The sequence below is a fragment of the Lissotriton vulgaris genome, chromosome 5, assembly GCF_964263255.1.
Source record: "Lissotriton vulgaris chromosome 5, aLisVul1.2, whole genome shotgun sequence".
NCBI lineage: Eukaryota > Metazoa > Chordata > Amphibia > Caudata > Salamandridae > Lissotriton > Lissotriton vulgaris.
The window spans coordinates 309,620,307-309,764,485 of record NC_141693.1 but is presented as its reverse complement, the minus strand read 5'-3'; positions in this window follow the sequence as shown (position 1 = coordinate 309,764,485).

The window sequence follows — 144,179 nt, the reverse complement described above, 5'->3', positions numbered from 1 at the left end:
GTCGATGGCGTCACCAGAAGACCCGTCTATTGTCTCGCTCTACAAATCGTCTAATGGCTCCAAGACAGGGCGACAGTCAGGGCAGCAGTCCTTCGTAGCCGTCGGAAAGCGGGGAACCTCGCAGCTAAGACTTTTGGACCACGACGACATACAGGGGTCAATGAAGTGGCAGGCCTTACTCCAGAATTTCCACACAAAGCTCCTCACGATCTTCGGGCTTGGACCGGTACCGCTGAAGTCGCCCAACATTGGGCGCCAACTGAAGAACCAGGTTTTAGAACCCAGCGGCGCCAGGGATAACACCCGATGTCTTCGGATTCCCCTGCCTCGGCAAACAGAGACACGGGACACTTCTTGATGACGTCAAAGACCAACGTTTATTTGCTGCAACCAGGAACAGAGATCTACGAAGCACAACACGGGTGGTTCGCTAGAGACTGCACAAATTCAAGGAGCGGAGCATGGTCTTTTATGCCAAAAATCACATTCCAGGCTAGCATCGATTACATACAAACTGACCAATAGAAACATGACATTTCAAAAGTATCACATGACAATCCCACTTTCCGTTGTCCAGCCCACCAGAAATGACCAAGCAAATTTCAACTTTCCTGTTCGATCAGGCCGGACAAACCCATCATAAAACCTCAACCCAAATCAGTGATTAAGCCATAAAGGAAGGAGCAGAAACAGATGAGAAGCAATATAGAAGGGTGGGTGCAGTGTACCATAAACTCAGCAATGTCCTGCTCTTTGATCTTTATCTGACCAGCTGCTCAGCGAGGTCAGCCTCGGGCAAGGGAGTCAGTTCGGCCAGGTCACACAGAAGTCAGCTAAGGTGTACGTGTCCCAAGGACTCGCTCGGCCGTAGTCATCGGCCTATGTGAGGGCAACCACACAAAATGGCTGCCGTACACAAAATGGAACCCAAGGGCTCAAACGAAATCACTGAATACGTAGTGTTCTCATTGATCGATTATTACGAAAACACTCGTACACACCGCACTCGTCATTTGCGGTCCGCTGATACCAAAATCGTCTATATCCGACGACCTTCATTGAACGGGTTCGGAACCTCCGAACCACAGGCCCTCAAATCACGGAACCACATCTCACGCTCATTTTGGCTGTCCTCCCTGTTTACCGAGTTGTTGGTTATTACCTTGGGACTGTTTTGGTAGTAAGGAGATGACTGGAAGATACTACCAACCTATCTGAATATGCAGAGATGGGAGATGTGTATTGTGCCACTGACGTTGTCAATGTGGTGATCGTGTAAGCGTCTTTACAATCTCTGAGGGTACTGTTACTTCTGTATGCTGATCAAGATGGCTATGTATGTTTTTGCACCTCTTGTGACACATATAGGTTACACCCTGGTTTCAATGATTGCCTAATGACCTTTGAACACTGTGATGTGGTGTTGGTCGTGTAATGCTGGATTATGTTTTGTGGTAGGGGATGGTGTTGTGTTAAATTATGTGCTGCTGTGGGATACATTAAAGTCAGGGGCACTGGAATTATGTGTCAGAGGAGGACCATATTATGTGGCAGGTTTGAACAAATTATGCATCATGAAAAGCCAAAGTACGTGCCATAATGTGGCACATTAAGGGGCTGATTCCGAATCGGGAAAAAACACTCCGAATAGCCGTATGGAGCGTTTTTCCCGTACGAATCGTACCCTGCAACGTCCCCGTACGTACGATGAAGTGCGATTCGTACCAGGAGCAGGACTCCGGACGGATCGTACAAAGACCGTACGACTCTAATCTCCGCACGACTCTCCCTCGGAACCCACATCCGTACGGTTCGAAGCAGGTTTTCCCGACCCAGCAAGTACGATTCGTGTCGGGTACGCACGTACAACGCTTTTTTTACGGGAGCCCAAAATGTCCAGAGAAGCAGAGCTCGCCTCGAAACAGGTACGGAATGCCCCCCCCCCCGGGTACAGTGCGTACACCCCATGTCTGCAGGGGTACAGTGCGTACCCCTGCGATCATGGGGTGTAGGCACGTACCCCATGATCGCAGGGTGTACAGTGCGTATACCCTGCGATCATGGGGTACGGTGCGTACACCCCATGATCGCAGGGGTACGCACCGTACCCCTGCAGACATGGGGTGTACACATCGTACGGTGAGTATGTGATTGTGTGGTTGTCCGTACGAATCGCCCTTACCTGACGTGGACCGGACGAATCGCGTCCTCATACCCCGATCTGGATCGTACTCGTCGGGTCGTACAGCATGTTTACAAATCGTACGGTGCACTGTGAGGGTATATGTCGTACAGTTTTCCCCTTGCAATTCGTACGGTTCACAACGATTCGGACGGATTGACGAGATATGGATCGTATTACGCGATTCGGTCGGACGTGTACGATTCGTACGGAGAAGGCTCCGGATACAATTCGGGCGGACGCTTTTTTTCTCGAATCGGAATCGGCCCCTTAGTGATAGTATGACTTAATTATTTTGAAATTATTACCCCTGGAAACATTGTCTGGGAAAAGAGTTCACTTTACCAGTAGCAATTTAACACTCAAATACAGCAATAAGCAGAGGACCAGTCAAACTTTGCGAAAAGCGTTCCGGTACACCGTAACCTGAGTCACCATATTTTTTGTAACTTTTGATCTGTTTGAGATAGAACACACATTTTTATGTCGAAATCTGCAAATTATGCAGCAGAATATGGATTACGCAGCAAATGCAGCAAATACAACTGTATGCAAAAATCGTTGCAGCTGCAGAATCACATAATTCTAATGGCCCTGATTAAACTGTGGTTGTGTATGGAGTGGTGTAGTGGCATCTGCTCTAGTATGTCAGAGAGGTTTGTGGCTCTTCAAAAACCTCTTGCAGACCCAGGGTGAAAAAATAAAGACAGCAACATTATGAGTTTACTGTAGAGTTCCTGACACTTTGGATGTGTGGTGTCCCATGAGCATTTGTGAGGATCCGGTTCTAACCACTGCACGTTTTGGGATATCCAACACTCATTGCCACTGAATAAATGATCATGGGCACATACTAATGCAGTGTCTCTTTAGGAGCTATCAAGTGTAACGTGGCTAGCATCAATAGGAGATCCTGCTATGCTAAGCTGTCATCCATAATATCAAAGCCAAGCCCTTAAAAACGAGTCTTTCAACACAGCCTTCCACAGTAAGCAATCTACATCTCAATGTGTACATAGCCACAGGACCCCAAAAAGAGTATTTTCCAAACCAAAGCCTTATAAGTGGAGAGTATGCACATGCACCCTTTAGCTCACAATCCCCACCTTCACATGTCTCAGCTCAGCTATGGTTCAGAGTCAGACATCACTTTGATCTCTAAAAGTCCCTTCACCATTTCAAGGCTATGAAGTGCATACCCTGCAATGCCTACCACATGTATAAATCACCTATACCTGACATTAAATCAGTTTGCTTTCTATCTCGCTGAGTAGAAGAAATCACGCAAGACTGGATGGTGCAGCAGGTAACTAAAAGGTCAAAGACACTGGGCAATTGCTAAAGTGTACAACACAAATTAGCACTTTCCAAGAATCTTCTCTACATGATTACAAATAGGTTTTTATAGAAAAACAGATTCATAGAATACCAGTACTGAGAAACCGTTTCACTTCAACTGTTTGATAGAAGTTTATTAAAAAAGTATGGTATTTACCTTTTTGGCACGAAACCTATTGATAGAATACTTTTTCCCCAAAATTGCATTTTTCATGGTGTTTAAGGTGCAAATTCCATTTACCTTGAAAATGGATTCTTTGACGCTAGATTGCATAGTTCCTTTTAAAGTTGCTCTCTCTCCCCCACATACTGCCAATGAGTGACTCCTTACTTTTGAAAAATTTGTTATTCTGGGTTGGTCTGGAATTGAGGAGAGATGAGTCACGGCTAATTTTGACATTGGACACAACACAGCTGCAAAACTACATGTTCATCTGCAGAATTGAGATGTACAATGATTAGGAACTTCTATGTCCGAGTGAAGAATTTTACCCTTTTGATGATCATTCTCACATACTAGCATTGTGGCTAGAAACCTCAGATCGTGAATCTCCACTGAGCCCTAACACATTATCCTAGTCTGTCATACTATGTGGGCTTATTATTAGTAACTGTTAAGTGCCTCCATTGAGCTGAATTTTATGCTCACATGATCATAGTACCCTCCAAAATTCATGAATTGAAACCGACTGACCATTAGGTACTCCATGTGACACATACTATGTAAACCTAGAATGGGAGTTCATATCGGTTGATCAATTAGTTACACTGGAATTTGATGATTACGTATGTTTTAATTTGGGGCATGGCCAGTCACGATGGTCGGTTAAACGCTTCTCTCAGCGTTTCGCCAGCTTCTCTATAATCCTGGCAATATTCTCCATAAAAATACTTGACATCCTCCCGAAAATGCACCCCAACGTTTGGTGACCACAGTGCGACCCGCGATGAGTCTACTACCGGATACCAGTGCCTTTTCCCAGATGGAGATCGGGAGTGGCCTCAGAGACTGCAGTATGTGCCATCTTGTCTTGTCTACAATCTCTCCCAGACACTATCTTTAAACCAGCTGATAAAGGCGGTGGGATAGTACTCTGGGATGAGAAAGCCTATAATCTTGAATTACAAAAACAACTAGCAGTAGTGTCTAACTATCAAAGATTACCATGCAATCCGACCACAAAACTGGAGAAACGAATTCTTGATCTAGTAAGGGTAGGTACCGATGGAGGATGGTTAAGTGAGAAAGAGGCACCGTTTTTGATCAATAAAGCTCCTACTGTTCCGGCAATATACATATTGCCTAAAATCCATAAGAACCAAACCAATCCTCCTGGACGTCCTATTGTGTCAGGGTGCAACTCCATCCTCAAACCCCTGGCACAATATGCTGACTTCTTTATCCGCCCATTTGCGACAGAAAATAAGAACTACATTAGAGACACGATGGCAGTCATTAATAAGGTTGAAAACATTTCATTTGACAGCAATGTAGAACTTTTAGTGTCCATGGACATTGAAAGTCTATACACTAACATTCCTCAAGAGGAGGTATTGAGCATTTTACTATCATTGCTTGACAATAGACCAAGACCCCACCAGGTTCCATCTGAGTACATCATTGACTGTCTACGGATTCCTCTTTGTGAGAACTTTTTCATCTATGAAAAAACCTTTTTTCAACAACTAAAAGGAGTCGCCATGGGCGCAGTTTTTGCGCCCGACATAGCAAATATCTATGTGTCTAATTTTGAAGAATGTTTTGTCTATAATACTAACAATCCTTTCGCAGCCCATCTTAGATGTTGGCTGCGTTATATAGACGACATTTTCTTCATTTGGCATGGAAGTTCTACTGAACTTACCAATTTTCATGATTGGCTCAATTCCAAAAATCCTAATCTGCAATTCACTATAGTCTTCAATAACCAGAGCATTGACTTTCTAGATATTTCTATTAAAGTTAATGAAGACAATACCCTTTTTACCACTTTATTCACTAAACCAACCGCCAAAAATACTCTTTTAAAATATAACAGCTGCCATCCTCAAGCCCTCCGCGATGGACTACCATTTGGCCAATTTCTACGCTTGCGTGGAAATTGTAGCAGACGTGCTGATTATTTCAAAGAAGCACAAACAGTCAAATTGAAGTTACTCGCGCGAGGTTATCCAAACAGGTTACTTAAACAGTCACTAAAACGGGCATGGTACAATAACCGAGACCTACTCCTACAAGTCAAAGAAAAAAGTACTGAACCCAAACTGGTATGAGTTACCACGTTTGGTACATCAAGTAACTCAATTAAAAAGGTGATTTCAAAAAATTGCTCTCTTCTGTCGGATCTTCCAGAGTTTGTTGAAAAACCTATGTTCGCCTTCAAAAGAGGCAGAAATCTTAGAGACAGGTTAGTACATGCCTATAAAAGCTAAGAAAGTGAACTAGTGGACAACATGAGACAACTTAGTCCACTAAAAGGACATTATAAATGCAATCATTGTGCTGCCTGTTCCACCACGGCCAATATAAAACAATTCAACTTGAACAATAAGAACTTTCTATTAAAGAATTTTTCTAATTGCAACACAACCAACGTTGTGCATTGCATAGAATGTCCTTGTGGACTCAAATATTTTGGTAAGACAACTCAGCCAATCAAAAAGAGAATTCTCCAGCATCAATCAAGAATTCGTTGTCGGACGGAAAATGCCCCATTAGTTGACCATTATTCTTTGAAAAAACACAGTGAAAATGAACTTCACTGGTATGTAGTAGAGGTTATTAAACCTACAATCAGACAACCGAATGTAGACCACTTACTGACTCTTAAAGAACAACGCTGGATCTGTTTGGCAGACTCAGTGAAACATGGTCTTAATTCATGTACAGAATGGCATGCTTTAGCTTGCCTCCAGTAAAACATAACGGGTGGTCAACTTACTGTGGCATTTGAAGGATGTCAACAACGCACAGTTATAGTCAACCACACTCTTTAGAAGAACAAAAGTGCTATAGTTGCAATTAAAATGTTTCCAACTGTTTTGTCCGTATTTTTTTTGCAATAACATCCTCAAAAACTTGTTTTGCACCCACAATGAAGATGAATGGATTTAACTAAATGTTGCATAAATTTTGTAATATTAGTTAATATACCTGTGACAGGGTTGTCATTGGTTGCTTTGTCACAATGAACTTTCATCCACTTACATTATGTCAAACGATATATGATACAATTCCTTTTCTTTTTATAGACTTTTTAATTATTCAAGTAAATGAAGGATTTATTTCCTATATATATTTTTCGACTACCACCGATTGTTAGTCTGCCATTTAATGAACAAGTCTGGCATAGATATGTATAATATCGACTAGGTTGAAGAGTACTCGATTCCCAATCCAAGATGGCAACCATTTTTGTTTACGAAATACAAATCAAGTAATCGTCTTTCAATAATCTTTTGCCGCAAGACTCTAACCCTTACACCACACTTACCGTAGAATGCTCCGTATGTATTAAATAATGGGCTTTGTATTACTTTGAAAAGATACGATATACAACACCGGTTCACTTCCGGGTCAAGGGTATAAAACCCTCTGACCTCAGATCAAACAGTGTTTCTGACGCACTGACGAAGATACCTTGTATGCCGCCCGAACACTTTTTTGAAGTAAGTAGACTCTCCAATGAGCCTGTTAAATAAGTGCATTTAGCATGCCACCCGGTTTTAAGCTGTTAACAGTCATAAACAATCCCCGGTTGGTTTATTGAACGGTTAAACATTGTTGCCCGCTTTTGCTAACTACGGTTTGCGAGTTAAGTCTCTAGTTGTCTTACGATTAGTGTAACTGACTACCATGAAATAACCATGCCGCATAAGACCTCATGTTTCATACTGACACTTGAATAACTCTATACTGGCTAAGGCTACAGTCATTTCGCCCCCGACCTTTTTTAAAAAAAATTAGCGATGTCAGTTTATTTACCAATCTCTAAAGACTGGCGTATAAATTATTTTCCAGTCATATTCAAAATAAATGAGCATACCACTCAGCCAAATATTTCGTTATTCTTTGTTCTTTACTGACTAGCCATACACTTTAATTTTCCACAGAATATCGGAATGCTATCCGCCTGACTGTTTAATAAATTTGAACCTGGCTTACGTTTGTGGTTTAATCTCCACAAATTTCCGGTATGTATCTGGCCATTCAACCATACCATAACATGTTTGTCTACCCACTCGCATCTAACAGGTTATTCGATCCCTTGTTTTTTAGTCTGTGCCCCGTGGTTGACTACTTGCTCCACGTTATTGCTGTTTCCGTGTTCGTTTGGCATTCATTTGGAAATTCAAGGTGACAAACTGACCTTATTGATGGGTGCTTTATTAAATGCACAAATCGAACCAATAGAAAATTCACGGATGTCTATGATTAGAAATGCCTTTCCCCCCCCCCCCCTTTTTTTTAAAAATGTACATAAATTTTGTTCAGATTAGATGTTTTTTTAAATGAATATTGGTTGACAAATTAGTCAATGCTTTTTAACATGAAAATCGAATATGTTGTAAAAATTGTTATCTTCTTCAACATGAAAATCATATATGTTATAAAAATTGTGATTTTCTTTATTCTAATGAATTGTTTTGAAATGTATCATGAGAATATGTTGATATTCATTGAGTCATATTGACCTATGTTATTTTTTAAGAAAAGTTTCCCTCAGGGATTACTAGGAAGGAGTAATCTCTTGTGTGAATATCTTAGCTGTTGGATACATAGAGGTTGTATGTTTAGAAATGTATTTTAATAATTAGTTTATAACATTATATTCATTATTTTATTTAGGGAGTTTCTTCTGCATAGAAAAATATCGTCCTGATGATGGTCTATCTGACGACTGCCCTTTAGACCGAAACGTCGACATTCCATCATCTCTTTCACAGTTGCTTTGTCACCAATTCACAACCATTTTTTATTAATTAATTTAGGTTGTGTTGTTTATCATTTGGAGTTGATGATTTCAGTTGTGAACTGTAGAGAAAATATCACTCATCTCTGTTCATGACCTTTTGCTCTAATTAATTTGCTTGTATTTATCTCCCCACTTGTGTTGCAGTAAAAAATTTTGTTTAAATACAATTTTTGCTCTATGTGTTCCTTTCCTTCCAGTAATATATTTACCATGTTGATATAAGACGGTAATCCTGTGGATACTCCTGAGTGTGTTACATATGTACAACTCACTGTTTAAATTTAACCTTCCTTAACACCTTGGCTGCTAGGCGTTTTCCCCCCCCTGTGCTGGAAATTGCCATTTTGCTGGTGTCATGACGAGCTCAGCTCGTCATCAGCACAGCTCAACTGTGCATCATGACGAGCTGAGCTCGTCATGAGCATCGAAAGGGTTAAACAAGTCCCTTGTAGCACATTCTGACCTTAACTACACAGTGCCCAAGCCTACAAGGGTATATTGGGTTTCCCCTGCCTTGAACAGTATATTTGTGCAGATTTTGTTCTGCTGTGGGTCACTTTTTTAAGTGGTTATTAACTATAGAGAATTGTAGGTCTTCCTCATTTCTCTATTTCATTATAACTCGGCCATCTACATGTCTGAAGCCGAAACTTTGTCTTACACAGATGAGTACATCTTAAAAATTTCAGCAGGCCCATCACTTCTAGGAACTAAAGGGCCAGTTGTTCCGTTACCCTTTGAATCTGATCTTAATCAATTGGAAAGATTACGTAAGAAATTGGTACGAACTGAACTGCATGCCAAATTCCTTACAGATTGTCTAAACGCCAATATCATTCCTACTGGCCTACAGATCAGAAATATTCCAATTATCTTCACAGAAGACGAAGATTTTAAGCTACATTTTAGCTTTGCTTCAAACAAATGCTCACGCACCTGGATGGTGCTGAGCATCGAAACAGCCCTTAAACACATCAAAAGTCTCATCAAAGACATCGAAGCTCTTGAGTTAAAAATCAACTCTGATTCTACCATTGTAAATGCCAAGGCTCTTCTGGATAAAATAGCTCTCACCATCAAAGACTTTGAAACCTTTAATTCTCAAAAAAAGACATCTAAATTGCAGCTAGACATCAAGAGATACAACAAAGAAAGGACCTACCCTTATCTTAATAAAGATTTTTACCAACCTCAAGGGCAACAACAGGGTCCTTTCCGTGGCCAACAAAAGAGGGTCACTTTCTCAGGCACCGACTCAGATTCAGAGAACGAATCAGCCTCCATTTACCAACAAAGAGGTGGACAGGAACAACCATCAACTTCTAGACAGCCTTTTTTAGGACAGGGCCAGAGAGGACAAGGCCAACCAATACGAGGCCAACAGAAACAATCACGCAGAGGATGGGGGCGCAACAACTATACCCCAGGGTTCAGACGAACGAGGAACCAGTATTACGAATGGTAGAAAATAATGTAAGTGTACCAATCTTCAATCTCTCTACACACCTCTTGTCGGCCGATGAAATATCTGTTCTATCACAAGGCTTGTCATTTGTTCCAACATTTAAAAATGAATTGTTTTCCACTAAGTTGGAACTCTATAAGTTCTTTAGAGCAATCCGCCTGAAAAATTTCTTTGCAGATAAAACTTCCACTGTGCCGGTTGATGTGACCGGTTTGCGTCCGTCATCAACCTTTTTTCCAGCTAACAATATGGTGGCTAAAGAAATCATCACCTTTGAAAATGTGGTAATGACACAGATAGAACATCTATTCAAACAGCCTAAATGGGTTCCTTACAACTTGACTAAAGCACAACAGCAGGCACTTTTTCATCTACAATCTCTCCCAGACACTATCTTTAAACCAGCTGATAAAGGCGGTGGGATAGTACTCTGGGATGAGAAAGCCTATAATCTTGAATTACAAAAACAACTAGCAGTAGTGTCTAACTATCAAAGATTACCATGCAATCCGACCACAAAACTGGAGAAACGAATTCTTGATCTAGTAACGGTAGGTACCGATGGAGGTTGGTTAAGTGAGAAAGAGGCAGCGTTTTTGATCAATAAAGCTCCTACTGTTCCGGCAATATATATATTGCCTAAAATCCATAAGAACCAAACCAATCCTCCTGGACGTCCTATTGTGTCAGGGTGCAACTCCATCCTCAAACCCCTGGCACAATATGCTGACTTCTTTATCCGCCCATTTGCGACAGAAAATAAGAACTACATTAGAGACACGATGGCAGTCATTAATAAGGTTGAAAACATTTCATTTGACAGCAATGTAGAACTTTTAGTGTCCATGGACATTAAAAGTCTATACACTAACATTCCTCAAGAGGAGGTATTGAGAATTTTACTATCATTGCTTGACAATAGACCAAGACCCCACCAGGTTCCATCTGAGTACATCATTGACTGTCTACGGATTCCTCTTTGTGAGAACTTTTTCATCTATGAAAAAACCTTTTTTCAACAACTAAAAGGAGTCGCCATGGGCACAGTTTTTGCGCCCGACATAGCAAATATCTATGTGTCTAATTTTGAAGAATGTTTTGTCTATAATACTAACAATCCTTTCGCAGCCCATCTTAGATGTTGGCTGCGTTATATAGACGACATTTTCTTCATTTGGCATGGAAGTTCTACTGAACTTACCAATTTTCATGATTGGCTCAATTCCAAAAATCCTAATCTGCAATTCACTATAGTCTTCAATAACCAGAGCATTGACTTTCTAGATATTTCTATTAAAGTTAATGAAGACAATACCCTTTTTACCACTTTATTCACTAAACCAACCGCCAAAAATACTCTTTTAAAATATAACAGCTGCCATCCTCAAGCCCTCCGCGATGGACTACCATTTGGCCAATTTCTACGCTTGCGTAGAAATTGTAGCAGACGTGCTGATTATTTCAAAGAAGCACAAACACTCACATTGAAGTTACTCGCGCGAGGTTATCCAAACAGGTTACTTAAACAGTCACTAAAACGGGCATGGTACAATAACCGAGACCTACTCCTACAAGTCAAAGAAAAAATTACTGAACCCAAACTGGTATGTGTTACCACGTTTGGTACGTCAAGTAACTCAATTAAAAAGGTGATTTCAAAAAATTGGTCTCTTCTGTCGGATCTTCCAGAGTTTGTTGAAAAACCTATGTTCGCCTTCAAAAGAGGCAGAAATCTTAGAGACAGGTTAGTACATGCCTATAAAAACAAAGAAAGTGAACTAGTGGACAACATGAGACAACTTAGTCCACTAAAAGGACATTATAAATGCAATCCTTGTGCTGCCTGTTCCACCACGGCCAATATAAAACAATTCAACTTGAACAATAAGAACTTTCTATTAAAGAATTTTTCTAATTGCAACACAACCAACGTTGTGTATTGCATAGAATGTCCTTGTGGACTCAAATATTTTGGTAAGACCACTCAGCCAATCAAAAAGAGAATTCTCCAGCATCAATCAAGAATTCGATGTCGGACGGAAAATGCCCCATTAGTTGACCATTATTCTTTGAAAAAACACAGTGAAAATGAACTTCACTGGTATGTAGTAGAGGTTATTAAACCTACAATCAGACAACCGAATGTAGACCACTTACTGACTCTTAAAGAACAACGCTGGATCTGTTTGGCAGACTCAGTGAAACATGGTCTTAATTCATGTACAGAATGGCATGCTTTAGCTTGCCTCCAGTAAAACATAACGGGTGGTCAACTTACTGTGGCATTTGAAGGATGTCAACAACGCACAGTTATAGTCAACCACACTCTTTAGAAGAACAAAAGTGCTATAGTTGCAATTTGAATGTTTCCTACTGTTTTGTCCGTATGTTTTTTTGCAATAACATCCTCAAAAACTTGTTATGCACCCACAATGAAGATGAATGGATTTAACTAAATGTTGCATACATTTTGTAATATTAGTTAATATACCTGTGACAGGGTTGTCATTGGTTGCTTTGTCACAATGAACTTTCATCCACTTACATTATGTCAAACGATATATGATACAATTCCTTTTCTTTTTATAGACTTTTTAATTATTCAAGTAAATGAAGGATTTATTTCCTATATATATTTTTCGACTACCACCGATTGTTAGTCTGCCATTTAATGAACAAGTCTGGCATAGATATGTATAATATCGACTAGGTTGAAGAGTACTCAATTCCCAATCCAAGATGGCAACCGTTTTTGTTTACGAAATACAAATCAAGTAATCGTCTTTCAATAATCTTTTGCCGCAAGACTCTAACCCTTACAACACACTTACCGTAGAATGCTCCGTATGTATTAAATAATGGGCTTTGTATTACTTTGAAAAGATACGGTATACAACACCGGTTCACTTCCGGGTCAAGGGTATAAAACCCTCTGACCTCAGATCAAACAGTGTTTCTGACGCACTGACGAAGATACCTTGTATGCCGCCCGAACACTTTTTTGAAGTAAGTAGACTCTCCAATGAGCCTGTTAAAATAAGTGCATTTAGCATGCCACCCGGTTTTAAGCTGTTAACAGTCATAAACAATCCCCGGTTGGTTTATTGAACGGTTAAACATTGTTGCCCGCTTTTGCTAACTACGGTTTGCGAGTTAAGTCTCTAGTTGTCTTACGATTAGTGTAACTGACTACCATGAAATAACCATGCCGCATAAGACCTCTTGTTTCATACTGACACTTGAATAACTCTATACTGGCTAAGGCTACAGTCATTTCGCCCCCGCCCTTTTTTAAAAAAAATTAGCGATGTCAGTTTATTTACCAATCTCTAAAGACTGGCGTATAAATTATTTTCCAGTCATATTTAAAATAAATGAGCATACTACTCAGCCGAGTATTTCGTTATTCTTTGTTCTTTACTGACTAGCCATACACTTTAATTTTCCACAGAATATCGGAATGCTATCCGCCTGACTGTTTAATAAATTTGAACCTGGGTTACGTTTGTGGTTTAATCTCCACAAATTCCCGGTATGTATCTGGCCATTCAACCATACCATAATATGTTTGTCTACCCACTCGCATCTAACAGGTTATTCGATCCCTTGTTTTTTAGTCTGTGCCCCGTGGTTGACTACTTGCTCCACGTTATTGCTGTTTCCGTGTTCGTTTGGCATTCATTTGGAAATTCAAGGTGACAAACTGACCTTATTGATGGGTGCTTTATTAAATGCACAAATTGAACCAATAGAAAATTCACGGATGTCTATGATTAGAAATGCCTTTCCCCCCCCTCTTTTTTTAAAAAATGTACATACATTTTGTTCAGATTAGATGTTTTTTTAAATGAATATTGGTTGACAAATTAGTCAATGCTTTTTAACATGAAAATTGAATATGTTGTAAAAATTGTTATCTTCTTCAACATGAAAATCATATATGTTATAAAAATTGTGATTTTCTTTATTCTAATGAATTGTTTTGAAATGTATCATGAGAATATGTTGATATTCATTGAGTCATATTGACCTATGTTATTTTTTAAGAAAAGTTTCCCTCAGGGATTACTAGGAAGGAGTAATCTCTTGTGTGAATATCTTAGCTGTTGGATACATAGAGGTTGTATGTTTAGAAATGTATTTTAATAATTAGTTTATAACATTATATTCATTATTTTATTTAGGGAGTTTCTTCTGCATAGAAAAATATCGTCCTGATGATGGTCTATCTGACGACTGCCCTTTAGACCGAAACGTCGACATTCCATCATCTCTTTCACAGTTGCTTTGTCACCAATTCACAACCATTTTTTATTAATTAATTTAGGTTGTGTTGTTTATCATTTGGAGTTGATGATTTCAGTTGTGAACTGTAGAGAAAATATCACTCATCTCTGTTCATGACCTTTTGCTCTAATTAATTTGCTTGTATTTATCTCCCCACTTGTGTTGCAGTAAAAAATTTTGTTTAAATACAATTTTTGCTCTATGTGTTCCTTTCCTTCCAGTAATATATTTACCATGTTGATATAAGACGGTAATCCTGTGGATACTCCTGAGTGTGTTACATATGTACAACTCACTGTTTAAATTTAACCTTCCTTAACACCTTGGCTGCTAGGCGTTTTCCCCCCCCTGTGCTGGAAATTGCCATTTTGCTGGTGTCATGACGAGCTCAGCTCGTCATCAGCACAGCTCAACTGTGCATCATGACGAGCTGAGCTCGTCATGAGCATCGAAAGGGTTAAACAAGTCCCTTGTAGCACATTCTGACCTTAACTACACAGTGCCCAAGCCTACAAGGGTATATTGGGTTTCCCCTGCCTTGAACAGTATATTTGTGCAGATTTTGTTCTGCTGTGGGTCACTTTTTTAAGTGGTTATTAACTATAGAGAATTGTAGGTCTTCCTCATTTCTCTATTTCATTATAACTCGGCCATCTACATGTCTGAAGCCGAAACTTTGTCTTACACAGATGAGTACATCTTAAAAATTTCAGCAGGCCCATCACTTCTAGGAACTAAAGGGCCAGTTGTTCCGTTACCCTTTGAATCTGATCTTAATCAATTGGAAAGATTACGTAAGAAATTGGTACGAACTGAACTGCATGCCAAATTCCTTACAGATTGTCTAAACGCCAATATCATTCCTACTGGCCTACAGATCAGAAATATTCCAATTATCTTCACAGAAGACGAAGATTTTAAGCTACATTTTAGCTTTGCTTCAAACAAATGCTCACGCACCTGGATGGTGCTGAGCATCGAAACAGCCCTTAAACACATCAAAAGTCTCATCAAAGACATCGAAGCTCTTGAGTTAAAAATCAACTCTGATTCTACCATTGTAAATGCCAAGGCTCTTCTGGATAAAATAGCTCTCACCATCAAAGACTTTGAAACCTTTAATTCTCAAAAAAAGACATCTAAATTGCAGCTAGACATCAAAAGATACAACAAAGAAAGGACCTACCCTTATCTTAATAAAGATTTTTACCAACCTCAAGGGCAACAACAGGGTCCTTTCCGTGGCCAACAAAAGAGGGTCACTTTCTCAGGCACCGACTCAGATTCAGAGAACGAATCAGCCTCCATTTACCAACAAAGAGGTGGACAGGAACAACCATCAACTTCTAGACAGCCTTTTTTAGGACAGGGCCAGAGAGGACAAGGCCAACCAATACGAGGCCAACAGAAACAATCACGCAGAGGATGGGGGCGCAACAACTATACCCCAGGGTTCAGACGAACGAGGAACCAGTATTACGAATGGTAGAAAATAATGTAAGTGTACCAATCTTCAATCTCTCTACACACCTCTTGTCGGCCGATGAAATATCTGTTCTATCACAAGGCTTGTCATTTGTTCCAACATTTAAAAATGAATTGTTTTCCACTAAGTTGGAACTCTATAAGTTCTTTAGAGCAATCCGCCTGAAAAATTTCTTTGCAGATAAAACTTCCACTGTGCCGGTTGATGTGACCGGTTTGCGTCCGTCATCAACCTTTTTTCCAGCTAACAATATGGTGGCTAAAGAAATCATCACCTTTGAAAATGTGGTAATGACACAGATAGAACATCTATTCAAACAGCCTAAATGGGTTCCTTACAACTTGACTAAAGCACAACAGCAGGCACTTTTTCATCTACAATCTCTCCCAGACACTATCTTTAAACCAGCTGATAAAGGCGGTGGGATAGTACTCTGGGATGAGAAAGCCTATAATCTTGAATTACAAAAACAACTAGCAGTAGTGTCTAACTATCAAAGATTACCATGCAATCCGACCACAAAACTGGAGAAACGAATTCTTGATCTAGTAACGGTAGGTACCGATGGAGGTTGGTTAAGTGAGAAAGAGGCAGCGTTTTTGATCAATAAAGCTCCTACTGTTCCGGCAATATACATATTGCCTAAAATCCATAAGAACCAAACCAATCCTCCTGGACGTCCTATTGTGTCAGGGTGCAACTCCATCCTCAAACCCCTGGCACAATATGCTGACTTCTTTATCCGCCCATTTGCGACAGAAAATAAGAACTACATTAGAGACACGATGGCAGTCATTAATAAGGTTGAAAACATTTCATTTGACAGCAATGTAGAACTTTTAGTGTCCATGGACATTAAAAGTCTATACACTAACATTCCTCAAGAGGAGGTATTGAGAATTTTACTATCATTGCTTGACAATAGACCAAGACCCCACCAGGTTCCATCTGAGTACATCATTGACTGTCTACGGATTCCTCTTTGTGAGAACTTTTTCATCTATGAAAAAACCTTTTTTCAACAACTAAAAGGAGTCGCCATGGGCACAGTTTTTGCGCCCGACATAGCAAATATCTATGTGTCTAATTTTGAAGAATGTTTTGTCTATAATACTAACAATCCTTTCGCAGCCCATCTTAGATGTTGGCTGCGTTATATAGACGACATTTTCTTCATTTGGCATGGAAGTTCTACTGAACTTACCAATTTTCATGATTGGCTCAATTCCAAAAATCCTAATCTGCAATTCACTATAGTCTTCAATAACCAGAGCATTGACTTTCTAGATATTTCTATTAAAGTTAATGAAGACAATACCCTTTTTACCACTTTATTCACTAAACCAACCGCCAAAAATACTCTTTTAAAATATAACAGCTGCCATCCTCAAGCCCTCCGCGATGGACTACCATTTGGCCAATTTCTACGCTTGCGTAGAAATTGTAGCAGACGTGCTGATTATTTCAAAGAAGCACAAACACTCACATTGAAGTTACTCGCGCGAGGTTATCCAAACAGGTTACTTAAACAGTCACTAAAACGGGCATGGTACAATAACCGAGACCTACTCCTACAAGTCAAAGAAAAAATTACTGAACCCAAACTGGTATGTGTTACCACGTTTGGTACGTCAAGTAACTCAATTAAAAAGGTGATTTCAAAAAATTGGTCTCTTCTGTCAGATCTTCCAGAGTTTGTTGAAAAACCTATGTTCGCCTTCAAAAGAGGCAGAAATCTTAGAGACAGGTTAGTACATGCCTATAAAAACAAAGAAAGTGAACTAGTGGACAACATGAGACAACTTAGTCCACTAAAAGGACATTATAAATGCAATCCTTGTGCTGCCTGTTCCACCACGGCCAATATAAAACAATTCAACTTGAACAATAAGAACTTTCTATTAAAGAATTTTTCTAATTGCAACACAACCAACGTTGTGTATTGCATAGAATGTCCTTGTGGACTCAAATATTTTGGTAAGACCACTCAGCCAATCAAAAAGAGAATTCTCCAGCATCAATCAAGAATTCGATGTCGGACGGAAAATGCCCCATTAGTTGACCATTATTCTTTGAAAAAACACAGTGAAAATGAACTTCACTGGTATGTAGTAGAGGTTATTAAACCTACAATCAGACAACCGAATGTAGACCACTTACTGACTCTTAAAGAACAACGCTGGATCTGTTTGGCAGACTCAGTGAAACATGGTCTTAATTCATGTACAGAATGGCATGCTTTAGCTTGCCTCCAGTAAAACATAACGGGTGGTCAACTTACTGTGGCATTTGAAGGATGTCAACAACGCACAGTTATAGTCAACCACACTCTTTAGAAGAACAAAAGTGCTATAGTTGCAATTTGAATGTTTCCTACTGTTTTGTCCGTATGTTTTTTTGCAATAACATCCTCAAAAACTTGTTATGCACCCACAATGAAGATGAATGGATTTAACTAAATGTTGCATACATTTTGTAATATTAGTTAATATACCTGTGACAGGGTTGTCATTGGTTGCTTTGTCACAATGAACTTTCATCCACTTACATTATGTCAAACGATATATGATACAATTCCTTTTCTTTTTATAGACTTTTTAATTATTCAAGTAAATGAAGGATTTATTTCCTATATATATTTTTCGACTACCACCGATTGTTAGTCTGCCATTTAATGAACAAGTCTGGCATAGATATGTATAATATCGACTAGGTTGAAGAGTACTCAATTCCCAATCCAAGATGGCAACCGTTTTTGTTTACGAAATACAAATCAAGTAATCGTCTTTCAATAATCTTTTGCCGCAAGACTCTAACCCTTACAACACACTTACCGTAGAATGCTCCGTATGTATTAAATAATGGGCTTTGTATTACTTTGAAAAGATACGGTATACAACACCGGTTCACTTCGGGGTCAAGGGTATAAAACCCTCTGACCTCAGATCAAACAGTGTTTCTGACGCACTGACGAAGATACCTTGTATGCCGCCCGAACACTTTTTTGAAGTAAGTAGACTCTCCAATGAGCCTGTTAAAATAAGTGCATTTAGCATGCCACCCGGTTTTAAGCTGTTAACAGTCATAAACAATCCCCGGTTGGTTTATTGAACGGTTAAACATTGTTGCCCGCTTTTGCTAACTACGGTTTGCGAGTTAAGTCTCTAGTTGTCTTACGATTAGTGTAACTGACTACCATGAAATAACCATGCCGCATAAGACCTCTTGTTTCATACTGACACTTGAATAACTCTATACTGGCTAAGGCTACAGTCATTTCGCCCCCGCCCTTTTTTAAAAAAAATTAGCGATGTCAGTTTATTTACCAATCTCTAAAGACTGGCGTATAAATTATTTTCCAGTCATATTTAAAATAAATGAGCATACTACTCAGCCGAGTATTTAGTTATTCTTTGTTCTTTACTGACTAGCCATACACTTTAATTTTCCACAGAATATCGGAATGCTATCCGCCTGACTGTTTAATAAATTTGAACCTGGGTTACGTTTGTGGTTTAATCTCCACAAATTCCCGGTATGTATCTGGCCATTCAACCATACCATAATATGTTTGTCTACCCACTCGCATCTAACAGGTTATTCGATCCCTTGTTTTTTAGTCTGTGCCCCGTGGTTGACTACTTGCTCCACGTTATTGCTGTTTCCGTGTTCGTTTGGCATTCATTTGGAAATTCAAGGTGACAAACTGACCTTATTGATGGGTGCTTTATTAAATGCACAAATTGAACCAATAGAAAATTCACGGATGTCTATGATTAGAAATGCCTTTCCCCCCCCCTTTTTTTTTAAAATGTACATACATTTTGTTCAGATTAGATGTTTTTTTAAATGAATATTGGTTGACAAATTAGTCAATGCTTTTTAACATGAAAATTGAATATGTTGTAAAAATTGTTATCTTCTTCAACATGAAAATCATATATGTTATAAAAATTGTGATTTTCTTTATTCTAATGAATTGTTTTGAAATGTATCATGAGAATATGTTGATAATTATTGAGTCATATTGACCTATGTTATTTTTTAAGAAAAGTTTCCCTCAGGGATTACTAGGAAGGAGTAATCTCTTGTGTGAATATCTTAGCTGTTGGATACATAGAGGTTGTATGTTTAGAAATGTATTTTAATAATTAGTTTATAACATTATATTCATTATTTTATTTAGGGAGTTTCTTCTGCATAGAAAAATATCGTCCTGATGATGGTCTATCTGACGACTGCCCTTTAGACCGAAACGTCGACATTCCATCATCTCCTTCACAGTTGCTTTGTCACCAATTCACAACCATTTTTTATTAATTAATTTAGGTTGTGTTGTTTATCATTTGGAGTTGATGATTTCAGTTGTGAACTCTAGAGAAAATATCACTCATCTCTGTTCATGACCTTTTGCTCTAATTAATTTGCTTGTATTTATCTCCCCACTTGTGTTGCAGTAAAAAATTTTGTTTAAATACAATTTTTGCTCTATGTGTTCCTTTCCTTCCAGTAATATATTTACCATGTTGATATAAGACGGTAATCCTGTGGATACTCCTGAGTGTGTTACATATGTACAACTCACTGTTTAAATTTAACCTTCCTTAACACCTTGGCTGCTAGGCGTTTTCCCCCCCCTGTGCTGGAAATTGCCATTTTGCTGGTGTCATGACGAGCTCAGCTCGTCATCAGCACAGCTCAACTGTGCATCATGACGAGCTGAGCTCGTCATGAGCATCGAAAGGGTTAAACAAGTCCCTTGTAGCACATTCTGACCTTAACTACACAGTGCCCAAGCCTACAAGGGTATATTGGGTTTCCCCTGCCTTGAACAGTATATTTGTGCAGATTTTGTTCTGCTGTGGGTCACTTTTTTAAGTGGTTATTAACTATAGAGAATTGTAGGTCTTCCTCATTTCTCTATTTCATTATAACTCGGCCATCTACATGTCTGAAGCCGAAACTTTGTCTTACACAGATGAGTACATCTTAAAAATTTCAGCAGGCCCATCACTTCTAGGAACTAAAGGGCCAGTTGTTCCGTTACCCTTTGAATCTGATCTTAATCAATTGGAAAGATTACGTAAGAAATTGGTACGAACTGAACTGCATGCCAAATTCCTTACAGATTGTCTAAACGCCAATATCATTCCTACTGGCCTACAGATCAGAAATATTCCAATTATCTTCACAGAAGACGAAGATTTTAAGCTACATTTTAGCTTTGCTTCAAACAAATGCTCACGCACCTGGATGGTGCTGAGCATCGAAACAGCCCTTAAACACATCAAAAGTCTCATCAAAGACATCGAAGCTCTTGAGTTAAAAATCAACTCTGATTCTACCATTGTAAATGCCAAGGCTCTTCTGGATAAAATAGCTCTCACCATCAAAGACTTTGAAACCTTTAATTCTCAAAAAAAGACATCTAAATTGCAGCTAGACATCAAGAGATACAACAAAGAAAGGACCTACCCTTATCTTAATAAAGATTTTTACCAACCTCAAGGGCAACAACAGGGTCCTTTCCGTGGCCAACAAAAGAGGGTCACTTTCTCAGGCACCGACTCAGATTCAGAGAACGAATCAGCCTCCATTTACCAACAAAGAGGTGGACAGGAACAACCATCAACTTCTAGACAGCCTTTTTTAGGACAGGGCCAGAGAGGACAAGGCCAACCAATACGAGGCCAACAGAAACAATCACGCAGAGGATGGGGGCACAACAACTATACCCCAGGGTTCAGATGAACGAGGAACCAGTATTACGAATGGTAGAAAATAATGTAAGTGTACCAATCTTCAATCTCTCTACACACCTCTTGTCGGCCGATGAAATATCTGTTCTATCACAAGGCTTGTCATTTGTTCCAACATTTAAAAATGAATTGTTTTCCACTAAGTTGGAACTCTATAAGTTCGTTAGAGCAATCCGCCTGAAAAATTTCTTTGCAGATAAAACTTCCACTGTGCCGGTTGATGTGACCGGTTTGCGTCCGTCATCAACCTTTTTTCCAGCTAACAATATGGTGGCTAAAGAAATCATCACCTTTGAAAATGTGGTAATGACACAAATAGAACATCTATTCAAACAGCCTAAATGGGTTCCTTACAACTTGACTAAGATTAATTCTTACGGGGTAACCCAGTATCCCTGAGAACCTGGGCAATACAGTAGTAATTTCAACAGTGGTTCTTTCGGGTATCTAACCAATTGCTTTAAATCATATGCATACCTTCGGCATTCAAAAATATGCTACATTAGTCATCTTTGAGGTGCAAAACCAAACACAAAAAGAAGGGTCAGAGTGTATTTTAATCAAACAGTTATTTTTTCTTTTTCTTTTTAGTTGTCAACTGACACCTTCCGTAAGAACATAAAAAACAATTTTTTACTTTTTCACAAAATACAAATTGCGGCGCAACAATTCAAATCAATGTGAGAAGTGACTGAGTGTGAAATATCGTGACATTGTGACATATATCCGTGAAAATCTATATACAAGTGAATAAGTGATTATGAGGAAGGGGGGAAGAGGTTTATAAAAAGGCCAGTTTCTATCTCGTTAATACTCGGGACCAACACGCTATTTCAATTAGCCATGATGCGTTGGACTCGGTAAATAGGTCCTTTGATGGTTATGTCGACGTTTCGACCCTGTGGACCCCTTATTTGTGGGTCACTGGCGGGTCTTCTTCAGGACGAGAAATGGGAAAGATTATTGCGCCGGGTCTTCAACGAGCAGACATCCTTATATTCTATTTTATGCAGGTGTCTTCATCAATCTTGAATCTATTTTGTGTATCATGTGGCCATATTCAAAGATATTCCTAATTGTGGGGTGACTGTTCTCTCTGAACACCACGATCGTTGTGCATCACTCTCAACGATCAATTGTATATGTTGGTATACATATTTCAGTCTTCCATCAATTATGCCCTCTCACATTCAATGTGGAAATACTAAAATCTCTTTCTAGACGGTTGCTGTTATGGCACCTGGGTTATCTCTTCTTCCAGTGGGACTCCGAACGGGATTCCTTCACCCTGAAATCCCTCTGGATGCTCGACGCTTCGGCACCTCAGTAGTTCTCCTTGTCGTGCCGATGTTGTTACGGTAGTAGTCCAGCTCAGGAGGCAGCAGGAAGAGTCACCATCAGGAGGAGCACGCACACCACGTTTGAAGCGGGCAGCAGCACTGTGTCACTTCCACACACAGTGCCGAAGCGTCGAGCATCCAGAGGGATTTCAGGGTGAAGGAATCCCGTTCGGAGTCCCACTGGAAGAAGAGATAACCCAGGTGCCATAACAGCAACCGTCTAGAAAGAGATTTTAGTATTTCCACATTGAATGTGAGAGGGCATAATTGATGGAAGACTGAAATATGTATACCAACATATACAATTGATCGTTGAGAGTGATGCACAACGATCGTGGTGTTCAGAGAGAACAGTCACCCCACAATTAGGAATATCTTTGAATATGGCCACATGATACACAAAATAGATTCAAGATTGATGAAGACACCTGCATAAAATAGAATATAAGGATGTCTGCTTGTTGAAGACCCGGCGCAATAATCTTTCCCATTTCTCGTCCTGAAGAAGACCCGCCAGTGACCCACAAATAAGGGGTCCACAGGGTCGAAACGTCGACATAACCATCAAAGGACCTATTTACCGAGTCCAACGCATCATGGCTAATTGAAATAGCGTGTTGGTCCCGAGTATTAACGAGATAGAAACTGGCCTTTTTATAAACCTCTTCCCCCCTTCCTCATAATCACTTATTCACTTGTATATAGATTTTCACGGATATATGTCACAATGTCACGATATTTCACACTCAGTCACTTCTCACATTGATTTGAATTGTTGCGCCGCAATTTGTATTTTGTGAAAAAGTAAAAAATTGTTTTTTATGTTCTTACGGAAGGTGTCAGTTGACAACTAAAAAGAAAAAGAAAAAATAACTGTTTGATTAAAATACACTCTGACCCTTCTTTTTGTGTTTGGTTTTGCACCTCAAAGATGACTAATGTAGCATATTTTTGAATGCCGAAGGTATGCATATGATTTAAAGCAATTGGTTAGATACCCGAAAGAACCACTGTTGAAATTACTACAACTTGACTAAAGCACAACAGCAGGCACTTTTTCATCTACAATCTCTCCCAGACACTATCTTTAAACCAGCTGATAAAGGCGGTGGGATAGTACTCTGGGATGAGAAAGCCTATAATCTTGAATTACAAAAACAACTAGCAGTAGTGTCTAACTATCAATGATTACCATGCAATCCGACCACAAAACTGGAGAAACGAATTCTTGATCTAGTAAGGGTAGGTACCGATGGAGGTTGGTTAAGTGAGAAAGAGGCAGCGTTTTTGATCAATAAAGCTCCTACTGTTCCGGCAATATACATATTGCCTAAAATCCATAAGAACCAAACCAATCCTCCTGGACGTCCTATTGTGTCAGGGTGCAACTCCATCCTCAAACCCCTGGCACAATATGCTGACTTCTTTATCCGCCCATTTGCGACAGAAAATAAGAACTACATTAGAGACACGATGGCAGTCATTAATAAGGTTGAAAACATTTCATTTGACAGCAATGTAGAACTTTTAGTGTCCATGGACATTAAAAGTCTATACACTAACATTCCTCAAGAGGAGGTATTGAGCATTTTACTATCATTGCTTGACAATAGACCAAGACCCCACCAGGTTCCATCTGAGTACATCATTGACTGTCTACGGATTCCTCTTTGTGAGAACTTTTTCATCTATGAAAAAACCTTTTTTCAACAACTAAAAGGAGTCGCCATGGGCACAGTTTTTGCGCCCGACATAGCAAATATCTATGTGTCTAATTTTGAAGAATGTTTTGTCTATAATACTAACAATCCTTTCGCAGCCCATCTTAGATGTTGGCTGCGTTATATAGACGACATTTTCTTCATTTGGCATGGAAGTTCTACTGAACTTACCAATTTTCATGATTGGCTCAATTCCAAAAATCCTAATCTGCAATTCACTATAGTCTTCAATAACCAGAGCATTGACTTTCTAGATATTTCTATTAAAGTTAATGAAGACAATACCCTTTTTACCACTTTATTCACTAAACCAACCGCCAAAAATACTCTTTTAAAATATAACAGCTGCCATCCTCAAGCCCTCCGCGATGGACTACCATTTGGCCAATTTCTACGCTTGCGTAGAAATTGTAGCAGACGTGCTGATTATTTCAAAGAAGCACAAACACTCACATTGAAGTTACTCGCGCGAGGTTATCCAAACAGGTTACTTAAACAGTCACTAAAACGGGCATGGTACAATAACCGAGACCTACTCCTACAAGTCAAAGAAAAAATTACTGAACCCAAACTGGTATGTGTTACCACGTTTGGTACGTCAAGTAACTCAATTAAAAAGGTGATTTCAAAAAATTGGTCTCTTCTGTCGGATCTTCCAGAGTTTGTTGAAAAACCTATGTTCGCCTTCAAAAGAGGCAGAAATCTTAGAGACAGGTTAGTACATGCCTATAAAAGCAAAGAAAGTGAACTAGTGGACAACATGAGACAACTTAGTCCACTAAAAGGACATTATAAATGCAATCCTTGTGCTGCCTGTTCCACCACGGCCAATATAAAACAATTCAACTTGAACAATAAGAACTTTCTATTAAAGAATTTTTCTAATTGCAACACAACCAACGTTGTGTATTGCATAGAATGTCCTTGTGGACTCAAATATTTTGGTAAGACCACTCAGCCAATCAAAAAGAGAATTCTCCAGCATCAATCAAGAATTCGTTGTCGGACGGAAAATGCCCCATTAGTTGACCATTATTCTTTGAAAAAACACAGTGAAAATGAACTTCACTGGTATGTAGTAGAGGTTATTAAACCTACAATCAGACAACCGAATGTAGACCACTTACTGACTCTTAAAGAACAACGCTGGATCTGTTTGGCAGACTCAGTGAAACATGGTCTTAATTCATGTACAGAATGGCATGCTTTAGCTTGCCTCCAGTAAAACATAACGGGTGGTCAACTTACTGTGGCATTTGAAGGATGTCAACAACGCACAGTTATAGTCAACCACACTCTTTAGAAGAACAAAAGTGCTATAGTTGCAATTTGAATGTTTCCTACTGTTTTGTCCGTATGTTTTTTTGCAATAACATCCTCAAAAACTTGTTATGCACCCACAATGAAGATGAATGGATTTAACTAAATGTTGCATACATTTTGTAATATTAGTTAATATACCTGTGACAGGGTTGTCATTGGTTGCTTTGTCACAATGAACTTTCATCCACTTACATTATGTCAAACGATATATGATACAATTCCTTTTCTTTTTATAGACTTTTTAATTATTCAAGTAAATGAAGGATTTATTTCCTATATATATTTTTCGACTACCACCGATTGTTAGTCTGCCATTTAATGAACAAGTCTGGCATAGATATGTATAATATCGACTAGGTTGAAGAGTACTCAATTCCCAATCCAAGATGGCAACCGTTTTTGTTTACAAAATACAAATCAAGTAATCGTCTTTCAATAATCTTTTGCCGCAAGACTCTAACCCTTACAACACACTTACCGTAGAATGCTCCGTATGTATTAAATAATGGGCTTTGTATTACTTTGAAAAGATACGGTATACAACACCGGTTCACTTCCGGGTCAAGGGTATAAAACCCTCTGACCTCAGATCAAACAGTGTTTCTGACGCACTGACGAAGATACCTTGTATGCCGCCCGAACACTTTTTTGAAGTAAGTAGACTCTCCAATGAGCCTGTTAAAATAAGTGCATTTAGCATGCCACCCGGTTTTAAGCTGTTAACAGTCATAAACAATCCCCGGTTGGTTTATTGAACGGTTAAACCTTGTTGCCCTCTTTTGCTAACTACGGTTTGCGGGTTAAGTCTCTAGTTGTCTTACGATTAGTGTAACTGACTACCATGAAATAACCATGCCGCATAAGACCTCTTGTTTCATACTGACACTTGAATAACTCTATACTGGCTAAGGCTACAGTCATTTCGCCCCCGCCCTTTTTTAAAAAAAATTAGCGATGTCAGTTTATTTACCAATCTCTAAAGACTGGCGTATAAATTATTTTCCAGTCATATTTAAAATAAATGAGCATACTACTCAGCCGAGTATTTCGTTATTCTTTGTTCTTTACTGACTAGCCATACACTTTAATTTTCCACAGAATATCGGAATGCTATCCGCCTGACTGTTTAATAAATTTGAACCTGGCTTACGTTTGTGGTTTAATCTCCACAAATTCCCGGTATGTATCTGGCCATTCAACCATACCATAACATGTTTGTCTACCCACTCGCATCTAACAGGTTATTCGATCCCTTGTTTTTTAGTCTGTGCCCCGTGGTTGACTACTTGCTCCACGTTATTGCTGTTTCCGTGTTCGTTTGGCATTCATTTGGAAATTCAAGGTGACAAACTGACCTTATTGATGGGTGCTTTATTAAATGCACAAATTGAACCAATAGAAAATTCACGGATGTCTATGATTAGAAATGCCTTTCCCCCCCCCCCTTTTTTAAAAAAATGTACATAAATTTTGTTCAGATTAGATGTTTTTTTAAATGAATATTGGTTGACAAATTAGTCAATGCTTTTTAACATGAAAATCGAATATGTTGTAAAAATTGTTATCTTCTTCAACATGAAAATCATATATGTTATAAAAATTGTGATTTTCTTTATTCTAATGAATTGTTTTGAAATGTATCATGAGAATATGTTGATATTCATTGAGTCATATTGACCTATGTTATTTTTTAAGAAAAGTTTCCCTCAGGGATTACTAGGAAGGAGTAATCTCTTGTGTGAATATCTTAGCTGTTGGATACATAGAGGTTGTATGTTTAGAAATGTATTTTAATAATTAGTTTATAACATTATATTCATTATTTTATTTAGGGAGTTTCTTCTGCATAGAAAAATATCGTCCTGATGATGGTCTATCTGACGACTGCCCTTTAGACCGAAACGTCGACATTCCATCATCTCCTTCACAGTTGCTTTGTCACCAATTCACAACCATTTTTTATTAATTAATTTAGGTTGTGTTGTTTATCATTTGGAGTTGATGATTTCAGTTGTGAACTGTAGAGAAAATATCACTCATCTCTGTTCATGACCTTTTACTCTAATTAATTTGCTTGTATTTATCTCCCCACTTGTGTTGCAGTAAAAAATTTTGTTTAAATACAATTTTTGCTCTATGTGTTCCTTTCCTTCCAGTAATATATTTACCATGTTGATATAAGACGGTTATCCTGTGGATACTCCTGAGTGTGTTACATATGTACAACTCACTGTTTAAATTTAACCTTCCTTAAACAAGTCCCTTGTAGCACTTTCTGACCTTAACTATCTTGTCTTCGGCGGACATGCAGGATCATGACCCTGAGACACAGTGAATCCTTTGGTTTCGGCTCGGAGCTGGGGACCGTTGATGTCGGCAGACAGCTGTGACTGATCGGTCAGCCCATGGTTTGGGCTGTGCAGCCGTTGGCTAAGCCGATGGTTGATGGTTGATGACAGAACAGGCCCACCCACCCACTTGATGGCCTTGGGGGCTGCAACCACAGGAGTACAGGAGGCGCACTGGTGGACACACTGGCCATACAGGAGAGGGCTGAGGACCCACACACCCACAAGGCCCCCAATTGACTGTCCCCAAAGAGTACAATATGGGAGCCCTATATCCTACACTGTGGTCCCTGATGCCTCTCAGAGGCCTTGAGAGATTGCCTCAAGCTGGGAGGCGGCGCTGCTCCAGTGGCATTTGAGAGGCATGGTGCCACCGGGGGGGTTGAAGCCCTGCTGCAAGTAGGCACGGAGGCCACTCGGCTCTACGCTTCTTCAACCCTTCAACGTTCTGTGTGTACTGTAGCTGCATTTGCCCAGCAGGTGATCTTTATCCAGTCTTGCAGTGTGACCATAGTTCCTGGACCCTTATCTTGTGAATGTGCTGTGGAGCCCCCAACAGAGGAACGTGGTAAATGCCCTGGACACTGACTGTTTGAACTTGCCAATTACTGCGGAGCCCTTAGATTGAGTTCATGGTAAGCCCTGTTATTTTCTTACCTCGCATGTACTCTCGTGCATGGACTCAGCTGCAGACAACCCATACCCAGTGTGAGTGACTGGTGGTGATCCTTTTGTGGAATTGGGGATCCTTCGATCACAGGGCTGCTGTGAGCCCCAGAATTCCTCAGAGGGTTATTTGTCCTGCCCGAGAGCATGGAGAAGGTCTGTATGGAGCTGGTGCCTCAGGTCTTGTGAGCAGATTTTGTGGGGCAAGCTGCTGGTGCTCCTGAGTCTGGTGATCGCTGAAGTAGCTCACTCCGGAGTTCCTTGGCGCTCTATCTGCACCTTGGGCTGACTGACTGCTGTGTGCCCAGCTCTCGTGATGGTGAAAGATAGAGGCACCAAGTCGACCCAAGGTAATACAATTAGTAATTATACATAGCTGGTTCCCCGGATATCCCACCACCAGAAGGGGCCCAAGTTAACACTGCAGAGAAATCAGACTGGCATTCAGAAATGGCCTTGTTCCTGGAAGACTTGGTAGCAGCAATTCAAAACTTCCACGCTGAGATGGTCGACAAGATTGACTGTGTAGATTGACTCTACAGATATCAACCTGCTGTGAGCTGACGTGTGCAAGGTTACCACTACGGAGCAGAATGTGAGTACAATGCAGCACGAGTTTCGCACTCTCTGGGACACAGTTATCAACATGCAGAAACGAGCCAATCAACTGGATGATCAGAAGGTAGACACCGAAGGAAGGTCCAGCAGGAATAATCTATGATTCGTGGGGATCCTGGAGATGGCGAAGGGGTAATCTGCCGAACTTTTACTAGAGGACTGGATCTCTATGGTCGTCTTGCCAAAAAAGCTCTCCAAGTTAGTCACAATAGAAGGAGCACACAAGGCTCTGGTTCAGCAGCCGAAACCTGAAGCCCCACCCAGAGCAATGATTGCTCACATGTTAAATTTTTCAACAGAGTTGCTATCCTGAAAACCACTCGCATTCGAGGCCACTTGCAGTTTGAAAGTCATCCTATTTGTGAAATATAGCCTTATGTTCCCAGCAAAACTCAGAGTTCAGCATAAGGGAAAAGCCTTTTTCTTCTTCATGGTGGGAGATGCAAGTGAGTGGCTGGACTCACTGGTATGCCTCCTACCCAGGACCTGTTTCAGGCAAGCTCATCCCGGCCGCCTTTGCAGGATCAGTTGGCACGTCCTCAGTGATGCTGGAAGTGCTGGTGGAGTCTGGAAGACTGTGGGAGGACGGGGAGGATAGTCGTCTGGTCTGATGGCACACTGCAGACTATGGAGGTGGTCCTCAAATCTGCGGATGTTTCCCAGGAACTGCGAGCATCCTAGTGTCTATCTGCAGCAGACTCGACCCGCACATGAGACCTAGGCGTTACTAGACTTCCCTCGTCTATGAGGGTACTCCTGTGCTTGTGACCCTTGTCAAATCCACCGGCATGGCTCCTGCTCTTGGGGACATTATTGAAAGCCTCCTGAGGTCTCTAGTGATAAGGAACAGGTCCTATGATACACTCACGACCTATTATTTGGTCTTCAGAGATGTCCATGTTGAAAGCTGATGTTTATACTTTGTTTTGGTTCTTCCATTAGGTCTGCGGAAGAACCTTCACCCTTAAAGTCATAGCCATGGGATGGGGGGGGCTTAGGTTCTTTGACTTTGCACCCTCTCTTTTAAACTACCATCTAGCAAAGAAACAGTTGAGGAGGGATGGGAGTGTTGTTTTTTCTTGTATTTTCGTTGTTAACTTAAAGTTGCAGTATGGGACGGAGCTCGCTGACTTTCCACTTCCCAATGTCTAGACTATCAGGGGGTTAGAGATACTGCCCAGGGGAGGGGGCATACTGCTCTGGTGCAATTGGGTCCTATGGATGGGTTTCTTATGGTCTGACTGTCACAGGTATGAATCTGGGAATGTGGGGCTGTGGCAGTGGTGTATGCGCAAGATCCTTGTAGTATTGCTGCTCCTGTAGATTAAATTGCTCACTTGGAATGCTAGAGGGAATAGCCCACTTTGAGAAATGCAGACATGTTTTTGCCTTCCTGAAACGTTATAAGGCTTCCATAGCATTCCTCTGGGAAACCATTGTGTGGGGTGGACTGTTAGCATTGCCAATGTAAATGTGTAAATGTAGTTGAGCTTATATAGCGCACAGCTACCCGCAGTGGGTTTCCCGGCGCTTGCTTAGGGAACCCGTCCTGGTATTCCCCTGTGAGATAACCCCGGGAGGGTATTCACAAGGTGAAAGCCAGGCATCCCGCCGCGAGGGGCCGTAGTGGAGATTAAGCAAGCTATTGCCCAGAGTCGCAGAGTGTGAACCCATGAGTCGAGAAGGCACCGGAGCGAGAATAGTATCTTTATGAGTAACTACATATGTGTTAAACTAGTATATGTGAGTATTGATGTATATAAGTGGGTATATGTGAGAGCGAGAGATTGTAAGAGTTCCTGTATAAATAAGTATGTGTTTCTATAAGTGATTGTTTAAGAGAGTAAGTATATGTACAATTCTGCAGAAGTAAGTGTAGCGGTGGGTGTATAGCTGTATATGCAAGTAAATGGATGTTTGATAGTTTATTTGCATGTGTGAGTTTGTGTGTGAGTAACTTTATAGATGAGTGTCCGTGTGTAATAAGATGTATAGGTGTATGAGTACATATGATGAGTGAGTACATGTATGAGTGCCTATATAGAATTGTTAGTGAATGACTGGATGTGTATGTAGATTTTGGAATTACTGAATAGGTTGTTCTAACTGGAATTGGTATCTCCATTTTTTTGAAAATTTTAGTTTCTATTTTTGAATGTGTGTATCAAAGGTTATATTACGCTGAGAGAAGGTCTGCCACTGTCACTGACCATGTCATGAGTGATGTAATATGTGACGTCATCAGCAGTGCATTGCGTGCGCGCGAGTTATAATTAGCTGAATTAACTATAACGGGGGAATTTCAATAGTTTTGTATGAGTGAAATGTCCAGCTAACTATAACATGTGTGAAACCTATGGTTTTTTCGGTGAATTTCTAAGGTTTTTTAAATGCTAATTCCTAACTATACCGTGTGTGAATCCTGTGGTTTTTTTCAGAGAATTTCTAAGGTTTTTTAAATGCGAATTTTTAACTATAACATGCCTGAAAGCTATGGTTTTTTCAGTGAATTTCCAAGGTTTTTTAAATGCTAATTTTTAGCTATAACGTGGCTGAAACCTATGGTTTTTTCAGTGAATTTCAAAGGTTTTGTATATGATAATTTTTAAATGTTATAATTGTTATATTTTCTTATACTGATTTACTACATTATTTTAAACTATTTATTTTTAGATATTTTATTTTTTAAATTACATTACACATTTTTAATATAAATTGGAAAAAAATGTTTTTAAAAATATTGAAATTGTAATCTTTTTTTTATTTATTATTTGTTTAATTTATATATATTTTATATAGCAGGCGATGATATCCTATGGAAGGAAATTCAAGTTGCTGGTAAGTACAGTTAAATTTACTTTTCAGGAATAGTAGTGAGGTAGATTGGGGAATTAATTCCTCTTCAATCCTGAGGTCCCCTGTGAGCCAACTAGCCCACCAGGTACCTCCAGTATGCGCCAGGCAGCTGTGTTGCAGAGAATCATTCAATGGGCACGCCCCCTTTTTACAACACTCTGCAACACAGCTCTGTGGCGCTTACTGGAGATACCTGTTGGACTAGTTGCCCTCTAGGGGACCTCTGGATTGAACAGGAATTAATTCCTTAACTTAAAAAGCACCTCAGGGCATGTTTGCACTCACATCATCTCAAGCCCTGCCCCCTACCTTCACCACTGTGCTAACGTGCCCTGTAGAGTGTTCTAAGTTGGGGGATTAAGTCCCCTTGCATACTGGGGGTCCCTGGGAGCCAACTAGACCACCAGGAATCTCCAGTATGTGCCAGGGGGCTGCATTGCAGAGAGGTGTAATGAGGCCACGCCCATTTTTACACTTCTCTGCGACGCAGGCCCCGGGCGCGTTTGCAGAGGGGGAACTAATTCCCCTTGCATACGGGAGGTCCATGGGGGCCAACTAGCCCACCAGGAACCTCCAGTATGCACCAGGGGGCTGCATTGTAGAGAGGTGTAATGAGGCCACTCTCCTTTTTACACCTCTCTGCAACGCAGCCCCCTGGCGCGTTTGCAGAGGGGGAACCAATTCCCCTTGCATACTGGGGGTCCATGGGGGCCAACTAGCCCACCTGGAACCTACAGTATGTGCCAGGGGGCTGCGTTGCTTTGCCCCGGGGGTGGTGGTCCCCGGGGCTGTGTGGGGGGGGGGGGGATTGGGCCCCCCCCACACTTCTTTTTCACTATGCCCCCGGGATTTGGTCCCCCGGGGGTAATTTGAAAAAAAGCAGACCAGGTTTTTAAAATTGTTTTTTGGGGCCTTGGGGGTCCTTGTAGGACCACCTGAGCAGGCCTAGGGAGTCAAGCTGTTTCTACCCTGCCCCCTTTTTGCGTTCTACACGTTTGTTTTTCTGCTTTCTTGTGCCTCGGTCTACCAAGCACAAGATGGCTGCCAACACTTCCTGCTTTTGAGTGTTGACAGACAGTTGACAGCCAATCAGCATGCAACTCGTGCTCGGAAAGGTACAGAGTACAGTAGGCTTACAGTAAGCTTACGGTATGCACCTCTAGATATACATATTATTTTACTTTTGATTTTCTCAGGAACTACTGAACAGAAAGCGTGATCTGTGTACCGAACTCTACCTTTTTGCCAAATTTGGTGTAATTCCGTTCAGCCGTTCGGAATGTAGCCCTGGCTAAAGGTCCTATGGAAATTTGCATGGGGAAAATACGTTTTGGGACCCCCCTTTTTTCTCGGCCCCCGCTGCACGAATCGCCCCCAAACTTTCAGGGAAGGAGCGGAGTGGAGCAGGCCATTTTCTTGGAGAAATTCGCGAAGAAAGTTATTCCAAATAGAATGTTGCGGATTTCCTATGGAAACTAGGTTTTAACTATAACTACCTACTGGAAACCGCCCGTAGGTAATATATATATATATATATATGTGTATATATATATATATATATATATATATATATATATATATATATATATATATATATATATATTGTGTATCCCAAAGGCCCAAAGCATATCTGGAAGCCCACACTGCAGCTGAAAAACCGAAGCTTTATTGATATTGCCAACCAGCGAATTCACACCTGTATGTTAACTTCATTGCAGATGCGTTTCAAGGTGAATAACCTCTGCTTCATGGGCGGCTGCTTAGGAGGTCAAATGAAAGTCCAGCAGGCTTTTTGAAGTATTGTCCCGCCCATAGTGGGTGTTTGCTAAGTGCACAGGAGCATGCTGGAACATATAGTTCTTCCCATAGTGGGTTTTCATAGACTTCGTTTTTGCAGCAAGTATCATTCCCTTCGTAGGGTCCAGGTGAGTTCTCTGGTTATCTTAGGGCTCAGCCCCTGTGCCAACCGATTTGTAATCGTAGCCTCCATGGCTTCTCCTTTTACGAGACGGTGCATTCCAGACCTAGTTTCCATGGGAAAAGCCTTTGTTTTTTCAACAATAACTTTGGCACCGCTTACTTCAACTACTGCTTTGAAGGTTTCAGCTGATTCATCAAACAGGTATGAGAAAAAGGGGGGTCCCAAAACACGTTTCCCCATGCAATTTCCCATACGTATTTTAAACACGGCTACAGCTCGGGCCACTCAAGAGAATTACACCAAATTTGACAGAAAGCTAGATCTTGATCCAGAAAATGGGCTTTTTGTAACTTGGTGTAAATCTGTTCAGTAGTTTGGGAGTTATTGAAGAAAAAATATTTATGTGCATCTAGGGACGAGTCCGCGGATCCAACAGATGCGTCAGATCTCAGGATGAGATCTGATTGGCTGCAACCACTTCAACAAAGAAGTGGTGAAAACCATCTTGGGGCTCAGCCCGAAAATGAAAAAAACTGAAGGGGCAGGGAAGAGGGACGGACTATCTTGACTCCCTAGTCCTGGTGGTATGGTCCCACATGAGCCAAAAACTGTTTTTTATTTATTTTGCTGCAAATTTGAACAAACCTTTTGCGCAGACACTAATGCTCCCGTGCTTTTTAATGCCCCCTGGGTGAGCCAAGTCCTAGGAGAATTATTACAAATACAATTATGGGAGGAAGCTCATGTGGCCCACCTTCCCGGGCCAATTTTGGTGGAAGGGGAGCACACGGCCCCCTCCAGCATCAATGTTGGCCCCTGGAAAACCATTGCCCAGGGCCCAGACGTTATATAAAGTCAGAGGGGGGCACACTCTGCCCTTACAGGCTTATTATGGCCCAAGGGACACCATCCCGTTACTAACGGGAAGGAGGGCCCCCTCCTCCCCAGGCCGATTCCGGCCCTGAGAACACTATCCACATGGGCACAGCTGCAATTTGAAAAGGGAGGGGCCACAGCTAACTACCCCCCACATCACTGATTACATCTTCTATGACTCATTGATGATATCATTGCAATCTTGTACTGTAAAATTATTGATGAGAGAGCTGTGCATTGCGGGGGCATGAATTATTGTTACCTTAGAGCACGAGTTATAGTGACTTGAGATAACTGTAACTTTAACTGCTGAATTACTATGGTTTTGCATGTGTAAAACCTGAACCTAACTATAACGTCCCTTTAACCTTTGTTTTTTTGTGGATTTGTGAGCACATGTGCCCTCTGTTGCAAAAAGGACATTTTATTCATGGGCCTGGTACCACTGCCATGCCTGGGCAACTAATTACAAGCGGTTGATGTTAGTGCATGACACTCACCTAAATAAATGCACTAAGCATCAGTGAGTGCTTTCAGTTGGGTGTGTCCACTGTCTTTCATCTGAATGAAGTGGGCATGCAATGTAGTAATATGCCAGGATTTATCATCTATCCACGTTGCTGAGTGCAATGGGCCACACAGTTATTAAAATGTATTTCACGCTGCTCAGGGCTGCAAGACAACTTGATGAGCTGTGTCAAAGGGAGAGGGCAGAAATGCAACATATATTTTTATTTACCAAGATATGGTGCATTTCTTCTCTTGCACTATGCTGGTGCAACACCAAGTACTGCCTACTGCACCAATGCAGGCATCCTTGCACCATGGTGCAAGGGTGCCACACACGTAGATGGTACCCTGGATTGTTTGTGCAGGAAGGAAACGCCTCCCTGCACAAAAATAATCCTTGTAGGCAAGGCCAACCTAAACTACAAATCCTTGATAAATCTAGGTCATGTGCTGGCAGTAGTGGTGCATTGTGTCAGACAGCCTGACAGGGAGGGTTTTGCACTGTAGGAGTGGTGTGGATGTCGAGTGAATTAAACTGTCTAAATTCTGATCCAGCGTGAGCTTGCCAGGTGCTCAGCACTCGCTTGGCCTGATTTCAGAAGTGATACAAAATCCTCCTATCCTGACACTATTAAGATAGTAGTATATCAGGGAGTCAGCCTTCTTCTCTGTGCCTTTATGTAGCTCATATGGTCCCAATCTCCCTGATATGTAGTATACACTGCAAAGAGAGACTGACTTGATCCATCAAAGGAGGCGGAGAAGCAAAGATCACTCGATGCACTGCATTAGCAGTTCAAAATGCAATTTTAGGTTTAGGAAACTAGTAATAGGACAATAGGCAATCTGATTTAGAAAGTACAATGGTGCTGTGTGTGCATGTCAAAATATTGTTTTAGAGAGTAATTGTATAATTTATCATTTTTTCAATCTTCTTTATTTCTTACAAGAGCAACCAAGGGCAAAAGGGCATCCGAAGGTGATAGGACTGCGACCACTAGCACCGCTTTGTGTGGAACTACCACCTTCAGTGCCATGGCAAATGTTTCTGTTGACCCCGGTAAGTCCTGTTTATTATTATTTCTTACTTTTACCTCTCCCCACTAGTACAATAATTTGACCTTGTGTATTTTTTACACTATCTACTTTTTTTTATCAACTCCCCCATCTAATGTTGGTTATCCCTGCATTATCCTGAATTTCTGTATTTCATGTGTCCACTGCTGACTTTCTCCTGTCAGTAGCTTTCTTCTGTTCTCTTTTTAGTAAGTTTTCCCTCATTCCTCTATTATATGTCTTGTGGTACTGCAAGACTAAGAGAACATATTTTTGGTACAGTGCAGAAGATTGCAGGCCCAAGTAACCTAGTATTCACCAAATATGTTGGTTGAGAAGGCTTTCTCGATGAGTCAAAAAGAATGGCCATGGTCATTGACCCCTGCAATGTTGCCTTAATTATACAGTATGAAGGAAGTGACCCGTTTAGGGCCACCCTGCTCACCACTGACCACCTCTCAGCCTTCCATGCTAAATGAAGAGTCAGAGAAACAGTGGAGAACATACACCAACAATCATTTATTGTATGCACTCAGAGCGGGCCCTGTCTGCACAGTCTCGAGAGAGCTCTACAGAGGGAACTAAGAAACAGTAAGCATAAAGATATATTATATGCATTGCATGGTCAACTAATAACACACCCACAGTGGAATTTTCCCAACAGATGTGGGCGAACAGCGAAAAGACCAAAAAAAGGCTTCTACTCTCGTATCTTGCCCAGCTCAGAACACTTTCAAGGCCGTGCCACCCTAGGCTGCGATCAAACTGCCAGACAGGTGGGAGAGGGCCTTTACCTAGGGAAGGCTATGCACTGGCACAGACAATTTTTCGTTGCAAAACTGAAACTTAGCAAGGGGCATTTCTCGGAATCAAACAGGATTAGTTCCGAACAGTAAAGAAAATGGAGCCTAAAAAAGAAAATGGCGTAGCTAATGATAACTTAAACATGACATTGAAGAGCATCAGTGAGCATAATCTAACAAGTATACCAGCAATTTCCATGGCAGTGCAGCATGGCAGGAAAGGAATGAGATCTTATTACCAACTAAGACCATATGTCCTTCATTGACCATTCCCTTCCACCCCTTCACTGCGCTTCCCCCTTATCCTTTTGTGGCCTTGTACCTTGATTACCAGGAAAAAAGGTTTTGGTTGACTTGACTACCTGCCATTTTTAACATGTTGCCAACCAACAAATCTCCCAACGTGATAGTTTCAATTGTAGGTACTGCTAACCGAACTAAAGCGAGGTATTGCTGTTGTACTTTGTGCAAATTAATTACTTAGGTGGCGAATCAAATATCTAAAATGCATAATTTATAGGCTTTTTTCTTGCTGCACAGACCGCCAGTGCTGCAGCCAGCACCAGTAGTCAGGAAGGGAGTGGGACAGAGGAGGCCCAGGCTGTTGCAGAAGAAGCAGTCCCTGCGGTGGCAGAGACAAGCAGTAAGTCACTTTGATTGCTCATTGACAAATGATACTGTATTTGTTAAGTGAGGCAGATATCCCACCCATTATCACCTTCCTACAAATTGCATTTCATCACCCGTGACCTAACTGCAGCATGGTTCAATTCAGTGCTGCAGTGTAGGCTGTGCAAAATGCATCTGTTTCAGTTAATAATGCAGCATTATGAAGTTTACAATGCATTACGGACTGAAAACAAGGTGTGTTTCCCAGTGTCCATTCAGTCATCTACCATAAGTAGTTCACTTCATCATTCTTTTCTTCTGTCCCAGCCTACCAAAAAAAAGTAAATTCCATTCTCCGTCATGTGCCACATTTTTCTGCTGTCCAAGTGACCTGTATTTCATGGCTTCCATGATGGATTTACGCCTGTTCCAATTTTTCCCTTTAATCATTTGTCAACCACAGTGACTGACTAAGAAAAAGCAGGGCACATGATCAGTGACACTCCGCTATTCTATAGCTAAATCTCTACCTAGCGTAATCACTCTAAATTACCTTTCTGTAGGGTAACTTTTCCCCACTGCCAAGTGAAGTTATTTGTTGAAAATAATTTGTAGTGGAGGGTGAGGCCAGGATGTAATGTGGGACTAAGTGTATGATTTAGAGTTTGGCATATGGGATACTCTGTGACAAATGTACCAAATAGAATGTATCCCTTTTCCTTCCCTGTACTGCAGTGCATCGTTTATACTCTGTGTTCTGTCTACTTACAGAGGACAGGATATCCTTAACAAGTCACAAGTGAGATGGAGTATACAATCTGCCTCTTCTAAGTTTGGAGTAAGGGTAGAATTGAAGAGGCAGTCGGAGAAAAGCAGGGCCATTGGAATTAATGATATTAGGTTAATAATGTATCCATTACAGCTGCTCCAAACAGATGCTGCAGACTGCAGAGTAGCAGACTGGCTAACGTGCCTCCATAAAGGTGGCACATCAATTACACTAATAATTGTGCCTCATATACGCCTTACTCATTAATGAAAGGTAATTTACAAACAAATGATCTGTTTAGCTCCACTATGAAATCCTTTAAACAAAATAAACCCACTTTTTTGATTATAGTAGTATTTTGGCTTAATTCCTTGCAATCAGTGCTATTGTTATGTGATACATGTGTGGGGATAACTTGACCCTGAGACTAATCACATAAAAAATTCCAATGGCCCTAGGAGGCCCGCAATGCTCTGCTACTGTGCCACTATAAAAAAGTGATTGCACTGAGCATGTCTATTTCTGTTTTTCATTTTCTTTTCCTTTTTTGATATAGCTACTCCTGCTGCTGGAGGTCACCCTTCCTGGCAGGCGATAGCTGCCCTGCTGTGGCACCAGAGGATGGTGGCTGTCATCGTCAAGTACAGCCATCGGGTGGCCTTGGAGGAGGAGAAAGAAGAGGCACATTCCTCCAGTTCCTCCCCCCAGTCTGGCCCACTCCCACACCAACGCCAGCGCCGCCAGCAGTCAAGGTCCACCACTGCTGCATAGTGGAACAATCCCCCCTCCTTATCATTGACATCAATGATGATAGACCATCTCCTGCACCGCGCCCTACGTGAGCTGGTGCTGCTTTGGTGTGGACAATAAATTCTGGCTCAGGAAGTGGCCTGCCTACACACCCATATGGATGCCCTCTAAGCCTTCCCTACCTGAAGTAACTTACCATATATTTATTTGCTAGGTTACTTACTTTACTTACGTCCTCTTCCTGCAGTCCAGTGTAATCAATACCCCGCTACCAGAGTCGGTCTGTTTGTCTGTTGACTAGGTCTGTTTAACTTTTGCCACTTTTGCAGCACCCAGCCACTTATTACAGTGTACACTAGTTAGTTAACAATACCCTTGTCCTACTACCTTCTGTAACTACTGACTACTGGGGGTTATGCCTTTGCCTACATTATACACAAAAATCTTAATCTTACTTACCTATCTCTGCTTGCCAAAAAACTACTTCAGTATAAGTTACTAACTAAACAAGTTAACTTCTTAGTTCTCGCACCTGAATAGATGAAGCAATGGCTGCTGCCTCTCTCAATCTTCCAAAATCTTATTGCTAGGTTTCCCAAAGGACAATCTTACTGGTGGTTTGTAACAGTGGGCTAGATATAACAGGGAATACATCTTAAGTGAGGGCCCACTCCTACCTATTCCAAATTCCGACTGTAGGATTTTAGGATTGTTCAGAAGGGTTACCCATCACAGGCAACTAGACTAACAATCACTATAACGACCCACTACCATCAAAATGCCTGAAAGATGTCAAGCATATCTTGATTCCAATATGGACAGAAATAGTAAACGCCTCTCTCGCCCAGGGGATCCTCCCAGAATGCCTAAAAACAGGTCAAGTAATACGGATCATCAAAAAACCTACAGTAGACCCAGCTGATCCAAATAACTATCGCCCAGTGACCAACATTCCACTCCTTGCCAAATTAATTGAGAAATGTGTTCAGAAACAGCTGAACCAACACATCGACAATTTCTCGCTATTAGATGACTGCCAATCGGGATTCAGAACAGGGCACAGCACGGAAACGATGATGTTCTACAAGCACTAGATCAAAACCGATCTTGCCTACTCATCCTTCTAGACCTATCATCGGCATTTGATACAGTCAACCATGAAAAATTACTTAACAGACTCCAGGACAGGATGGGATAATCCGGCACAGTACTAAAATGGTTTGAATCCTTCCTACACAACAGAAGTCAAAGATTCCTGGTCAACCAATCACTCTCACCATCTTGCCCAAATGAAATAGGAGTTCCTCAAGGATCGACACTGTCTCCAGCGTTGTTCAATCTGTACATCGAACCCCTTACAAAAATACTGCGAAATTCCAAAATATCCTACCACATGTATGCTAATGACACTCAGATATACATCAAGATCGCGTTCTTGGAAGACATCATGCTAATGAATGAAGCCCTCAAAATGACGTTAAAATGGTTATCTACCAATCATCTGAAGCTAAATGCACATAAAACTGAATTCTTACTTATTTTGCCTCTAATGAACCAAACAGAAGTGAAGAAATGGTCTAAAATGATCACTGCGTTAAACTGCACCCCAACGCTAGTGAATTCGGCAAAATCACTCGGAATCACACTGGACGAGAACCTAGACATGAAAGCCAACATCAAGGCAATGACAAAAAACGCTCGTTTTCACCTAAACTACTTAAGAAAAATGAAATCGTTTTTAACGGAGTCAGATCTAAAACTAGCAGTACAATCACTGGTCATATCGAGAATCGAATACGGATGCACAACGTTAACAGGTCTACCGAAAATTTCAATAGCTCCATAGAAAGCATGCCTTAATGCAGCAGCAAGACTTATCACTGGTACAAGGAAATTTGACCGTATCTCCCCACATCTGAAGGCGTTAAATTGGCTACCGTACGAAGCTAGAATACAACTAAAAATGGCATGTATCACCCACAAAGCTATTCACCACAACACACCTACATACCTCGCCCAGAAAATTGAATTATCGGGAGGAAACAGACCTGCAAGGAGTGCCAATGATCTGATGCTGAGACCACCAATTTTCAAAAAGAAAAGAACTTATGATAGAGCATTTTCTGGAGCGGCCCCCAGAATCTGGAACTCTCTCCCTCCGAAAATTACAAATACGGCAGAATTCAAGAGAGAATCTAAGATCTTTCTTATGAGTAAATTCCTTTCATAGACAAGACAGCACATCAACCGGACTTAAAGAATACAAAAATGTTATAACTAGGGGAAGTTTGTAGGATCTCATTCCACTCTTTGACGATATCAGAAGCTGTCACGTTACTGACTCTGGACTGGAATTACTCAGAAGACAACTGTAAAGCCTCTAATTAAGAACGAATAACCCCTATCCTACCTCAGATTATTGTACTATACATATTGAACACATTTGAAAGATATGTATATAACTTTTTATTTCTATTCTTTATTTCTATTGTCATTGTCTTGACCTGTCATGTTAAGCGCTCTGATACCTAAGGGTCTTGTTCGCGCTGTAGAAAACTTTTTAATAAATAATAAATAAATATTACAAAAATTTGTAGTAGTAACTTCTGAGCAATGGGGAGCTAGTATTTCATTTAATATAACAATTAAAACTAAACTTACGAAATCCTTGAGTCAGGACTTTTCCATCAGTAACTATACAAGTAGTAACTTTGCGAGCAGTAAGTAGCCACTATCACTTTAAAAGGAGTTACTATTACTTACTACTACTTAGTTATTACTAAGGTTACTTACTACTCATAAATTCTTCGGATAGTTCACTTAAAATGCAAGAGTGAACTTACACCAAAAGTGTAACTTTACTTTACCTTTGTGGATCAGGCCACATAGTGCACACTCGTACTACCTACCGTAGGGACAAACATAGTTCAACTAAGACTCTGAACCATGACAATGTTGTTGTTCCTTTCATCCCTGGTGGGGGGGGGGGGGGGTAAGTGGGGCTGGTGTGGGCTATTGTATTGTTCAGGTAAGAGAAGATTCCACTGTGAGTTGGTGTCGCTTTCACCTCATCTACCCCACCAAACCTGTGATCCATTTATGGGGTAAATTTGTAAGTAAAACACAAAAAAGGGGGACTAGGGAGATTTTAAGAACAGCGGGTAGTCACTCCCAAACCATTAACGCTTAACACAACAAAATACCTGTGTCTAACAAGAGTGGTAATTTGAAATCTAGGATGTCAGTGAAGTATTCCTTTTAAAGTACGACATGCTTCATCATAGGGATTCTCCTCACACCTAAACAGCAGGTCATGGTGCGGGCTACAACTCCCACTCTAATTGGGATGAGCTCTTTGGATGTTTTAGTATGTCATGATAAACCTTATGGAGTCAATCGTGTCTTGAGGCTAGCAGAGTGTGATAAGTACTGTGGTGCAAACAAATGTGTGCCACATCTGTCAGAGCAGGATGAATACAAGGGTTAATTTTGGTGTTCTCTGAGCATCTTTCCATACTGAAAATCACTGCCTCGTCCTCATCACTGTCACTTTCCATAAGCCTAAGGCTTTCAGGAACTTTCCTTTTCCCTTGTGTCTGATGGCGGGTCTCAGACTCGGACTCGGACCGGGTACAATCCATGTCAAGATCATCAGAAGGGGGGAGATTGTAGAAGATGGTGGAGTACACTTTTTTTTCTTGCTGGAGATCGTGAAGCCAATGGTCCAAGCAGGGATATTTTAAGGAGTTGGGGGGCCCTGGGCCAAAAGTATTTTGGGGGCTCCTGTTCGGAACAGATTTGAATCTATGATCCAATTTCAGCTCTTTAATGTCCTGTTTGGCCATGTCACTGACTGTACACAAGCACACTCATCCAAAATCTAAATGTGTTTACATTTAATATTCAAGGATAGTGACGTATGTTTCAAATATTGTAACACAGCAGCTGCTCAATAATATTATTGCAAATAATCTCGGTGACACCCACCCATTTCTCATCTGTCAGGTCCTGTTTTGATCTAAAAGAAACATTTTTATGGATGATGCATGAAAGATAAACACAACATTTCTCTGCAAAATGTATGAAATTCACTCTCACACATCACCCACATTAAAAATAAACTAAAGGAAAACTGTATTTAAAACAATCTGTTTAAAAATTATTCATGGTCACTAGGAAAAACTCTCTGCAGAACAGAGCTGGCACTTTCAGGGGGCCCCCTGAAAGGCTGGGTCCCTGAGCCGGGCCCACTTTGCCCAGGCCTTAAAACATCTCTGGATTCAATAACTACATCTCGCTCAACAGGAAGCTCAACCTCCTGTTCTGCCTCTACTGCAGGAAGAACTGTTGCTGACTCCAGCTCCTGTTGTCTACTTTGCTCAGTGTTCTGCGACGACTGAGTACTTTGCAGCTGAGACAAATCCAATTCAGACTCACTGCTCATCGCCATTATTGCAGTGACTGCCTCTTTGAGAGACATGGGTTTGGGCTTAAGTCGGGGTGGTGTCACTTTGTGCCGGCCTTCTGTGTAGCAAGACTGTGGGTGATGTCTCTTGTGAACCTAAAAGCAAACAAACAAGAAAAAAAACATTCAGTGAAATGTGGCATTTTTACAGTTTCAATTATTCATACAGACAATATAATTTAGTGAAATTATCCCAAATAATTAAGAACAATAGTGTATCCATTCTAGTCCAAACATAACATAATATTTCAATTAGGATTACACATACAGATTTAAAAGTTTGCTTTATGTGCATCTAAGGCAAGACACCTGTGGCAGGCAGTGGGGTGCAGGGAAAATTGAATAATCGTTACAAAACATAATGCTGGTGTGCGCCTATGGCCTAGGAGGCCCATGGCAGGCAAGGGGTGCAAGGGGAAGTGGAATAATCCTTAAAAAAATGAATGATGGCGTGCCCCTAAGGCAGGCAGGGGGTGCAGGGGATAATTACATGAGTCTTAAAAAAATGTATCTGGTGTGCCCTTATCACAGGGAGGGGTGGTTGGGGAAAATTTTAGAATTCTTAAAAAATAAATGTTGGTGTGTGCCTATGACCTAAGAGGCATTTGAAAGGCATAGGGAAAAATGTTATAATCTTTTTTAAAAACTAATGCTGGTGTGTGCCAATGGCCCAAGAGACCTATGGCAGCGGAAAATGGAATAATCCTTAAGAACAAATGAATGCTGGTGTGCGCCCATTGCCTAGGAGATCTATGGCAGGCAGGGGGTGCAGTGAAAAATCTAATAATGTAAAACGGTAATTGCTGGTGTCTCACTAGGGGCTATGAGAAATTCTTTGGGATGCATGGAGGAGTAGGGGAAAATGGAAAAAATGCATATATTAAATAAACACTGTACATACATAATACAATGATCCTCAAAGACATTAAACTTATAGCAGGGTAAAAAGTAAAAGAAATAAACAAAAAGCAAAAAGTCATAGCGCTCTTCTATAAATGTCTCTAGAAAATGACTTTGAACACTGGTAAAAAAGGATTTGACACACTAGCTGGCTTCACAAGATGGCTATCGGCCACATGTTCAAACAACAACAAGCAAGAAGGTATGGACAACAAAGAACACGTGCAGGCCTTTGCCAAAAGCACACTGTCTGGCTACACAAAATGGCTGTCAGCCACATGTTCGAATAACAACAAGCAAGAAGGCATGGACAACAAAGAACACATGCAGGCGTATGGCAAAAGCACACTGACTACTACCTAAAATGGCCACCAGCCACAAGTTCTAACAACAACAAGCAAGGAGGCATGGACAACAAAGAACACATGCAGGTCTATGGACAGTGACTACACAAAAAGGCCACCGCCACACGGCATAGAGAAAAAGACAAAATGGTGGCCTATGGCAAACACACACACACACACGCTGCCCAGACAAAAAAATGGCCACTTGGCCAGCAAACAAAGAAGGCATGGTCAACAAAAAAAGAAAAATACTATTAATTCAGCAATGCCAAAAACAAATATTAAGTCAGTTATAAAAATATTCCAACAGCACACTTCCTCCCAAGCATCAAAATATTACTCCACCAAAATATAATTTTTGCAGGAAAAAAAAGTGAAATACAAAAAAACACACATTTTGCATGTAATCCAATGCCATCCCTAGCCTAAATCATAAATGTTTTAAAAATCATATACCACGGAAACAGTTGCTTCATGTACCCAATGTCTAGTACATGCAGGATGGCCCGTGGGCAGACTAAACCACATGGTAAAATATATTCATATTGCAAATTTCACAAACATGAAAAAAATGCACTTATGTGTGCACCAGTTTTTCTTTATAAAAGCTAAAGTATTTAATGCAAAAAAATAGGCATCTACAGCAACTTCAGGTGCCCACCATAACCACAATAAAATTTAAATATTGAATGAAAGGTACAAATAGATACTGGTGCATGCCCTCTATCAAGCAACACCCTTAGCCAAAGGTTTTTCAACTTATTTGTTATGATGTCACATAAACAAAGTCCTTAAAATCCAATGGTATATATGCAGCAGGAATTGGAGACAAAGAGAGTAATCCTTTCACCTCGAAATCCAAATGAAAAGTGACCAGGAGATGGACAAAGCACTGGGAGGAGCCTTCTGGACAGGAATAAGAAGTTAAAATCGTTGTGGCACTTCCTTCCTGTTGAAAAAAGTTACATTAAAAAAACTACCCGAACCTTCCATTCAAGTAGACTATTCACTCGAAATGTATTTTTGAGTTGATTTTGCTGCTTCTCGAGCTGTAAATCAACTCGAGAAGCAGCCCTGACCACTCGCGATCATCCAGCGTCACAAAATGGTTCCAGAATGCTCTGTGGCGGGCTGGTGAATCTCACTCACGCGTGAAAGCGTGCATCAATAGAGCCTCGCGTTGTTCCAATGAACATCAATAGGCTCGAACAGCAGAATAGTCCTGCCATGCACCGATTGGCAGGATTTAACATAATTTCACGTTACAAGCTTAACTCAGAGTTACCAAATTCAGCTAAATCGGCGATTGGAATTCTAATTCTGCCCGGGACTACTTTCAGCACTCACAAAATATTCACAAATGTAATGGTTTGAACTCTATTTGTTAGACTGCTCATAAAAAGGAATATAACATATAAATAAATATACAGCAATCAGATAAAGGTTGTGTGATACTGTGATGCTGTAAGACCCTGGCCTCGCGTTAAAACATTCAGTATTTGACATTCTTTTTTTTTCTCTCTTGCTTGTGAACTCAAACCTGTGAGTTTAATTCTTGAGCAGGTGTGTCTGTTGAAGACATGGTGCCAGTACTGCTACAATCCCCCAGGCCTTTTCACAGGTGTGGGGAAGGTTTCTCAGCTACTGCCTTCCAGGCAGGCAACACCTTTGCTTCCTAGACTGCGCTTCCAATGTAAAGCGTTTCCCACTTTCATCACCTGGAGCTGCATAGATCATGGCACTCTTAAAACATGGAGCTACTCTAGTTGAGAGGGGAGGATGCCTTTTGATTACTGTGTTAAGGCATGTTTATTATGAGTAGCACAGATACAAGATAAGCCTTGAGGTTCTTCCTGTGGCTTGAGGCGCTCTGTCCCTAGAGTCCTCTGTCTCTCCCATCTGCATGAAATCTCGTAAGGTGCAGTCCCTAGCCTTAGATGCGGCACACCCCCTAGAAGCTACGTTCACAAGCTCCCCATGTTGGCCAGTCCTAGTGAGTGCTACAATGCATGTGCTCTTCTGTGGTGTAATGTAGCTGCACTGACTGAGTTTAGCCCTACAGATACTACTGTGTGTTTACTGTTTATGGGGTTAAACTCAATGGCTGCTAAAGCACAACAAGTGCCATGCAAATGGCACCATAGGCCCTGCAAGACAGGAAGGAAAGAGCAAGCTCTAGTGGTAGTTGCCCCAGGGCGGTAAGGTCACAACTAGCCACCCCGCAGTACCCATAAAGGGGTGCCCAGAATCTTAGGAGGTGATTGCCAAAGATCTCTCCCCCTCCATCAGTTCCAGTAACAATCGCGTTCTTTTCTTTTCCACATTTATAAAGCGCAAACTTATCACCCCTGAGGGTATCCAGGCACTGGCGGATTGTTGGGAACATTCAGTGAGCTGTTGCCCAGAGTCAGATGATGCTGAGCACATCTGCCACTGGTCCAAGCGGCGTTGAGCTGCTGATGGAGCTATGTGCTAGTTCTTTTTTTAAAGGGGGGGTCATCCAAATGATAAGAGATCCCCGGGGTATACATGGGTTTTGGAAGAAGTGCGGAGGCTGTGGATGCAGCTTTTATATCTGTTCCTACCGGCCAGGCTTCGGGCAGGGGTGCGCCACCCACAAGCCAACTGTCTGAGACTTGCATGCTGCTCTGCTTATCATGGTTGATGGGGCCAATGCTTACGGGTACTTCTGAACTTGTAACCAGGCCTTCAAGCATCAGAAACATTACAGTCTCTTTGTCAACATGCATCAAGCTTTGCCATTCAACCCTGAATTCTTTTTTCTTTCTTTTTTTGTGAAGCACAAATCAGGCCTCCAGCATCAGATCGCTGTATAACGTAAAGCGGTTAGCTGGAATAGAAACTTTAGATAGAATTAGACACTTAATAATTCACTCTAGCTTGCTTTTCCATTCAGAGGATCCTATTCAGCCACATTTCACTCCCTGGGCTCTGCTTTTGGTATATGACGCGCGTCCCGGTCAGTCTCTTCGACCACGGTCTTTTACATTCACCTGGAGAAGAGTTGACAAAACTGAATGTATCTCCCTTATGACGACATCTCTAAACTCAAATCCTGTCGCTCCAAGACTTGGGACCCACTACATAAAGACGGATCTATTTCTCCAGGCCTGTGAGCTGCCTTCGGTGTGATTTACTAATGAATTTCCAAGAGAAGCACAGCCTCACAATCTGTGTGCAGGGGAAACTGTATCTGTAACGTGAAAAAGCTTTGCGATTTGGGACTGTAATTATAATTTATTTGACCCAGAGAAGTCCCCATTGCTACAAATCCTGAACCTCTCCCAACACATCTACATAAACGACAGCTCCAAAACGGTGGGTAGCCGATATAGCAGAAACAAATCCGAGCTTCCCTCAAAAAATCCATAAATGCAAAATATCTAATTTGCTGTGTCCTGAAAACTGTCTCACTCACTCCAGGAACTCAATCTCCCCTGTGACATCACATTTCTTTTCACACTGAACCTCGCCACCCTAGTAATTTCAAAATACCTCGGACCTCCAAGAGCCTTTAGGCTCACCCCCTCTGCTTCGCAGTTACTGCCTCTAATCCATTACTTTATTTCTCTCTATGGTCCCCCAGTGTTTGCTCTTGCCAGGCCCCTGCAGCGCTCCACTGCTCTTGTGGCTAGGTTTTGTTATATGCATTTTTGTCCTACAAATATATGTTCATTTCGGTCCAATGCCTGCTGCAGAGATATGTGGATAACTAACCAATAGCTGGTTTGAATCTCTATGGGGCAAACTCAAAATGTCAATGTCGATTAAACGAGTACCCTTAAGCTGGATAGAACTCTTGCTATTTTGGCATCTAAAATATAAAAGTTCTTTATAGCATTTACATGGATTATATTATGTACACAATGTTTTGCAGTGATTCATTACACATTTATTGCATGGTGTGTTCGCATCTTGTAGCTTGGTGTCAGATTGCCAGTGATGCGAATTTTATATGGAACTGTCATAAAATGGTGTCTTAAAGCTCACAAGATGGATGCTGATGCGTGCACTTTAACTGTGATTCTTTACTTCCGTTGTCAACACCTGATGCCAGTCCCTCTCTGATTTCCTGGAGGTTGCCAAGGGGTGCTGTCACACAAGGTTTCATGCCGCATGATAAAATATACAGTTAGATATGTATTTATTTATGAATGTATGAACACAAAATCAGCGGTGAAGCAACGGAGCACATATGCAATGTATATATAATTCATTGAGTCATTGGAAAAGATATGCCAGTCCACTTTCATTTTCGTGGCTGGTGCAGTACCATTGCATCAGTATCACTTTAGAGGCAGACCCTGAAAATCTGCCCAAAACTCTACAAAAAAGCTGTTGCTTGGGTGGCGAGCCCTGTTCTCGAAGTAGGGAGACTTAGACTACCTACTCCTTGATCGACTCACAGTCTCAAGCCGTGCTATGTGGAAAGTGGTCTGTCTGCAATAAGGCACAATGTGAATTCCTGTGTCCGTCCTATATCCTTCTAAAGCTGCATGCTTCTCTGCTCTTTATGATGTGGTCTTATATGTTATGGACAATTGATAGATCCAAGATATGGAGGACTGCTTTGGGTGTTGGACAGCTGACCTGTCTCTCATGGCCCTTGCTGAGCGGTTAATTTGTGCCGATGGGTATCACTACACTTATTTTACGGGAATATGACTTTCAGTTCCTCCCAGGACTGCGGTCCAAAGGCTGATTCAAAATGTCCTGGGAGTATCCTGCTGCCTGCCCTTCTAAGCTTGTCCAAGCTTCGCCATTCATTGCAAACTATTTGTGATGTGGAAGACACTCAATGGTGATGTCACGTCATCATGAAATTGTCACCCGGGGAATCTAACTGGTACCCTGATTTCAATGATTAATGATAGTCACTGGTGAGGGCCACATATTCTGCCCATCATTTGCCGTATCCAGTCTCCCATTGGTTAGCAGCTGCCTGGCATGACTGGCCAGTGATGTAGAGGGAGGATGCTGTGGCTCTTTGAACATGTTGAGCAGGGACAAACTTGTGTAAGTTTGTTTTCTAGTTGTCGCTGGGAGCCGACAGAAGATAACTCTGTCAAGTTATAGGGGTTGTATCAGGGAATGAGTAAGTACCTTACGAGGTGGAGACCCAGACTGGGGAACTGAGAAACCAGAATTCAATTTGGGCCTAGCAAAACATATAGTTGCTTTTAGTAATTAGCGTGATGCATCTAGTAGGCTAATGAAGAGACGCAAACATTAATACGCACATGATATGTAATGATTTAATAATTAGCATACACCATATTACACGTTTTTTTAACTAAATCACTGACAGTACTGCTTGACTCGACCGATGCCATTTTGTGGCCTTGTTCGCTCACTGCATTAGTAAAACCTATCGTTGCATTCTGTCCAAGCCGTTCCCCTGAGAAATAGCCCAACAGTTGCAAACTGCTGCCTCTGCACGTTAGGCCTGTCAAGGTTGTAGGTGGAGGGTGGAGGCTGGATAAGCACATTCCGAGGGGTGCTGTGCGGACTCTCTCGGAGTTAGCAGAAGGGAGTCACCCTCCCGACCTTGCTATAATGAGATGAGCTAAACCAAGAGCGCTTTGTCTCCCATATATGGTCTTTCAACAGCACCAACCTGTACCAACTTGTATTTTTCCATCTTAGGTAACAGTTTCGAAATGTAACAGTATATATGTGATGTTCTGAATCTGATAATGTGCCAGCAGTCTTCTTGGTGGACCTCGTGGGGCTAGGTTGCAAGGAGCTCCTCTGGCAGAGTTTGTTTGTTGTAATAAACGATTGGACCTTCTACACTGCCAACTGACTGATTATTGGTAATTGGTATTGGGCTATTTGTATAGCTCTAGGTGGGTTATAATTTATTTTCGGTACTTCAGTTGGCGACTCCGCCGGGACTCCGCGTTGGGGTCGTCCCTCTGTAATCAGAAAAGAAACGGGACATTTGAAAAGGGCGATCTTGATCGGGAGGGAAGGATCGACCGAAGAATTTGGGGTCTGCTCTGCTCTCCCGATCGAGAGAGCCCCAGCTGCTTGTGACCCCACGCCGGAGTCCTTTGGGTGTAACCCGAGAACAGCCACGTTGGTTTAACAAGAATTGGCAGTGAAGAACGCACAATCGGACCTGAGTGCACCAGGTGTGTTGGATATCTTTTGGATTTTGGATTTGGGACTTGGCATTTGGTGACTTCTGGTCACGGAGAACTCGACAAAGGGGGTCTGATGGGGCAGTACTGAAACTGCTCGTGCGGACGCCCCTGTTTTGGATTTTGGAAATGACTAGAGATTAAGACCAGAGGCCTTGGTGTAACTTGCGGTTTTCACCCGGCCGGACTGCTCTCGGGAACGCCGGCGGCTGAGATTGGGTAGCACTCGGACAAATCTGGAGCGGCGCTTGAGAAAGCGGGCTTAGCCAGAATAGTTTGGGAGGTGAACCATGAATGCTGTCGGATGGCCCATAGGTCAGTCTGTGGTTTAAAGAAACCTGTGTGGCTATCTCTAGGCAGTCTAAGGATGAGACTGTTTGACTTTGTATCTTTGACGTTTCAGAAAGAGTTCTCCATAGGTGGGAGTCGACAGGCTCCACCTCTTGTTTGTAAAATGTTTGTTTTTTTTCATTTATGTTGATGTAAATTGAAGATTTGTTTTCGTGCTGTGGCCACTTTATTCGTGTGCAAGTGAATTCGAGTGCAGACATGGCCATGTGTATGAGAGTGTTGTAACTAATAATTTTGATTCCTTTTCAGCTCGATTTTGGTAAGGGGGCGATGCCGTGCTTTAGTAAACTATGCTTTGGCTGTATTGACCGAGGGAGCACGAGGTTGGATGAAAGCCAGCCAGCTCCTCCGGAGGGAACTCCCAGCCATGATATGTATTGCAAGCATGGAATCAGGCCCCTCCTCTTTAATACTTTGTGGAATAAATACACTAAAGATAATGTAGAAATGCAGTGGCCAAAGACAGGGTCTTTTGATGAGAAAAAGATCCAGTATCTGTAAGAACGTCTGTTTGCTAAACGCAGCAGACAGGCCATGTTTGATACTCTTAATAAATGGCAGAAAGAGGCGAAGCGGAGACGCATACGGTCCAAAAAACTCCCAAAGGTACAGCAAGGGCAGACTGTAACTCAGAAAGCCATTGCTCATGATAAAAAAAAGACTGAGCAAAATATTGAGTATGCAGACAGACAGTTTAGGTTACATGTGGATAAAAGTTATGTGACACGAAATGAAGCAGAAGATGAGATAGAGGACTTGTTGAATAAAGAACCTCCCCCACCGTATGCTCCTCAACGCATATATCCCGCCGTACCTCTTCAGACGGCTGCCACGCCCCAGGCCTCCGCACCGGAGGAAGACGTGCCTCTCATCTCCCTGGGGACTACCCGTGCCCCACCTACCTCAGTGAGAGACACGGCTACACTCCTCCCTGACCCCCGACAACCCTCGGGAACGCCCCATGTGGTGTTAGCAGCTCCAAGCCCCAAATGGACCTCCCAATCACCCAGTACAACCCCCGGAGATATGGAGCGAACCCCGATGGGGGAACCGGGAGGTCTGAACAGTAAACGGTTATTCACGAGAGCCTCCTTGGGGTATGGTGAGAAAGAAGCTGTAGCAGACCAGGCAGCTAAATGGATGCGGAACAATATATATACAGTAGCTGACGTATGGAGCACTATTAAAGATCTGGAACCTGTAATGCAGCAACATGCTTTATATCAAATGTCTTGTTACCTCATCGAGGCCTAGGAACTATGTTTCCGGGATGGGATGGCCCCTCAGGTACTGTATACCATCCGAGACTGGACTCATAAGTTTAACATGGATCCACAGGAGGTATACAAAAATATAGACACGTTAGTGAAATATCGAGGCAGAATGTTCATAAAAAGCCCCAACTGGACTTCCCAGCATCCCATGCGGGAAGTGCACCGTATTTTTCACCCTGAAATTGCAGAGGCTCGTGATAATGGTAACCAAGTTATACGAGCTCGAGTAGAAGCCCGGATCCAGGAGCAATAGATATATACTCCGTGGAAACGAAGTGAGGTTCTTGCCCTTAAATCACAACTGCCCGATCCCCGTAAGAACCCCACCGCTTACTACAAGGAAATGACATTGGCAGATGTTGAGCTATTCTTCAGGTTATTGGTTCCGGTCGATATATGGCGACAGGTTCATGACACTGATCATTCTGCAGAATTAGGGGGGGACTTGGAATGAGCTAAAAGACTGGGACCGAGATCGAAAGCCTGGAGATAAGCCTAGAAACAAAATTACCTCTTTACCAGCAAAAATAATAGCATACATGCATACCCTGATTCCTCCACGGAAGGTTGACTGGGACAAACTGACAGCTTGTAGGCAGAAGAAGGACGAAAGTGTGTCCGACTTCTTTACCAGGTTTGAAGTAGTTTTCATTGACTTTAGTGGACAGGATTTGGCCTCAGAAGGCGGGGAACGGTTGTTCGCGAATAGATTTGTTACCAATTTGGCACCAGAAATCTCCGCACGGTTACAGGCTGCAGAAAGCACCTGGACTACCTCTACCCCCTCCGTGATCTTAAGCATGGCCCAATATTACGAGCACAGGGAAAATGAGAGCAAGGATAAAGTGGAGAAAAAGGCCAAGGATCTTAAAACACGGGTGTTGCTTCAGCAAGTCGTTCGGGGACAAGGAGGGGGGAGAGGAGGCAGAGGGCCCGTATCCAAAGGGGCGGGGACAGGCAGAGGCGCAGGCGCGACCCAGACTATAGGGATATACCAATGCTCCTATTGTAAGCAGGAAGGACACTGGAAAGCGCAGTGTCCGTTATTGCTTGCCCAGAATGGAGCGGTCCGGGGGCGAGGACGGGGTCGAGGTGGCCCAGATCGGAGTGATATGCACAGAGAAGAGGCACCAGGCAAGTCCGAATGGAATCATTTTGATAACAACCAAGGCAGACAATATTATAACGAAGATTACGCATTCGAAGATCAGGATGGGTATGTCCACCCATAGGACAGCCAGGGACAGAGTAGGGGCCAAGTGTTGATCCCAGTCAATCAAAAGGGACCTTATGTGAGAGGGGAATTGATGGGGACTTCTGAGAATTTCCTGATTGACACGGGAGCAATGAATAGTTCAGTTGCTCGATCATTGGTTCCAGGGGCGGCTCTGTCCGGGCAACATAATGTATCTGTAGGATTTTCAGGAGTTCCAGTAGTAAGCCCCGTCTCTAAACCTCTTTCCTTCACGATCTGTCCCGCTACTGTTGAGTCACCTTTTCTGTTAACTTCGCATTGTGGTGAGAATTTATTGGGTTTGGATATGTTAAAGAAGCTGAATGCTAAAATATACTGCTCCCCGGATGGGGTTTACTTAACGATACAACCCCACACAGACAACCTGAAGCAATGTTTTGCTAAAAACGAACCTCTTACCCCCGAGTTTGATAGCATTCCGGCTGCATTATGGGCTACAGGGGATGCCGATGTGGGAAAATTAGACATCCCACCAGTCCATATCACATTGAAACCTGGTGCAAAGCTACAGCGCATACCACAGTACTAAATTTCGCCAGCCGGTGAGCGGGCTTTGCTATCAATTATTTAGGATCTGATTGATAAAGGGGTAGTTGAGGAGACAGCTGCCAATATTTGTAACAGCCCGATTCTCCCGATTTTGAAGAAAAGTTCTGATTCTGGTCCACAGGGAAATGTTGATGCTTATCGTTTTGTGATTGACCTGAGAACAGTTAATAAGGTTGTAGTACCACAGTACCCTGTGGTAACTGACATCACTACCATTCTTACGATGATCCCGCCTACTGCTCAATATTTTTCGGTCATTGATCTGAACAATGCTTTCTTCAGTATCCCTATCCATCCTGATAGCAGACAGATCTTCGGCTTCTCGTTATCTGGCCGAAGCTTCAGATTCTTTCGTGCACCTCAAGGCTATACTGAGAGTCCAAGCATCTATAGTCAGGCCCACAAGGCTCTGTTAGACGATCTCGTCATGCCCGAGGGCAACGTGCTCTTGCAGTACGTGGACGACTTATTAATCGCATCCGACACTGAGGAAGACTGTAAGGATGCCACTGTTAAATTACTGCATCATTTGGCGGCAAAAGGTAATAAGGTGTCCTTGCCTGAGTTTCAATACTGTCGACAGGAGGTGACCTACTTAGGTCATCTACTGTCGAAGGAGGGTAGGCGTTTGACTCCTGAGCGTGTTACTACCATCTCTAACATGTCTGTCCCTCGCACTCAGCGTTAGGTTTGTGCTTTTCTTGGCATCACTTCTTACTGTCGCCAATGGATACCTAATTTTTCTCTCCTTGCTAAACCTTTGTTGCATTTAACAACTAAAGATGTGCATGAACCCCTCCCTTGGACGGATGAATGTCAGCATTCTTTTGATTCTTTAAAAACTGCTCTTTGTTCTGCACCCGTCTTGGGTACTCCTGATTACCGTAAACCCTTTGTACTATATGTGCATGAGGTCGACGGTTGCTCGCTTTCTGTGTTAACACAAGGATTTGGTGGTAAGCAAAGACCTTGTGCTTATTTGTCAGCCACATTGGATAATGTGGCCAGAGCACTTCCTAGCTGCCTGAGGGCCACAGCACCTGTCGCTGTGGCCATCCGACAGTCGGAAGGACTCGTTCTAAATTCCAGTCTAACAGTGATGTAATGTCCTCTGCAAGGTGGGTGGAGGAATCAGATTTGTTCGATAATACCCTATAAAGCGTGAGAGAATTGCAGAAGGAAGCCACCTCAGCTGAGTTAGAGCGATGGGAGGAGGAAGTGGGAAGACTAGACGAAAAAATTTGCTGGGTTGATTTGACAGAGAAACAGAGATGGTTGTTACCCAATGCATTGGTGCAAGCCATTGTAACTATGGCCCATAGTCCGGCTCATGTTGGAGCTAAAGGTATTTGTGCCCTGTTAGACCCAGTATGGAATAACCCTAACATACAAAGGACGGCTGTCCGTTTGGTCCAATACTGTATGGTCTGTCTGCAACACCATCCGGGTAAGGCAGAAAATGTTTTGAGCGGACGTTTTGCACCCCCAACGTTACCCTTTGAAGTACTCCAGATGGATTATATCCATATGGAGCACGTCAACAATTTGAAATATGTGCTAGTGGTGGTCTGTGCCTTCAGTAAATGGGTTGAGGCCTACCCCACAAAAGAGAATACTGCATTGGCTACAGCAAAGGCCCTTCTCAAAGAGTTTATACCGCGCTATGGTTTGCCCCGTTTGATTTGGTCGGACAACGGGGGGCATTTCCATGGGGCCCTTGTTAAACATATTTGTAATGGATTACAGATAAAACAGAAATTCCACGCAGCCCGACACCCCCAGTCAGCCGGGCTCGTGGAGAAATACAACGGTATTCTGAAACTAAAGATGGCTAAAATTCAGGAAAGCACGGGTTTAAAATGGCCTGACACCCTGCCCTTGGCCCTCATGTCATTACGAGTTACCCCTCATTCTCGCTCTGGTCTCTCTCCTTACGAGATAACCTTCGGGGCGACCAGCTAATATATGGGGGGTACCTAGACCCCGGTCCTTTTCTGATATTGAATATCCTATGTTGATCGATTACCTGTATGCCTTGACTAAAGACCTCCGTTCTATTCATCAACAGGTAGCATCTGTACTGCAGCCTCTGCCAGAGGGCCCCGGACATCGCTTGGAACCTGGCCAGTGGGTACTGGTTGAGAAGTTCGAACGAGACACCAGCTTAGCTCCAAGGTGGTCTGAACCGCATCAAGTTCTGCTCGCAACCCGGAGGCTGTAAAGGTGGATGGGAGGAAGCACTGGATACACGCCTCCCATCTGAAAAGGCTCCCACTCCCGCTTCCTTATGATCAGCAACGCTCTGGGGGAATCTTGACCCAGGAAACCGAGAGAGCCACTGCATTTGTACCTTTTTCCGACGCCTGCGAAGTAGAGCAAAGGCAAGAAGAAGGAGTGACGAAATCGGGCGAACCGGTCTCAGCTGAATCCGCAATCGCTCTTAATCCTGTCATTGATATCCCAGCAAGCAAAAGTTCTGATGAAGGAGAGGTGCCTTCAGTGCTATTTTCTGATCAGGAAACTCCGGGTCATGTGCTATACAACCTACGGCCAAGAAAGCATCACGGTGCCTCAGACCCCACTGCCAGGAGATAAGGAAAGACTTGATTGAGTAAACAGGGTTTGCTAGATTTTCGGGTCTGAGGTACTGAGGGAGACACTGGACTGAACCCGTTGAGAGCTGGAACTTTTGTTATTGTGCTCTGTTCAGAAAGAAAGACTAACACTTATGAACGGCCAGGTTGTACATCGGATCCCTTTGACCACGACGTTTTAGTCTGCCTGTGAGACTCTGACGGACACAGGGAGAAGAACCCTCTGGCAGGACGGACTGCTAGGCCCGAGTTTAGTTTTGGACTTTTAGCTAGGAATGTACCCTTTTGGTCGTATTGTACTTGAAGAAGAATTCCCATTGCACCATGATATTTGCTGTTTTATGAGCCAATGTTTTCTACATGGACCACACGTGTAAAAATAGCCTTTGTGTTAGTGATAGCTGTTATATTAGCTATTTTTATGAGTCTCTTCTTATATTTAGAGTATAAGTACCTCCTGCAAACTCTTCTGCCCCCTACCGTTGCCCCGTCTGAACATTTCATGTTCGCTCTGACTCCCCACAAAGAACGACATAGCCAGACTTATGCAAAGAATGTATTTGTAGAAATGCTCCATCAGACCCATAGCTCTACCAACATTACCGATTGTTGGGTTTGTGGGCTCTTGCCATCTGTTATGCATAAACATGACCTTTTCCTCTCGTTGCCCTTGTCCTACCTAGGAAGTTGTGAAGCATGGTTTAAAATGTTTTCCGCTATGTACAGCCACTATGTAGAAAATCCCAAACAGTACACCGAGAAGGACTACAACATGATCTTAGCATACATTGAAACACACCAGGGATTTGACCCAGAGGGAAATGGGGGACAGGGATCGTTGGATCCAGAAGCCTGTATGAATTTGTATACTGACAACAAAAATAGTACTTGGTTAAAAGATGAACTTCATGATTTTGCTAACTTTAATGATTCGCAGTATTTCCAACACTTTGTTGCTAGAAATGTTACCAGTAAGCGAATTGTACCCATTCCCATTTTAAATACTTCTTCCGATTTCTGTGTACAAGGAATGGGACATGCACAGGTTGGTGACAGTGTCTGTAACTATACTTATCGCATGAAAATATTCAGTAGCCCCCTACTGTTGACACCACCAAATGTGTATTTCGGGTGCGGGGAAAATGCTTATACCTGGTTACCACGGGGTTGGGCGGGTCAGTGTTATCTGTCTTTCTTGTACCCCCCCCCCTGTGTACATTGCACTGTCAGACTATAGAACACACCAACTCCATCGCTCTAGAGCAGTTCCCAATAGACCGCGTAGACAGCTCGTAGTAATGTAGGTTGATCAAACTGACACCTCCCTGCAGCAGTTCACGGACTTTAGTAAAGGATTGGTCCCTTTCTGGGGGCCGATATTCAATAAGTAGGGAAATAAGACGGTTGTCCAGGATAGTAGAGAACGTCATAAATATCACCACAGATATCATGACCAATGTTACAGTAGAGCTTCAGGCCACGAGACTCGTTTTTCTCCAGAACCGGATGGTTCTTGACGTTATCTTGGCCGATCGAGGAGGAGCATCCCGGGTGATTGGCAGCTCCTGCTGTGTGCATATTCCAGACTCCGCCCCCACAGTTCATTTGGCTATCCAAAAGTTGCTTTGCATCGCGGCTGAAATGCACACCGATAATGGGTCCTGGTCACTCTCTGGTTGGTTCTGGGGGCTCTTGTCAACTTGGGGTTGGAAATTATTGTTAATAGTAGCTGGGGCAGCGGGTATCATCTTTACCTGTTGTCTTTGTATGCAATGTGGTCCGGCCTGTTGCTCTTATTGTGCCACCAAAGTAACAGCCATGTGTGACCCTTCCCCTGTCCCCACTAAGACTCAGATGATCCAGCAGGAGATTCTTGAGTTAACGGCCATTGATGAAGAAGTCTTCCAGGATGAGTACTCCTTAGTTAGCTACATCACGTTAAAAGGAGGGTCATTTGCCTTATCCAGTCTCCCATTGGTTAGCAGCTGCCTGGTTTGACTGGCCAGTGATGTAGAGGGAGGATGCTGTGGCTCTTTGAACATGTTGAGCAGGGACAAACTTGTGTAAGTTTTGTTTTCTAGTTGTCGCTGGGAGCCAACAGAAGATAACTCTGTCAAGTTATAGGGGTTGTATCAGGGAATGAGTAAGTACCTTACGGGGTGGAGACCCAGACTGGGAACTGAGGAACCAGAATTCAATTTGGGCCTAGCGAAACATATAGTTGCTTTTAGTAATTAGCGTGATGCATCTAGTAGGCTAATGAAGAGACGCAAACATTAATACGCACACGATATGTAATGATTTAGGAATTAGCATACACCATATCACACGTTTTTGTAACTAAATCACCGACAGTACCGCTTGACTCGACCGACGCCATTTTGTGGCCTCGTTCGCTTCTGCACGTTAGGCCTGTCAAGGTTGTAGGTGGAGGGGGGAGGCTGGATAAGCACATTCCGAGGGGTGCTGTGCGGACTTTCTCGGAGTTAGCAGAAGGGAGTCACCCTCATGACCTTGCTATAATGAGATGAGCTAAACCAAGAGCGCTTTGTCTCCCATATATGGTCTTTCCCCTGCACCAACCTGTACCAACTTGTATTTTTCCATCTTAGGTAACGGTTTCGAAATGTAACAGTATATATGTGATGTTCTGATAGGATCACTGACATAATATAGAATGACAAAATATAGACTTACCAAAATATAGTCACCAAAATATAGAATGACAAAATATCGAATTCCTATCTACAAACAGGTAAGTACAAAAATATCGAATCCAAAATATAGTCTGTAAAAAATATAGTCAGTCAAAATATCGAATTTTTTTAAATGTCTTAAAAGTAAATTAAAATTAATGAAATAATATAATTAACTAAAACATACTTTAAAATACTCAAATAACCTTAAAATTAAGATATAAGTAATTTAAGTTATTAATAAAAAATGTACAATATTTTACCGTAGGATAGCAGGAGGGTAACATTTAATATTACCACTCCAGTGAGTATAACAGTAGGGAAAGCATTGGATAGCGTAGGGGTAAAAAATACTATTCCCACTCCAGTGAGTGCAACAGTAGGGAAAGCGTTGGATAGCGTAGTGGTAAAACATACTATTCCCACTCCAGAGAGTGCAACAGTAGGGAAAGCGTTGGATAGCGTAGGGGTAAAAATTACTATTCCCACTCAAGAGAGTGCAACAGTAGGGAAAGCTTTGGATAGCGTAGGGGTAAAAAATACTATTCCCACTCCAGTGAGTGCAACAGTAGGGAAAGCGTTGGATAGCGTAAGGGTAAAAATTACTATTCCCACTCCAGAGAGTGCAACAGTAGGGAAAGCGTTGGATAGCGGGAGGATAAAAAATACTATTCCCACTCCAGTGAGTGCAACAGTAGGGAAAGCGTTGGATAGCGTAGGGGTAAAAAATACTATTCCCACTCCAGAAAGTGCAACAGTAGGGAATGTGTTGGATAGTGTAGGGGTAAAAATTAATATTCCCACTCCAGAGAGTGCAACAGTAGGGAAAGCGTTGGATAGCGTAGGGGTAAAAAATACTATTCCCACTCCAGTGAGTGCAACAGTAGGGAAAGTGTTGGATAGCATAAGGGTAAAAATTGCTATTCCCACTCCAGAGAGTGCAACAGTAGGGAAAGCGTTGGATAGCGGAGGGTAAAAATTACTATTCCAACTCCAGAGCGTGCAACAGTAGGGAAAGTGTTGGATAGCGTAGGGGTAAAAATGACTATTCCCACTCCAGAGAGTGCAACAGTAGGGAAAGCGTTGGATAGCGGGACGGTGAAAATTACTATTCCCTCTCCAGTGAGTTTAACAGTAGGGAAAGTAATGATTTAATATATTATTAAAAATAAATTAAATATCAATCCCAATAAAACATTAATTGAAATTAATAACCAATTTAATATTATGTAATAATTAATTAGAAATACAACTACATACTAGGTATTACAAATTAATAACCTATTCATAATTATTTAACAACTAATTAATTTTCAATAACAAAAACTAATTAATAATACAAATTATTACCAATTAAAAATTAACAGTAAATTGATTATCAATACACAAAACGTATTTTAACATGTAATTAATTACAATTACATTACTTCCCACCCTATTCCCCTATAAACCCATATCCCACTACAGAAAATACATTAATACAATTATCATAATTATCAAATGTTTAATTAATACAAAATAATTACCAATTAATAAAAATTAATTGCCAATTAATCAAAAATAATTACCAATTCATACTTAATTAACAATATATTTAAAATCAATACCAATGAATGAAAAAAATTATTTATTTAATTACAATTAAATTACTTCCCACCCTATTCCCCTATAAACCCACAACCCGCTACAGAAAATAAATTTAGAAAATTAACATAATTAACAATTAATCAATTAATACAAATAATTTGGCAATTAATAAAATTAATTACCAATTAAAAAATAACAATAAATTCAAAATGAATACCAATAAATAAATACAAATATTTAATTAATTACAATTAAATTACTTCCCACCCTATTCCCCTATAAACCCACAACCCGCTACAGAACTAAAAAGCAAAATTTAATTACAAATTAATAATAATTGCTAAAAATTAATATTTAATTTAATATAATTAAATTACTTCCCACCCTATTCCCCTATAAACCCACAACCCGTTACAGAATTAAATTACGCAAAAATTAAATAACATAAAATTCATTACTTAAAATACATTAAACATACATTACAAAAATTAATATACACTTTTCACACATATACTAACACACAAAACACTTTAAAAAATTGATATTATTAAAATATCGATATATTTAATGCCTATATTGTATACTTCGATATTTTGACTTCTATATTTTGAAAATCGATATTACTTACCTTAAATTCGATATTTATAACCACTATATTGTGTCCATTCGATATTTTGTCCATTCTATATTTTTACTTCGATATTATGTCCATTCTATATTTTGGAATCGATATTATGACTGTTTACCGTTCTGATAATGTGCCAGCAGTCTTCTTGGCGGACCTCGTGGGGTCAGGTAGCAAGGAGCCACTCTGGCAGAGTTTGTTTGTTGTAATAAACGATTGGACCTTTTACACTGCCACCTGACTGATTATTGGTAATTGGTATTGGGCTATTTGTAAGTATATCTCTAGGTGGGTTATAACGGTACTTCACAACAGTAGTGGTCAATGCTAGACCTTGAGCGGGCACGCTAGCCATGAGTTTAGAAAAATTATGAGCAGTGGAGAATGGGAAATTAAGGTGGCTGAAGACCTGGATAGGAATAGTTGGCCCCTAGCATTTGAAGAACACAAGACACAATTGTGTTGAGATGCGATGAACGAGTAGAGGGCATTGAAGATGAAGGCTTTGGTTGAGTTGTTTAGGGGGGCAGGGGTGTTTAGAGTTTGATGTTAGTTCACTGAATGTGACATTTTTGTTTGTGCAGCATGAGACAAAGGATTTATAATGGGAACTCATCCTGCTTCCGAAATGAAACCGCCCTTTCCACACAACAAAAGACTCTGTAAGTATTTTGCAGTTCATCAACCTTCAATATGGTAGAAGGAGTGCTGAGGCAGGATGGCCGGAGGTTGGTGTATGACTGCATGAGTTGTGTGAGACCTGCTTCCGGACCTACAGGACTGCCAGATCACAGCAAGGTCTGTAGTAGTCATCATCCTAGCAGTTCTGGAGAGCTCCTACCTCAGGATAAATTGACACCCACATGGAATCATGGAAGATGCTAGAAAAACAAGCTGTACTCACCTAAATGGAAAAAAACAGTTTTTCCTTCTCCTGTCATAGCACTGAAACATGCAAAGTTTTCACCTTACAGACTGCAAGGGATCCCGTCTAGTCTATGATGCAAGGTGAAACTTGAAAGCACACATCTGAAAGGATGTTTGAACATGCATGACTCCATGTAAGGTCCCATTCAATTTAGAAACTGTAGGTGCCACGATAATGTAGTACCTGTAAAACAGTGAAGCAATACATTCTCCTCTCACAAAAAGCAATAGAAATTAGTAGGTCTGCTGTTTAAGGTTGTGCCTACTAGACAGTGCATGCACTGTCTGTGGTGTGAGGCATGTTGCGGCTAACCAAGAACGCAGAGGTGCTTCAAGATTGCCCTTTGCTAACCATTGGTTAACTTTCCTTGTCACTCTCATATGCCTACTTCTTATTTGTGTCCCAGCTTGTCAATCTTGTACTTGTCCCACCTACAGAGCATTGCGTCTTTACAATCTCTTTGATTGGCTGGCATCCCTGCCTCCAATACTTTCTTTTAAAGCACTACTTTTTTCCATTAGGGTGCATGTTTTAGAGCTATTTCTCTCATGTATAACTCGCTCCCGCACTCTGTGTTGCTCTCTGTTGCCTTACTGCTTCTCCGCACCACCATCCCTCTTGCACTCACCAGTGTGTTTCTCTCCATTGCTTTCCCCACTGTCCTCTGTGTTGCTTTCCCCCAAACCCCATGCTGTTTCATGCCCCCTCTAGGCCTTCCCCTGTTTGGCTTCCCCTCCTGTGTTGCTTAGGTGTTCCCACACTAACCACCACATGTGTTGCTACACTGTTTTCCCTCATCCGCCCAGGTTGCTTTACCAGTAAGCCCCATCTTCCCACATGTTGCTTCCACTCCCGTTCCCTGCTACTTAAAAAAAAAAACTCCTTTGCATGTTTTATTTTCTTTATAGTTAATGATCCAGCTTGGATGTGTAACTATCAAAGAAAAGAAATGTGCCAGAGTAATTTCTAAACACGCGTATGTGTGGGGCAATGGACTACCAAATGATGCAGGTGGCCACATCAAAGGCGTTGTTTTTAGCTTCAGCCACACTGCACAGCATTGCGGATGCTGTGCAATGTGGCTACAAACCATTGCCAAAGCCAGAAGGTCCCTAAGGCTTGACCTATTGGTTTTGCCAGTGCTTGTTCCCTATGCTTCCCATATGCTGTTGTCAGTGTCATCCTATTCACTGCTACTTAGTGGAGGTGGGCAAGGTTCTGAAAGCTCGAGCATGGTCAAATGCGTGGGTCTGACTCCGCAAAAGGTCCTCTGGGCCTGGTTTTCGCAGAAAGCAATGTGGCCTAGTGGTGCGGGAACAATTTTCAAAGTGGGTGTTGTGCGATCCGTGCTATGTTACTAAAGTCATAGAGATTATGAAAAATCCAATCATTACACAAAGAACAATTATAGCAAATGAGCCACGTCAATTCAGCAGGTGAGTAGTAAGAGTGTGCCGATGGTGCAATTGGTAGGACAGAGATTCAAATAGATTATTAAAATATGGTGTAGAAACACAACGTAGTTTTAGTGATACCATTATATAGCGCAAAAATGATAATGTGTGGAAATTGAGTTTCCATGTATATAGACCGTTTCCTGACACCAAGTAGAATGTCTTGATTTGTTTAAATCCTACCAAAAAAATTACTCCCATCACACTTCAAGATTACAAAAGAAAGTGCTTAATGTGTGCTTTCCTAACAGCTGATACATTTTAATATATTTGTACAGTTCAAATTTTGTTATGTATTGGATACAAATTAACATCTCATCACCTTTGCTTTCACTTGCAGCAAGATCCTCTCACTGTACAGTCAGAGAAAGAGAAGTAAACTCTAAACTCCATGGTAAATGAGCACCAACTTGGCAGAAGACAGCTTGAGATTTGACCTTTATGACAAGATAAACTTTTAAGGCATCTTTATAGCTTATTCACCTTCTGAACTCTGGCATGGTTATTTTTGTGGTGCAGCAGCAACCCCAGCGCCCCTGCTTCCAGTGCATGTGGGCTACAGCTGCTGACCATGTATCATGGGATGCTGGGTTCAGATCCTTGGCTCAGCATCCTGTGAATCCCGGCAACTATTCCAGACCGAAAACATGTAACGTGTCCTGTATCTGTTATGAAGCACTGTTATGTCCTTAGGCAGGGTTTGTGCTAGTAACACTGCTCTCTGTTAATTTGTTAGCTCGCCCATCCCTACAAATGCGCTTGAGTGCGAGACACTTATAAGTTGCACTTCTACATTTGCTGAGCCTATGAAAAGAGGTGTACTAGTCTCAGCACAACCCAGTAGAGTTGTTTTTCTATTTCCAAGGGCGCCCCCTCTGTAATTGCGGATGAGCGAGGAGCGTCGCCCAACTGGTCAGCCATTCAGCAGTCAAACGAAAAATAAAATAACCACTGACTGACTGAGCCGATGCCAGCAGTGTAGGAAAGGGCGGGGCTGGGCATGGCAGAGAGGAGTGGTAGGCGCTCTGTAAGGGCGTATGTCTGTGTGGCTGACCATCTTAGGCCGGCCAAACAGACATTCGCACTTGGGTTTCTCCGACCGAGCTGTGTTAAACAGCCAGGTTCGGAGAAACGTCACAGGCTCCTAGGCACTGTCTGAGCGGCAAACCACACTGCTCAGACCAATCCTGGTGCTTCTCTCATGCTATTGAGAGCAGCACCTGGATTGGGAGGGGAGCCTGTGCCTCACCGCATGCTGGGAGGAGAACCGGAGAAGAGGACTGAGGCGTCAGCATCGTCAGGTAAGTTTTTTATTAATATTTTCCCCTAATCCCCCATCCTGCCACCCCCACTTTAGTATTGTGTCAGCTGTTACTGTCTATATCCCTTCTGAACTTACTAACTACTGTACTGTGATTGGACAGGGTGGGAAGGCGGTCTCACTGGAAACATTGGATTGGAGGGTGTTCAGTAGGGGGAACAGCTTTTACGACGCGGCTGTTACACCGCGTGCCGTTACAACGCGGTTTTTTCAAAGCAAGTCGTTACCACGACTTGCGCTGGAGGGCGCTGCAGGACAAGGATTTTTTTAATTTACTATCCAACACCTTCCCTACTGTACGTAGGCTGGTGTTGGAATAGTAAATTAAAAAATTCCTAAATCCGCACCCCCTCCAACGCAAGTCGTGGTAACGACTTGCGTTGAAAAAACCGCGTTGTAACGGTACGCTGTGTAAAAGCATGTGTTGTAAAGCCGTACAACCGTTCAGTAGGGTTACATGCTTAAGTAGGGTGGGGCAAGTATGGCAGGGTGGAAGCAGATGTCAGTTGGGAGTTTGCAGCAAAATGAAAAAAACATAAATAGGACAGAATGCAAAGAGAAAGAGAGAAGGCAAATACAATTATTGATCACTGCTTCCCCCAAGCTACAAAAACATCACTGCCTGTAAATTCTGCAGTCTGTAAGTGAGAGCTCCTGTCCAGAGCACTGAAAACTTGCAAATGTCCTCCTTCCAAACCGAGGAAATGATGTAAAATTAAATTATTCTGCAACACTGTTCTTACAGTTCAACAACAGTTCCTCAGTTTTCTCACACCTTCAATCTGCAGTACTCCCTTTTCCCTCTCACTTTTTTCACTACTCTGATTCGTTGCTACTGTGGCTTTCCTTTTCACTGTCACCTTTACTCGCACAGGTTTCTCACCTCCCTTCCTACAGTTCTCCCTTCTTGGTGCCACCTGTGCCCCAGCATCTCTGTATTCTCCCCCTCTCTTCCTCCAGTTCTTCTTTCTCATTGTCACATCTGCTCGCGCATCTCTTTAGTTTGCCTACCTTCCCTACCTCAGCTCTCCCTTCTGTCACCTCTCCTCTCACGTCTCATTTATTCCTGCCTCTCTTCCTTCCTCTCCCTTCTCACTGTCAACTCTGCTCTCAGCTCTCCAGGCTTCTGCCTTTCTTCCTAGTGCAGTTCTCCCTTCCACCTCTTGTCTCTTCTCTAGCAGCCATCCATCCCTTCTTCTTTCTACTTGTAAAGCCCAATTTCGTGTCCTTCAGCTCCTTCCCATCCCGTTGCAGCTCTTCTTCATGTTCAGTGGTCCTTATCTGTAACCATATGACTCTCCCTCCTCCCTCTTGCATCTCTCTCCACCCGCACCTGTATTTAATCTGGCACCTTTCCAGTGCTAAATTTGAGCCGGTCGTTTATGGTGCACTTAATTGTCAGCACCGGCTATAGTGACAATCCATCACATGGTGGCGCTGTCTGAGATGTGCACAACTGTGTTTATTAACTCAAATATCATTAAAAATGAATAATACTATCTTCTCACGCCATTATTATAGCTATGTGTGGCCTGAAATAGACTGAATAGTCATACTTGTAGGAGTGCAATGGTTAGGTGTTATACTGTACTGTCCTTGTCCACGCTGGCAGGGGCAATGCATGGTGCAGGCTGCAGTGGCCTTCCGAGAAGGGCCCTAGCACTTAATTTTTTACAAATTAAGCACTGCAACTTCCCTTCTTAGTAGTGGCGGCTCCTCCGCTAAGTCAGAGAGGCGTTGCCCCACTGCTATTTCAGCAGTGCAAAAAAGAAAAAGAAAATTATAATAACATGACTTTATTATAATTTTCTCCACAGCAGGGGGGGGTGTGGTTTGCACTCCTCTGAGTGCATATGACAGTTTGGCCGGCCTTCTAGGACCGGCCAACCTGTCATGCGCACCTGGCATGTTCTCCATTGGTCTGTGTTGCACAGTCCCATGGAGAACATGCCCAGCCTCCCCAAACTATTTATTTAGCCCCTCTAGCTGAGATAGTAGAAGCATTGGGTTTCGAAACAGTCTCCTATGCGGATGACACCCAGTTGTTGTTCACCTTATGCCCGAACCCAGAAGCAGATAGGCTCCGCTTTACCAAAGGAATGCTTGCAATATCGAATTGGATGTCTGACAACTTTCTCCAACTAAACCCTGGTAAAACGGAGGTAATGCTGATGGGGAAAGCCGCAAACATCTGGAACAACGAATGGTGGTCATCACAACTGGGTTCCCCCCTATCCCAAAGCAGCATGTAAAGAATCTGGGAATAATTCTAGATCACTCACTCACCATGCGAGATCGCATAGCAGCTACTGCTGGATCCTGTTATCATAATCTCCGCCTTCTTAGGAAAATCTTCCCATACATCCCCATAGACCACCGAAGAACATTGATTCAAGCAATGGTGAGTGACAAGTCGCTTGGATTATGCAAAGCCCTGCTTGCGGAGGTGGGGACCTCTCTTTTAAATAAGCTCCAAGTTATCCAAAACACTGCGGCAAGAATGATTCTTAACATGCCGGCTGGTTCACCGTCCTTGCCTCTGTTAAACTCTTTACATTGGCTACCAATAAAAAAACGCTCCTTTTTCAAAATCTGTTGTCTTTCGTTTAAAGCAATAAACGGACAAGGTGAGTGAGGGGTTGAGGGTGAGTGAGGGGTTGAGGGTGAGTGAGGGTGAGGGGTTGAGGGTGATTGAGGGTGAGTGAGGGGTTGAGGGTGAGTGAGGGTGAGGGTGAGTTAGGGTGAGGGGTTGAGGGTGAGTTAGGGTGAGGGGTTGAGGGTGAGTGAGGGTGAGGGGTTGAGGGTGAGTGAGGGTGAGGGGTTGAGGGTGAGTGAGGATGAGTGAGAGTGCAAGAAAGTTGCAGTTTGGCTTTGAAACGGATCTGAGAGGTGTCTGCGTGATAAATGAATGATGCATAGGAATGGACAGAATGGAAATGTGTTTCGAGGACGTGCTCGGGGTGTGCATACTGGAAGCAGGGTGATGGATTCGAGGCTATGAGCGAGGGTGATGCCGAGCTCACCTCAAGGAGAGGGGGAGGGGCCAGGGCAGAAAGTAGGGAGGGGCCTTGCATCTTCATAGCTGCTAAGGAGCTGCTCCTACTAGTACCAGCAGGAGGCAGTAGAGGGCGTGCTTCCACTACTTGCACCCAAAGGAGAAAAAAATCATATATCCCTGCGGCCGCTCCCTCAAACTGTTAAAACAAATTAGGATTTCATGCACCAGCACGCTGAATGTAAATGCGGACAAGCATGAGTGCCTATACTGTCTGTAACGGCACAATGAGCAAAAAACGATGGAATGGAATGATAGCTAAGCCAATGCCGGTGGTCATCATGATTAATTCATTTCACCCTCCATGTGTTTTCAGTTTTAAGTTATTCGCTCCAAGTAATACGGACGAACAGAAGAGGTCTTGTGCTCACCGTGGAATTAAAATTCGAGCCGCACCCGCCAGTGAGGCCCATGGAGATGAAATTGGTCTGAGTTTGCTTCTGTTCCTATGCGACTCCCCGCGTCATTTATGGCTGGACTGTGGGGCCGTATTTATATACGTTTGGTGCCTTTATCCAATCACGCGATCAGAAAAAAATAACAATGGGCCGCCGGAGAGCTACCCAGCGCAGTAGCAGCGGCCCTGATTCATTTAAGCTTTCTGTCATCACGTTCTTGTCCGAAGCGCCTGATACCAGCAGGGGGCAGTAGAGGCCGAGCTTCAGCCGTTGGCGGCCCAGAAGGAACAGGATGTTCTGCGCACTCGCCAAACAAGTGGAGGTTTAATGCAACTCTCAGACTGTCTCTGAAGGCAGTATCGGGACAACAACAGTGCACGTACCCTCTATGTGCAGCGTTTTTTTTACACAAGCTTCTATTTTATAAAAAAAAATACCATTTCAGGAAAGATAACGATGTTGTGGAATACCGCGTTCTGTTTAAAATATATATGTCACTGAAATATCTTCAACCTAATAACATCAGGAGTGAGACATATAGTGAAGAGAGTGAGGCGGGGGAAAGGAGGAAACACGGGGAATCGAGAGGGAAAGAAGAGATGGCGAGGCAGAGGGAAGGGGAGAGAATGAGGTGAAGTAAGAGGGATAGGGAGAGACAAAAGGAAGACAGACTGCAACAAACAAGACGGAGGGCATTGCTGTGGGGAGGGGGGGAGGAGAAGTGCGACACGGCCGCAGCAGGGGGCGGAGCGGGGAGAGAAATGTAATTGACACGGCCGGCCGGTCGTGAAACTGAAAGCATGGCCGGCCGGCCGTGAAAGCCTTTGATGCGGCAGGGGGAAATGCGAGACGGCGGGAAGGGGGCGGAGCGGGTAAACAAAGACGGACATGCACGCGCCCGTGACTTTTAAGGTCAATGCGCATGCGCATAAGCTTAATGCGCATGCGCATTGACCTTAAAAGTCACGGGCACTGCAAGGAATCGCCACGATTCCTTGCAGTGTAGATAAAGAGTGGATAACTCGCAATACTCTCGCCTTGCTCGATGCGCATGCGCATCGACAGGCGAGACCTAAAAAATTTAATCCTCCGAATTACCACCCCTGTTCTGAGCGAGCTGCCATTGCTTCTAACGTATCCCCCTGTAACCTTACGTACCCCAACTGGGTAAGCAGCAGTGCTGCGTGAAAAGGGGCAACAAGTTGCAAACATGGTTTTACCGTGCTCTGGTTTAATTTATCACTTTTGTATATGATTTTTTTTTTTATTTGTGCTAGTAACAAAAAGCACTTCTTCAGACACACACTGTAAATTGCCACCCCTTCCAAACTGGACAATGAAATCATTTTAATATGTTATTGGTGCCCTTTTAGGGTGTTCGTTCAAAGTTTCCGGCATTTTTAGTTTTTAGCCTATTTAAGTGAACATTTAAAAATTCACTATTTCACACCATTTTTTCAAACTTTTCTTAGGAGGCAAACCTTTCCCATTACTCAGCTTGAGAATGGTGGACTCACTGCATTCTGGCTTTAGACAGCAGGTGGCACAGCGGTGAAAGTGGGGAGCTCCTGTGGTAGAAGAGGACACGTCCCACAGGTCTGTGAATGGTCTCTGTAGGAAATGGACAGAGTGAGCTTCTTGCGCCTCCAGCATCAGGACCACTCTGGGCTCTGGTGAAGCTGGAAGACCTACAGGATGACTCTCAGCCCCACCAGAATTACAATGTGATGAAAAAGAAGCCTATTCCTAGATGCCCATTGGATAGAGGATGCACAAACTGCCTCCACCAGTACCCCGGGGCATTGGACCAGATAGTAAAAGTGTTCGGACTCCTACATAGTCAGTTTAGGGGTGCAGACCAGCTGGAACTACCTGGCCGATGGCAAACGAAGGCCTATTGGGAGACAATCACACTTAGACTACTTAGCCAACTGCCAGGAGTATGCTTTGAAGCAATTGTTTAACTTATTGGGAGCCTTGCACCAGGAAGCCTTTGAACCCTGTGTTTGAGGACAGATCTGAGGGCCCCAAATAAGTGAGTGTGGTCATTAGCAGGACGGGGGATATGGGAGGCGTTGTTTTGCATGGGTTGAACTGAGGGACTAAAGACCTGTACTACCACTGTGTGCCAGCATAACAGAGTGGCGCACCTGACAATCTATTCACAGGCACTGGAAGGTTGCAAGGCCTACCGCCCCTTGTGGAACACTTTCGTAGGGATAATCCAAACCCTCCAAACGACCCACCCACGTCAAAGTTGATTTGAGAATGAATTTTCTCCACTAGGAAACTTCCACGAATGCATTCCAAAGGCTACGTAAAGCACCAAGAGGCCAAGTAACTGGAGAATGCTGTGCTGTACAAATACTTAGTAATTGCGAGGCTATCAGTAGGAATTAATGAATACCAGGAAGCAGGTAGACGTGGCTGACTGACATAGTATTTCCTTTTGCACAACAAGGCTCATTTCAAAATGGGCCTATATTTTGTTTGCTATTAGTTTGGACCTCAGCCCCAGTCTCGCGCATCAGATGTTCCCGCATTTGATTGGCGCCGATGTACCTCATTTGCAAATCATGTCAGGTGTTGCAGACCCCTTACAAATGGCCCACATTATTTCAGTCAATCGCCAAATAAACCGCATAGGTGATCGTTCGTTGCGCTGCACAAAGACTGCATCATTCCGCAGCTGTTTTATCTCAAGGCTGTATCTGGAGTGCTTCCCGTTCCCGCGCATTTTCTGTCGCTTCAGCAGTATTGGCAGTATCCAGGGCACATCTGTATTCCGGGCACTCAGTGTCTGTCGCCGTCGCGCGCTCTCCAGGTTGGAGATCCTTGGGGGGGGCCGCAGCTGTCAGACTGACTTCCATCAGGCCTTCCTGAGCCGCGAGACACATTAGCGCTCTCGCGCTCTGCCCAGACAGCGCGATCGAACCTGCAATCTCCATGTGATAAATGGTGCGTTCCCAGCTGACGCGGCCGCGCGCCGGAGCCAAGGCCAGGGATTGCATTCTGGCCTAGTTAGAGGTAGTTAGCAGGCCAGAAACATAAATGAAGTGCGAGACGGGGACGCACATGGAATAGTGAGTAGGCAGGAGACTCGTAAGGCCTGGAGTGTCGCAGCGCAAGTGGCACTTAACTCACCGTCTGGCCTATAGGCAGGGCCACTGGAAATGAATGGCTGGGGAGGATCCAATTATGCGTCAAGAAAAGGCCTAATATATGGCGCAATGCTGCACATTTTGTGATAGTATAACTTCATTGTTGTGTCAGTTTTGCACATGGTAACACTATCTTGGGAAGATCTCCCCTTATTAGTACCGGTTTAACACCCAAATACAGCCATAAGCAAATTAAATATGGCCAGGGCACAAGTCCTAAATAAAGAAGTGGGGGGACGCTGACGTCACAACAGGAAGTGACGTCAAGAAAGGTGGCTTGCACCATCAGACTCATTGCCTCCCCTCGCTCACCCCTTAGTTGCGATTGCATCAGAGAAGCCAGCGTGTGAGCAGCGTTCTGAATGAGCTATGATCTCGCCCCTGAGAGGCCAAAGAGTGAATGTGTGGCTCAATTTGCTCCAGGAATCGAGCTCCTGGTAAAATAAGTGGGGGGACGCCGTCCACCCACGTGGTACCCCAACTCGAGCCCTGACTATAACACAGTTTGGGGGTGGGGGGCGCTACCAGGTCTAAAGAAGACTACAGTCCCCAGAACCTCACAGGTGTGAAGGGAAGCCCATTCTGTCCGCTCCTGATGTCAATTGTAAGCTGCAAGGTGGGTGGTATTGTAGGGTACTGGCGCTCCTAGACAGTACGCAACTAGTCTACTGGAATACTAAAATATATAAGCGGTGCAAAAAGGGAGTAGGGAGTACCACCCTTCTACCTTAACTGTGGAAAATCCACTGAGCAAAACAACTTCACAATCCCTTGCACACGCTGACTAGTATATAAAACAAGTAGGTAATAATGTGAGAACAATCTTGATCAATAGCTCGATTTTATAACACAAATTATTTATTCTTCACGTGGTCAAACGAAACAAAGCCTTAGCCAACATGTGTTTCGTCACGTTCTGCTGCTGTAAGCCGCAACTTCTTCAGGGCTAGAATGCTCTTGGCGCAGATCCTTATTTTCGGTTGTAATTCTGGACCGGAAATGGGTTCAAAATAGGAGCCATCCCAGGTTCAGGAACCCTTCATGGCGTTCCGAGTGCTAATAATAGGTGCTGGTGAACGTTTCTGTGCACCCTTCAGGTATTAGCAATGTACTGGTTCCTTATTCGTGGACATGCGGTAAAATGTGGCAATTCCACGTAAAATTGTCAAACCGAGTCAAGACTGCAACCCCTGTTTATAAGTATATCCAATCAAAGTGGAGCATCTGCCAAATAATTGTTGACTGTTGCCCAATGAGTGTAAATGTGGAGTTCACTTCCCGACGAGTACTCACTCATTGGGCAACAGTTAACAACTATTTGGCAGATGCTCCACTTGGATTGGATATACTTATTAACAGTGGTTGCAGTCTTGACTCGGTTTGACAATTTTACGTGGAATTGCCACATTTTACCGCATGTAGCACAGAAAAATTGATTGTCATGGCGTCACATTAGTCTCCTGGAAATTGGAAGGCCTAATCTCCAAAAATAGTGTACATGATTGGTCCTCCTTTGTCAATGGGTGTGATATCTGCCTATTCAAGGAGACGTGGTGTACCAGTCCTGTATTTAGAGTCAGGTTTCAATTTGTTCATACCCGCTATTAATAACTCACGCAGTCACCCCTATGGTGGGCTAACAGTCTGGGTGAGGTTCTCATTGTTTAGTATTGTTGAGCAAAATTGATAGAATTTTGATAGATTCTCCTGATATCCTAGGATTACGCCTAAACTCAGCAAAAAATCAAAATGTGGAAATCTATAATGTATATGTGAGGGGGATTCAAGGTGTCAGGCCATCTGATAAAGTCTTAAAGCTGGTAGCCCATTGGGAAACCTGAAACCGCTCTGGACTCACAATTGTAGGTGGTGACTTTAATCCATCTTTTGAATCCCTGGATAGAGAGGGCGTGGTGTTGGCCGCAGATGAGGATAAAGGATGGACTATGCCGCAACTTATATTACATATAGTTAAAAAGTGGACAGAACATTCTCTCCAGCTCAAAGCCTTCACACTAGTATATGGCCTCTGAGCACCAAATAGCAGAACATGCTCTGACTGTAGAGGGGCGGCCACTTATAACAAACTCTTTCAAAAAAGTCCTATCAAATACATTAATTTGTAGATGGCGTGATCTTGGAAAGTAGGATTGAAAGTGGCCATAACCCCCTACATCTTTCCATGACTTCTTATTGGGGGACATATAGCCCTAACCAGCTGTGTTACTTAGGATGCTCACTTAGCTAATAGTAAACAAAATCTTACGTAGGGACAATTGGCAGTGAGAGGGGATATACTTTTCCTCTATTAAAAAAATTATTGACCGCTCTAGCTTATCTCAAAATTGCCATAGGTCTGGGGATAATTTACAGGGCATTATAGATGTCCACCACAGCTTCTTTAATCAGTAACATTTTTCCTACTTCCACGTCTCTTATAGAAGAGCTCAAAAAACATTTCTTGGTACAATAATGAGTGTAGGAATCTAAATAAAAAACTTATAGTAGCTACAAAGAGCTAAATTATTAGCAAACCCCACTCTTTGAGCTAGGCCGATAGCAACACCCAATTAAAAGCTAAGTGGAACTGGGAAACACAAAGATGGAGAGACCTTCTGTCTATTCGCAAGTAAAAAGACACAACCAAACTTTGGTCACTGGTTACATGGGGAAGAGTTGAGGCAGCAGCCCGGCCAGCCAACCATATCTCGCCTCAGGCTTGGGCTGAGCACTTTCATCCCTGTACGACGATGGCCTGACACGTGACACTAGAGATGGCGAGGTTTTTAACAATACAGATCAGAAGAACTTGAAGTGACTTTTAATCTGTAAGATATAGAGCTAGCAATAGGCCCCACAGCGCAGGGGAAAACCCCCGAACCAGATGGTATCCCAAGGGCATATACCTTTTCGATAAAGCCAAGTGGGATGAGTACATTTTACATTTGAGCAATGCTATAGGCAAAGGAGCACCAATTCCAAAGTTTTGGAAATGTGCTGAGGTTACATATTTTTAGAAAAAGGGATTGCAGCCGGCTTTCTAGCCATAGACCGATTTGTCTGATCGACTTGATGCAGAAGATCTTCTGCTTGATCGTTCAGGACACAATTTGTATATGGGCTGAGCAAGGACATATTCTTTCTCCCTTTCAAGCAGGTTTCAGGGAACACATCAGCACAGTGGACCAGGTATTTCGTTTTCTCTTAATATACTGGAAAATGATGCTTATTGGCAAAGGCCACCTTCATGTGGTCTTTTTAGACTTTAAGTCAGCCTTTGATGTGGTCCCCCAGCCAAAGCTGTGGCAGGTTCGTTGGCAGATGGGAATGGCACCCAACATACTATCTATTATTATTCATCTACACAAAGGGAATCATGCTAGTGATCGATGGGAGATCAAGGGCAGCTTATGGTCCCAATTCTGATCAGGAAGGGAGTCCGGCACGGCTGCATCCTTGCCCCAACCCTGTTTACCCTTTATTTGATGTAGCGCACTTTCTTCCATCCATTCCTTCGGATGCTCCGTCTCTGGCTTATGGGAAAGTACCCACTCCGCTATTCAACGGCGATATTCTTCTTGTGTCACAAACACCCAAAGGGCTGCAATCATTATTGACAAGCTTTGAGGAGTTTTGCACTACAAGAGGTCTGGTGGTTAACGCATCCAAGACCAAATTCATGACAATGAATCAACATAAATCATTTAGAGGGAAAATGTACCTGGGAGGGGACGAACTGGAAAGGATGGATGTGTTTGAGTGCCTGGACATCAAATTGTCTTCTAGCATGTCTTGGAAGTTTCACATTGACAAAGCCATCCTCAAGCATAGACAGGCCTCAGGTGCCATTCTGAACGAGCACCATGCCTCACACAGCAAACCTATTGCGCCTCCCCTTCAGATCTATGATGCTAGAGCTGTGGCTGAGACATTATATAGTGCCAAATTATGGGGAATGGCAATCTTTTAGATATGAGTAAATCTGAACTTAAGTTTGCCAGACCCCTAGTGTCCCTTCCCTCCAGTACACCTTCGATCCATGTAGATCTTGACTTGAGTAGGAGGCAAATCATTTATAAGGCTAGGCTTAGACCAATTTTGTTCTGGCGGAGGCTTAGAACTACCCCAGAATTATGCAGAGGCCTTTCAGGACATAATTAGGTTAAATAAATTCCGCAAAATCGAGTGGTGCAAAATCATTAGAAATGTTTTGTCTTCTCTAGGCCTGCTGGGCCATTGGGCGTCTATGCATTCTGATTCATTTCCAACAAAGGGTCAAATCAAGAGGCTATTGGCATTGGGTGGACCACAAAGTATCAGCTAGCAGCATCATGGGGTCTCTTTGTATGAATTTTATCCGGTTCAAGTCGAGCCCTCTGTACGAGATTGGGACTGTATTACCAATCCCTTAGATAGGAAATTGTATTTCCGGTTCAGGTTAGGATCTTTGCCACTCAAGGCGTTCATTGCCAAATGGACATTGCAACTTGAGCCTACATTGATCTGCCTGAGTTGTAAAATGTATGGGAAAAACATTGCCCATGTTTTGTTTGTATTGCCTATTTGCATCCAAGACAGATCTGGATTAAGCCGCTCTCCCTTATTTTAGGCACAAGAAACTGCGCAACAGCTTTGAGAATTTTACAATCTGATCCAGGACCTTTTTATGCACGTGTTGTTACGATGTTTCTGGGCTGGATGTGGGCCATAAGATGCAATGCTCTAGCTTCAGCTTAGGCAATTTGTACTGTACTGCACATCTGCACTCTTAGTAGCTATGCTTACTTTCATTCTGTATTTTAGCCGTCTAGTGATATTCCTTTGTGTATACATATTGTATATGTAGATGTGTCGCCCAGCGAAGTACTTGCTACTATTGTATACTTTGTTGCAACAACGATTGTCTATGATACCATCTATTGGTTGCCCAAGTTGGGTGTCTTGTGACCCATTAGAGTGGATTTTGTGCTGTCCTCACACTACACCTCACTCTGAATTAATTGCATAGTGAAACTTATAACACTGGTTTATGGCTGGTCAGGCCGCTTCGTACAAGATTGCTCCGGCTTTAGAATTGACCGTTGTGCATTTTATTTTAATTCAGATTTTGAGTCAGGATTTATGTGACAAGTACTAACTGCTACGTTGTTATGCTTTTAATCATGTCACCATTTATGCTCACGTATGTCAAGTCGTTTTAACTGTCATGATTTTAAGCATGTGTAATTTTGTATTTACTGTATTTATTTATGTCTCATTTTCGATAGTGTTTTTAATGATATGTTAATCTGAAATAAACAAATTTGGACTGACTGACCAGTCAACCTTTTTGAAGGACTTTCCACTGTGCGGGGTCACGTGTTGCCACATTTTTTTAACTTTTGGGCCATGTGAGGTCTTTTTTGTTAAAATCTGCAGATTATGCAGCAGATGATAGATTATGTGGGAAATACATCAAAGACATAACTATTCAGAAACCACCATTGCCCGAGAATCAGAATATCCCAGAGGACCTGCCTGTAGGGAAATCAACTGATTTACCAATACAGTGACTCCTCTTAAAAGGCAGATAGTTCACCTGGAGGTCAGTACACATGCAAATGCAGATAGCATGCATTGAGGTAGTACACATGCAAAGGCAGATGGTATACACAGAGGACAGTACAAATGCAAAGGCAGACAGTTTGTGTAAAGGACAGTACTCAGGCAAATGCATTTTGACTGCTAACAAATAGTTTCTGAGAGATTCTTTTGCATATAATAGGTTTGTGGACAATGAACATTTTATCTTTACAGGACAAACTAGGGAAACTTATAGTTGGTAAAAGATATGACCTGAAACCAATAGTCACCATTAACCACACATATCAAATTCTAAGGCGCAGATGGAGTGGTCAGAGGTTTTCACCATGGCTGTTCAGTAGAGGTCCAATAACTCCACATGCCAATAAGTGGATTTGTTAATGACCCTTTGTAGTTGGTCAGTTGAACTTTCCACCCTGGAATGCTGGAGCGGAGGGAATCACAAGCCATGAGCGTCCATTTTCTACTAATTTCTCAGCCTACTGATATCTGAGTGAAACCTCAGGAGAAGAACCTTATGTTCGTCTTTGATATCCCTCCAGGAACTTGATGTCATACCTCAACATCGTTAGAGGAATCCTCTCGCGAGAGGGAGATCACAGACCTGTTCATCAGGATGGAGTGGGGCATCTTTTCGGGGAGCTCACACTTCTTCTAAGGTCCTATGAGTCAGATTATGGGACGGTAAGGGCCCTATGCGTATGAGTGAGATGTCTGCGTTTTCATCATCAACTGGGCCAATTGATGCTTCCTGTTTTGTGCAAGTGTAAAAATAAATTCATATAAAACCCAGAGAATCACACAGAAAGATCCATACAAGACAAGGTTCAAAGTAAAAGCGAGAAGGTTTATTAGAAAGTAAGAATCAAGACAGAAAGCAAAAAGGCAATTGTTAGTAACTCAGTTCAAAATGCTCATAAATGAAAATAAATGTAAACATACACATTTTCGCTAGCTGTGGAAAGACAATAGCCGCACATTATTAAATTGCTCTCTTTATTGGATTCTGAACAAATATAACCACTGTTTGAACAAGGACACTTCGAAAGCCTTCCACTTTATTAACGTATAACATATTAAAGTACTCTGATGCTATATTGTGCTAGGCAACTAAATGTAAATCAGCATAGCAGTGGAAACTAAGCCTAACCTAGTGAATAGCCAGAGCCGAAGGCAGTTTAGCACAAGTTAACCCCTTGCATGCTGCCGCGATTCCGCCCCTGTGCAGCAAAATCGCGAGTGGGTGTGTTTATGACGGCCCCCAGCCGTCATCAGCACACAAGCGCCATAGTGCATGACGGATGAGGGCCGTCATCAGCATGCAAGGGGTTAAATAAGAATGAAAGAGCATTTGCCATAAAGAGACAATGAGACAATGTTCTAACCATCTTCGTTTCAGACAGAATCTGAAAACGTTTTTGTTTAGCTCATTTTAGCTAATTTCCCGTTCTTCGGATTCTGTCCTAAACAAATACATTTAAAATTTAATATCTTTGCTACCTCTATAGTTTCTCAGGCCGGCTGTCATAAGCGCGGAGATACTCCTCCTGGAGTCTATTCATAGCGCTATAAAAAGCAGCAAATAAATAAAATAAATAAATAAAAGACTGCTAATTTAGGAGGAGTACCTCACGCACACTTTTAAAATGCTTGTTTGAAAACAGTACTAGACATACTTAGGTCAAATATAAACTTTGAGTTCATTGGACACAGTAAAACATTGCTTATGCACCTCTCCGGTATCACGCTGTACAGAGTAATCAGTTGCTGGGATCTCAAAGACCTATCCTGACATTATTCTGGAGGATCCATCAATTGGTGTTACACCACTACCAGGACATAAAGGTAACAGTCCAAGAAACCCACTCAAATATCACTGTTGACAATCAATGTTGGACCGCAATATCACTCCTAGAATCTGCTTGCAGACTGTGATCGCATTATAGAAAGGCAACGATAAGCTGTGATAGTAATCCAGGAGCCTTTTATCGTACTGTGGGTTTATACCAGGATACCTTCCACTGGATTATGATATCACTGAAGGAACCTAAATCCAGATACTGCCAAAACTATTCTATGGCCATTGGAATAATCGAAATAGGAAACCCATGGCAACCTAAATCATCACTTCAGGAACCTGATACCAGACTTTAACATCACAATAGTATGATGACAATAACCTGTGACATCACCAGGGAACATGATGCCACTCTGTGACATCACAAGAACCGCCTGATGCTGGAGTAGGGCATTATTCAAGGAGCCAAATCGCAGCCTGTGTCATCACAAGAGGAACTTGATTCTAAAGTTTGACATCACATCATGAACTGAACGTCAGACTCTGACTTCATTCCATAAGATCGAGACTATGCCAAGCCATCTGTCTTGGGAGCTGACGCCCTACTGTGACATCACTCCAGGCACATGCTTCCTCATTGTGACATTATAGAGCGACAATAATAGATTGTGATATCACTATAGAGACCTGTCATCAGACTGTGACATCTCTCCAGGTATCTGATGCCACCTTAGCACCCCCCCCCCCTAAGGAACAAGATATTCATTCTCGTAGGTCAAGGAGGAGTACAATTCAATCCAACGCAGAAAATAATTTAAAATGGAGCAAGGCTAGAGGTAGAGGGGGAAAAAGGATCAGCAAGACAGTATGAATGAATGGATTCACCCCCCTCCACCCCCCGTGCCTTGGCACACTTTAAAAATCCCTGATTGACTGATGAATGAACGGATGAATTAAATGGTATTTCGAAAGCTCACAGCTACTACAAGGGCATCCCGGTACTGGAGAGACTGATTAAGGGAGGTTGTGGCTAGTCTGCTTAGAGGTCAGAGCCAGGTTCTGATGCTCTTCCTAAAATGAGAATGGGGTTGGATACTACATATGGGGTGTGAGGGGGCGGGGGGATGGTGTTCCAGAGCGTAGCTCCTGTGTGATACAGGTGCTTATTTATAGGTGTTTATCTAGTGCTTTCCACCCTTGAAGAGGGATGGTTCATTTTGAGTAAACAGCACAAGGCTCCCAGGCCCTTTAAATAGCTCTTAGAATATTTTGTCTCTTGGAGCCGGTGGTAGGAGGAACGCCAGCTGCTTTTTGAATCTTGAAGTGTTTTTATGCAGGAGGATGGGTGTGCTGTGCCAGAAGATTGCTATTTTACTGCCGGGGTGAATTGCCAGACTGGGGGTGGCAGAACAGGAGCATCCTGTGCTGATGGTATAGCAGCCACGCTTAGCACAGCACTGGCGTCATGGGATTAGTCTTTGCAATACTCATATGGCAGACCGGATCGTCTTTCTGCCAAGCATGCAGTCAACTCAATACCCTCACCCCCGTATTGTTTCTTTGCCAATGCACGGAGGCGATACCTGGAATTACTGCAGAAGGGCTCTTTGGGGAGAAGATCTAGGCCCAGACTTACTAAAGATTTGTGCTGGCAATCTATCGACACAAAGCAACACACGGTGGCACAAAGCGGTGAAAACAGCAGCAGCGGTCAACTTGCACGCGGAAAAGCAATTTTACGCCTATGGTTGACTTTCGCGTAGCAACCATGTGGTTATGGGCTAACCCTCTATTAATTTATGAAAAGGGATGTGTGTCTGGGGAAGGATTGGGTAAAAACCATAGGGTTTGTCACAAAGCAGAATCTACTAAAGTAGCATGCTCTGGCTTTACACTAAATCCTAGCACCAAGAACAGCCAGTCACGTGCCGCCTAGTATACCCAAGTGTGACGTGTTGAAGTAAAGCACACAAATGTACCTGACCCCTGTGTGGAGATCTACACAGAGGAATTTGTACAGGGGGGTGCACTGCGAGAACAGATTCACTTTCTAAGGCCACATGTATGTATATTAGAATTTGCAAGTTCCGAATTCCGATTCCTTGCAAATCGCACTAAGGAAATCGTAATTTTAAATGAAGTAAACTATGTTGAGTTTCATCTGCGATTCCCAGTGAGTTAAAGGAAAATGGGATGCGTTTCAATAGGACCACTGCCTGCTCTTAAGAAACGTTTTCACACGCATTCACAAAGAGGAAGGGGTCCCCTGAAGGCCCCTTTCCGTTTGCAAAGGTGTTACAATCGAATTGAATTTGGTAGTAAAAAGCGAATGTTTTGTGACCACATTTCAATCACAAAACATTTGTGCATGGCTCAGTGAGTTTCTATTAGGAAAGGACGCCCTTAACCTGCCCCTTCCTAATAGCGAATTGCAACATGAAAATTAAGATTCAGTAACAAGTTACTGAATCGCTATTTGGGCTTTGTACTTGCCAAAACGCTTTTATGCATTTGCAAACTTTAAAATTGTGAATATTATGGATTTAACCAGCATTAACAAACTGGGAACTGTTATTAATTGTGCAAATGCCATAATTTTCAGAGAGAATCTTATAGATTATATCATGGATTCCAGGTGTGAGAAACATATAAACTACAATTTCCAGAATGCTTCTGACAGTTTGAAAGAATGCTAGGAATTGACAGTGAACAACGACGGACTAGGGGGCGTGGCTTGGGCGCCGATGGCGATGGTCGCCTGAGAGCTCGGCTCCGGGACTAAGCCCGGGATTATCCTGAAAATCGGAGGCTGCGGGGCACCCCAGACCCCGCATTCTGCTGAGCGTGCCGACGGAAACCTGCCGGGGCCCCTGGTGGAGCTCGGACGAGGGTTGCTCCGGAGTAAAACCGAAGTTTGCGGAGTTGCGGAGTGCGACCCAACATGGCGCCCGGACTCCTTTGTCCCCCTGTTCGGAACTACTGAGTTGAAGAGGTGCCGCGGGTAGCGACTGGCGCCCGGCTTCGCCATCCCCGGCTGTTCTGGACATTGGACATTTACTGGCTTGGACCTTTTGCAACGGATTTGCACTCGGTTGGACGGCCGGGCGGGTGCCCACGCAGTGGAGGGCACCGGGAGCGGACGCCCTGTGATCCAAGCGGTGGCCCACCTCGCGACTCCGCAACTAGCTACGTCTTCCTGGCCAGTCCACCTACATGGGAGGCGCGACACTCTGGCGCCACAGATCATCCGAGGGAGTTGGTGGCCCTCACCCCGGGGCTATAGTGGGTGAACGGGTCTGCCCGACTCGGCGACGGCTGTCTCCGCCCCCTCATCGGTGCCCTCGGACGCCGTGGCGGTGGCGTGAGCCGAAGCGGCGGAGTCTCCACAGGCTCTGGAGAAGGAGGTCGCCCATACCCGAATTGAGGACAAGCACCCGGGAAGGTCGTGGTCGACACCTGCACACGGAGACGCCTACTCCGGGACCCTCACGGAGTGCCCCTGGAGGCATGGGGAAACCTAGAGGAGCCAAGGGATCCACCCAGACCGCCTCGGACTCTGAAGCCCAGGACAAAGAGGAGCATGGGGACCCAAAAAGTTCTGGTGGCGCGCCGATGCAGCAACAGTTCGACCGTGTCCTAGAGGCGATAGAGACTACGAGATCAGCCCTCCAACAGGACATTGCTCAGGTGGCGACGAGCCTGGGCCTCCTCAGGGCGGACCATGGCAAACTTTCAGACCGGGTCAAGGAGGTGGAGGGCACGGTGAAAACCTTGGAGCCGGCGCAGCGAACCTTGGCTGCGACGATGAAGGACGCCCTATCCCGAATTGAGACCCTGGAACGGAGGGCGGAGGATGCGGAAGGCCGCAACAGGAGGAACAACATCCGAGTGGTGGGCCTGCCGGAAAAGATCGAGGATGGCGACATGGTGCAATACTTGGAGACCTGGCTCCGAGACACGGTGGTCCCGGAGGGACTGTCCTCCTTCTACACTCTGGAACGGGCCCACAGAGTCCCAGCACGGCCCCCACAGCAGGGACGCACCCCGAGGCCGGTGGTGGCGCGGTTGCTGCATTTTCGAGACAGGGACTTAATCCTCAATGCCGCCAGGCACAATGGCCCGTTCAAAGTAGCGAACAGTCAGGTGAACATCTTCCCGGATTACACCTACGAGACGCAGCGCAAGCGGTTCTCCTTCCTAGCGGTTAAGCGCGAGCTCAGGAGCGAGGGCATTCAGTATTCACTCCTATATCCTGCAAGGCTCCGCATCATTGTCGATGACAAAACCCAGTTCTTCGACACCCCGGAGGATGTCTGTGTCTGGCTCGAACTATACAGGACAGGGAAAGATGGCTTTGGCTCCTCGTCCCAACAGGCAGATGAGCCGGAACAAAGGCGGCGATCCAAGAGGGTCGGGAATCGCCGCGGCCGCACGGGAGGGCCCTCGACTGCGGAGACATCATCGGAACGGAGGGGAGTGCTGGAAGTATTGTCGGAGTTGTCGGGAGCAAGGGATGCAGCCATCGAGGAGGAAGAAAACCCGGGTGATGAGGGAGCACCATCGGACTCGGAGGATTCAGTGGCAGATAGTGCCCATACACCGGTGATCACACCGAAATCGGTGGAGGACCTTTTAGATGGACAAGGGTAACGGGGTATACTGCCTTGTTTTGGGTGGGGGCCCGGCAGGGGGGAGGCGGTTGCCGTCCTTTATTGCTGACAAAGAGGGAGAGAGGGTTGGGGGGCCTCTGCTTTTGCCCCGGAAGGTTTTGGCACTGTTTGGGGCTTGTTATAGTCCTGGTGGCCTGGGCGACGAGGGCCCACTGCCTCCGCCCAGCCCGCACCTGGCCCATAAGGCCTTCCTACGGTGGCGACCGTAGGATTAGTGGGGGTTCTGGGGTTGATGAAGGACGAGGTTTGGATGGGATCTAGATGGTGCAGTTTGGGTCCTGTTCTGGGGTGGGTGGGGGGGGTTTGGTTGGTTTTTGGGTTGTTTGGTTTTGGTTGGGGAAAATGGCCGCCATCAGCGCTGGGAGGATTGATGCCTTTTCTTTGTGGGGACCCGGATGGGGGGACTGTGCAAGAACAATCTGGGACAATGGCTGATGTTGCTAACTTGAAATGTGTTACTTGGAACGTAAGGGGGCTTCACACTATGTCCAGGCGCCACAAGGTCCACGCTTATTTAGTGCGTAGGGGAGTGCAAATGGCGCTGCCGCAGGAAACTCATCTGAACAAGGCGGAAGGGGCGGCGCTTCAGCGTAGATGGCGGGGGCAGGTCTTTTCCACGTCGTACTCTGCTTATGCCAGGGGGGCGCTAATATGGATCAGGGCAGGGGTCCCCTTCCAAGTCACGAGGACAGTGTTGGATCCAGAGGGGCGTTTCGTGGCCATCTCGGGCACTCTAGGGGGGAGGGACCTGAACGTTTGCTGTGTATACGCTCCTAATGTAGACCAGACTGCCTTCCTTTCCAGGTTATCGGGCTCGTTGGCCCACTTTTTCGCCGGGCCCCTCCTGCTGGGGGTAGACTTTAACTCCGTAGTGGATGTGGACATAGACCGCTCGCATCCCCCGCTTCCCGATTCCCCGGTCCGTCGCACGGCTAAGGGTCGTCAGGATTGGCAGACCCGCTGGGGTTTGACGGACATTTGGAGGGTGCATCACCCCGCATCTAGGGATTATTCATATTTCTCGAGCCTCCATGAGTTGCATGTCAGACTAGATGGCTTTCTTGGATCGCCCGAACTGGTTTCGGCAGCGGTTCGATCGGAGTACTTATCGAGGACCATCTCGGACCATAACCCCCTCCTACTGGACCTTCGCTGGTTTCCTGGGACGCCGGCGGTGCCCACCTGGAAATTGCGACCCGAGATCCTCGAGGACAGTGTCTTCAAGGCGGACTTGGGGGAGAGAATATCGGATTATTTTGCGTCCAACGGCGGCTCCGCGAGTACTAGGGCGTTAGAATGGGACGCTTTTAAGGTAGTGGTGAGGGGCTACTGTATCTCTAAGAAGGTGGGCATGAGGCGCGTCATCCTGGCTGATTTAGACACAGCGGACCGGGAACTCCGCGAGCTTGAAATTCGCCGCCCCGGACACCCGGAATTGCAAGCACAAACGGCGGAGGCGAGGGAAAAGGTAGCAGTGGAGGTCGAATGGCTCCGCTGTTTTGATTATAAGGCCTATACGGTCCGGTCTATCGCGGAGGGAGACAGGTCGAGTGCGTTGTTGGCGTGGTTGGCCAACCCTACGCGCCAGTCCCAAACGACGACAAATATGCGTGGGGCAGACGGAACCGAGGTATGCACCCAACCGGAGATTCTTAGTTGCTTCCGGCATTATTATGAATGTCGTGCCAGAGTCCTGCCCGTCTGCGCCCGTCCGCGCTAAGGACGCGCGGGACGTGGCGGGCTCTAGCCTGCTTCCGTCTATCCAGCACTGTGCCATGCTTACATATTCCAGGGAGCGCTTATACTCCATCGGCAAGGTGAGCGGTCATTGCACTCTTCAGCCCGTTCATCCTTTATGCGGCCCCTACCGCTGTCCCTGTAACGGTTTGGTGCTTGACCCTCCGCAACTTCTTTCCCGGCTTCGTCCCTCTGCCGTTCGGCACAACAGGGGGCTACCGCCCTCATTGCGGATTTTGAATCTTAATGTCAGGTCGATCCTTAAACATCAACAAAATGTGTACGACCTGATTGAAAATGAAGCCCCGGATATTTTAGCCTTAACCGAAACATGGCTACAGGAAGCCGACACTGCCATTCCCAATCTTGTTTGCCCTCCCGGCTACTCTATGTATATTGCGAATAGGCTATCTAGAGGTGGGGGTATAGCCCTGATAGTGAGATCTAGTTTTTCCTGTGTGTGGACCATTCTTAAGATCGCTGGCTGTGAAAGCGCCTCGTTTAAAGTCTCTGTCAGCCCAGAATTTACACTCTCTGGGATGGTGGTATATCGTCCGCCGGGCAGTGATGTGGCGTTCAGGAATGCTTTCCCGGACACTATCGCCACCTTGGTCACTGACTGTGCTAATTTTTCCATTCTGGGCGATTTAAATTTGCACTTCGATGCTCCATCCTGTCTGACAGCACGTAGTATTCTTATGGACTTAGAGGCCTTTCAACTTTTTCAGCTGGTCTCCCAGCCTACTCATTCCGGGGGACATATTCTTGACCCTTTTTTTACCAACTTGACCGAGGCTAAAGTCACGTCGGTGGCTCCTGTAGAGTGGTCTGACCATTCTTTGGTATCCATCTATTGCCCTATGACTACCAACATTTCCACTTCTTCTGCCAAGCGGGTACCCAGGAGACCCTGGAGTAAACTCAGGCTGGATGACTTTTACCATCTTTTGTCAGTGGAACCTCTGGGCCCATTTAATAACGTAGAGGAGGGCTATGATCTCTTCTGCTCTTGGCTCACTAGGGCTCTGGATGTTTTGATACCCGTTGTAACAACAAAGATCAACCCTCGAGTGTCAAGCCCCTGGTATGACGACGCTTTGCGCGCTTTGAAGGGAGCCTGTAGACGGGCGGAGAGGGCCTGGCGGAAGACATATGGGGCTGAGTTAAAAGCTACATATGTCGCGTCCGTCAAGCTCTATCACCGGGCCATCTGTCGTGCCCGAGCAGCATTTTATGCCGAGGAATTCCGGAACAGCACTAACCCGTCGAAGGCCATCTTCAAGGCGGTGAAAGATCTTATGTCTAAGCGGTCTATCTCTACGGCTGAGAGCTCTGTCACACACTGTGAATCCCTCGCTTCCTATTTCTTGGGAAAAGTCCAGTCCATATATCGGACTTTCCCGAACACTGGTATAGCGTTGGGTAGTCCTAAGGAGACATCTCACCAACCCGCTCTGCTCTCATTTCCCCCCCTTACCTTGGAAGGGTTTGACAAACTTGCTGCGCAAGTTAAATCTGGGTCCCCATCCGATCCAGTGAGGCCTGCCCTCTTTCGAGACCAGACCTTTGTGGGGCGCGTGGCTATACGCTCTCTTGTCAATCTCTCCCTAGAGACTGGGGTTGTCCCCATCAGCTGGAAGCAGGCGGTGGTGTCTCCGATCATTAAAAAACCATCTCTTGACCCGTCTAAGCCGGAGAGTTACCGTCCCATCTCGCTGCTGCCCTGGCCAGCTAAGATGACAGAGGCCCATGTCAATCTGGCCCTGTCTGAACACTTAGCCCGGTCCAATGCCCTCGATCCCACACAGAATGGCTTCCGTGCTGGCCACAGCACGGAGACTGCCCTTCTGGTGATGGTGGAACATCTCCGTGCAAGGTTGGATGCTGGTCAGACGGCGGCGCTGATCTTGTTAGATCTCAGCGCCGCATTCGATACTGTATCGCACAGCATCCTCCTTAGGCGGCTCGAGGAGATTGGTATCGGTGGCCAGGCGTTGCAATGGTTCCGCTCCTTCCTAGACAACCGCTCCTTCTGTGTTGCCATCCCTCCCTTCAAGTCCGGGTTCCAGCCTCTGGCCATGGGGGTTCCGCAGGGATCCTCGCTGAGTCCCACGCTGTTCAACCTCTACGTGAGACCGCTGGCTGATGTCGCAAGGCAGTGGGGCCTAACCATGGTCTCATATGCCGACGACACACAGCTGGCGGTTACTCTCAGCGGGGATGCGGAACAGGATGCCCCCAGGTTTCAGTCCGGACTGAAGGCGGTGGCCAGCTGGTTGACAGGTAATTGTCTCCAGCTCAATGCCACAAAAACAGAGGTTATGGTTGTCGGGAAGGGAGTGGAGCTCTGGGGCGATCAGTGGTGGCCTTCGGAGTTGGGCCCCACTCCGACCCCTGTGTCGGAGGTGAAGAACCTCGGGGTCTGGTTAGACGCTGGTCTTACATTTATAGGGCACACCAAAAAAATCGCAGCCTGTTGCTTCGGTCTCCTAAGAGGGTTAAGGCCGGTGCTCAAGTTCTTCGACGCCCCTACCAGACAGCTTGTGGTCCAGGCAACCATCATCTCTCGTCTGGACTACGCCAACTCTTTGCTGGCGGGGGCTAACCAGGCTGAGCTAACCCGTCTGCAGCGGGTGCAGAACGCCGCGGCGAGAGCCATCGTTGGACTTCCTAAGTTCTGCCCGGTGTCTCATGTCATCCGCTCCCTGCACTGGCTCCCGGTTAGGAAGCGTATTCTCTTCAAGGTCTTGTGTCTGACCTTCAAAATCCTTAGAGGCATAGGCCCTGAGATCCTGGCCAACTCCATCTCTTTCTATGTCCCTACCCGTAATCTTCGATCTCAAGGTCAGGCCCTTGCTGTTGTCCCCAGATTTAGGCTCAGCAGGATGGGGGGCCGTTCTTTCAGGGTGAGAGCCGCGTCAATCTGGAACACCCTCCCAGTTGAAATTCGGCTGATAGAGGACTTGCTGTCGTTTCGTAGAGCCATAAAAACCTTCCTATTTTAGCTTCCCTGTTTTAGTACTTTTCTGTAGTATTATCTCCATGTTGTGTTATGACTGCTTCGTGTCTCTGCGCCGGGATGCTCCTTCGCTGGAGTCGCTGTGCGCACTATAAATTGTTATAACATTAACATTAACATTAACATTATACCGCAGTCGCTCCGCACGTGACCCAGACCGGCTTGATAATTATCTTCGCCCACTGGAGCTCCGCACAGTGGAGCAGGAAGTGGCAAAAACTCTGGGTTCCGACATTGAATTAGGGGAGATCCGCGGGGCCATTAAACGGATGGCGAGAAACAAGACCCCGGGCCTAGATGGCCTACCAGTGGAGTTTTATGCAGCTTACGCTGACCTCCTAGCCCCTCGATTACTGGTGGTCTACAGGGAGGCGAAGAGGCTGGGGCGACTCCCGAGCTCGATGTGTGAGGCGTTGGTGGTTCCTCTCCTCAAACCGGGCCGAGACTCATCCGACCCGGGGTCCTACCGTCCCCTATCGATGTTGACAGTGGACTACAAAATACTGAGCAGCATCTTGGCCTCGAGGCTGCTGGGACACATGAGTTCCCTGGTGCATGAGGACCAGGCCGGTTTCATCCCACGGCGGAACACGACTATGAATATTCGTAGGTTGTTCCGTTTGCTAGGGGAACCATTTGTGGATGCCCCGTCCCCGGTAGTCTTGTCGGTGGACCTGGAGAAGGCTTTTGATAGCCTAGAGTGGGACTACCTCTGCACGGTGTTACGGAGATTCGGCCTCGGGGAGGGATTTGTCCGATGGACCGCGGTTCTTTATGCTTCTGCTTCGGCCAGGGTCCGAGCGGGCCCATTGATTTCATCGCGGTATCCGGTGGAACGAGGCACGCGGCAAGGGTGCTCCTTGTCCCCGCTTCTTTTTGCGCTGGCGGTGGAGCCACTGGCGCTGCACCTTCGCTCGGGAGCCCACTATACGGGCTTATGGACGTCTGCGGGCCCGCATTATGTCTCGCTATATGCGGACGACCTGTTGCTCTTCCTAGAGGACCCGGTCGACGCTTTACGGGGAGCGGAATTGGCGCTCACGGAGTTCGGAGAGGTCTCGGGCCTCCGAGTGAATTGGTCTAAGACCTGTCTTTTTCCGGTACGCAGGGGTACCCCCGCCCCTGCGCTAAGTAGGGAGATTAGATGGGAGCCCGACTGCTTTAAGTACCTTGGGGTATTCGTTTACCACGACCAACCCGACCTCCTAGATGGGAACATTGCCCGCTGCATTCGAGCACTCCGAGGTTGCATGGACTTTTGGACCACGCTGCCGCTCTCAGTGGCGGGACGTATCGCCCTGCTCAAAATGGTGGCGCTTCCCCGGTTATTATATTACTTCCGGACTTTGCCGATCTGGGTCCCACCGGCCACGTTTCGTCGATTACGCTCTATGGTGGTCGGATTCCTCTGGGGAACGGGCCGGCGGCGGGTGGCCCTCAATACCTTGATGAGGCCGAAAGACGAGGGGGGGCTCGCTGTGCCGGACTTCGAAAAGTATTATCTGGCGGCGCAGCTCCAGACCTTCACCCAGGAGATCGCCAGGGAATTCCGGGGCCCGGAAGACGGAAGAGGGACGGGTATGGCCAGGCATGTTCTCTCCTTTATAGCGCTGCGACAACGTTTAGTCCTGCGGGACTTGTCGATGGAGGAGCGGACTGTCCGCCTGTGTTGGAATCGGGCCCACGCCCGAGGCCAACTGAGAACACCATATGCGCCTGAAATACCGTTGGGGATGCTGACGGCCCTCCCCCACGGAGGGGATTGGTCACGTTTGGCGGCCTGGGAGGATTCCGGTTTACAGCTCGTTGGTGATCTGTACGAGGACGGAGCGCTCTTGTCCTTTCAGGATCTCATTGAGCGCTTCGGGATCTCCCGGGGTGACTTTCTGCTGCACTCGGCCATTGTACGAGCGATCCAGGCACACTGGAAGAACGGGCAGGAGGAACCCCACTTATCTCAGGTGTGCCAGTACGTAATGATGTCGGCGGGCACGGTGAAGGCGGTCACTTGCCTCTACGGCAGGTTGATTACCGAGGGATTGGCTCCTCTCACCACTTTGAGGACCCGCTGGGAGGAGGACATTGGTAGGGAGATCCCGGAGACGACCTGGTCCCAGTTGGTGAGACGAGCCTGGAAGGGCACACGTAACGCCCGTTTCCAACTGGTCCACTATTATGTTCTCCATAGAGCGTACCTGACCCCGGTGAAAATCAGGCGTTATTTTGCCACGGCTTCGGCGGAATGCCCTAGATGCCCGGCTCAGGAGGCGGACCTCCTACACATGTTATGGGCCTGTCCAGGACTGACGTCCTACTGGCAGGAGGTAGCGACGACCCTGGAGGAGGTGACAGGGAGACTCTTATCATTGGATGCGGCGGTGGGGCTCCTGCACTGGTTCCCCCATACCCCCAGGAATAAAATTTCTAGTAAATTTATCGACCTGGGGCTCCTCCTTGCTAAACGAGAGGTGACCAGGAACTGGAAGGCACGAGCTGGTCCGGCAGGCAGCAGATGGCACAGTGAGCTTTTGAAGTGGGCGGCGGGAGAGAGCGCGCTGAGATATCAACTGGCTTGGAGGCAGGGTAATGAGAAGGCGCAGGAGGCCGCGTTGGAGTGGGAAATGTTGGTGCAGGCCCTCAGGGATTATTGTGCCCCCAGCGACTCTGAAAGTGAAGAAGCGACTCACCCCGAGTCCCGGTGAACGTTAGTACTGACAGTCCTATTGCCTTCCCCGTGGGTCCAATAGCAGATCCTATGTTGATAGCTCCCTGGCGCTGGTGGTGGGGGGGGGTTCTCTTAGTTAGTAGACATTTATGGGGGGGGGGGTTTTGGGGGTTTTAGGCTTGTTTGGAAAAGCAGATGACGGACAGTGCATTATCCGGACCAGCTCCAGCATCCTACTGACCCCCATTGCATTTCGCCGCCCGACCCCAGGGTTGTGGGCCGGTTGGCTGTGTACGGACTTTACGGAGGGGGGCCAGAGGGCTTTATTCTGTTAATATTGCTTATGATACAATGCTGGTCGTTACTGTACTGATTTACTGATTCCTGCAATAAAAATATATTTAAAAAAAAAAAAAAAAAAAAAACAACGACGGACTATACCCACTTGAGACAAACGAGGAGCCAAACGCGTCGACGTGTCTGTTGTTATGCTGGTTAATAATGAAAGGTTTGTCATTCAAGAAAACTTCCGGGAGTGTAACTTTATTAATATAACAAAAAAAAACATAGGTTACATGGATGATATGGTTAGGTTCAGATTTTACACACAAAAAACGATAATAACCAATGTAACTATAACTTGTGTCCCTGCCATGCACAGTTTTCTCATCACTAATTGTACTGCAAATGTTGCAGGGATATTATCAATGATGTCATAGAAGATGTCATGAGTGATGTAGTATGTAGGGTAATTAGCACTGCATGGGGAGGACACAAATTCTAGTTACCTTAGTGCGAAAGTTATAGTTACTTGAGATAATTATAAATATAACTGTGAATTTCTATGTTTTTGTGTGTGTAAAATCTGAACCTAACTATAACGTCCCAGTAACCTTTGTTTTTTTTTGGTGAATTTCTGAGGTTTTTTCAAATCTTTTTTCTAGCTATGACGTCCCTGTAACCTTTGTTTTTTCTTTGAATTTCTAGGGTTTTTCAACGCAAAGTATTCTTTAATTACCATATGTGAATCTAACCGCCTCTGATCATGTCCAAAGGCCGTGTGTGGTGGGGTTGGCCGCAGGGCCTGCAGCCAACCCCATGTCGCGCATGGCATTTGGCCGTACGCAGTGGGGGTTTGGCCAGAAGGCTTGCCTCTAAAGTTAGCCAGGTCACTTTTGGCCTTGGAGACCCCATTCCCTGGGCTCCGGCACTATGTTTATTGAGATGGGGGCTTTCAGCTCCCCCCCATTGGCCAAATTCGATTCCGGAGACCCCATCTCCCTTTGTCCGGCACATTTTGTGGGTAAGGAGAGCACATGTCCCCCTCTCTGGGCTGATTTGTTCCACAGGGACTCATTCCCTGGAGCCCGGTGTATTCTTTTAGGGGAGCAGGGAACGTGGTCCACCATCCTGGGTTATTTTGACTCCAGGGACCCCATTACCTGAGGCCCACCACTATATTTATGGGGCAGGGGGCACACAGCTCGCCTCTCTGTGCTAATTTCGGCCGGACCATATTCTAAAGGGGGAGGGGAGCATGCAGCCCCCCTCACTAGACCGTTTTCAGCCCTAGGGACCACATTCCAGGGGCTCAGCAACTTTTAAAAGGGGGAGGGGAATGCAGCTCCACTCCCCAGGTCGATTTGGGCCTGGGGACCACATCCCGGGGCTCGGCCTACAAAGGGTGGGTGTCTTGGTGCCCACCCAGGATACCCACCACAATATGGTTGGGCACTGGGAGAGCCCCAAGACTCCCACAGACCCAGCCAGCTCCCCGACTCCAACGGGAGCCGGCATTGCTACCACCCAAGGGAGCAACTAAACATACTGTTCCCTGCGGGCGGAAGCAATTCTTTTATCTGTTTCCCTGCCCACTTCAGTGCAGGCAGGGAATCACATAAAAGGTCTGCTCCTAGTGGGCAGGAACCTTTTTCCTTCTACCTGCTGGGAGCAGACTTAGTGTTTGCTCCCACTTGGTTGAAGTTTTGAAATTGCTTCAGCCAAGCGAGAGCAATTTCTCTGCCCCTGCCAGTGAGGGCATGGAAACTGCTATGTCACCCGGGACATAGCAAGATGAGGGCCTGTGGGATGGCATCCCTAGGGCCAAGGTTGATGGGGCTCCCAGGGCCTAAATTAGCCTAGGGAGTCGGGTCACATGCACCCCCTTCCCCCAAAATATATATATTATTCCCCCGGGACCAGGCCCACCCGGGGGCATAAAAATAAAAACAAGCACAGGAGACCGCACTGGTTTAAAAAAAAAACTTTTGCTGTGGATCTTATACGGATTCACAACAACATGTAAAAAAAAATTTCTGGCCTCAGTCGGGGCCCCTGTGGGACCCCACCACCAGGCCTAGGGGGTCAGGGTATTCCTACCCTGCCCACTTGCGTTTTTTTTGTGCTTTTTTGAGGGCACTCTGCCAAGCTACCAGAGGGTGAAAACAGTTTACCTTTTAGTGTGTATCCAGCTTCCCCAGACTAGGATTGAGGCTTTTGCTTGGACAGGGTGCATACCTTTGCCAACCAGAACCTCACATTCTAACATTTATATGTAGTGTACCAAAATGAAGTACACTATGTAGAAAGTCCAGACGACCCTTATTCGCTTACAGGGCTTAAATTAATAATCCCAAATGTTCTCTTTTGTGGCAGTGTGGGCGAGTTGTGTAGGCTCTTATCAGAGGGTAGTGTTAAGCATTTGTACACATACAGTCAATAAATAAGACACACACTCAAGAAGAAACTCAAGACCAATTAAAAAAAATAACATATCATTATAGAATATTAGACACCAAGTTCTTTGCAATCGGGTAACTACTTTACACATTATTGAATTTTACAGTAAAAACAGTAGAACATGACAGCTGTCAGATTTGGGGCAGGAGCCTCAAACGCGGTGATGTTTTCCTGTGGGAGAAACATTCACTGCATAGGTATACTTACAGACAACTTGCAGGACTATACTTAAGGTAATTAAGGACCAAAGTCCAAGAAAGCACCAAGATTTTAAGTTTAAGTGCCCTGAGGTGTTTGAGTGCAGAGGTGCTTTCAGCAGTGGTAGTCTTGAACACAACACGCTGAAGTCAATGACAAAGAAAGAGGCTGCAAGGTGGGGTTGGGGACCAGTCCAGCAGAATGCAAGGGGAGACTCAGCTCTTGAGAGTCTCAGGACCACAGAAACAATGTTGGTTTATGAGAACCCGGGCTTTGCAGCTCGGGTGCAGAGGTGTTTTATCCGGCGGGTCGGTGAGTTAGAGGTGCTCATGGTTCTATGTATTCTTGCAGAAGAGTAAAAAGAAGCAAAGGAGGCCACAGGAGCCTTAGTGCTTGCAACTGGCTCCGGAACCCCAGGGCAGGGTGAGGCAGCTCCTCGGGGTCCTGGCATCTCTAAACTTGGTAGGAAGATAGATCTGACCTGCTGAAGCATGAAGACCTTTTGCTGGGGTGCTGTTCCATCGGTGGGCCGTCGACAACGCATCTAAGGTACTTTTCAGCAGACCAAGGCTGGCCCCCATATCCGGCCCTAGCTCCATTGTGGTGAGCCTGAACTTTTGAATTTACCCCAGTCTATCATGACCAGGTACCCCCGGTCGGTGCTTTAAGCTTTTAAGTACTACATTTTCATGTATTCTTTAAGAATTCATAGCTCTGGTTATACTTAAAATTGTTTTGTTGTTTTGGTCTTGTTTTGCTCATATAAGTATAAGCTAATGTTCTTAACTGGTGTGGGCCTTTTTGTGGAGTTTTCACTAAGGTACTGTTTGAAATGTTGCACAAATAATTTACACATTGCCTCTTAAATTAAGCCTGCCTGCTCCATGCCAAGCTACCAAAGGGTGGGCACATGTTAATTTATGGTGTGTATCTGACTAACCCTGGCTAGGATTGTGGCTCCTGCTTGTACAGGGTGCATGCCTCTGCCAACCAGAAACACAATTTCTACAACAGGTCATCTGATAGAGAGGTCTGAAAGGAGAGGGCAGTCCCTCCCAACACCCTACTATACATACGCCATCTGAGAGAGGTCTGAAAGGAGAGGCCAGTCCATCTCTACACCCTACTATGCACACCCATCATTACACACAAGGTCACACCAGAGAGGCCAGTCCCTCCATACACCCTACTATGCACACCCATCATTACAGAGAAAGGTCTCACAAGAGAGGCCAGTTCCTCCCCACATCCTATTACGCACATCTGTCATCTGAGAGAGGTCTCAGCAGAGAGGCCCTCTATACACCCTACTATGCGGACCCGTCATTGTAAGAGTAATGACACCTGAAAAAAGATTGCCGGGGGCATGTCTTGATGTCAGAGCTACAATAACTGAGCAAATAAACAATTTCTATTGAAAATGTATCTGTTTAATACTCATACACATTTTACATTTTAAAGTCATTCTACAATACATACACTTACAAAAATAATTTACTTAAAATAAACCTAGAGATTGACTGAAAAAACAACATTTAAAGTAACATTATAGTTAGGTGTAATTAAAATAGGTGTTTTTGTTTATTATACTTTATAGATTGGTAAATTTATCAGTGTGAACATTAACATTTTGAACACAAAAAAACACAGAAATCATGCTGTATAAAATTAGGTAGAAAAGTAATATGAACAGTTACCAGCTACTATGTAAACTATATAACAAACTAGCACGCTCATTGGATAACGTCATTAGTGATGCCATCAATGATGCAATTTGAGGTCATTAGTGGTCAAAAATTATGTCATAGAATATATCATGATTGATGTCATTTGTGAGGTCATAAGAATTACATGGCGGGGACGCAAGTTATAGTTAGCTCCGCTAACTATAAATGGTTAATTTCTGTGTTTTATTTAGTTCTATATGTTAATGTTCACACTAACAAATTCATCCAACTATAACATTACATTAACCTTTGTTTTTTTCAGTGAATATCATGTAGATATATTTACGAAGAAGTGGAGTTAAGAATAGTAAATCAATACTTACCTATTTATACTTACTGCCTCAATAGGTTGTTCTTCTATGTTTTGGCTCACTCCCCACTCCCTACTCGACATTCCAGGCTACAACCATATATAGGAGGATAATGAGATGCAGAGGGCCATGATCAGATCCTTGGACTGAGTAAATGAGTTTTGAAGATATTTAAGCTCCCATGTCCTTCCGTTTACTTTAGTGATCATTAGACTTTGAGAACGGAAGGTTGCAATGTTCTGGAGTTCACCTTTTTTTTACACCAACCTTTGTTAAATGCTGATTTGTGTTATTGAGACAGCAGTATGAAATCAGTCTGCTATGGGCTGAGTCTCATAACCTTTGATGTACCCACTGGATTTTAACTTATTTATGCCTTTGATGGAGGTGGTTTTGAAATAACGCATGTATTCACAGCAAATCGGTAAATTGTGACACTGCACCCATCTAGGAGAACTTTAGGGGCTCCTTGTACAGGTAGCACCGAGTAAGTGCCAAGATACAGAAAGATGGGTGCTATTATTACTTATGTAGAGTTGTGAGAAGTTTTAGGGATGGGGTGGCCTCTAAAATAACTGCAGGCAGGGCAGTGTAGGCTGGTTCCCCTCCTACCTCTGGGATTTGGTGGCCCTGCACCGGTTGCACCTCTGATAGCTGTACTCATCGCCCATACTGCAGTGAAAATGTGTTGACACCATGCAGGAAAGGCTTAATCACTATTGCTGTGTGAGGCCCACACGCGCCTTCGGATGCCCTGGTTGCCGGATGCCAGTGGCATACATGTTTTCGGCCTTTTGAGTGCCCTTCAACTTAACTCCTGTGTGCGTTGTGTTATGTTGTTCCAGCGCTCCCTGAGATATCTTCTGCACTCGACCAATCGAGAAAAATACCAAAAAATAATTTCTAAACAATTCACTGACTCGTATTCTCGCAGACTAAGAAATGTTAATCTCCTGTGCAACACAACTTCCTGTAGCGCTGATCAAAGTTACGTTCACCCTCTACCCTTTCATCACAGTAAACAAACATTAATTTCCAGAAAGACACGTCAACTCGCCTCACCAACCAATCCTTTTTCGTTGGTTTTCACAGAGCAGAGCCTTGAAGTGGCAGGCAGAAGAATGCCCACTCCCAATTTGGTGACCTACCTACCCTGCTCAACACTAGAGACTGACCCTCATTTGAGCACTTTAACCTCTTTCCAACTGGACAACTGAACTCCCACAATCACTCCCCACTCCCCTTCTGACTCATGCTGTCAATTTCCTTCCACTCTACACTGTTAGGGAAACCAGAATTTCTGAGTGAAAATCCTTCATGACACAATCAGCACACACCTAAACCAAGTCATACCAGCATGAACTCACTCTTAACCGGTCCTTCCTTTGAAGATTGCAAAAGGAGGTTTTCATCGTCCATTAACTCTCATTAATCTCTTCATACCTATCCCGCTCGGATTTTACCCTCAACCCATCATCACTCCATTCATCAATTTCCACATAACTCAAATACACAAAGGCTTGCAGTTGTAGGAACTCCCATCCCCCGGATCACCTCCACTCTTACACGGTGGCCATGAGTCCCTTCACAAGTGTGCTTGAATCGACCACATCTAAATGCTGTCATGGGCTCATCTCCTCTGTTGAGCCTCAACAACGGAAACCCTCCCTCCAACTGAGCTTTCTCCTCCCTCTCCCTGGTACTACTGCAATCCTGTCCATTCTCACACCTGGGGCTGCTTCATTTTTTGCATCCAACATTTGAGCAATAAAAACCCCGCTAGGCATTGTACTCGCTGCTCATTCATACGCACTGCTGTCAGTAGGACTTTTTTCACAAAGCCGACCAAATTAACACCCACACGAAGTTAACCAATCAAAACTGTGCTCCATCTCACCCGAGTCCTATCATCTCAGGTTCTTTCTTGTTTCTCCTCCCCACCAATCACTGGCTGCTTTCTGACCCCTCCACTAGTGCTTCGGAGCTGTGGTTAATATTCCAGTTGTAAGGAAAGCATCATCAAACCCCTTGGTGGGGTGAGGGAGGGGGGGGGCAAGCTGCAGGGGGCCCCCTCAGCACAGTACTTAAGCATGAGTCCATATTAAATCCAGAGTGGGTGTCCCTGCGTGTACATTGCAGGGGGGCCCATTAAACGTTTGTTACGCTACTGCTGCTGACCCACTTCTTTACTTGTTTCTTCCTATCCTCCTTCAATATCCTTAATCCACTGTTCTCTGGCTTGCATCAGCTTTCTTCACAGATAGAGGACGGGGTACGCCGAGTGCCACTATGCGGAGTTCCACAGAGTTAAAAAAAACTCAGTGGAACTCTGCTCCGCTCCGCTCCACCCTCCCTAACAATAAAAAACAAATCAGAGTTTTGCCTTATCTCTGCGTTCCCAACAGAGCGCGGAGTTGACAAAACTCCACAAACTCAGCTGGCGGAGCGGAGTTCGCCACCCGGGCTTAGTTCTTGCACACGTCTCCAGCACTGACAGTCAAATCATGACCAACGATCCAACGTCCTCATCCTCTGAGACTTTTCTGTTGCTTCTTTCAACACAGCTGACCACCCAAATTTGCTCAAAACTCAGGCCTTGATAGGGCCACGGGTAGCTTTGGAATGGATCTCCTCTCTACTGGGTCTCCTGGTGGTCCTCCATTTTGACAGACCCCTCCCTTGCCTACCAGCATTTCCCAAGTTTCCCGCATTGTGATCTCTCCTTCTCTCCCTCACACCACCTCCCCGAGAGACATCATCTCCTATTTTAGGTTCCCATGCCATCTCTAAGCTGAGGACATACACATCTGTTTTTCCTTCTACTTCTTCCTACTGTTCGAACAAACTAAAATCTTTGATTGCCTTCCTGCTGCCACATACTGGAAGGACCTCTGCTCCGTAATTTTTTATTTTTTTAAAATTACCAACGATGTCTGTCCCAAAAATCCTCCCCTCTCCAATCTTCTTTTCCTGTACACACTTTCGCCTTCCTGTGTCCAGAAACCAGGGAGTTTTATTTACACCCAATACTCAATTAGTGTTCTTTCTTACACCCACAGAATCTGTGAGCAGATTCCAGCTCCTCAATTTCAGAAACAGCTGCCATCACTTTTCTTTACTGACACCTAAGATTCTATATTTCTTTTTACACCCCAAAGCTAAGATTTTAATCAACACGTTGGGAATGACTGAACTGGACTGTTGTGACAGTTACTAGTCGAACCCAGCAAGAGGCATTCTCTCCCCATGACAAAATCATCCATCTTGCATCATGGGCATTCGTTCCAACATGAAGCAGACTGCTTTCTCCTCTACACTGGGCCGTGCACACTTCTTATCGTAGTCTTTAAAGCCACTGTAGGAAAGTGGATTGTTATGTAGCGTGGTTGTGTGTCCTCACGGTACAATAATGTCATAATCTCTATCAGGTCCAGTTAGATTCTTTAATAAAATTTTGAGCTCATTCCTGCGTAGCTGTGGCACAGAGCAGTCAGACTTAATCTAAGGAACAAATATAAAGCATTTACAAGTACCAAAACAGTCAAAAAGAAACATGACACAATAAAAATAGAACACCAATTTATAAAAATAGGTGATATTTTTATTTTTAAATAGACACCAAAATGTCAAAAAATCTATTCAGGCAACCCGGAAAAATGTTTTTCAAAGTTAAGTAAATCGCTGTAGTTCAGTCTTTACTATGCAATAAGTTGTGACAAGTAGCTCAGCGGTTTTGAGCCTCTAGGATAAAATGGCGATTAAAACTCTCTTGGATGGGCCACAATGGGTTGGGACTAAGCGAGGGCAGTATACTCTGCTCCGCTGGCGGAGTTTGCGGATTTTTACCACTCCGGTGCTCCGCTTAGAGAGCGGAATTATGCCAACTCTGTCTACCGCCAGTGGAGCAGAATTTTACAAGCTTAGGCATGGGCTCCTGACCCGACAGTCCTCACCAGTCCGAAGGTGAGCCCCACTCTCCATCAATAGCATCGGAGGGCCTCCAGCAGGACCGCAGGGAACAATGCGGTGTGTCTAGTCCAGTGCGGCCTTCAAAGCATTCAGGGAAGCCCAGCTCTGATCGCCACCTCCAATGTTCCTTTGATGCCTCCCTTCACTCCCCACCCGACCGCCCACAACCGCAATACACTTTTCTAGGATGCCAACGCTTACCTGCATTTTCAAAGTTCCCCAATGCTGTCCTTCAGGCTCCAGCGGCCACCATGTAGAAAGTAAACATTTCTGTCAATGTAGGAATCCTCTGGGACACGCTGCTCCAAAGACTCCAGCTCGCTTAACAAGGAAGTGAATCAATCTAGCGGGACCTTCGTTTTTTTTTTTTTTCAGGAGAACCGGGCGGAAGTGAGGACATTATGGCTCGGGCTCTGGAAATGCAGCAGGGAAGCAGACAAGCAGTGCGCTTCATATCCTCTTGTGTGGAGGGAATGTCCAGAGCCCTTAGGTGCCACTATCAAAATGCCCAGGAGGAGCAACGCAGAAGGCTGCGAGGTGAGTGCAGGGTGGAGCGTAACTCTGTGGAATTTCACTGAGGATTTTTTTCAACTACGCGGAATTCCGTGTAGTTCAACTCCGTTAACTCCGCCCACCCTTAGTTGGGACCCAGTCACAGGGACTAATTAGGTCTAGGAAGACAATTACCTGTCTGGTCCAGCCGTCTCAGGGTTCTCACTGTATTGTTACCCTTTATCGTGATCCAGCAAAGAAGTCGTCCAGATGCTAGGAATATAGGATCCTAAGGATACTGAAGATGTTGAGGATGCTGAAGAAATGCAATAATTCTTCCTGGGGCCACCTTGGGGTCCATGAATATCAGGGGTCATATCCGGCATAAAAGACTCAATCTCCTACGATGCACCAGTGGGATCCAGTGCAGGTCTAATTTTCACTGGTCAACTGGTCTCCCAGTTACTACGGACTGAGTGGTTGATTGCAGGTAAGTATATCTTTATTGTCCGGCGCCCAGGGTTTACTTGGACACAGTCACAAGCCCAACGACTTTGTGGGCACCTCATGAGTCAACATTCTCCCAGTCTGCATTTCGGCATCCAGCAGTGAACAAGCATTCTAGGGCAGTTGGGCTTTTGAGGGTGCAGGCTTCTTTAGCTTTTGTAGTTCTGATGTTTAGCAAGGTGCTAGCCACCTAGGCCTTGGAGTTACTTCGTCATTCCTGCCACAAGTGGAGCTTTTCCACGAGTGGGTGCAGCAGGCACAGTCCTCTTGGCAAGTTCAGCAGTTGCTGTCCAGTCTTTGGTGCAGCCTCTCTCTGCCGGGTCCTGGAAGCAGCTGGGCAGTCCCTTTGTCTTCTTTCCAGACCAGAAGTGATCTAAAGTCTGTGTGCCATGGGTGCCACTTTTACACCATTTCTATGTTAGTGGGCCAATAGGGCCACAGTTCGCATGGAGCAACCCTTACCTCTGCATCACTTCCTGGGGGTTTGGCCAAAAACAATCCCAGAGTAGCATATCTACCCGAATCCAGGATGACTCAGGTCTTCATCCCCTGTGCGAATCTCTGGACGCACCCCTAGAGTGTAACGAGCATGATGAGTCACTCTTCCTGGAAAGCCAGTTCTACAACGGGGTTTCTCCTCTGGGTGAGATGCCAGCCTGTCTGCCTTCACAAAGAAGCAGGCAGGCTACGGTGCGATCACTATTTCCTGCATGGAGGCAATATCCTCTGAAACTGGGTCATCTGTTGCCACCGCCCAGTAGTCATCCCGATGGAGGATGTCGCACATCCTCACACCAACAGTTCTATTTGTTTCTTGTTCCAGGGAGCACATCATACTTTATAGCTGGGGCAACCCATTTGTCAGGGGAATACAGCTGCAGACACTCAGGAAGGGCTACCAGAGGTTTTAGGCAGAAAGTGGTGAGTCTCTAGAGTCACCTTCCGATTAGAGTTGCCTTAAATCTGATCTCAGCAATGAGTCTAGTTTAATGAAACAATTAATTTGATACCTTTGAGTAATGTCTTTGGTGTTCCCAAATGGAAGGTAGCACCAAGCTCTGTGGCTAGTGTAAATCCTTGTTAGACTAGTGGACCACTAGCCTCACTACAGAGAAAACAGCAATCTTGAGTTTTCCCTGTTAGGACATGTTCAACAGGAGAGGAGCTTGCCCTTCTTTTTAATATCTAGCACTGTGCTTTGCGGGTTACCAAGGCCTTCCCTATCAATATTAAAAAGGAAGGTTTTGACTTGACAAAAGGGTTTATTTTGATATGTCGAATTGACAGTTTTGGAGTCTGCAGTGACCGGCCTAAAGTCACATCTTAACCTTTGTCATTGTAGTGGAGGCACAGTTAAGTGCTGCGGTTCACTAGTGGCATTTAACTTACTAGTTAAAACAGGACAAGGGATTTATAGGAAAGTGACATAAACCAATTGGGTATTATTCAAGTATACACAACTTTGAGGAGTTGGAACACATGCACTGTGACCTGGACAACAGGCCCCAGAGCACTACAGAGTCAAAAAATCAGCTGCATCAGGTCACAACTTGGAGGGGGAGGGAGTCTCTTTGGGGAGGGTGATCATACAAACAATGGCACTTTCCTACATGCACTCATGAAATAGCTACACCCATTCTCTTCCAGCCAGTCACCCGCCACACCCCAACATTATGCTCAGTCAACCTACACTTCTTAATATCTGAACCGTTCTGTGCCTCTTCAGATCATTTTATAGATTTGTTGTTGCCCTCCTTCTTTACCTAACAGTTTAACCCATTTTACCAGAGTAAAAGTCTTGGTGCGAGTTAATCCAAATTATTCGGGTACCAACTCATTCATCTGCAATATTGTTTTAATATACGGTCCAGTTCCAACAAATGCAGGCCATGTGCCTAACTCTCTGCTGTGCATGGCTCGCGCACAGCACGGGAGTTTGGCAGTAGTGGGGATTTGATGCAGGGCAAGGCCCTGCTGTCCAACCCCACAAATATGTAATATATAATTGTCCAAGCCTAATCGCTGTTAAAATGTAATCCTGAGTGAATTTGAAATTTGTATACATATAACTCTAACCACTAGTATATGTAGTAGACCTTTGTACTTACTACCATTTCTATGTGATTTTAGAGTTTATCTGTTTGTATCTCTTCCTTGAGTGACTTTACAACTTGTACATTTGCAATTTTTTCTGTTTGTATCTCTTATTTAACTCATGTAATCCAAAGTCCCTATGTAACGCAACTGGTTCTTTTGTAAAGCGCTCTGACACCTTCGGGTAATGTTCACGCTATATAAAATTGCATTAAATAAATAAGTAATTGCTGTGTGGCTAACCCCACGGCTGTGAGTGGCATGAGGTTAGCAATGCCTATTGCAATAACATATTGTTTTAAATTAATAAAACCCTGTAATTCACGGAAAATACAAAGGTTAACATGATGTTATTGTTAGGTATAGTATTGATATCTTACTTTGCATTAGATAAAACTGAAAAACTCATTGAAAAAACACAAAGGTTAAAGAGAGGTTATAGTTTGCTGGAAATGTCAATTAAAACACGCTTGGGCATATTACCAAGCAATAGCGATAATTATCGCTATGCATGGCTAGCGGGTAAAATTATATCGCCGAACACCGAGGATTTTTACCACTGAGATACCTTGATATTATCAAGGTTTATCTCAAAAGCTGTAAAAATCCTGTGAAATGCATGAATATCGCTGAAAAATCAGCGATATTCATGCATTATCGTGACAATGCTCTTAGCCATGTTATCCACCTTCCATTGGATAACACGGCTAAGAACTGCTTATGGCAGGCGTTAGCTTTTGGAGATATTCGCGCTTAGCGCGAATATTTCCAAAAGTAGATAATAGGAGATAGCGATGTTAGCGCCTGTTTCCAGTCGCTAACATCTTGGCACGCCCACTTTGCATGTCATTGGCGATAATTATCGCAACATGCAAAGTGGGCCCCAAGATGATCGCAATCTCCTTAAAGCTGTCGCTAACTGGTGTTAGCGACAGCTAGGTAATAGGGCGATAAAATTATCGCCGCTTTAGCGGGAAAAATTTCCGCTAAAGCGGCGATAAGGCCCTTGGTAATATGCCCCGCTGTTTTAAACTAACAAAGCCATCGAAATTCACCTGTTTTAGTTATCGCCAGTAACTATAACTCATGACCTAAGGTAATTATAATGCGTGCTCTCGCCATGCACTGCTTATGCCCTCACATATTATATCACTCATGACATGTTCTATTACATCATTGATAACATCACTACAACATTTGAAATTACATCATTGATGACAAAACTGTGCATGGCGGGGGCGCGACTCATAGTTACTTTAGGTCCAGGAGCAGTGGGTGTTGACTCCCTGACCTACCATTTGAGATTCACTACACACACACACACAGTACACACTTTCCCTCTGATGCTTTCCACTATCACCTGTTTAGGGAGCGGGGCTATGAAGGAGCTCTATCTCCCGGCGTCACAGCAGCGGTTCAGGCTGGGTTAACTGAACCTTAGTGGACGGTGGTGGGAGTGCTACGGGGCGGTGGGGCGGGGTAGGGGTGGGGTAGTAAACTATGGAATATGGCCGTACAGAGGTAGGTAAACAAATAAATAAAACAAATTTCATTGCGTGCAATGCATTGCCAAATGCAATGCTGCACACGTTTTATTCAATTGTTTACTTACCTCTGTATGGCCGTATTCCATAGTCTACTACCCTCCACCCTGCTTGAAATTGAGCATCCCTTTAACTTTTGTTTTTTTCAGTGTAAAAAATAAATATATATATATATATATATATATATATATATATATATATTGTGTCACAACAAGTTATTTCCAAGTTATCACCAACAAGGAAAACGCTGCACACCACCTCAATGTTGGTAAGTTCAATTTATTTTCCTGTAGGCTCTCTCCCACCTACGCGTTTCGGACTCTACAAGTCCCTGGTCACGGTGTACAATCCTGCTTCAGGAAGATCCACCTCCCATTTTTCCTTTTACGCTGCTCCTTTTTAGGTTTTGCCTGGCGAAAGCTGCGCTCTGCGCAGCTTTTTCGCGCAGGCGAAAACCTAATGAGAACTGTAGTGTGGTTTGGAACGGCCCCCGTCATTTATTGGCTAGCTCCATAAATGGAGCATAGCCATTGGACGATGGGCCTGTCCGTCAATGCCGGACCAGATTCGGGGGCGTTCCCGAGATTCTTTGGCTTTTGCCGACGTCACGCGACGTCAGCCAAAAGCCGGGAACGCCCCCGAATCTGGTCTGGCATTGCCGGCACCTCCCTTGCTGCTCGGGACGGGTCTCCTTATTTGTTCCTAGCTGCCCAGGTCTGGAGGTGAGTGACCTTCCCCCTCCCTCCCTTCCTCCCCCCCCCCCTCCCTTCCTCCCTTCCTGCTCGATCCCCGCCCGGGGGTTTCTTCGGGCCTTGAGGGTGACCCGGAAGTGACTAGCCGGCCGGACAATCCTAGCGCGGCCGGCCGGAAGTGCCCGCCCCCCGCCGCCCGGGGGAAGAAGGAAGACGGCGGCCCAGAAGAAGTATGGCGGCCCACGCGGGGCTCCCGTGGCCTGCCTGGAGGGAGCCCCGGAAGAAGCGGAGGACGTTGCCGGTCTCCCATGCTGAAGAGGGAGACCGGAGAAGTGCTCAACAGATTGCCGCCGTCGCAAGGAGCCCCCGCCAGGACGGCGGCCCAGGACAAGAAGTATGGCGGTAAATGCTCCACTGGGGCACATTTGGAATGCATGCACCGGGCGGGGGGGTGCCTTCAGACCGGGAAGAGGTTCATTTGGAAGGGTGGCGGATCGAGAGAGAGGCACAGAATGGGTGGTGCAGAAGAGATGACGGGTGCAGGAGGGAAGTTAGAGAGGTACACAGAGGAGCTGATGGTGTTTCTTTTTTACGGTGGTTATTGTTGCTTATTGACTTTTAAAGGACAGGTGATGTTTGAAATGACAGATGCGCAACTTGTTTTTCTTCTCCCGAGGGCTCATGCACTTTATCACGCAAGCTGGCAAGCGAAATCTGCGTGATTAAAGCCGGGCTATCAAAATGAGCAGTACCAGCCCATGGGCTGCACCACTTTGACATTTTCACTGCCTGCTGCTGAGAAATGGTGGGGCTGGAGGGTGCAGCGACGGAAATAGGAAGATCAAATATGCAGCGGCTGTTGCTGAACCCGGAGTAGCGCGGGGCTCTCGAAGGTGCGTTCAGCGTGCCACGGTAAACCTCGTTTTCAGGATGTGGGCAAAGGTAACCATTTACAATCTTACGCTTCACAACAGAATTCTAACCTACCCGCGAGTAAATAAACCAACTGCAGGAAAAAAACGAAAGTAGAGTTCTGTCAGCACATGGAAGGGTTCTACTCCGTGCTTGACACCTGCCTTTATTTTAAATGCTGCCTTGCCTTCCTGGTGTGGGGTCTCGGTGGCACAGCCCATCTCCCAGTATACTCTTCGATGTTTACATGAATGCTGCGAATATTGAAAGGGAAAATAAGCTTGTAGGTTGCATCATACGTACATTTTACCTGAGGACGTATTTTGCCGCCCTTTTTAATGAGCTATTGAGAGTGCGTATGAGTCTCTCACTTGGTCGGATCAAGGGCCTCTCTATAAAATGACGGGCACTTTCCTTGTGCCTTTTGGAAGGCTGCTGTTGAAGATGTGGATTAAAGGCTGCATGTCCTAGGCAATGCTCTCTGGTATCACTAAAGTCATGCCACTTGGTGCTATTGTATTGCCCCTAATCAAAATAAGTAATTGTATTGGGGGGCCGGGGTGGGGCTGCTGCCGGGTTGTAAGATAGCTGTGAATCTCTGGAGTCCTGGTGTGTCTCAATTCGCCAAGGTGCTGGCCCTAAGCTGATGCCCAGCCTGATCCACCAGAGTCTTTGTGACTCACTCAGACCAGCATCAGAACCAACATTTCAGGGAGAGAGACAGAGTGCCTGAAAGGTGCAACCATGTCCCTTAAGTGGAACCTGATGCCAGAAATGCATTGATAGACGGTGGCTTGGTGAAGCAAGGGTGAAGTCTGCTGCTGAGACTAAGGTGGAGCAGGCGTGCTAGGCATACTTTCCTGTTTGTTTGGGTCCTGTTTGTGTGACGGACAGCTACCTGCAAAAGATGGTAGGAGGCCTGGGCTTGCTAAGACTCAAAGAGATAATGCCACACTGCCTGCCCTCTCCCAGCCTGCCCACTCCCAGCCTGCCCACTCCCAGCCTGCCCGCTCCCAGCCTGCCCGCTCCCAGCCTGCCCACTCCCAGCCTGCCCACTCCCAGCCTGCCCACTCACAGCCTGCCCTCTCCCAGCCTGCCCACTCCCAGCCTGCCCTCTCGCAGCCTGTCCTCTCGCAGCCTGTCCTCTCGCAGCCTGTCCTCTCCCAGCCTGTCCTCTCCCAGCCTGTCCTCTCCTAGCCTGTCCTCTCCCAGCCTGCCCTCTCCCAGCCTGCCCTCTCCCAGCCTGTCCTCTCCCAGCCTGTCCTCTCCTAGCCTGTCCTCTCCCAGCCTGCCCTCTCCCAGCCTGTCCTCTCCTAGCCTGTCCTCTCCCAGCCTGCCCTCTCCCAGCCTGTCCTCTCCTAGCCTGTCCTCTCCCAGCCTGCCCTCTCCTAGCCTGCCCTCTCCTAGCCTGCCCTCTCCCAGCCTGCCCTCTCCCAGCCTGCCCTCTCGCAGCCTGTCCTCTCGCGGCCTGCCCACTCCCAGCCTGCCCTCTCCCAGCCTGCCCTCTCCCAGCCTGCCCTCTCCAAGCCTGTCCCCTCCCTGCCCTTTCCCAGCCTGTCCTCTTCCAGCCTGTCCACTTCCAGCCTGTCCTCTCGCAGCCTGTCCTCTCACAGCCTGTCCTCTCGCAGCCTGTCCTCTCGCAGCCTGCCCACTCCTAGCCTGCCCACTCCCAGCCTGCCCTCTCCCAGCCTGCCCTCTCCCAGCCTGTCCTCTACCAGCCTGTCCTCTCCTAGCCTGTCCTCTCCTAGCCTGCCCTCTCGCAGCCTGCCCTCTCGCAACCTGCCCTCTCGCAGCCTGTCCTCTCGCAGCCTGTCCTCTCCCGGCCTGCCCACTCCCAGCCTGCCCTCTCCCAGCCTGTCCCCTCCCTGCCCTTTCCCAGCCTGTCCACTTCCAGCCTGCCCTCTCCCAGCCTGTCCCCTCCATGACCTTTCCCAGCCTGTCCTCTCCCAGCTTGTCCACTTCCAGCCTGCCCTCTCCCAACCTGCCCTCTCCCAGCCTGTCCCCTCCCTGCCCTCTCCCAGCCTGCCCTCTACCAGCCTGTCCCCTCCCTGCCCTCTCCCAGCCTGTCCTCTCCCTGCCTGTTGTCGTGTCCCGGCGGCAGCAGGCAAGAGCGTGCACTGCGTCCCCGAAGTAACAGCCCTAAAGCAAGCAAGAAGTACGCCCCCCTCCCACCAATCCCTGTTAGGTAGTGGAAACTGTCCAAACTGGGGTGCAGACAGCCCCTCTCACCTTTCGGCCTGGTACCACTGCACCAGCCGCACTACTTCCCTACTGACCGTTCTCCACTTCAGCCCCGTCTAAATTACAATTCCTGCTTGTGAACCTTTTGCCTGCTTGTGCTTGTTTTCGTGACCCTGTTGCCTGCTTGTGCCTCCGTGTGCCCCTGTTGCCTGCTTGTGCCTCCGTGTGCCACTGTTGCCTGCTTGTGCCTCCGTTTTCGTGCCCCTGTTGCCTGCTTGTGCCTCAGTTTTCGTGCCCCTGTCGCCTGCTTGTGCCTCAGTTTTCGTGCCCCTGTCGCCTGCATGTGCCTCCGTGTGCCCCTGTTGCCTGCTTGTGCCTCCGTGTGCCCCTGTTGCCTGCTTGTACCTCCGTGTGCCCCTGTTGCCTGCTTGTGCCTCCGTGTGCCCCTGTTGCCTGCTTGTGCCTCCGTGTGCCCCTGTTGCCTGCTTGTGCCTCCGTGTGCCCCTGTTGCCTGCTTGTGCCTCCGTGTGCCCCTGTTGCCTGCTTGTGCTGTGTGGGTGTGTGTGGAAGGCTCTGTGTGGGTGTGTGGAGGGCTCTGTGTGGCTGTGTGTGTGGGGGGCTCTGTGTGGGTGTGTGTGGGGGGGCTCTGTGTGTGTTTGTGTGTGTCATTTGCTAGAGATAAAGCTAGTGGCATTGTAAATGACAATGCCATTTATTTATGTTAAAAAAAACATAAATAAAAATAATGTCAAGAGCAATGCCAATAGCTCTAACTTTAACAAAGGCAAAACCATTGCATTGTAAATGCTTGTTATGTTTTTCCATTGACTCCCAATTTGATGTTGTTTCATTTTTTTGACATAAACTCCACAAAACAATTTGAGCTAAACCCACTGAGATCAAACTTAGACTAGTGCTGTGCCCCTTAACCTCAAGCATCATCAATGCTATAAATTAAGAGTTTCTAGAAACATTGGTAGATTGTCCAGTAGGCCGGAGGGCTGACGTGCCTTTATTAATCATAAGTAATTGAACCATTACCTTCTCATTACCTTTCTCACCCTTCCCCTTGCTTATCTGAAAATCCACTCAGGCCTGGCTACCTCGTGTGCATGCATAATCCAGACCAGAGTCACGTGTTAGCTAGAACGCCGACCATCTATTCCAGCCTTCACCAGTGATCAAATGGGCAAGACCGCAAGCAAAGTCTGTGAGCAAAACTCGAAGCACCGCCATCCTGAAGTGACCCATCTGCAAATAGTCTAATGTCGAATAGGTGAATCTACCACTAGCATCCAACAGAAGCCACCAGCGAAACCCCGCTGCAAAAAGGAGTCTTTTCAGAAAGTGGGAAAATACAGCTGCCCACATTCCCAGCTCCGTCACATGACGCGCCTATGAAGTGGGAAGCTTCTTGTCGTCACGCGCAGACACTCACCACAAAAGGCCCGGGATCAATTAGCGCCAATTGCTCCAGGCTGCAGAAGTCAATTTAGAGGCCCTTACAAGGAGAAAAAAAAACAGCGCATAAAAATAACAAGAAAAACGCGAACCTAAGGAAACATTATTGTTTCAATTTAAGATGTCTCCAAATGTGACGTCCTCTATTGTCTGCCCTGGAAATTTCTCCAGAGTATAATTAACCCGAGCCTGCGAATCTCCGATTACCCGAGAAACCGCGAGGAAGGGGCGGGGCTTTGTGGCTGCCTCACATTGTCCTCTTCAAAAGCCCAATGTGAACCTGCTGACAATAATGTTGAATATCTGTATGCAATATAGCACATTTTTATATAACGGTACTTAAATGACAGTTGTTATGGTTACTTGACCCAATAGTACTCATTTTATCAATCGTGAAAGAGTGAAAGACTGAGGCCAACTTTGCCTGGAAATCTTCAGCTTTGCTTTGCTTGAAGGGCAAAACATAGCGCAACGCCATATTTATAAAGCTTTGGGCCATATTTACTAGAAACTGGTGGAGCGCTGTGTTACGCCAAAATTGGTGACGCCATGCTCTGTCAGTTTCAAAACTCAAGGATGTGCTATATTTACAAGGCAAAAAAGGATTAGGGTTACGCACTCCGCAGTTGTTGATGTGTTAAAAGTTGTGCTGTGCTCCTGAGATATCACTCCCCAACAAGGTGTGGTAATCAAGAAACAGTCTGCGACACTTGAGATAAGTGCCGTCTCTCTGGGCACAACCAATTAGACGTAAAAACGTTCTGAAGAATTGTAATCAAACTTCAAGAAATGGTAGTTTCCATCATCGTTTATTCCATGTTATATCCACAGGAAATACTTCAAATATTTAACAAATTGCTAGTTTGACATCCTTAAACTTCCCAAATGTACACAGGAATCATTGAGGATTCGCCCAATGCATTTCGGACTAATTTATAGTCCTTCGTCAGGGGTAGTCTGAAAATAATGTAAACAAAAAATATATGTAGGATCATTGCAAGTGTCAAGTTGCACAAACACATTAAAGTCAAATATGTAACACACTGTATAGTAATAACAAATTCAGCCAATGTAACGTGTCGAATGGAATGAAAAATACATAAAGACCCAAAGTGGGCAGTATAAAGCAGAATAAACAACGCTACAAAATGGTGTGAAGGTAATTAGAAAACTCACTCAACTCACTCTCACCTCTTTCATTATCATTCCGTCTCTCACTTGATAACACTTGTTTTGGAACACCCCGGGCTAATATGGTATACTTAAGGTACGCTCTGCTTGGCAGTTGATGTTAACTATTTTCTAATTACCTTCACACCATTTTGTAGCGTTTTTTATTCTGCTTTATACTGCCCACTTTGGGTCTTTATGTATTTTTCATTCCATTCGACACGTTATATTGGCTGAATTTGTTATTACTATACAGTGTGTTACATATTTGACTTTAATGTGTTTGTGCAACTTGACACTTGCAATGATCAAACATATATTTTTTGTTTACATTATTTTCAGACTACCCCTGACGAAGGACTATAAATTAGTCCGAAATGCATTGGGCGAATCCTCAATGATTCCTGTGTACATTTGGGAAGTTTAAGGATGTCAAACTAGCAATTTGCTAAATATTTGAACTATTTCCTGTGGATATAACATGGAATAAATGATGATGGAAACTACCATTTCTTGAAGTTTGATTACAATTCCTCTGAACGTATTTACGTCTAATTGGTTGTGCCCAGAGAGACGGCACTTATCTCAAGTGTCGCAGACTGTTTCTATATTTACAAGGAACACCTTCCTGCACATAAACAATCTTTACAGGCAATTTGCTGTTTCTATGTGTGCTGCAGAATGCAGCGCACATGGATAGAGCAAAATAGGAGGAGCAATGAAAGATTTCTCCTCATATCGCCTGCTAAAGACCAGGTATTACCTGGTGATATTTTTGGCGCAGCCCCATTCCTTGTAAATATGGAGCAGCTTCAAAAATCAATGCGACTTGTGGCGGAACGCCCACTGCAACACCCATTGCACGCTCATTTCACGCTAAGTGCTGCGTGAATAGGGGCATTATTTACAAGTCAGCGTTAAGCCTAAGTGGCTTAACACTTAACACCGCCTTGTAAATAAGGCGAAGGACTTAACGTCACAAGAACGTCGGAAAAAAGTGATGCTCTGGTGGCATTAACTTCTTGTAAATATGCCCCTTTGAATGCTGAAGATGCCATTGGTTACCTTCGTGCCAAAAATGTTTCATTTTGAGCAGCGCTAAACACTTGACTCAGCCTTGTCCTATTGCCGGAAACGAGCAACTGGAGTCTTGCGTGAGATTTTTACTAAATGTCTACCTTCCAGTACAAATTTCTACAAGGAGATAATCTTTCAAGCGTAAATCATGTAATATGTGGAATTTTTCTTGATCATTGGTTACACTTGTTCTTATTTGGCTGTAGAATTCCAACCAAAGCTGGTTCCTGATATTTTGTGGGACCTTATTTGGTCTCTGGCTTTGTGTGAAATCTGAGGGGTGTTTGTGCTGTTTCATTCCTCTTACCTCTTGAGTTAGTCTATTACAGTTTGGCATTTTTTTAGTATTTACATCAACTTTTGTAGAGAACAAACATTTATTTACCGCTGGTTCATGTCTAAAGAGACTTAGCCTGGCAGTTTGGGCTGCCTTGCTCCTACTGGAGCAAGACCAAGCTTCATTTGCATTGTATTAGTCACTGACTGAAAAAATCGCTTAGTGTCAGTGTTGGCCAGCAATTTTACCAGGGAGGGGGTGTAGGGCGGGGAGAGGTGCCCACATACACCTCACTCATGCTGATTCATTCATTCACACACGCACACACACAAACCATTCACAACATTGACTAACAAATACAAATAAATTCATACATACACGTACGCACGCACACTCCAAACAAAAAATAAAAATAAAACTCATCACAGAGTAGGATCGCGCCAGTTAGGGGGCTGACCCCACCCTACTCTGTGACTAGGTGTTGCTGATTGATACTCAGCCTTGGGCATTTCAGGGCTAAAAACTGAAGCGCCAAGGCAATCAGTGATGCTGCTCCCCATTGTCATGAGGGGGAGGGCCTTGAGGCACTTTTGCCAGGCTGAGGAGGTCACGCCCATAGGGCTGTGAAATCCTCGGCCTGGCAAAGTTCGGCTAAGGCAGGCAGGAGCCTGCGCTGTTAGCACATGTATAGTTCCTGGCTGCCTGACCTGAACTAGAAGAGTGTCTGTCAGGCTGACTTTTGTTCAGCCTGACAGACACTCTTCTTGCCTGGAAAAGGTAGAGGGGGCAAGGCCCCTCCGCCCGTAGGACAGGCCGCTGCTGAGTAGAGTACAGTCAGACCAATAGATTTTTGTAAGCATCTCATTCATCCTCTTTGTGATCCAGTTCACTTAAGAGTAAATGTAGAGTTTGTTGGTGGGATACAAGCAGTGCTTAATTTGAGCTTTTGGTTGCCGGTGGGGACCACTGGCACTCATTTTGGGGACCTGCCCTTATTTTCTCTCATCAGATATTTACAAAGCGCAAGAAAGAGAAAAACAAAGCGGAAAGACGTAGGAAGAGAAAGACAGATACATGTCACAAAGAAAGAAAGCACAAACCTGCAAGAGTGAGATAAAGGGACAGAGAGTGTTTGGTAGTGGAATAAAAAGGCACAAGTTAGATTCAAGACTACGCAGCCTTGGTATTGGGTACACCAACAATTAATTGCAGAAGATGTAGGCTTCGGAGCGGAGCTTTGGGCACCAGCACTCATTATTTGTCAAATTAAGAACTGGTTAGAAGGGATAGCAGCTAATGCGTTTGCACATCAAGAAGATGATTTTGAAAATGATTCTGGTCAAAAGAGAGAGCTAGTTCTCATCTTGTCTTTTTGTTGGTGTTTTGTTCTTTATGGAAATAGCAGAGCTACTATTTTTGTACGGCACGCAAGGAGAGAGCTTGTCTTAAATGTCTTGATTAGCATTTACCATAGTGGCCTCTATGGCTGATTAGAAATTGGGTGTAGAAGAAACTCCTTAGCTGCTTTGTGGAGGTGTGACCTCTTGAACCAGACACAATACTGTAAATACTCCAAGTGAGGTCTTTAGAGTTATACGAAATACTCCAAAAGACTGTTTCTAGGTTCGGACCCACCTCTAGAAATGAATCCTTCTAAAACTAACGCAATACCTCTTGATTTGGCCTCCAAAGGGAGACACAATATTCCAAGAGGGGGCTCCATAGCTGGACACAAGAGTCCAGATGAGGCATCCTGGATGGTACATGTTGCCCCAGATGAAATGGAAAACATTACTGCATGTGAGGTCTAAACAAAATAATCCATGATGCCTCCGATACTTGACACAATACACTCAACAACTGGACACCATTCTCCACGCTGAGCTTTTGGAACTAGTGACAATACCTCAAGGGAGGGTTTCAGAACTGGGCACAATACTCCAAATGAGTCTTCTAGAGATGGAACTGGACACAATACTCCAAATGAGGCTTCAAGAACTACAACTGATACATTACTCCAAATGAGGCTTCAACAACTGGACGCAGTACTTCAACTGGGTCTTCTAGAACAAGAACTAGACACAATACGTCAGGTGAAACTTCTGCAACCGAAACTGAACATAATGCTTCAAGTGAGTCTTCGCAAAACTGGAACTAAATACAATGCTCCAAGTGAGACTTACACAACTGAGCATAATTCTCCAAGTGGTGCTCCAGAACTTGCAACAATTCCCATGTGAGGCTTTTCCCAATTATCCACGGATATCTGACACAGCCGCAAAGTCTTGCTGTCCTGTGGGAAGCACATTCAAGTGAGAAACAGAGCAGCTTTAAAGCTTCCGCTCCGTGTTTCAGTGTGTAGGCATCAACTCCCCTGCACTTTTAAGAGGGCAGGGAGATCCCCTCGTAGGCGGGTGCAGTGAGTGATTGCACCTGCCTGCAAGGGGGTGTCTAGGGGGTTCATAGGACCCTCTTTTCCCCCTTCAGAAGTCTGCCATCAGGGGGCATACTGACAGTGCACCTCCTGAGAGCTTCTTTGCCTCTGCACCCACGTCTATAATACAAAAGAACAATTGATGGACGTAATGCTGAACAATGTCAAACATGCACCCCCAGTATAGAGGTCTGGGCCTAAATCCATAGTTTTTATGCTCATCATGCCATTCCAGTTTGGACCCAGCCATATACAAATCAATCTTGACCCTGCTCCACATGGGAACAGACCAGCCGGAACTGCCAAGCAAAGTCCTCCCTGGACTGGAAACAAGCATCCTGGGACCAGTTTTGGGGTTTCACCCTCCATCAGCCAGACTAGCTTGACTTCATATATAATACGGTAGGGGTGCAGAGGCAAAGAGATTCCTTTGCCACGCTTCCATGCAAATGGGGAAACACCCTCTGGTGATAACGCTGGTGCTATATGAGCGCCAGTGCTATCTGTATTACAGAAAGGGCAGCACAAGCATCTGAGATCCTTTCTGTAACAGCAAAGTGTCTCTGGAGCACGTAAAGCAGGCGCACATTTCCGTTGCACCCCCAGGACACTTTCCATAATATAGCGCCTGAATGCAAAGGATAAGTCTCACTGTCTCATTTTCATTTTAACTGTCTCTCTCTCTCTCCTTTTCTCAACTCTGTACACTTTTTCACCCCTCCTATTTCACTCCACCGCCATCTCTTCACAGCAGCTCCCATGCGTGGACTCAAAAGAACAAAATTCTGCTGCTGTTGAAGCAAGTGGCACTTGACTTTCTAATGTATTCGCACAGCTGGTGGAGCTGCAGAGAGGCAGGGCAGGCTGGAATCACTCTGGAGGGCTTGAGTGCTGATGGTGGGCGGCAGGAAGTTCGCCTCACATGCAAGGCAACTTCTAATCATTTGCTAAATTTGAGGCAAACTATTCAAATTTTAAAATCTGAAGTTAAAGTAAATTCGGGGTGCCACCTCTTCCCCTTCCAAGGTTCGCCTAGGGCAGCATATGCCTGCAGCTCTTTTAACCCCTTGACCTCAGCGCAAATTCTGCAGCGGTGCAGGGAAAATAAAGAGTGGGCGGAGTTCAGATGGCCCCCGGCCGTCCTCCCCACACGCCCATTGTGACGTCGGACAGCCAGGGGCTGTCCGACGCATGCAATGGATTAAGTTAGACCCTGGTTGATGCCCAACTGCACAACAAGGTTGTTAGAAAAGAAGAGGTAAATCTGCAGTTTATCACAGGGGGTGTGGGGGGACTAGTCTTCCTCTTGTTCAATCACCCCAACCTTTCCGAAAATTGACTCAAGGCCTAGCTTTTCAATAGATCCTTGTCTGGGTCAAAGCCCTTGAACAGTAAAGGAGGCATGAGAAGCAGAGAACACTTCAGGCAGGAACCATGTTGCTAGCAAAGACAGGGCACGTTATCAATTCTTTCTGAATCTTTTCAAAGCCCACCATGCGGAGAAGGTCAAATGTAGGCAGTTCCATACGGATGTTCTGGGTCTTGGTATAAAATGTTCTTCCACTAAAACATTTGACTCACACATCGAGCAAATATTGTCTGTTCTAGATGGCCAAACTTAGGTATCTGGTTTGATGTTGGGGGGGGGGGGGGGGGGGGGGGGGGGGGGGGTTAAACATTTTTTAAACCTAGGTAGATGGATATGGAGCCGGTTGTGTACAACAGGCAGGGTGTGATTTGGCTTACCCATTCCATGCCCAATATGAAGTGGACTGCCTAGTTCTTCGCTCTCTAGAGCTTCTCCAAGACTTTAGAAGGGACATAGCAGCTATTGCAAAGAATCTGTGCATGACAGGACAACTAGGAAAACCAGGAAGACCACATGAATCCACAGAAAACCACGTAAAGTGTACAGGTTGATAAAATGTGAGGTCTTGATTATACGTGGCATAAATGACAGGCTAGTCAAAGGTAACTCCCAGCAATATCTTTGATAAGTGTTGATGTTAAGGTACTCATATTTGATCTATGTTAGAAAATGGGTTCTCCAAAGTACAGACTGATCAAGCTTTATAAAAGGTAGAATAAGACTGAGTAATACCAGGGCCTTGATAAACTCCCTAACATTTGACCCTTTTCACCAAATCTCATGAGTAGTTAAAAGTCTTAATGCAGAAAAAGTCTTTGGTAGTTCAGTCTAGGAGTATTTATTTCAAATAACAAGCCTTATGAATGTGGAGGATACATCGATTTACAGTTAGAGATCCTTATGTAATGAGTCAAGGCAGTGCTTAATTTGTGCAGGTGGCTGCAAGTTGTGGGCATTAGCATTCATTTTGGGGACTGGGACTTATTTTTCATGATTAGATTTTGACCCAAAGCAAAAGAGATAAAGGCAGAAAACTGAGAAAGCAGAAGGAAGATAAAACAAAATAAGAAAACTCTGGCAAAAAGGAGTTCGGAGAGTCTAAAAAGAACCTGCAACACTGAGATAAAGAGGCAGGATTTGTTGGGCAGTGGAAGAGAGGAGCAGAAGGTGAAACAAGACTAGACAGCCTTGCTATTCAACAACTCTAGCAAATTAAGTACTGGTCGTGGGCACAGGTTCTGCTAAATGGCATACTATCTTTTTTATTTCTATACAGGAAGGGGAACAAAGCTGGGCTGCATTTTTTCAAGCTGATTTTTTAATATAACCATTAAGACATTGTCTGAGTCATTATGAACAGAAAACAATTATAGTAATCAAATGTTCTTTGGGAACCTTAAAATCTCATTTCTGTCAGGATTGTACGAGTTCCTGCGAGGGAGAGACAGGTTCTGCACTCAGACAATAATCCACCAGTCTCTTCTTAAGGACTTCCAGTGAGGTGGAATTGTAACATATGCTTCCTGATCAGTCTACAACATGGAACAAGGGATAGAGGAGTAAAGAAGGCGAGTGTCCGGGACTCTGGCAAGGACTGGTGGCAGGGTAGAAGTAGTAAGCAGAATATTGAGTACATAGCCACCCAAGATCACACAGAGAGTCAGAGGTGAAAAGGGATCCATAGGGGAACCTCTACACAAGGGAACAAGATTGTTAAAGCTCAGAAAGGGACAGGCAATCAAGAGGCAATTTGGCATTCAGACTGACTAACACCCAGGATGGACGTGCAAGACATATATAACAACATTAGCAATAAAGGGAATGTGGGGTAAAGGACTCAGGAGCTCCACAAGGTAAGACTGGAGCTCAGTAAGTTCCTCACCAACACTTGCTGTTACAGATACTGACTGTAAATACCCACATATAGGATATGCATGCAAAGCAGGGTATGTGAAGCTGATATCTATGGTGATGGTATAAAAGTAACTCAAAGACAATACTCACAATGGACATGAAACACCACCTAGGTTGTCAACTGTGCCCATGGATCCTGGCAATCAAACAGGAACAGCAAGGGTGTAGAACTAAATACACAGCCGCAATAGACAAGGAGCTAGCAAGGAGGAATGCTGAAAGGAAAGAAGGGAAAACAAAGGACATACTTGGCAAATAACATGAAAAAAGCACACAAAGGAAATGGAAGCTGAGACAGCAGGAACAGGACGACAGCAAACGAGAAACTGGAACAAAGGAAAATGAGAAGAAAGGCAGGGACTGGGAAAAGGTAAATACAAAAGGAAAGAGACTTCAAGGGTGCACTAAATTAGTGCTTGCTCAGGAATCAAGGAACAAAGAATATCACAGCTCAGGAATCAAGGTAGCACTGCAGGCAGTGCTATTTCAGGAACAAAGGAATTACCTGCAGCCCAGGAACAGGAAACAAGAAATAACAATAACTATAGCTCAGGAACTCCTGAAACAAGGTTAGCAAAAGTTCAGGAACAAGGGGCCAGCCAAACAGGAAAACAGCTACAATGACCAATAGTGGATGAAAGGAAGCTGGGGCTTAAAAGCGTTCACTGTGATCAAATGCCTCAGCTATGAGCAGGCTAGCACCTGCCAGCCACAGGTGTGCTGGAACTCCTCCATCCATCTTTGGCCTGCAGGGGTGGATACGAAGCAGTGAGCAGGGAATTCTAGGTAATAGAGTTTTTAGAAAGAGCAGACCAGCTTCCATAAAACCTGGCATGGATTGGGAACAGATGGGAATTTCTGAATAGTGTCCAAGAGCCAGAAAATTAGTATATGCATACAGTAGACAGTCCGGAAACTAATTAGAAAACTGGAAAATCCCTCAAGTAGGTCCCCTAGTGGTGGGCACAAGAGTGCAGAAAGTGAACCATGACAGTGAGAGAGAAAAGCAACACATTAGCGAGGGCCCGTCACATGTGATTCTCTCTGCACATCTGGAACAGATGGTGCACTAATGAGCAATCTCAGAGTTGGGTGCTTGAAGTTCCAAAAGAAGAAGTGGCACAAATACAATTAATATATATGTGACTCAAACATGAAAGAATATGCAGGCAGGTAAGGCAACTGGATTCATGGGTACTTCAAAGTAGATGCCAGTATCGTACCCCAAAGGAATCAGGAAACACCCAGAGGTAAAAAAGCACAGGAGTACCTACAGTTGCAACCGGCATGTCTCACTGGTGGGGGGGGGGTTATGTGGTAGGGGTCGCGGGGGATAGGAACAGGAAGCAGGCAGCCAGGCACCCTCCCCTGAGCCAATCACAATGCTGCAGTGCAGCATTGTGATTGTCCTGAGCGCCGTGACACAGCGCTCAGCCAGGGTCTAGAGAGGTGATCATGTTCTCCGTGCAGCCTGGATGGAGAAGGGGAAAGTGCGCATGACTGGTTTGGGCGGCCCAAGAGGGCCGACAAAACTGTCACTGCGCACTCAGGAGTAGGCAAACCACTTCTCCCCTGCCCTGCTCCGTAAGCAGAGCAGCCCCACCCACCCACCCACTGGCAAAGGAAACATAAAATGGTAATAACTAAAAGTTATCACCATTTTTATATTTTTGCTTCTCGCACTGGAGAAAGCAGTAGGGCGATGCTCCTCCCCCATTGCGGAGGAGCCATCTCCTGAGTACCTACAGGATAGTCAAGGAAAGCAGCAGTAGCGATGGGACCAAACCAACCTAGGATCATGAAGCGCAGGAATCTAGTAGGATAGGAGCTGAGACAGCCAGGCAAAATGGGAAATACAATCCAGGAAAAAGAGCAACACAAAAAATGGAGGAAATGCAATACAGCGATGAACTATGTGAAAGCATGTTCCATACACAAGCAGAAAGTTGCCAGGCACCACCAGGAGGGCTGTCTACCTCTACTGGCCCTTACCTGGAACTGGCCAACCACCAAAAACTGGTAGTCCACAACCTCCACTCTTTCCCTGTCTTTGGTGACTAGCTTGGAAAGTGACATACAGACTTACGCTTATATCTATTTTCCAGTTTGCCCAAAAATGTAAACCTGACAATGTGCTTCTATGTTTTCATTAGTGACAAATCCAGTCCTCTGCGTGGTGTACGGCACAAACCAAGATGAGCCTAGGGTTTTTGACTATTTAAATGTAAAACTTTTAGACTGGGAGGGGGAGCTCATTATAATGGGGGACTTTAACTGCATTATGGATTATCAACTAGATACTACTAGGCCCGGGAGTTTCCAGCGGACATATATTAGAGATGCTTGGTGGTATCTACACTTAAACACTCCTGGGTACACTTATTATTCTGCACCCCACAAACTATGCTCTCGGTTGGACATGGCTTTAGCTAATGTTAACTTACTGAATACTAGTCTGATGGAGGTATGCCCTCGAATTTCCTCAGATCACAACCCCATAATGTTGATATTTGACACTCCACATACCTGCACATGTCCTAGACCATTCTCTTTTCCCAGATATTTAGCATCAGATTCTGTCTACATCTCAAGGTTAAAAACTCATCCCACTGATTTTATAGAAATCAATCAGAATTCTGCCACATGTAATACGGTCTGGGACGCCTGTAAGGCAAGCATTCAGGGATTCACGCAGAAATACGTGTTTAGACAAAACTCTGAGCGAAAGCTTAGTGAATCCCTGATTTCTAGTATTGCCACCCAGGAAGCACAGCTGGCTTCAGCGCTACGGTTAAACTTGCCAACGTAGCAGAAATAGGTCTTAAACTAGGCCAATTAAAATTTGAAACTAAAGCAAAGTTTATCCAAAAAAATTGCGCCAATATACACAAATTCAAGATTGCACAATACGAGGGCGGGGATAAAATTGGCAAAATCCTGGCGTACAAAGTGGCGGAAGATAGAGCTAGCACCTAAGCATGGGCGAATTTTGCGAATCTCGCGTTCGCGAATTTTGCGGATTTGCGAACTCGCGATCCGCAAAATCCGCGAATTCTCGCGAATTTGCGGATTTTTTTTGTGTGTTCGCGCGGGTTTCTGCCAGTTCGCGAGGGTTTTGTACAATTTCGCAAACGCGAACTTACCTGTCGGGTCGCAAGTTTTGCGAACTTGTTGTTTCTACGTGTCCAGCCTGTTTGGGACACTCTTCTTCATCACTGCCACTCTCTGTCACCACTGCCACTCTCTGACTACTCATGCCACCCTCTGGCCCACCCATGCCACCCTCTGTTTCATCACCGCACCCTCTGGTTGTCCAGTGTACATTATTTTCGGCAAAGCAAAGCACACCTTCCCTGCCTCAAGTGACCTGAATTAATTTGGGGCTGATTAATGTGTCACAGAATATTTTTTTAGCTGGCACCTGCTTCCTTAGTGCTTCCTGATTAGTGATCTTTTGCACTTGCTAAGTGCTTTCAATGTTGCAAAATTAGTTACAACACCTGCCCTGCCCCAACGGACAATAATAAATTAGGGGCTGATTAATGTGTCACTGGATTTGAACTTCCAGCCTGGCTCCTGCTTGTCTGCCTTAGCTGTAATTCAGGACCTTTGTGTAACTATTCTGAGGGTCAGAGCAGGGTCACATAATAGTTGCATGTAGGCAACTGAACTCTGGAGGGGCCCCTCAGGAAGCACTACAGGAAATGGCTACTAATGATGAGCTTGAACTTTTGAACCTGGTAAGTAGTTTCAGTTTTGCTAAAATCGTATTTCTGCAATTTAGCGCTTATTCGCGGGGCGCGAAGTTGAACTGGGAAGCCGCGAACTCACGCGAACAGTGCGAGCAAGCCATAAAATCCGCTGCTCGCGGATTTGCGGATTTTGCGGGAAATTCGCGAATCTCGCGGATTGCGAATTTACCGAAAATCCGCAAAATCCGCGAGCGGAACGGATTTTCCGCCCATGCTTACTAGCACCATGATCGCTAATATCCGAGGCTCTGATAACAAGCTATATGACCATCCGTACGATATATTGGAACAATTCGTGGATTTCTACAGGTCCTTGTACACTCCGGAATCTACCCCTAGTGCAGTTACAATACAGAATTATTTAGATGAGAACTCAATAACTTTAGATGATACTTCAGAAATAGATCTACTGTCTGAAGATATCACAGGGTAAGAACTACGTCAAGCTATTGTTGCCTTACCTGCAGGGAAAGCCGCAGGGGAAGATACCATCCCTCTCGAGATCTATAAATCTGTTTAGAGGAACTAATACCCTTACTACTACAGGTTATACAATCTATCGGGATAACTGGAAAGGCTCCCAACTCGTGGAATAGGGCCAAAATAATATTTTTTCTTAAAAGAGGTAAACCAAAGGAGGAGAGGGCGGTCATATAGACCCATCTCTCTGATCAACACCGACGCAAAAATATTTGCGAAAATTTTCTAGGTTGGCTCCCCTTATGCCCAAAATAGTTAACCCGCAGCAACACGGGTTTATGACTGGAAGAGACACTACCACTCACGTCAATATGGCCATAACGGCGTTCGACGTGGCTGAGACTGAATCCACCCCACTCGGCATGATTTTGCTGGATGCCGAGAAGGCTTTTGACTGAATGTGGTGGGAATATCTCTGGCACGTTATGACAAAAATGGGGTTTAGTGGGCATTTTTTAAAGTGGATACAGGCACTGTATGACAACCCCTCAGCCCGCATTAGCTATGGGGGACTGACCTCTTCAGATTTTATGATTTCCCGGGGCACCCGTCAAGGCTGCCCCCTATCACCCTTATTATTTTCCCTCTCACTTGAACCATTTCTACATGCTCTTCAGGCACAACCCCGAATTGCACCTTTCAGGTCTAATGTACAGGTATTGAAAATCAGGCATATGCCGACGCTATTGCCATCTACTCTCCTGATATTATTAAGGCATTACTAGGGATCACCACTGAGGCTTGTAAGTTCGGCAAAGTATCTGGTTACAAGCTAAATATAAACAAAACACAAATTATAGCTAATCATGTACCAGTGGCAAAGGTTCCTGAGATTTGCAAAATCGCTACATATTTAGGTGTCAAAATTACAAATAAAATACGAGAAATAAATAATATCAACTATAACTAATTAAATCTACTACCCTATTGTTAAAAAATTGGCACAGATTGCCTCTGAATATAATTGGCAGAATTAACTTCATCAAAATGAAGGTACTACCTAAATTCGTATATCTTTTTCGCTCCATCCCACTAGCACTAAATAACTCTTTTTTCAAGCAATTAGATGGAATATTTAGCAGCTTTATCTGGGGGTACAAAAAAGCTAGAAGATCGCTGAAACTTCTTAAAATAGTACGGATAAGGGTGGTCTAAACTTTCCCGATGTTAAGCTATATTTTTGGTCCTCATTTGTTAGGCGCCTCCGGTCCTTGTTAAATAACGAAGACACATACTTCTTTCATTTATTTATGCTAAAATCTGACTCAAACATGTTTTTACTCCGAGTTAACAATCCTAATTACTATCAGAGGGTGAAATTTAAGACTGCCAAAGATATGGTTAGGATATGGGTTAATATATTAGCTTATTGTAATACTTCCTTTTACCATTCGAAACTGCAACTATGGGGCAACCCGGGTCTTCCGGGGATCTTCAACGATGGCATGGCCCTTAGATGGTCTGCCCCGGAATTAATGTTTTGGGAGACTTATACGGTGCACAAGGGTTTTTAGACTTTCACACACTTCAAATCTTATATGATTTGCCGGAAACAATAAGATTCAAATATTTACAATTACATGACATTTTGATAAGGAAAAATCAAATTTATAACATTTTAGATTGTGATATTTGGAATTGTTTATACTCTATCAAAAATAAATCAGTTATAAGTGAGGCTTACAGGCATTTTTGTGCTGTCAAAACCGACGACTGTTTTAGCTGAAAAATGGAGCAGCAAAATGGGCCTAAATATAACACTCAAACAGATAACATGATAACATGCTCTCTATCCAATATTAACAACTCCGTACGATCATCTACCTTAAGGTAGCAACAGTTTCGAACAACTTGTATGTTATATTATACACCAGAAAGGATTTCCAAATGGTCCCTTAATAATATCCAGGGCGATCGCACCAAATGTCCCAAATGCTTTGCTGATGCGGCAGATTTGGAACACATGTTATTCTCTTGCCCAAATCCGAAGGATTTCTGGGGGGAAGTACATTAAGTTTTGGAAATCAAGAAGATCTTTCTACCCTCTGTCACTGCTTCAATAGTACTACTTGATATACATCCTGTTTCCCTTCCACGACCCGCTCTGGTGACGATTCTTATATCTTGTGCTAAACTCACATTGGCTAGAGCTTTGATCTGTCCCAAACCCCCTAACATCTGGGAATGGTGGTCATTAATTATTGAAATTCACTCTATGGAGCTAGCTTTGGCAAAACTCAGAGGAGTTCGTTCACTAAAAAAAATGTGAGAAAATTTAGGGGAATTTTATATGAAGGCTTTGTAGTTATCGTAATATTATTTACTCAGTAGATACTTTGATTTTGTATACAATTATATTCTTGCTGTTTTGTCTCTGCATGAACAAAATGAATTATGTTGCAACGTGTTCCAAGTGGAAATTGAAATAAGTTCTCGTTTGGAAACGAGCAACATTTATTTTGTAAACAATGGTTTTCTTATTATATGTACATTGGTATGTCTTCCTCATCAGTTTGTCAATAAAAAAATTTTTAAAAGAAAAATAGTGAAAAATCCAGAAATGTTAGTTCCAATAATTTTGATTGCTGTCAATGACATTGTTTCCAGTTAATGTAACTGCCTGAATAGTTACTACACTAAAATAAAGCACACGAATTTGGAAGTGTTCAAACTGGAAGGCAAATGTCGAGTGATTGGGGTGATGATTTCATTTTTCTACACGTGCATTTACATTCCTTAGAAATTAGAACAAACAACTTGAGTAACTTAAAATCACTTATGAGTCACATAAATATGGAAATATTGGCAAAGCTTAATGTAATAAAAATGATTATGTCGCCAAACGTGCTCCGTTTCCAGAGCAACAGACATCTCAACATCCTCATGAACTTTTTTATGAGGTTGACAAGTTATTTAAAGTTTGTTCTGGTGGAAACGGAAGAAGAACATGTTTTCTTTAGAAGGATTGAAAAATGCAGATAACCGAAGGTGGTTTTGGCTTACCTGAGATAAGAAATGAATGGAGGATTTGAATCCTGGTACAAGCAGGCACCTCGCTAGACCCAGGTAGTTGGAGGTCAGTTTTTGGGTCATTCAGGCAATGACAGTTATTTTGTTTGTGTTTTTGGAAATGTGTGATGCTGTCCATGACCATGATCATGAAGGGTGTTCGGATGGTCAGCGATTTTATGGAGCTTTGGGTCATGAGTGTGCATATGGGATCAAATGTCGTGAAGTTACAGTCAAATTTGCATTACATCATATACTCACTGAATAAAATAAAGGGCCATGGTGATCAGTGTGACACCCTGCTGGACATGTTGGTGCACTTCAAATAAAGATGCCGGGGGGCGTGGCTTGCAGCCAAGCAAGATGGCCGCAGCCTAGAGGCGCTCCGGGACTACCGAGGGGTCCCCCAGAAATCCGTCCAGTAATCCGCACAAAAACTAGCCCCAACGCTCAGAATCACAAACCGGACCGTGTTGGGCACCGGCTGATCAGCATCGGAGGCCCAAATATTGCCGCAACGCGGCCCCAGAGACATGAACATTGTGAGGCCTGTGCGCGCATCGGAGGCAGCGGCCTCGAGTAACAGAGCACCCCAGCGTGGCAGCGCCTGGACCGCAGTGACGGCCGCCGGGATCGGCGGGCACCACAATTCATGCAAACTGGAGGCTGCAACTACATGGCCAAGACACTGTGGGTGATTCGGCTGGGAGAAGTGCCCCGAGGAAAGTACTAGCCCTGGAGCCTCTTCCTGATAATGCATCAAAGAAAGAGCGGCAGCCTCGGAGACCTCGCGTCTAAAACAACGACACGGTTGACCCACCTCCATCCACGAATAGAGTTACCTGTGGGTGCACTGGGGGCTCCATTCTATGCCGCCAGTCAGGCGGCTCACTAAATTGGAAGGGCGGAACACAGAGCAGGAGAAAGGCCGCTGCCGAGTGCGTGAACACAGAGACACGCTGGGCCTGTAGGCAGCACTCAAGTACCTCGGTGCCTCACTAGCTCCCAGCTATGAGTACCGGCCCAATTCCTCGCGTTGCCAGTATACTGGCTGGACAATCTCAGCCAAGGTGACATCACTCAGGTGTAGCAGGTTAAGGAGAAAATAATTGCTGCTGGGTGCCACGACCCCTCAGGACCCCCCCCCCCCCGGACTTAGCCACAAACCAACACAACTGTCCCCCCACTGGTGCTACTCACTGTGCGTAGTGGTAAAACCGAAAAGCCGAGTGTGACGCCCAACCACACGCCAGGCAGCATCGAGTACTGCTCCGCACCCGGACCGGACATCCCTTGCCCATACACGGCACGCTAATGGAGGGGCAGGGGCCAGCGTGCACCGCAGCAGCTCAAGTTGGACAAGTATGCCTACTCCAAAGACTTTCCTGCCTTAGCCAATAAACTGGCCTACAAAGAACAGGTCCCCACACAGGAAGGCCCGCCAGAAGTTACATTACAGGACATTATGGCCGCCCTCACCAATGTACAGACAACAGTGGGATCGATCTCGGCGGATGTCTCATTCCTTCTTGCAGACTTTCAAAAAATGGCCACCAGAGTGACGGAGGTAGAAAATGTAACGTCGTCCCTTGTTAAAGACATTACCACTTTGCAACGGAAAGTTAAGCAACTAGAAGCAGAAACAGGCTCATGGCGGCGAAGCTGGGTGACCAAGAAGGACGCTCTCGGCACAAAAACGTCAGGATTACGGGAATTCCGGAGAGTGAAGGGGGACCAACAATGGACCTTTATGTGGAAGAGTTCATTAAGACGAGACTCCATTCGAGGGGGTTATCCAGTTTCTTCTCGGTCGAGAGGGCACATAGAGTGCCAGGCGGCAGGCCCAAACCGGCTCCCCCCCCCCCCCAAGACCAGTGCTGGCCCGCATTTTCAACGTTCGCGACCGCAACGCCATTCTACAGAGGGCGCGGGTGACCGCGCACTGCGCTTCATGCTTCATTAACTCAGTGATGTCATTCTTCCCCGACTATACAGCCGCAGTCACCAAGAGAGAAGGAGCTTTCTTGAGGTGAAAAGGAACTAAGGCGCAGAGAAATCACCTACTCTATGAAGTTCCCGGGGAAGCTACGGGTAGTGGCGGACAGCAAAACCTGTTTTTTTTAAGCGTCTGAGGAGGCACATGACTGGCTGGAGGCATGGGGTCAGGTGGGACATACGGGACGGCCAGCCAGTCAACAACAAAGCGCTCGCCGCGGGAGACCTCGTCAAGCAAAGGAGATGGCGGCGAGAAACAAGACCCATCCCAAGGGGAAGGTGAGGTCAGGATACGTCCAGAATGGAAGGCCACACAACAACAGAGGGACCTGCTGGAAGAGGACAGCAAGTCTTGAGGTCCTAAGGGACAGCACTATGCCACCGATCCAGACCGGCTGGCTCTGGGAAAGACTGGGACGCTACAAGGGACGAACATTGATATTTGCACTGCTGCGTGTTATAAAGGTTGGGGACAATGGGAATCCTCGAGGGACATCTCGATCGCACGCAAGTACTGTTTATGGGATTGAAGCACTCTGCATTGTTGGGGTGGCGGGTAGTTTGGAATCCGCCTTGCAGGGCATCGTGGAGGGAGGGGAGAATTTTTAAGTTTGAGTTTTTTGTTTCTAAGGTAGTTCCAAGAGAATATTCACAGCCGATACACTTTGCCACTAGTTTGGCGCCAAAAGAAGCCACAAAGAACCCAATGTTCCCATGTCGACTGATCGCACACAAACTCTAGGGTCCGTAACGCTTAGCCCTCCCCCGTCACAGCCTAAAGACCCACACATACTGGGTTCCCCCTAACGGTAATATGCTGGAATGTGAATGGACTGGGCAACAAAATAAAGAGGGGACTAGTATTACAATACCTTAAGCGACACGCCCTGTCAGTCGCCCTCATTCAACAATCACACCTGGTCGGCACGGCGACTAAGGCGTTGAACAGATGGGGCTTTCAAATGGTAGTCCACGCTGACTTCACATCTGGTTCAAGAGGGGTGGGGATCCTGATCAAGAAAACCGGCCCCCTAATAGTAACCAAGACTTAGACGGACGATCAAGTGCACTTTGCAGCACTGTCCTGTCAATGGGAGGGGAGACCATACAATTTGGTGAAAGTTTACATTCCTCCGTCGCTCCACTGCCTCGCCCTACCAGCACTCGGTAAATTTCTGTTGGCACTACCGCCCGGGGAATTAATTATAGGAGGCGACTTTAACGCCACCATGGACGCAGCACTAGATAGATACCGACATAGGGGGGTGGGGATGGCCTCATCGGCCCTCGGGGAATTCCTGGACGCAATTGGGCTGGTGTATGTGTGGCGCACGAGGCATCCCGAAACACTCCAGTACACCTTCCACTCAGGGGTGCACAATAGCCTATCATGTATTGATTATGTATTTACTTCCCCTGCAAGTATGGAGGGAATAGTGGAGATTAAACACCTCCCCAGAGGTATCTCTGATCATGGCCCCATATTCCTGACATATACATCGTACCTCATGGGAAGAAGACGTTTACACCCGGGCAACCTCAAAGAACCCATGTAGCAGGGTTTCCGTTCTCTCACAGAACTGTGCATAGAGATCTAGAACCTCAGTGAGTTAGGATGATCCAAAACTCCTCTCAGTATCAGAAATCCCCTTACCTAGCTAGCTACAGTGTCTCATGGCTCATTATGGAATGATCCATGTCTTAGACAAACCAGAACATGAACTTTAGAATACCTCAGGAATCGTGGAACACATGAACACTCTTTCGTTATATAATCATTTCAAACCAAAACTGAGAGTCAAAGAACACAAGTGCAAGTTTGAAATATTTATTATTCAATGCAAAGTTCTCAAACGCAGTATCTTGTATAATACCAAAATGCAGATTATAAAAATCAGAGTCAGCAGCATAGTCACTAATCCATAGTAAGCAAAAGGTGATAGCATGTTACAATGCAAAATCTATAGAAATCGTGTCCGCTGACCTAAGGGGTCAAGAAGAATAAGAATCCGCGTGTGAGGTTGTTTGTCAGCAAGGGCTGGGACTGCGAGACCCAGGCTGCAGCGCAGGACCACCAGAGCGCTCCTGGAGTCTCTTCCCGCCCTTGCTCCTTCCTGATTGGCTGTTTGTATCGAAGTGGCCCGTGATTGGCTGCCCACCACCTCAACAGCTCGCGGCCCCCGCTTCGCGGGTGCCGCTCGTAGCTGAAGTGTGATCTACGAGTGACTTGTGCAATTACTGCTTTCCAGCTTGTCCGCTGACCTAAGGGGTCAAGAAGAATAAGAATCCGCGTGTGAGGTTGTTTGTCAGCAAGGGCTGGGACTGCGAGACCCAGGCTGCAGCGCAGGACCACCAGAGCGCTCCTGGAGTCTCTTCCCGCCCCTTGCTCCATCAATAAATATATCCAGCTGACGCACAGCGGGACGCGTGCGGGACGCCGGGCTAAGCCCGGGCAAAGGGCGGGCCGTCTGTGGCCGTCCGGGGACGCCCGAGGACGGGACGGGCCACCCCTCTTTAATCTTGCCCACTTGTACAGTAACTCACTACTTCAAGGTAAGAAATTAGAGCAATCCCAAAATACCTACAACTAACAATAGAAGTATTAACTGTTTGCACGTAACTTACATAAAAACAACAATAAGATTAACAAATGGGCTTCAAAAAACTACGCTCCCGTACAATCTTCATGAAAAGGATGGGGACCGAAAATGCTATACGGAAATCCACTGACAAAGCCATAAAGCCCGGTCGTATAACTCAAACGCCGGCAATTAGTTCATACTTCACTTCACTTACAGCTAAAGTCACGCAAACACTGAATATCACAGCCCAAGAAGACTCTCTCAATGCTTCTGCAAATACTAAGGAAACTGAAAGCACTTCAAAGTTACCAAACGCACAATTCCAAGCGGATCAACAGGACCCCGACCTAAGTAACAAATTATTACATACCCCAAAAGAACTAAAAAACCTCGAACGGGAATCGTCTCTCCTAATAACCTCGACACCGTTACAAAATAGAGGGACTTCAATGTTATTCGGAGACTCAAAAGCTACTAAATCAAACCAAGGTTCACAAATTTTGGAGCATACAACAAGCCACAATACGCAGGGAAAAAAATCTCCTCCCATTACTTTACCTAATCTTTCTTTGGATCCTTTCAACCTCAACACAAACACAAACAATAACAATATTAACACAACTTTACCCATATCTAAAGCCTTGTTTTCGCTGCAAGAGATATTGGAATCAGTCCTCTCCTTCCTGGGAAACATCCTAGAAAATTCCGACCAAACCTTGGATGTTCAAATAGGGATTTTAAAACATCTAGTAGATGAGAAAAAGAAAAAAGATCTCTACATAGCAGGGGAAAATAAAAGCTCAGTGATAATCAAATACGAACAAAACGATTTATTAAAAGAATACAATAAAGATCTGAAGAATAGAACACGCGATTCTGGTACTCAAACCTCCGAGACTCAAATGCAACAAACACAAAATCCGGATAACCCAAACGACTCTGTGGTATATTCCCTAAAAAATCTCTTCAAAGAAAAACATCAACAAAAAACTACGCATTATCCAATATTCTCAAAAAGAAGTGAAACAAACACTCCTGTTAAAGATACTACACTCGAAATTCAGGAAATTCACATTTCCAATATAATAATTCAAGAAGAAGGAGAAAGGATAACCAAAACGAAACAGGAAAAAAACTCAGAAGGAAGGGAAAGAAGGAGGAAAAAACCATTAAGAAGGATTCAGAAAAAGAAATCTTACAAACTAAAATTTCAAAAACCAGTTATAATACAAAATTCAGAAGAGGATCAAGCTGTTAATATAACTGCATCCGTAAACACGAAAAAGTTAACCTCTAGCAAAAACTGTGCAGAAAAAATACCACAACTGGATCCAAGAGCTAAAGAATATGCCCCCATCAAACACCTGGAGGAATTAGATTTCACCAAGAACAAAAAAAGTAGTAGGGAAACTATAAATAGGTATAATCAAGGATATAAAGAACCTTCCTCTAAAATCCTACAATTTGAGGAACTCTTTCCGAGCGATCCAGCTCCGCTTAACAGAGGAAGGCTAATACATTTATTACGACACATCGAGCCATTACACTCACTGAACAGTAATGAACTAGATCTAGTCTCCTTTCCCTGCAAAGACAATGTTAAACTAACTAGGGTAATTTTCTGGTCGTCTGTTCTACCAGAGATCATACTTAAGGAAAAGGAGACACTACACAAACACGGCTATGACGTAGTGGAAAAAAAGGAACAAATGGTCGGTAAAGATATAACTGGGTACAATGCTCAAATTTATGCACTCTCCAACTCACAAGGGAAGCAATTTCAAAGAAATTTTGAAGCGACAGCTGATCAAGTAACGACACATTCCGATCTACCTTCTACAGGGCAAGAAAAACTAAAAATTCTGGTGAATAAAGGACAACGAGCAGTATGGTACCAAGCTCCAAAAAATTCCGACAATGACAATAATATCAAATCCTGGGCTTGGGTGTCAGAAACCTTGAACAGTAACAAAACCAAAATCACTCATCAACATTCTGTTTAGCACCGGCACAAAAATAACCTCCTGGAATATCGCTGGTGGTATAAAGAACAAACTGTCCACAGCCATGGGAAGTCTTCCGGATATCCTGTTCTTACAAGAAACGTGGGCAGTCGAATCTATCACTTGCAAAAATTACTTTGTTTATGAAATCCCGGCAACAAATTCCTATAGAGGTCATGCTAAAGGTGGTATGGCCATTCTACTGTGTGAAGAATTTCTCTGGGCACAGGAATTAGTTGAAACTAACCTAGAAAATTTACAGTGCATTAAGATCTCCACTATGAAACACAGTACAGCCCACCCCAATACAATTCTACTCTTCAATGTTTACGCTCCCCCTGGTAAAAAGCATGACATAACATTCCTAAACATCATGGAAAAAATTGAATCTATAACTGAAAATCACCCTCACTCATCCTTTTTAATCGTCGGTGATTTCAACAGTAAAATCTCGAACTCAGCAATAAATAATTGGGTAAAACAACAGTTAGAAGAAGGCAAGGAAATCACAACCCCGCAATTCCCGGAGGGTATACTTAGCGATAAAAGAGGGAATCTATTACTGACAACATTGACAAAACTTAATGGAGTAATAGTGAATGGCAATATGGAAGGGGATACTCCAGCAAACTACACCAGGCGGGGCAACGGGACTCCATCTATTATTGATTACATAATCAGCAGTGCGGACTTGTTAGACTCTGTCACACACTTGCATAGCCAGTTTTGCCAAGAAAGCGACCACGCTTTAATGCATTTGACGACAGATTGGCTTCCTAAATCCTCCGCAGCCTGTCACATTATCTACCACAAAAGTAATATAGTGATAAACAGCAAAAAAAGACGTATTTTCTGGAATTCCTCAACCATCGACAAAATCACATCACAGATTGATCATTCCCAAATTTTGATGAAAACATTTTCTGATAATCCTGTAGAAAACTTTGAATACATTATAAACGACTTTAGAACTCTTATTCTAAATATGATAACAAAGGACGTAGCGGGTACCAGTAAGAAGAAGGATGTTAACAATAGGCGCACCTCCAAGAACACTGAGGTAAAGAAAAAATTAAATAGATATATACGCGCCCAATATATAAGTCCAACACCAAACTTAAAAAAGGAAATAAATAAACTAAAAAACCAACTGAGACGCGAGAATCAAAGAAATAAAAAAACTCTACAGGATCGCAATTGGGTCGACATTCAGATCGCAGCGAAAAATAACAACCAACGAAAATATTGGTATCTAATAGGAAAACTCACTGGATCAAAAAAGAACTTACAACCTATCCCGGTCCCTCCAAATGACTGGGAAGTTTTCCTATCAGATCTTTATAAGTCAAATCCTACTGCTCAATCTGAAAATAGCAAGGATAATAACAAAGACAAAGACAAAAGTCCAATATATAAAACAACAGCATTATCGGTTGAACTAAACATACGCAAAGCAAGAACCACGGGTGCTTCTGGCCCTGACCAGATTCCTATCAAAGCACTGCAAATTGCCCCGAAGGAATGGAGTCGATTCCTATATCCCCTTTTTAATTATATTTTGGATACTGGCCAGGTCCCAAAATCATGGCAGGGAAGCATCATCATCCCCATCCACAAAAAGGGAAGTAAAACTTACGCATGCAATTACCGCCAAATAGCACTCATGGATGCCGTGGGCAAGATATTCGCTGCAGAAATTTTGCACCGTTTGAAAGAATGGGCTTTTTCATCAGGCCTGATCCCGATGTTTCAAGCAGGATTTAGACCCAATCATTCGGTAACAGATAACATCGCAGTTATCCAGGTCATTCTTGACAAGTATGTAACTCAAAAAAGCCAGGTTGTCTACGCTGCCTTCATTGATTACTCTACAGCGTTCGACCGAGTAGATCAACCAACGTTGTGGAGGAAACTGAAGAAGCTTGGTATACAGGAACAGTTGCTTCAACCTATTGTAAGCCTACACACCAACACTTGGTGCCAAGTCCAAATGGGAGGAGAAAAAGGTTATACAGAAAAAATTAAAACCGAAAATGGATTAAAGCAAGGGTGCCTTCTAGCCCCAATCCTATTCTCCCTCTATTTAAGTGACTTGTGTCATTACCGGCAATCGGGTTCCAACTTACCTCCGAAAATAGCAAATCATAAAATAAATGCACTGCTATACGCAGACGACATCGTGCTGCTGGACCTTACCCCCTTTGGCCTACAAATATCTCTGGATCTGTTGCACAATTACTCCAAAGAGAACTATCTAGTTCCAAACATCAAAAAAACAAAAGTGCTAGCTTTCTCTGGGAGGAAACAAAGCGCAAGATACTTCTGGAACTTAGGAGGAGATAAAATAGAAGAGGTGTCGGATTATCCCTATCTTGGTAGGACCCTCTCTAAAAATCTTACTAATGTAAAGCAGATAAATAACCTACAAAGGAAAACAGATTTACACACTGCGGCCCTTCAGAAACTCTATAGCGCAACAGGAAACAGACATTTTTCCTCTCTACTAAATATCTACAGAACAAAGATACCACCGGTACTATCCTACGCGACGGAGTATATACCCATCAAACAGTGGGCTTTCATGGACCGCAAAGAGGGAAAGGTATTGAGGAAAATCTTGAAACTGTCAGACGCAGTACCAGTCCAAGCACTAAGATTGGAACTATCTGTCACAAGCTCTTATGCTGTAGCAATTGCAAACATTATTAGGTGGGCCTACTATCTATTGCATGCAAAAGAGAATACTTTAAGGTCGCTGCTGAAAAAAGAAACCTTTGGGTCTGACTCTAAAAAGCAAGTTTTCCAAGAGAATATGACCGAAGCATTTCGTATTGCAAACATTGGTACTGAAGTGTTGCTTACTTGGTCACCAGCACAATTAAAACTGTTTTTAAAATGCTTCACCCCAAAATTAAGTTACGAGATGGACTCTTGGCATTGCAATAAACTACCCACCTACAAACCCTTTGTTGACCTATTAGAATATAAACAATGTCGGTCTTACATTGGTTTAACCCTGACCCATGGCGCAAGGAGAACAATTGCTATGCTTCGACTGGGCATCCTTCCCGTACTCTCATATACCTCAAGATGGCTTCCGGGAGGATCTCCTTTATGTACTTTGTGTGCAGGCGGCGATCAGACTCTGGAGCATGTTCTATCTGTATGTCCGAATCAGAACGTAATTTTAGCCCGAAAAAGAATTCTAGAGCCCATATATCGTTCCAGTAGAATCTTGACGGTGAGAGACCTCATAAGTCTGTGTAAACAACCCCCGAACGAACTCGTCTGCTATAATTTGTATAAATTCTTGAAATCATTTTTATCTTTGTATTGAGAAACTGTATATTTTTTTTAAAATATGTAACATGTAGCTTAATATTTGTGGTCCTCAGTTGAGTACCAGTACAAATAAACTTTTTGACTTTTTTTTTGACCTATAGAAATCGATATCACCTATATTTCGCGCACCCTATCTAGCATATTATTTTATATCTAAGAAGGTCTCATTCGGGCTTTAGCAGGGCGGCCCCATACCTCTAAATGTCAGTAGGAGTAGATCACATCCACAGCTACCAGCTCTCTTCATGCGCAGCACCAAGTGTATCATTCATTCCGTGTAACTCTATCTTAAACCCGCGTAGAGCCCAAAATGTTGGCATCAACATTATTTGTGTTATGTCTAATGTGGTGCGAGGATCAGGCCTTCCATCAACCTTGTGTTAGGTTAATCTTAGACTGTTCAGCTCTCAGTGTGCAGACAGTTGTACCAAGTGTACTAGGCAAAGCTGATAGCATAGAAATAACATATTATTCCATATAAACCACCTCACCGCTTCTAGGGTGAAAGCGACAACAACAAGTAGGTGTCGTGTGCAAAACTGAAGCCAAAGGAAAAACGGCTGTTTAAACATGTAATACACTCATGCTAACTTAACGCAATATATGTAACGAAGTATCCATATGACACCCCCCCATTGATCCGGGCACCGTCAAACATAAGGGAAAAGGCAATCATAAACAACACACACAAAATGAAAGCAAAGTTCAATAATTTTGAGCTAAAATAAGCTAAAAAATATGTATGAATGAATATGTATGAATGCCTACAGTGGCCTCAAATCAAAAATTAAAAACAAAACTTTCGAACCAAAAAAGTCATCCGCTAGGTCTCAAAATCATAGAATGTAGGACCAGGGCTCATTAATTCAAATGTCTGTATGAGAAAAGAACAAGGCACTTATCCGATATCCAAAGTCATGTGCCATATCGACGTTATCTTCAGCGACATCACGTGATTGAACTCTCCAACATTTGAGTACAGTTCACTCCTCCAATCCAGCAATGGGAAAGTCATATTCCATAACAAAACAATCCAAGGTCTCTCATGATTGGACAGTATATGCAAAGTAAGTTGCAACAGCCTCCAGCAAGAAATCACTGCCATCCTCCGAAAATAGTTCAGCAATCCAATTCAGCAATGGGAAAGAACATACGTGCTCTTCCAGTATCGGATCCTCCTGTAACGTCAGAGGACAACTCGGTGGGTTCACCAGAACGCTGTGTGTCAGAAAGGCATTTGCCGCTGCAGAGATCTCCCATTGGCCCAATATTCCATTCATCGCTGCCAAGGCCATAACTCTTTCGCCAGAACAAATCAGCTCGTGAGCCACCACGGGACGCATTAGCTGATCAAAATCGACGTCAGGAGCAGTCCTTAAGCATAGGCACAAATCAATGGCCCAATCGAACTCGCAGCTCAGGCAGTGAAACACAGGTTGGACACACGTGAAGTCGGTGAACCGAAATGACAATCTATAGGCCGTGCTTAATACTGCAAGCGGCAAAGTTCCATAGTAATTGAGCATCCGATTACGGCACAGTGTCAGGAGGCGTTGAACGGCTTCTTGCGCAGGATGGGCATCCATGTTTTATGAAGAAAAACACCAACAAAACGCCAGCGGCTACAGTCAGCAGCACAGGTAGTCCACCAAACAAACTCGAAAAAATAGAGTGGAAAAACGTGGGAATGATACCAAAAACTTTTTCAAACGTAGTCACGAGGCCACTGCTTACCAATTTAAAAAAATGTGCAAGCCCAGTCGTCGAAGAAGCATTAAAAATCTGGTGCACCAGCTCACAGAAATGAAACGGCAAATCAGTATTTAAAAGCGCCTGCACCTCTGTGCGGGTGTTAGCTATGTGAAGGACATAAGTTTCCCGGGCCGAACTCAGGGTCACTTGTTTTTGAGACAAAAGGGCCCTTATTCTGCTTAAACCATTGAACTTCGCTTCCAAGGTTGGAATCCGTGGCCAGATGGAGACATCTGAAGACCCATGCGTGGGTGGGTATAGAACATTCTTGCAACACACCACACGCTCTGATACAGTTACCACATAAGCCACACCAATTAATAACCCACAACATAACTCGTTGTTTAAAAGCAAATAACTACCATTAGCCAATAATGTAAATGTGGGAACTACTGCTGGAACTGGCGTGCCTTTTAAAACACATGCTAAATTTGGGCGGTCCTGATTACAAGAACCGTGTAACTGAATGTGTCTGCATATCAATGAATGGTCAGGTGACTGTGTGCATTCCTCACCATTAAGATTCACTTCTTTTCCATCCTTCAGACATCTATACGTGTATGGTAATGACCATGCCTCATGTAGAAATGCATTGCCTAGTGGTTCATAACGTCCTATAGCAATATACCGCATACAGTTAGTAAATTTATATAAGGGAAATGGTAATGTAATTAATCCATGAATAAGCCACGTGGCAGTAGTGGTTTCAGCAACAGAGAAAGGTAAGGATTCTAGTTTCTCAATATGTAACATAGAAAATGAAGCATCACGCATTGAAAGCATGCGCTGTTTTTCAGTCAGATTAAAAGGGGCAAAAAGGGATGAAACGTTCAATGAGGTCCAGGGAACTCGACCAGTCTTAAGTGTCTGTAGGGTCCAGGCAAACTGCATTACAGAACGCAATTGATTTTGACCATGGTATAACGTGGACACCTCATCATGTAAAATATCAACAACAGAAGAAACAATATTATCCAATGTGTAAATCCTGGAAGAAAGCATGTTAATACTGTTATCGACCACTGCAAGCACTTTTTCCAAATTTGCTTGATCAATAGCCCTTAGGCGTTTAGCTGCCTCAACTTGTGAAAATTTCCAAATTTCATTGTATACAGCATAAAGAAAGCGTTTAGATCTACCCCTAGCCGGGCCCTTTATAAAATCATTCAGTTCAATATTCTCATTCAGACGTGACAGATGCAGTTTTACTGCAGCCAAAGTGGAATGTTGTAACCAGTTCTGACACAATTTGCCTACTGAATAAGTAGTAACCGTGTGATCTGTTACAAAACGGGGATCCGGCCTGATGTGTTTAAAACCCTCAGACAAACCCAAAAAACGACGTTGGCAAGAATCAGAGCTTCTTTGCCACAAAAGCCACCCCTCTGGATCAAAACTGGAAATATTAAAGGAGGAATTGTGCAAAAGGTCTCGCATCTCACTTATGGACAATGTAGTGAAATTAGTCCAACCTGAATATTCTTCCAAATCAGGGATAGTTGGTGCATTTAATTTTTTAGATGTAGCCAATCCAAAACATGTTGTCTGGGAAATAGTAGAATTTAAAAACAACATGTGATTCGGGATGAGACATGCACGATGCAAAGCCTCAGTGCCTTGTACCTGCCAATCTTTGGTACCCCAAACCGATTTAAGGTCAATAGCTTCCTTCCATAACTCATAGCCATCTACAGCTAACCTGTCAAGAAAGGACTTTGAATACAGCAATTTTGTATCAGTAAGTCTGACTTTGGACATGAATTTCTGTTTCACCTTAAAATAAAACGACTCAGGATTTGATTGATTAGAATCTGTAAAATATAAATATTTTCCCAGAAATGTACTCGAGCTCCCTTGCAAAGGTGCAGGACAATGTTCCCACTGTGTGTAGTTCACCGGAACCCTCCCGGAACTCGTTTTGTGTAAGAAATGATTTCCATAATGTTGATAGCAAAACAAATCACCATAATTAACAGAATCCAAGTACAAATCCTCAGCATCAAAGGCCGCATAATATTTCAAATCAGAGAACAATGCTTCTACGGCCTGAATATCCCAATCATCAGAACGAATATTTTGCTTAATCACATCTCCCATGTTTACTCTAAGCACATTAGGAACATTAATAACTTCTGTGGGCCCATGTATCTGAAACTTAACCGCATCCCACACAATCCCATCAAGGACAGGCCAAGCAGTAATCTCTACTGTATTTAAGTCTCTTTTTAGTCTGTGTGCTGAATGTGAGGAGGAAAGAGGGGCCAATGTTCCATTAAGGTACCGAATTCCTGTTCTTTCTTTCACATAATGGCCATCGATCAGGCGGAAAAAATAAAACACAAAACCAATTGACATAAAAAGATAAAATGAAAATAGTATCAGCCAAATGTATGTCCAAGGTGGAATCAGAAAATGTTTTTTAAACAACGTGGCATATTTTGCAATATTCGATGGTTTCTTTGAAAGTTCCGAAACAGAGTCAAAAGAGAATCTGGACTGGTTAGCCAAACGAGCTTGTAAATCGGACATAGATAAATCAGCAGGATCTGCATAGGTCAGCTCATCAATGTTAGTAACAGGAATAGTATTTAATAAAGGACTGGACATAGCAGGCATCTCGAGGGACACCTCCTGATCTGCACCAGATGTAATAGCCAGCACAGAGTGCCTCACCATGGAAGGACAGGATACAGCCGGTGTCATGCTATGAAGAATCGGCCACCCTGTGTGTCTTGACATTGTCAATAGAAATAAATCTGTTTTCTTTACGACCTGGAAGTGGTGGTAAAATGACTGTTCTTGTGCCCTTCACTCCAAGAACTCGAACCGGTGCTCGATACGAGGGACCAAACTCTTTCTTGTTATCGATCTTCTCTCGAACCAGTTCTCCAACTTGGGGTAGCCAGCCAACTACCGGGATCTGCAATGCATCATCCGACGTGGAGGGCAAGTGTTCCTTTGCAAGACTGTCTCTGGTCTTTTGTAGATCCTGTAAAACATTGCAATGTTCATCTACGTCAAAGGCCGCGGCCTGGGCCTGGCAGTCTGCACCATCGAGGTCAGGGACGTACATCTTGATACCAAAGAGCATTTCGTACGGGGTCCGCCCACCCAGAGACCTTCTAGGGAGATTATTAAGCGCACGCTGCACGCCATAGAGGTGGGTCAGCCAGTTTCTACCAGTGCCTATAACTCGGGCTGTCAAAGATTGCTTTAAGTCGCGGTTCATTCTTTCTACTACAGAATTGCCCTCAGGCCTGTAGGGACTTGAAAACTTCACCTGTACTCCCAAAGAAACCATAGCATCCTTATACGCCTTAGAGGCGAAAGCCGGACCCTGGTCCGAATGGAAAGCACCACAAGCAAAGATTCCCACAAAGACACGCAAATCCTTAATGACAGTTCGCGAATCAGCGCTTCGATGCGGCCACACGCACACAAAGCGTGTGCATGAGTCAACTGCTACTAAGATGTATTTATACGCAGTATCAGAAGAAAAAGGACCGCAGTGATCCAAATAAACGCAACCAAGCGGTTTATTAGAGATGTACAACTGTGTCTGAGGCGGACGCGCAGCAGTAGAAGGCTTGATCTGCTGACAAATGTCACACATAAGGACATATTCGCGCGTCTGTTTGTACAGTCCCCGCCACCAGAACCTCTGTTGTAGCTGAGTTACAGTGGCCGAGACGCCCGCATGCGCAGACGCCACACCTTCATGAGCCGCTGTAATCAGAGAAGCTCTGCGATCCGAGTTGGGAACTAGACGCTCTCCAACTTCAGGAATTTTCACATAAGGAACCTTATCGGGACTTAAGTGGTATGTGTACTTCGAAGGGAATCCCGCAGGATATTTACCTCCCTTCTCCGTGGCAGCAACAGCCGCCAAGATGTCATCATCTATTTTGCTTTTGGACCTCGTGACTGCTGCAACCAAGTATTTCGATACCGCAGACTTCGCTGCCTCATCAGCAAGCGAATTACCAACAGCGTGGACCCCCACGCGCTGGTGGCCGAGAGTATGAATCACAAACACGAGCGGCAGTTTCTCTTTAAGTTCCGCCACTCGGACCCAGATCATTTTATGTTTTATTGTGCTACCTTTGGAATCACGAAAATCATTCTGAATCCAAAAGAACAAGTTCTCATTGTAAGACTGGACACAGTAGTAAGAATCACTTACGATTAAAGTCGTCACACAAGGATCAGCGTACTCCAATGCGAGCATAAGAGCACGAAGCTCTGCTAATTGTACGGTGCAGTCCCCTAGTGTTTGCGTGTGCACAACACTGGACTTGAACTCATCGTTCACCATGGCACCGACTACAATGGCGCAAGCGGAAACGTAGGCATGTTTAGAGCCATGCGCAACCTGCGCTGAACCATCAGTGTAAATGATACAATGGAAATCCTCCAACGGCCGCATCGCTAAAGGAGCAGGATGAACAAATTCATACTGTAAATACTACTGCGACCTTAAAGCGGCGTCAAAAATAAACGTGACATCCTGGGATGTCAAGGATGTAGCCCACTGAATCCACCGAGCGTGCAAAGCTTTAGAATTCGGTACACTGGCTTTCGTGACCGCCTCCAAGGCAGGACACGGGGTAACAACCAACATGCGCTTTCCCTGCGACAGGGCACGTTCCTTAAGAATTGCCATCTGCACAGCTGTTAAAACTTTCTCCACCGTGGAAAAACGCAGTTCAGCCGAAGTGTACAAGTGTGACTTGTAAGCAATAGGAACTGTATCCCCTTCATTAAAAGTCAGGTACGTGAAACCCACCGTCCCAGGGATAATTCTTATCACCAGGTTGGTCTGGTTATCACGAGTCTGTAAGTAGTCAGAAGCGAGCAAATCAGCCTGCAGAATGGCTGAATGCTCAGGCAGCCAGCATGATTTGGAAAAAGATGGTTGTACCAAGGCATATAAAGGCTTGATACGCTGGGCATATTCCGGAATGTATGTCCTCCCGAAATTTAAAAAACCCAGTAAAGACTGTAATTTTTTCAGTGTTGTCGGAGAGCGCAACTGCGCGCATTTCTCCAGGAAGTGAGGAGCCAACCCCTTTCCTTCGTGGTTAAGTTCATAACCCAGAAACAACACTGTGTACTCCGCAATGTGTGATTTTGCAAAGTTAAACTTGTAACCCATGTCTGCAAAGTTACAAATTATGCTATTTACTCGACACAGATGCACCCAAAGTTCGTCGTCTGTGAGATAAATGTCATCCACATACGAACATGCAACTGGATCGAAGCTCTCCAAAAGAGAGACTATGCGGGCGGAAAATACTCCAGGACTATTCTTATATCCCATTGGGAGTCGTTTAAACATTTTTTGTACGCCGCCGCACGTAAAACTGGTCCATTGGGAACTTAGACCATCTAATCTATGTGCATAAAAACCATTGGAAATGTCAAGCGTGGTTTTGAACCGTTTGCGCTCAAGACTATTCACTAGGGCAGAGCCGTGAGTATTCTGTACCGCACAGTTACGGCAATGCGAGTTCAAATGCCGGTAATCCAAAACCAGACGATATGAGCCGTCCGGCTTGTTAACAGTAAAAAGGGGATTATTCATTGGTGACACACACGTTTCAATTACACCTTGATATTCCAATTGTTCAAGGATAGACGCGACCGAAGCTTTAGCTTCACGCCTTATGGGATACTGGGGTTGTGGCTGCGGCTGTGACCGTAAAGGAATCTCATGGCTAGGGGACAATTTATCCCAGCCACACTGATTCCGGTACACAGCCGGCGCAAGCGCCAGAGCCCACTCTTCTGCAAAATGCAGCGCTTCCACTCTCGATACAGTGTGCGCGAAACTGGGGAGGATCACCTCCTCCCCTCGCGGAGCTGCGAGAACAAAAGGTGGGGGCCAGTCAGCCTCCGAAAGCAAAATGTCATACGTAGACGAAAGATTTTCCCAAAATAC